General features: G+C 38.0%; 4 protein-coding genes across 6 annotated transcripts; 3 read left to right on the forward strand and 1 right to left on the reverse strand.

Moving 5' to 3' along the window:
• The first annotated feature begins 6,899 nt into the window (after positions 1 to 6,899).
• On the forward strand, positions 6,900 to 112,251 carry LOC108105972 (frizzled). 3 transcript variants are annotated; one of them, XM_017212777.2, is made up of 5 exons: positions 6,900 to 8,517; positions 42,985 to 43,104; positions 52,693 to 52,887; positions 53,172 to 53,397; positions 71,850 to 73,288. In XM_017212777.2, exons 1-5 carry the CDS (start codon positions 7,846 to 7,848, stop codon positions 71,891 to 71,893), a joined length of 1,257 nt encoding a protein of 418 aa, XP_017068266.1. In that variant the 5' UTR covers positions 6,900 to 7,845; the 3' UTR covers positions 71,894 to 73,288. The 3 variants fall into 3 exon arrangements, with proteins under 3 accessions (XP_017068266.1, XP_017068267.1, XP_017068264.1); XM_017212778.2 differs by lacking the exon at positions 71,850 to 73,288 and adding an exon at positions 88,947 to 89,329 and having other exon boundaries at positions 6,901 to 8,517; XM_017212775.2 differs by lacking the exon at positions 71,850 to 73,288 and adding an exon at positions 111,015 to 112,251 and having other exon boundaries at positions 6,903 to 8,517.
• On the forward strand, positions 67,619 to 68,577 carry LOC108105973 (histidine-rich glycoprotein). Its single transcript, XM_017212779.2, has one exon. It carries the CDS (start codon positions 68,185 to 68,187, stop codon positions 68,467 to 68,469), a length of 285 nt encoding a protein of 94 aa, XP_017068268.1. The 5' UTR covers positions 67,619 to 68,184; the 3' UTR covers positions 68,470 to 68,577.
• A 2,222-nt stretch (positions 112,252 to 114,473) lies between the features above and the next one.
• On the reverse strand, positions 114,474 to 115,996 carry LOC108105947 (putative RING-H2 finger protein ATL21A). The gene has a single exon (XM_017212743.1). The coding sequence runs from the start codon at positions 115,498 to 115,500 to the stop codon at positions 114,970 to 114,972; it is 531 nt and encodes a 176-aa protein (XP_017068232.1). The 5' UTR covers positions 115,501 to 115,996; the 3' UTR covers positions 114,474 to 114,969.
• Positions 115,997 to 127,493: 11,497 nt separating this feature from the next.
• Positions 127,494 to 129,174, forward strand: LOC108105919 (ectoderm-neural cortex protein 1-like). Its single transcript, XM_017212699.2, has 2 exons — positions 127,494 to 128,736; positions 128,797 to 129,174. Exons 1-2 carry the CDS (start codon positions 128,275 to 128,277, stop codon positions 129,172 to 129,174), a joined length of 840 nt encoding a protein of 279 aa, XP_017068188.1. The 5' UTR covers positions 127,494 to 128,274.
• The last annotated feature ends 15,005 nt before the right edge of the window (positions 129,175 to 144,179 follow it).

Below are 144,179 nucleotides of genomic sequence, written 5' to 3' on the forward strand. Positions count from 1 at the left end.
CTTGGCTTGGTTGTTGGCCTTCTTCATGTCCTTGTCTTGGTCTTCCACTACTGCTGCTGCCTCTTCTGCTGCTTCTTCTGCTGCTTCTTCCTGCTTCTGGCCCTTTTTCTGGCCCTTCTTCTAACCTTTCTTCTGCTGCTTCTTCCTGCTGCTTCTGGCCCTTCTTTTGATCCTTCTTCTAGCCCTTCTTCTGCTGCTTCTAGGCTTACTTTTTGGAGTTCTACGTTCCAGGTTTTTCCTCTGGCCCCTGGCCTAGTGAGCCTGCTCCTCCAGGATATCAATCTGATCATTCTTTTGCAATTTCTTCAACCTGCTCATCTTGATTTTTTTCTGGGATTTCTTTCAGCTATAAAATATGCATTTAATACATCACCTTAAAGAAATCAAAGCCGTAAAACCCTTGCAACTTTTCATTTAATCTTTAGATTTCCACATCAAAAACCTCTGTAAACTTTCCTTAAGACTCATAACTGACATAACAAAGTATTTTATTAAAGGAAAAACCCAAAAGCTGTGAGAAATAGTGATGGTACCCCACCAGAGGCTCCTACAAAACTGAACCCATTTAAACTCCGAACTCCGAACCTCTGTGTGGAAAACCAACCGAAAATTCTGTAACGCCCAATTAACCAGCTTGTCGACAACTTCGCACAGCACCCCCAAAACTCCATCCCAACTCCACTCCACTTGCGCCTGTCCGTCCAGAGAGGTACCTCTGTTTCTATGTATTTTCCCTCACACACCCCTCTGTGAAAATCATCGAGGATGCTCTCGTCTTGCATGTAAATCAAATGCAGTTCAAAGTTGAAAATGGGCCGACAACTAACAACAACAACAAGCGAAAAATCTTTGACTCCCACAGCAAAAGTTGATCAAATCTTTGCGGCAACTGGCCTGCTTGCCTCTCCACGCTTTTCCTTTTTCCCCATCATGAAATACCGGCAAAAGTCGTAAGCCAAATCGCATAAATAACGCCCTGGGCCAGAACCAAAAGAGCACCCTCTCCCCTTCCATTCGATTTTGCACCAACGCCCCTGTCCATCGGGCTTTTCAGTTGGAGGAGAGCACGCGTAGGTGGGAACCGCACACACATTTCCGCAGCTCTTTACTATTGCACTTAGAGAAAAAATTACTAAGTTATTGAAGATAAAGTTTGAATATTATTTGTGATTATTAAACATCTTTAGTTACAGTTTAAGCTTAAGGATTATGATAAAAAAAGCTCAACAATTTTAGCTTCAAACATCATGAGCCATCTAAGAATGGTTACCCCTCTAGTTGCCCCTCTTAAAGTTGCAACTGCAACATTGTGAAGACTTCTTCAGCCTAATGAAAATCTGGCAAATGCCCCGAGAAACAAATTCAAATGAATTTCTAAATATTTCTTACTGTATTTTACTAACTAGAATCTTTTGAGTGCATCAATTGCTCCGCCTACACCGGGGCACATTTATCACGCATACGCAGCGTATGCTGGTTTGCCAGATTTTCCTACCCCTCCCCCCTTAGGGTTGGTGAACGGGAAAACTGACGATATTGCATTGCCTGGGCCTGGGCGAATTGCAAATTTCCGCAGCCCAAAAGCCAAAAGCCCACCGTGACCCCGCAACAGTCAAGGGGCAGCCTTAACCAAATAGAACCACACCGAAACTCCGGTATTTCTGACCTTTAGCCTTAAGGGGTGAGGGGAAAGTGGGCGTCAGTCGTTGGACTGGGCGTGCAATTAATTATGCGCGCGGTCGGAGAGGTCATAAAGATGGTTGAGCGATGGAATCTACTTCTGAGGTGCCTCGGAGGTGCGGTATCTGTCCGGTAAGAATTGGCCTATAACTCATGCCAAGGCAAATCAAATGTGGCAGGAAGTGTTTATGGCTAGTTTTGGGGCAGCATTTAAAGTGATTTTCTACGAAGATTTTCTGGCATAGATTGAATTTTTGTATTAAGCATTTAATAAGAGATTTTTAAAGGCTTTTTGGTCGAGAATAAAAATATTTAAAATGAAAAATACGTTAAGGCAGGGCCATAAAGAACGACAACTCGTAAGATAATAAAAGTAATTAATAATGATAGATAAGGGTAGTTCCTTATTTAATGAGCTTTTTTCTTTTAATATGTAAGGCAATTTTTCAAGCTGCTTTAACTGCCAGATACTCTTTATGTATAAAATGATATAAAAATTAAGTTAAAATTAACCAAAAATGATTTAAATTTATATTAAAACTGAAACTTAAACCAGTTAAATATTATTTTGAGATAAAAAATATATCCAAAGGCATTCTTTAAAAGGCATTTTCTAAAAGAACAAATTTGAAAATTTTCTAAATTCTCCAAATCCTTTTTCCATTTCAACATTATGCCACAAATCCCGCCTTGTCATGCAACAGTTGTTGGGGCATTGAACGCAGCCGGCGAGCTTAATGAGATTCCGTTTCTCCCTTTTGATTGATTGCAGCAAACGATGCTTGACCAATGTCCAGTTTTCAGTACCAAAAACCATTCCATTTTAACCCTCCACAACGCCACCCCCTTTTTTTCCACCCAACTACAACGTCGGCAATTTTTCAAAAAAAAAATTAATTGAGCTTTCGCCCGTTGGCTGTTTTTAAGTAAATAAATCTTTTATTTATGAGTACAGTCTGTCTGGACTTGGTAAAAAGAAGGAACAATTTTCAGGGGGAGTTGATGAATTTCGCTGCAGGCCTTTGTGATTGCCCAAAATGGCAACAAATGATCTGTAAAAATCCGAGTTCGAGTCCGTGTCCAAACCAACCAAAAACCAAATACTGTAAACTTTTAATCAAGAGATACACTTGAGGGGCTTTTCCAAGAGCTTTTACATCTAATTAGAGGGAAGTGAGGTCCCAAAAGGATGGCACGAAGAGTGGGTGAGTGTGGGTTGTTTTGTAGTTAGTGATGGCTTTGCTAGGTTAAGGTACAAGTTGAGTTCACTGGAATAACAAAATGCCAGAGAAAAATCATGGAAAAATATAAGTTTTTAATGAATATTTCAATCTACATTTTAAGCAAAAAATAATATAAAAACTAAAACAATTTTCATTTGATTTTTAATCTTAAAAACAAGATATTTTAGTTCACAATTTCAAAATAAGTTTTCCTCTCAAATTAAGTTAAGTTTTGTTTAAGTTTCCCTACAGCCTAATTTTCCATCTCTATTAAGAGGACTCCCTGCTTAAAAAAGTTGACATTTCACTTCGGTTTCTGTGTGTGACTCTTGGCGAAAGTTTGCCTGCTGTCACGTGACCTTTCTGGGGTTAAGAGTGGGGTTTCCACTAATGTGACTTGAGACGCCCACTCAACTTGAAAGGGGGGAGAGGGGGTTTGGGCTCTTTTGCGGGGTCAAACGAAAAGTAAATACTTGTATTTTTCTATGTAAGTAACTGAAAACCCTTTTTATGGCTTAGGGCCAAGTCCCTTTTGCATTAGCCCATATGTGTGGGTGGGCAGAGAGAGAGAGGGAGTGGTCGGAACGTTGTTTATTTTTTGGCTTTCCATGCGAGACATGACTGAACTTGTGCGGATTGATTTGTTTATCCCTTGTATTTTGTTGGCTACAAATGAGTTGGGTTACCCTTTTTTTTTCGTTGGCCCAGAAGAAGGCTTCCTATAATCACAGGCTTGAGCAGTTTCCTCTATAAGAAAAAGGGGTAACAAGAGCCACTCTAATCAGTCTAATTGGAGAGGGAAATCAGCAAAGGAGAAGAGTCCTATCGTAATCCCAAATTAACCGCAATAAAACATTAAAAATGTGCACTGGGAAAATGTGAGTTTTCTTTAAATGTTAGATATTTGTATTTCATACATTGTTTATTTTAATCAAGAATTTCCAAGAAATCTACAGAAATTCAATTAAAGTATACGTTTTCCCAGTATTTAACTTTATGTACACCCTGCTACACCTTAACCCTTTATTAACTGTCATTAAAAACAATTATTTTCTGGAAAACGTAAAGGAGAACGGAGGTAAGAAAGAAGAAGCGTCGGCTAATTCAATTTTACTTTCGCTTATCTAATGAAGTTCATCTGCATTCGGGGTGTTATTTTTAGACTTTATTCCATTTTAATTACATTAAATTACATATTCCAAAAACAGACACGACACCAGAGCAACAACAACAACAACAACAACAAAATCACTTTCTAACAAAGGAGTGAGAAAACAGCAGAGCCTGAAAGATAGGTAGAAAGAGTGAGATAGACAGAGCAAAACGTCAAAGTTCGTTCACTTGTAAACATAAAATGAGCGGCAACTGCAAAACAGCAGCATTACCAACAACAAGCGGCGAACGGAAACCGACTGAGCAGCAACAACAATGAAAGCAGAAGCCAAGACATATATGCACAGAGAGAAAAGAGAAATATTGTGAAAAAAAAAATAAAACATAATTTTTTAACATTACTTTACTTTACTTAAATAAGTAATTTAAGTGTTATTAAAATGTAAAATTAATATTTTTATAACAGTTAAATTTATCAATACTTTTTTTTTCAGTGTTTGTAATGTGTTGAGTGAGGAGAAGAGAGTGACGGAGAAGAAAAAAACCTTTTTATGCGGCGCAACTTTGGCGCTTTTTATTAAACAAGCCGACGAAGTGTAGAAGCAAAGAATAAGCAAAAATAGATGGGGGACCAAGAGCATAAGGTGAAGGAGCCAAGAAGAGAGCAATGAAAAAAGAGCATAGAATGAACATTGCCGGCTAAACCGGTAACACTTGTTTATAAAAGAGAGACAGCGATTGCGAGAGGGGCTGCTGCAAGAGATATATGTATGTATGTTAAGTAGAGTGGGAAAGAGTTAGCCTGACCGGAGGAATAGGGTTCTACAGGTGACAAAGACGAAAGACAAAAGATTGAAGACTCCTCTAATGTCATCATTATTGTCAATCAGAGAACGGCAAGGGTACACCCATACAATGAGTGCACTCGAATCATATGTGCCTTTTCGGGACTCAGAGTGTGATCGGCACCCTAAAATAAGGGTGAGTGTCTTGCACAGCACATTTTGAATGTGCACAAATCGGATTGTGCGTTATGAGTGTTTGCGTTTTTGACACCCGGTCAATTTTAGGCACATGAGTCTAATGCACAGACACCCTAAACACTCATAGCAAATGAAGCGAGTGTCTGAGGCACCCATGATTTTTGGGAAAGTGAGTCGGGTGTCTTGAAAGTGAGTCGAGTGTCTTGAAATGAGTCGAGTGTCTTGAAATGAGTCGGGTGTTTCGGGTGTCTTCAGCTGTATTGCATGAGCAGGTCATTGAGGGTTGACCGAATAATTTTACATGAAAGGAAAGAAGGAAATCCCAATAATTTAATATTAGAAAAGTATATTTCTAATAATACAAATTATTGCCGTCTTCAGTAACTAATATTAAAAAATAAGAGTTTATAATCATTACAAGTATTTAATGACAAAGTTTAAAAAAACCCAAAAAAAAACGTACATTGCATCAATATTTTAGGATTTTCCGTGTTGTTATCAAACCATCTACCTGCAAATGTATTCCCGTTTTTTGCAGATGCGTATAAGAATACAGATCATAAGTCAATTGCACTGCGAATAGCAGGTAGATGGCCTGACATGGAAAATCCTAAAATATTTGGCTTTTTTTAAGGGGCCATTATTGGGATTTCCTTCCCTTCCTTCAATGACCTGCTCATGCAATACAGCTGAAGACACCCGAAACACACAGATCATTTCAAGACACACGACTCATCTCGAGACACTCGACTCATCTCGAGACACTCGACTCACTTTCAAGACACCCGACTCACTTTCCCAAAAATCATGGGTGTCTCAGACACTCGCTTCATTTGCTATGAGTGTTTAGGGTGTCTGTGCATTAGACTCATGTGCCTAAAATTGAGCGGGTGTCAAAAACGCAAACACCCTAAACGCACAAAGCGATCTGTGCACTCCGGGTGTGTGCTCTTTTCTTGCTGTTCATGAGTGCGACACACACTCGAAATGTATGAGTGTGATTCGGGTGCCGAAAAAAGACACCCTTGACGTTCTCTGTTGTCAATATAACAAGTTTATTGACTGCCAGCAGATGCTTAACCCCTCAACAATCCCCCACTCTCTACAAGCACACACCCAGGGGTCATTAGAGAAATTCCCGGCATAAGTTCTCTTAACTCAAGCTAAAGCCCAGATTAAACGCAAGTTAATGACTTAATTAACTGTCCAGCAAAAAGCAAGCAAATAAAACCAACTTTGATAAAGATAAATGATAAATGCAAGTGCGCAGAGAAATGGTTGGCGATAAAAATTGTCGCAGAAAATCAAGGAAATTAACGCGTGCAAATATGTGTACGTATTTCCACAGAGAAAGAAGGAAAACTAATAGAGAGGGAGAATAGCAATCATAGATATATTCCAGTCGAGGGCTAATGTCTTCTAACGGCACTTGCAGCAGTTGAAGAAAACTTAAAGCTATGAAAGACAATGGAAAATATAACGGTCTTCGATGGATTGATAAGAAAAAAAGATTGGAAGGTGCGGTGACCTAAGAAATCATAAAAAAATATGATTTTTTAAAAACAAGAAAAGTAAAAATTAAATTGCGTATCCCAAATATATTTAAGATTACTGTATACTGAAAAATAATCAACTTAAAAATCCTCAAAAAAAAAAAAACTCAAATTTACCACCAAAATATCGACCCCACTTCCGTTTTCCATTCCCTATTAGCCCTATCAATAGCATAATCATCCTAAATTCTAATTAACTTAATCGTTACACATTTAGTAGCTTGTTGATGTTTCTTTTTTTTTCTTTTTTGGTTTTCGGCTAATCAACAGGAGGCCAAGAAATTGAGCAAAGATAGAGTGCGAGTGGGACAGCATCCAAACAAATGGCATAACAGCCCTGTCTTACGTTTTCTCTCTTTTACGCTCTTTCTCTTCCCCAAACGAGAGTGTCAAATTCAAGGTCGCTCCTAGTACTGGCCCATGCAAGTCATACAGCTGAATAGACTCACACAGCGAAAGAGCACATATTCAGCATGAGAGCGGTAGAGAGAGATTACGAGAGAGCGGCTTTGCAAGAGCGGTGTTTTGGTCAATGCATTACTTGCTCAGCAAGTGTGTTCCTCAGTTTGTCAGCGTATGCCCTGCCATGCGGATGTGCTCGCGGATTTATTTCGTCTCGAACTACGGCTCCGTTTTCGACTTTTGACGTAAAGGCTGTGTGGATAAAAGAAGTGAATTCGGTTACGGTGTTACGGTTATTTTCGCGCGTTTTTTTAACGGTAAAAGTGTTAAATAAAGAGAAAAAATACCCAAGGGGTAAAGGCAAATTAACTGTTTAAATGCCTTAAAACAGAAAGATAAAAAGATTGCAATTAAGAAAAATAAAAATTCGATATTTTGCTTGAAAATAACAAGCAAAACGGGAAAATAAAAAAGTTCTTAAGACTCCGCGAAAGTTATAATTTGACAAAATAATAATTCCATAAAAAGCAAACAAAAGTCAAAATAGTTAAACAAAATAATAGTTTTGCAAATAAGAAAAATAAGTCCAAACAAATTAAAAAGCAAATAAATAAGAGAGAGAGAGAAAGAGAGAAATATTTATTATTTGCTTATAAGGCCAAACTAAATATTTGCCGCCGGCAAATGTTTAAAAGGTGTTAAGTGTTTCGTGGGAGTGAAGTTTCTAAACAGAGAAAAAGTAAATAAAAATAAATATTCTATAGTGCAAAAGTGTGTGTGTGTGAAATAAAAGCAACATGTGTGTGTATTAAAATTGTTCAAAAAAAATCCAAAAAAATACCCCCGAAAAGTTCTTTAACCAGAGTTAACGAAACATCAAAAGATACCAAAATGTGGCGTCAAATCCTGTTTATTTTGCCCACCTTAATACAGGGTGTCCAGCGCTATGATCAGAATCCCCTGGACGCCAGTCCTTATTATCGCAGCGGCGGTGGCTTAATGTCCAGTTCTGGTACCGAATTGGATGGCTTGCCCCATCATAATCGCTGTGAACCCATTACCATTTCGATCTGCAAGAATATACCATATAACATGACCATTATGCCAAATCTTATTGGCCATACAAAACAGGAAGAAGCCGGCCTGGAAGTCCATCAGTTTGCTCCGCTCGTCAAGATTGGCTGCAGCGATGATCTTCAGCTGTTCCTCTGCTCGCTATATGTTCCGGTTTGCACGATTTTGGAAATTCCCATACCACCCTGTCGATCTCTGTGCGAATCGGCCAGAGTCTGTGAAAAGTTAATGAAAACCTACAACTTTAACTGGCCGGAAAATCTGGAGTGCTCCAAGTTTCCAGTCCATGGCGGTGAGCATTTGTGCGTGGCCGAGAATACCACTTCATCGGCCTCAACGGCGGCCACACCCACAAGGAGCGTGGCCAAGGTCACCATTAGGAAACATCAGACTGTCGTGGAAAGTCCACATCGCAATATCGGATTCGTCTGCCCTGTGCAATTGAAAACGCCGCTGGGCATGGGCTATGAGCTTAAAGTTGGCGGAAAGGTGAGTTTTTCCGGTTAGGAAAATTTATAAAATAAGAAGGCTTGAGGAAGTAAAGGATAATAGGAATAATAGAAGGTCATTGGGTTAAGTGGGGAAAATGCAAAGAAAACTTTAATAGAGGTTTAAAATGAAGTAGTAAAAACTGAAATGCTGATATAGAAACTTAGCTAAGTTAGAACTTTAGTTAAAGCTGCTTTTCATTAAGAACTTAAAACTTAAGGAACATATGCTTTAGATATCTTTCTAACAACATATTAAGTGAAAGGTTTTAAGGGGAACTTCGATTAGTTAATATAAACTTAACCGTCGGCTTTTTACTATTGATTAAAAGTGCCTTATGAAGGCAATGACTTTTGTCTATCAAAGAAAAGGTTTCCTGAAAAGGATTTTCAGACAGAAATAATATATTAAACTTCTAAAAAATACTAAAAAATATAAAAAATATAATTTTGAATTTAAGTTAAATTAATATTTTCCCATTCAAAGTTGTAATGTTTGCCTTCTCAGGACTGTAGAATATTTTTCCACCGCAAAACCTGCTCCAAATTCAAATCCAAAATACCTTCCCAACCCTTTTGTTATTATTCCGATTATTCCTGGAACTTAATATGGTATATATTTATTTTTGTTGTATTTTTTTGGCCCCCATGTAGGTCAACGATTTTTTTTTATGTCTTCATTTGAACTCCAGACTCAATTTGTAGAGCAGCGTAGAAGTAGAGGGAGGAAAAAAAATGCATATCCTGTTGCGCCAAGAAAACAATTTCCAACCACCAGGGAAAACAGCAGGAGGTCCTTGGCAGGTCAGGAAAAAATAAAACCAAATATATAAATTTAAGGAGAGGGGGAAAATGAGAAGAAACCCGCATTCTACCTGCACGGTTTCATAGCTCACAAAAAGATGGTTAACAACATGGTCAGGTAGATCGTTTCTTTGGCTTCGTTTGAGAGGAGCTAAAGGTAAACCAGTTCTTTTTCAAAAATTGTGTAATTTGTAATGCCTGCTTAAAAAAAATATCAAAAAAACGTAATAAGAACCAAGAAAAATGTTTAATAACTTGAACTGAGGGTCAGCCTGTTGCATTTTCACGTTCTTTAATTAATTTTCCAACTGTTTCCATCAGCAGATTTTCTTCTTTCTTTTTGGAGGTCTTTAGGTTCCTCACTCTGACTGATTTTCCACAATTTATTTTGTGTTTGTTTTGAATGAGTGATGATGATCAGCATTGCCTTTACGTTTTCCATGTTTTTTCGTTGCTATTTTTAGCCATCTTTCCGTTGTTTGCCAGCTGGCATGTGGAAAGCGCATTAAATACTTTGAGGCAGGATAATTCACACTTCCCTCAGTGTCTGGCGTTGTATCTGGCGGATACATGTGTATCTTTTTAGCTACTTTAGCATTGCGATTCTTTCTGCTTTTTCTCTTGATTGGTCTCGTTTTTCCCTTAGTGTGTGTGTGTCAGTCATCTTGGCCTTCTTATTCCTTTTTTATTCCTTTTTTGCCATCCCCCATATCATCATGGCTGTCAGCATCTTTGGTCTGAGAGAGTCCCAGACATTGAACCCCCGTGCTTAAATGCCTTTTGAGAGCTGCGTGCGAAATTTAGCAGCTTGTTTGCCTGGATTGCATTTGGCCCATATCACGAATCAGTGTCTGTAAGAGAGAGAGTACAAGTATCTGTATCTGTGTATGTGTTTTGGCCCTGTTTGCTGTGCTTTATGAGCCAGATAGGTGTCTCGGTGTCTGCTAATGATAATGCCGTCGTGTGAGAGCGTGAATTAATGTTTATTGGTTAGATAATGATCGGATCATATAAATATAAAAGTAAGTTTTGTTAGAAATTGAAGAAATTTACTGAGCAAGTTTATTAGGGGTTTTAAAGATAAAACTTAGAAGGCTTTTTTAGCTGTAAAATTGCAATTTCAAGGCCATAAATTGTTAATAATTTTAACTTAAAAAGGAAATTTATAAAGAATTTGCAAGTTGTAAGTCTAAAATGAAGTTAAATAATGGAACTTTGTTTATTACAACTTTGTTTTTCCTTCTTTTAAGACTTGAAACAAACAACTTAAACCAACTCCTTTTCTAATTAAGTTAGTTTACTTTGTCATTCTAATTAAACAATCAACATTCATTTGGCAAACCCAAATGAAATCTGTAAATAGCCATTCTAATCCCTAAAACAACATTATCGTTTGACACCTTCAAAATAGCTTAAAATTAGGCCAAAGGAAGCTTCCTTCCATAAAACTTGCCTTTAAGGCAGTTTAAAATATTAAATTCTAATTCCATTTCTCATGTTCTAATTTCTCAATTTTCACAACTTTTCCACCTTTTACCTTTTCTCCTATTTTAGCTTGTCAATCAGACCTTTTTCGTCTAAATTAACCAGTCAGTCAGTCATTCATTCTCTCTTCTTGCCATTTGTACAAACAAAAATTTGTGGCATCTACAAAATATGTAATTTCGCAAATCAATTACCCAAACCAAAGGGCAAAAATATGGCGCCAAAGGATTGGAATGGAATTAGTTGTGGAAATTCTCTCAGTCTTTGCTTTGAAATAATCATAGGCGTAGAAAATCCCCCTTAAGGGCATGACAAAAAACCTCAACCATCTTAACCCTTTTACAGCCTCACTTTTCTTGGCCTTTTCTTGCCTTGGCCCTTTCATTTATTCAGGCAAGGCAAATCTGTTTGCCATCTGAAAAGAAACTGAGTGGAAAGCCAGCGAGCAGTCATAAGAGGGCACAATCAATTACGAATTCGTCGACAATTAAAAGTGGAGTGAAGAAGGGAATATAGAGATTAGATTTAACCCTCCGGATGAATCAATTTAGAGCCTACAAATAATCCCCAAATCGGACTGCTGCCACCACCCCTCTCTAAATGCGTCAAAAGCGTTCTAAATGAGGCTTTTAATGGATTTACGATTTCCTAAACAACCAAACCAAAAACTCAAATCCTTCTACCTTCTCTTTGCCACCAAAACTAAACTGTTGTCCTTTCGCGCTCTTTGATTAATTTATTTTTGCCTGCCATTTGGGGGGTTTCGTTTTGGTATTTACCCATGGGTAGTCGCTTGTTTTTGGCCTGACCCAAAAAGTGGGCGGTTCGTATAAGCCCCGTTGTCTACACATGTAGCCATCAATCGGGCATTGGCCTGGTCGTTGGTAATCTGTTTGCTTTTGAAAAGGTTTTGACGTCATCTAATGGTGTCTATATGGGATGAAGGAATTTGAAACGGAAAAGGGATAATGATGGCCGGAAGTAAATGTGGAAGTTGTTTGGATTGAAGGAGATGTGTTAGGGAGAGGTGTAGAGGGTGAAGAGAGATAAAGCGCTGAAGTGAATGGTGGAAATTAAAACAATTAAGGGATAAACTAGAACTTCTTAGGTGATTATAATATATAAAGAAGGTTTTTTAGGGGATTTTATATTGGTTAAAAGTTAGAGAAAGGTAGATAAGATTAGGTTCATAAAGATCAATAGAAAAGTGTACCTTAAAATCCGGATCTAAAGTTCCTACCCCCTGAAAATCAGTCAAATATTAGGTTGTCAAAAAAGTCTTGCGGTATTTTCGCTAGTTGGCTCTGAAACCGCGTAGTTCTTGTTTTATTCGTCGCATCAGGTCATACTGTACCTTTTTTGAAAGCTCATTTCACGCCCTAACCCGCGTTTGATTGATTGTCTTCTTCTTTTAAGTCGTTCGTGAGTTATAGCGTCGCAATCATGAAGCAAAATAAAGAGAAAATTCGGCATATTTTACAGTACTACTACGATAAAGGCAAAAATGCATCTCAAGCCGCCAATATAATTTGTGCAGTTTATGGACCCGATACAGTTTCCATTTCCACCGCCCAACGATGGTATCAACGTTTTCGTTCTGGTGTAGAGGTGGTCGAAGATGCGCCACGCTCCGAGTTTTTTGCCAATAGGGAAGCGAGCTTCTATGAGAGGGGCATTATGAAGTTGGCATCTCGTTGAGAACGCGTCATCGAACAAAACGGCGCATATTTGACTTGAATCATCAGCAATATTGTAGCCAATTTTATACCGCAAGGCTTTTTTGACTTGGTTAAAAGTTAGAGAAAGGTAGATAAGATTGGGTTGATAAAGATCAATAGAAAAGTGTACCTTCAAATCGTGATCTAAAGTTCCTACTCCTTGAAAATCAGTCTAAATATAATCTATCATCCATCCTGTACTAACTAATCCCTCTTTAAAACCACTCGACTTCACGGTCCAGACCTCTTTTATTCCCTGTCAGTTATGGTCATTATCATTATCAGCAGCTCATCAGCAACAATTCAACGTTAAGCTGTGTGAGATAATCTCTCTGTGGATTTTCCAACACCCAACCCAGTTCTGTTTTTCCTTCGGCTATCTGTGTAATTTATCCCTTAACATGGACCTTAATGTATGTGAAAACAAAACTATGGCTATGGTTTTTTTTTTGTTGTTGTTTTTTTTTGCCATATCTGTTTTTCTCCATTAAAACTATAATCCACTTTATATATATTTCACGCTTGAGCTGTTCAATTTATAACCAATAAACGTTAAGCCGATGACGATTATTTATTTATTTTTACATGGATCGCATTTTAACCCAAAACCCCCAACAACCACCCCCTCCCCCCTCCATGGTGGAGAAATTGCAACAAAAGCGTTTTCAACTCAATTAATTTGCCGCTTGAGGGGGGGAAAAGTGAGGCGGAGAATCTACTTCCGGCTACTTAAGCACAGACAAACACAATGATACACAGGATACAGGACAGGATATATATATATATATATATAGGGCGGGAGCTAGCGTGTCCCTGTTAAATCCATAAAAATGACCCCCAGAATGGGAAAACAATTTTAGCCCCTCGAACGTTGGCTCTTCTCTTGGCCGCCTGCTTGAAAGCGATAAGGACAAACAAGGAAAACGTTTTGTCAAACGTAAGGCCAGGCAATGAATGTCCTGCAGGACATTGTAACTATATCCGATGACAAGACGAAATCCAGTTCAGGCCAACAAACTGGCAAGCCAAAAAGGAAAGTAAAAGTTAGGAAAATAAATACAAAAAAAAAGAAACTAAAAATATTTTCATTTGAGTTTTGCGAACCACACAAGTTTGGTAATAAAAACCTTCTTGTAGATTGACAACCATAGCTCGTTCTCTTTTTTTTTACGCCCACAGAAGTTGGCCGAAACCAAAAGTTATAGATTTTCATGGAATTGTTAACGAAACAAATGCTAATGCTTGGCTTTAACAGCGCCTGTGCCCGTTAAATATGTTTAAATATTTAATTACTGTTGGCCATTAAATGACAGTCGATTTGGCGTCCAGCAGCAGGCCATTTAACATTTTCCATTTGGCTTAATAACTCTGGCTAACCGCACCCCGAAAAATGCAATTCACAATTCAGTTGTCACCTCTAAAAAGGCTACCTAACATGTATAGTTTTTTTTGTGATTTTATTTTTATTTACATATTTTTTTATAAATATTTAGTAAAACTAAAATGTTGTCTGGTCTTGTAGTTTGTGTTGGCCGAGTTGTAAATTTGGCACATGAAATAGCAAAGGTTTTTACACCAAAAGTGTTGAGATTGATGGAATTATATAAATATTAGTTTGTCAAAAAAGTCTTGCGGTATAAAATTGGTCACAATAATGCGACTTAAGTCAAATATGCGCCGTTTTATTTCGATGATGCGTGGAGAGATGCCAACTTCATAATGGCCCTCTCATAGAAGCTCGCTTCCCTGTTGGCAAAAAACTCGGAGCGTGGCGCATCTTCGACCACCTTTACACCAGAACGAAAACGTTGATACCATCGTTGTGCGGTGGAAATGGAAACTGTATCGGGTCCATAAACTACACAAATTTTATTGGCGGCTTGAGATGCATTTTTGCCTTTAACGTAGTAGTACTGTAAAATATGCCGTATATTATCTTTATTTTTCTCCATGATTGCGACGCTATAACTCACGAACGACTTAACAGAAAAGACAATCAATCAAACACGAGTTAGCACCTGAAATGAGCTTTCCGAAAAGGTACAGTATGACCTGATGCGACGAATGAAACAAGAACTACGCGGTTTCAGATGTTAGTCGAAAAAGTAAACTCTTTTGGTCTTTTGGTGTTACAGTTTAATAAACTTGATTTTGAGCTCTCAAACTTTAATCTCAGTCTTACATATTTTATATAAATATTTAAAGCCTTAAACTTAACTTATAGTAAACCACAAACTACTTAAGAAAAAACCCTTTTAAGATGCATTATCTCTTGCCAAAATGTCCATAAGAAGGGATAACCTTACTTCTGAAAAAAACTTGCATTTGTTTTATAATTTTCGCCAAAACTTTTCTACTTTTCCCCACCAGCTATTCCCGCTTTTGTTAGATGAACTAGAGCATGAAACTGAAACACATATATACTATATATTCCAGCATATTGTTAGTCCCTTTTAATCAGAGAAACTAAAGCTGAACTAAGCCCCCTGCAAAAGAGGCATCTACATCGGGTAACCCATTCACATTTCTCACACACACTAGCAGGATTCTTTCAGTGAAGTGGCTTTCATTTGCACCTACATCGGCACCGCAGTGCTCCACTTTGTGGCAAGACTATCACTAACACGCCCCCTCCCCCCTTTAGGGCATACAAAAATTTGACACAATTAAAAACAAAAGGGGGGAAGGAAAAACGAACACAAATGTCAACCTCAGAAAAGGAGTCCTTGTTTTGTCTTTTTTTTTTAGATTTTCTCTGTTTGTTGTCTGTTTTGCATTGTTCTGTGAAGCGCTGCGCCATTTTGTGATGGCAAAAGGCATCTTACAGATACTTCAGATACACAAACCCAAAGATACATTATGCACAAGTCAAGCTTTGGTTTACGTCTGGTCTGCGTGTGTGTGTGTGTGTGTAAGTAAGACAGCAGCGAGTCTGTCTGATGAATTTATAATGCCCATTGTCTGGGTTTCTGTTCCTTATTTTTTTTTGGCCCAGACAATGGCCAACAAAAGTAAAACGAAGTAGCCATAACTTCTCAGCAAATAAACTGAAATATTTAGGTCCTTCCAAAGATGGCTGACTGACATACTAAGTAGAAGTCTTAACCCCCCTTAACCCCTTTTTAATATAAAATATTTTTCTATATTGAAAATGAAACTCCTTGGGGCTACAAATTGGCATTGCCCGTTGGAAGTCAGTTAACACCTCGCATTCTCCAAGACACAAGACTTAATTAAAAACTTCACTGAAATGGGCAAAAAAAAAAAACGAAGAGAAGTCCACAAATGGGATGGCTAACAAAAAACGAGTTTGTTGGGGACAAAAAATAAACCTGGGCATACCGAAAAGGCAAATCATAAATTTTATGCTTCCAACCTGGTGAGGAGCAGCTGCCCCAGACCTGTCCTGTCTGTTGCATGTGGGTTGAATCTCTTTGGTTTATATATATATATTCTATAGAGATACTATATAGCATATGGCATAGTGGCTATATAATGTTGAAAGAAAGAAAAAAACAAAGTTGTTAAAGTTTTACGAAGGCTTCGTTTTTGGTTAGTTAGCCAAGCAGCTGGCTTTCGGGTTGATCAAAGTGGGACTCATTAAGAAGGATCTGCCTTGGGGCTTTGGGGCATAAAGATAATGTCAGGAGCTATAATCCTTCTGAAGAATCAGAATACATGTCAAGATATGGGCGTATAAAGTGGTAATTGACGGGGACAGGAAATATATAAAATAAAGATTTTGGATGAGATTCCTTTGTGGGCTGTTTTGGAAGAACTGGAAAAGCTTGAACTTCAGGGAACTAAAAGTATGTCAAGTTGTGTACTTTCTTCAGACTTCTTTTTGCAGTTTCTTAGCTTGTATTTAGAAACTGACATATGTTAAGGATGAATATTTTAAAATATTCCTTAATAAAAAGTTGATCTTAAACCCCTTAAGCGATCTCATATAACATTTCTTCAAATTAAGGAAATAACAATATTTTATTAATTTAATAAAGCTTAGATTAAACCCCCCAACAAAACTCCCTCGTTAAGCACGCGATTAACGATAACAATCTGAAATTCTTGACTTTTTTGCCAAAGCTTTTCCAACATTCCTGTGTGAAAAACTTGCCACCGCCAAATAGAGAAAGTTCTCTGCTGGCATGCTAGATAGTTAGTTAAAGTAAAACGATTCTGGAATCTCAAGCGAGCAAAAATCATTCAATTAATGTTAGAACAGCCCCGCAAACTCCCCCCAAGCCCAAAAAATACAGAAACAACGCAAACAACCATTAGTTAGATATAATTTAGCCACGTAGTTATGGCCATAAAGCAGCTACTTAAATGCAACTCAAGTCTGTGGGTGAGCCAAATGATGGGGTAGGGGAAAGATCTTAGCGGATGCTTGACTCAAAAATGCTGACAGTGGCTATTAATTAAAGTGCAGACAGACACACCGCGGAACTGGTGAGTGGAGAGTGAAGAAATAGAGATCGAGATGAGCAGCTGACGTACGGGGAACGACACTGACGACTACAAATGGTTAAAGATCGCGGGAGGGGGGGGGCTAGCAAGGGGTTTTCCTCATAGCCAGCCATAACAAGACATTTGTAATCATCTTCAATCATAACACAGACATTCAGGCATGCACACAGCTCTTCTCTAGCTCTAAGTTTGATTTGTTTAAGTGTGTGTTTGTAGATCTTTGTGTATGTTTGCCACTAATGAACCGAACTTAAAATTGTCATAACTGTAAATCATCTTGTGGACTTGTGGAGCGTGCATATGTAGAGCAATCAGTTAAGGCCCTCACGAAGACGCAGACAGATGGTCGTAGGCGTGTGGCCATAATAATATCTATCATAAAACTAATGGTAATTAAAGAGGAATTTTAAATGCCCTAAGTTGGATAATAGGAAGTAGTTTTAAGTATATTAATGTAAGGTCTAGATATATGTTTATATCAAAGTGTTATGAGGGATCTTAAAGGAGAAGGTGATTGTAAGGAGGAGGGGAAATTATGTTTGCCAGAAAGCTTTTTGAGTGTATGTTAGTAGGAATGCTATGTTTCTTGATCAATTGTTAGTAAATTTCAGATGTAAGTAGATCTTGTTAAGATCTTTACGTTCTTCTTTGACCATAAATCTCTATTTTTGAGTATGGAGTGTAGATTAGAATAGAGTTACCTAGATAAGAGATCCCTAAAAGTAGGAAAACAATGATAAGAAACTTAAAAATATTGATAGAGATCTCTTTGTGTTAGTTAACAAAGCGATTCCAAGCATATTAATTTGTATTTATTCGATTTTTATCATATTTTTCCTATACCTTTTTCTATTAAGATTACAAATAATATAATATAACCCATTGATAGCTCACCTTTCAAGAAACTTTATTGTAAACCCTCAAAACAGCTTCACATAGTCACCTAAACTTTTGCCAAAGATCAAAAGGGAGAGAGAGAGAGAGAGGCAACCCCAAGCCCAAAACAAGACCCAAAAAACCAGTTAAAAAAGATCACCTTGATGATATTCAAGCCATAACGAAAGATAACCCTGCATGTTGCCCAAAACTGAAAGCCAAAAAGTGTAGTTTTGGGACCAACAAATGTGGGCAGAGTCTAGCTTTTGGACCATTCATTGGTCATCCATCTGACTGATGTTCGGATCAATCATGCGACATTTGGCGGCACAAATTTGATTGTTGCGTTAATTACAATGATGGGAAAAGAGAGAGAGAGGGGGGGGCCCAAGGATGATGATGATGATGATGATGGGTATTCATCCTGATTTCCTACTCATGACGAATCGTATTGCTAGGAATGATTTGTGATGATGATATGCCGCTGCCTGGATTTATGTTTACGGCTGGAGTCAAATTGCATTTCAAGGGAGCTAAATTCTAGCTTTCCTTTACCTCCCAGCTCACTGACATTACGTCAAATGAAATTTTCCCTCTTTTTTGACAAGTGGAAATTGTATGTTTTTTCTGTTGTTGTTGTTGTTGCCATTTTGCTTTTCATGAGGAATGTGCGTCTGTTGCTATCGAGATTTGCGTGACGCGTCACAAAACTTCGATTGTTCCGACATGGCAATGGGTAGGGTCTCTTTTGATTTATGTCAGAGCCATAAAAACTAGTTCCCGTTTTTAGCCAGGAGGAGGATAGCTAGGATAGGTAGGGAGGAGCTGGCTAGGAGCTGGGTTTGGGGGAGTTTTCCTCACATTACAGTGAGAAATTTGATGTAATTTGGCGGGGCATGTTTTTAGCTAAACGCTTCTTATCAGGCAAATTGGTTGATTGGCTGGGCGGCAGGAGAAAATGAAGCTTTGCATGTTGATGAATTTTTGGCGTGTGCGTCGTTGTACCAAATTCGTGACCAAATGGTGTCGAGGGGTTTACGAGGCTACGAATCTACATTTGTGCATGTTTTTTGTTGTTGGCTAAAATGCCCAAAGACACGATAGATTTCTGGGAGGAAAGGGAGTGAGGCGAGAGTAGGTTGAATAAGTCAAATGTTTTGCCAAGAAGCATGAAATGTGGAAAAAGGTTATTTATGGGCCAAAAAAAAAGGAAACTTGAGCAGGAGAAAGATGATTTGGGTCAGGCTGGGAGAGAGGATAAAATTAGGTGGAAAAGTCAGGTTAAGTTTGAGAAGGTTACTTAGAGGTGGATTTTGAACTAGTTTACTGGGGGAAAAGTTAAGCTGTTCTTACAGAAAATAAACCAATTTCTCTCACTGCAAATTTCCCAACTAGTTGTTAGCCTTGGCAAGGCAAACCAATAGAAATATTCCCAGCCAACACCATAGGCCTCAAAAACTCAATCTCTGGCAATCAATTAGAGGCCTCTTTCTCTGTCTTAGAACAAGAAAGGTAAAAAACCATTTTTCATGCAATTAAAACCAAGGCAGAGTGTCCTAGCACTGGAGTAGGAAAACCTGGAACAGCAGTCGGAGAACTATACAAAAAAAAAATTGTCGTGAAAATCTTTCAGCCCCGCCCCAACAACATCGATAGCATGAGATGGGGCCCGGCCTGTCCGTCTGACACGTGTCTCAAAGTAAAGTTTAATTTAATTAAAATCTCTGTTTTCTGTATTCACTTGGCTGGTAGATTGGACAGAGGGACACTGCACAGTCTCCCTCCCCCCTGCCCCTTGCCAGATCATCTGCAGCACGCATGCCGGACAAGCAAACACAATCAGAGCACCTGCAGATTTCTGGTTGAAGTTGCAGCCTCAGCATCGGACTCTGGACTCATGCCGCTGTATCTGAATCTGGGGCTGAGTGTCTCACAGCTCTGGTTTAAAAATACTTAAAGTGCGGTGTGATAAAAAAAAAAAAAAGAAACGAAGAAGAAATAACTAGCCCGCATGACAGCTTTTAAGAGTCTTTTGACTGGTTCTTTGGCCTGCGGCGAGGTGGGAAAATTCGATAAGAGGGAACCCCTTTTGATTGAAGGCAGTGGGGTTTGAAATCGATAAATGAGCTTGAGAGATATGAGAATATGAACTATCTTTGTAAACTAAAATTTATCAAAATATTGATTTAATTTAAATTTTTATTTTTTTTCTTGTGATCAATTTTGCATTATACATTTTGACGAGTTTTTTAGTTTTATGATTTGTATGTTTTAAAAACACAAAAAGAACATCCATTTTCTACCAAAAAGATTGTTTTTGCCATATTATTGATCCATTTTGACCAGATGTTAAGGATAAAAACTTTGTAAAATATCTTAAAATCCATTCAATTAAAGTAAATTTAAATTAAAAACGAAAAATAATATTTTATTTTTCAAATTCATACAAAAACTACAAAAACTTGCTACATTTTGCCATATTTTGATCTAAAAACTCGTTAAATCTTAGGGTTTTTATAAATAAATATCTTTGGACCATTACTCTCCCTTTTTCCTCCTTAAAATCTTTCAATACCTTAGCTCAGAGTGCCTATTATTGATCAGTTTTGACCAAATGTTAAGACTATAACTTTGTAAAATATCTTAAAAACCTTTTAACCACATAAAATTTAGATCAAAAAAGAAGTAACATGAATTTAATTTTTAATAACTGTACAAAAATCACAAACTCTTGAAACATTTTGCTATATTTTAACCTAAAAACTTGTCAAATCTTAGGGTATTTATAAATAAACACCTGTGGGCCATACATCACTCCTTCTTTTATGAAATCTTTCAATATTCCAGAACCCTAACTCAGTCTACCTATTCACACTCACTTCCCTTTCTGTGCTTGCCTAGCAGGTGAGCAAACAATCAAGCAGAATGCTGATTTTTTACCCAACATCCGTTGCCCTGGACATATTTTTGTGGTTAGCTTGGTCCCCTTTCAGTCTTCCCCCTTCGCTCCTCAGCTGTTCTCACCTGGTGGGTTTTTTTTTCTTTCCCCCCCACCTGGCTAAATGCAACTGCTAACTGCAAACTGCAAACTGCAATGCACTCCTTGGGCTTATGCATAAAAGCCAGCAGCATTGCATGTTGGCCACCTGTCAGTGTGGCGGATCGAGTGAAAATTGCTGGCCATGTCAGGGGAAGCCAAGGTCCTTATATGGGGGCTGGTCGGGCATAACGCCTATGGCCATCGAACTATTACCAGAGCATTATTATAATGCCGAACCAAAAATGCTGAATCGAAGCCATTAATAGCCAATCGATATGGTGTGCCAGTTTTTTGTGCAAAAAAAAAAAAAGATTTACAATTAAAGTTGGCGATTAAATTGTTTGCCACCGATAACCAATATGCCGGGGCCATCGATTATATTATATATATTTATAGAGTGAAAGCCCCACGGACTGGAACTCGAACTCAAACTCGGACTCAATCGATGGCTATCTAAGAGGCCGATAGATCGATCTGGGCACATATATCTTGGACTATTCGCCTTGTAAGTGTAACTTTAAGTGCGTAATTTATGGCCTGAGTTTATCTTTGAAAGGAAATTTGCTCAGCGATAAAACGATAAAACGATAAAAGGCTAGCTCACTGTTTTTGGTGGTGGCGATGGTGGTGCTGGTGGTGTGTCAAAAGTGGGCGGAATCAATTTGCCATGGCTAATATGGGTTAAATGCCATGATTTCTACATTTTCCAAGCGATATCGAATTACAACTCTGGTAGGTTTTTAAGCACATTTATGTGCCGTTATAATGGCCAGGTTCGAAAAATATGGCCAACTGAAGGTGAAATGAATGCAAATTGCTGTTGTTATCGCTGAAAATTGCTTTTTTTAGGCTCGGCCTAGCACTTAATTTTAAAGTGTTTCGAGTTTTTTTTTTATTTTCGTTGCCATATTATTTTATTGTTAAGAAATAATAGCTTAAAGTTTAAGATTTTTTAAGGAGTTGCTTGGTTTTTAATGACTAGCCAAATGGGGAACCGCTGAGGTTTGGCATGGGTTAAATGTTTTGAATTTTAAGTTGTTAATAGAAAAAATGAGTGGCATTAAAAAAAATGTATTTATAAACAATTTAAAATTTGGAAAAAAATACAAAACTTTAGCTAGAAGATTCAGTTTTTGGTTTATGGGAAAACTTGGAGATTTTTGGTAGTAAAAAATATTTTTAAAATTTCGCTAAAAATTGATGAGAAATTTTGATTTTCAGTTTAAATTCTTATAAACCCAAAATTAAGGTTAATAAAGTAATAAATTTGCTTCTAAATATGTAAAAATAACCAAAACCTTAAAAACTGAAATTTTCTTGAAGGAACATTTTTATATTTTCAGCAATTTTCTTACTTTTTACTTCCTCGTTTAGTTAGTTAGTTAGTTTTCCCCCATCCTGACACCCAGATTAGGTACACTTAAGTACTCACTTGTGGGCCTGACTAGCAGTCACTAGTCCACTCCTCCTCCGATGGTCATTTCCTATCAGCCCCACAGAGAGCCCAACCCCATCATTTATAACTGTCAACAGTTTTTGTCTACACTACACTACACTACACTATACTACACAACACACACACTCGAGTAACTAAGTAAAAAAAGTAAAAAAAACTAACATCTAATATTTAAGCCATCAACGGAGTTGGCAATTGCCACTCGACTTCAGCGAAGACCCACCTCCTGCACTTCATCCTGGCCGCGTTAAGCTAGACAAACAAATTATGGCCACTGTCAATAGACCAGAGTTTTCTAAGCCCAGACAGTGGAAAAAACAACAACAGCCAAACAAGTCAAACGGGAATGGTTGGCAGGGGGGGGCGGTGAGAGATGCACCCACAGTTGCTGCAGTTTGGACATTTGACTGATGTCTGGAAGAGAGAGAGAGAGAGAGAGAGAGAATTTTAACTTTTTCGCTGCAGTTTTTTCTACTTTTTTTTTTACATTTTTTTAGTTTAGCTTTTCTTTCCAACCAGCCGCCCCTTCTTGACAAACTGTGAAAATTGCCATCGGCCAGTTTGGGGCGGCAGCCAAGAAAGCAACAGGCAGCCGGCAACGGGGCTACTCTGGCAAACTTGCAACAGCAAATCACAGACTGTGCAACATGTTGAGCTTAGAGCTTCTCGCCAAATTGCAAAATTCTAAGCCAACTCACAATAATTGCCAGACAACAAAACCAAATCGCTTGCGTTTTTTCCCCCATTTTTCCTTTTTCAATTTATCTAAAATTTTTTTCTTTGTTTTTTTTTTGTTTTATATTTTTTATCAACCGTTTTGTTGTTTTTGTTGTTGTGCAGTTTATAGCCTCAGGACAATTTACTGAGCGTTATTCAGGCCAGGCCAACGAGTTTGTCTGGATTTTATTTTTAGTTTTCATTTTCATATCCTGCAGCCGTTTTTTGTGTTTGCTAAATTATTTTTGAGCATTTTTTTTTGTTATAGTTTTTGTTGTAATTTTTTGTTGTATTTTTTGTTATATTTTTTGTTGTGTTTTTGTTGTATTTTCTTTTGTTTTTTTGTTGTATTTTTCGCTTGTTTACTGCTATTGTCTATTCTTTATTGTTTGTTTCCCAAACTTTTGGCTAGCAAAAATGGCTGCGTTTTAAAGTGGCTTAAAATTTGATAGAATTTCGGGCTGAATTTTATTGGAATGCTGACAGAAGGTTTTTTGGAGCAATTCTTTAGATATATTGGTTGCATAAAAAAAGTATTGATTGGCTTTTAAATGGGTTTAAATAAGCTAAAGAATAGGTTAAGTCTTATAGCTTGTTTGCCAAAACGAAGAGTTAAAAAAGAGGTTTTCTTATGAGAAAGAATCTTAAATATGGGATTAAATATGTTTTTTTTTATAGTTATCAAACTTAAAGTCTGTTTTTTACCTATAAAAATCTTAAAATTTATCAAACTATTTATCATTTTAGCCAAAATTATAGTTTACTAACTTATTTACCATTAACCTTTTTCCAAACTGTTTTTTTCATCCATTTTCTCTCCAAATTTACATAAAATTTCTGTAGTTAACCTGTCGACAAAACTGCAATTTGCATTTGACGAATGGCCAGACAATGGAAACTGTAGACAGGAGAAGTTAAGTGAAAATCGCAAACTGGGCAATGCCCGAAAAATAAAGGGCCACCATCCACGCCCATTCCACGCTACCAACCGCCCACTAACCCACCCGTTGAATTCCATTTGCTGGCATAATTAAAAACGTGCTAAGCGTTTTAACGATTCCTGGACACTGATGGTCTCGGATCTTTTGTCTCTGTTTAGCCTTTTCTCTCTGCATCTCTTTCTTACGTTGTTTTGCTCTTCACACTCCGCCTTATCTTTCCCCGTTTTGGCTATGGACCTTTGTCTATAGCCAACGATGATATGCTGGTTTCAAGTGCTTCATAAACACGTTGAGAGCCAGCGGGGAATAGAATAAATGTTCAATTCAGTGCATGCCCCCTCTCTCTCTCTCTGTCTGTTTTTGTTGTTGCCATCTCTTTCGGGGTCTCTTTTTGTTTAGTTTCGTTTTTTTTTGTGTATTTATTTATTTTGCATTCTTTTTATCTTTTTTTTAAGCTCTTCAATGGCTTGAAAACTGAATTTCCAGTCTCAGATTTGTTAATTTTTACACTAAGAGAAAAAGTTTAAGAAAATCTTAAATAAAAATCTAAAAAAAAATTTTATGGAAAAATTTAAGTTTTTATTCATAATTAACTTAATTGAGTTTAGTTTAGTTTTTAGTAGTTAATTTTTTCTCTCAGTGTTTTAGTAAATTTAAGTAAATCTTTAAAAAAACTAAAAAAATTTAGAAAACTTAACTTTTTATTAAAAATAAAATAAATTAAGAGTTTTTTTTTAGAATATTTTAATAAATTTCTTAATGTTTTTTCTCTCAGTGTTTTAGTAAATACAGGAAAAATTTAAAAAAAAAATAAAAAAAAAATTAGTATGAAAATTTAACTTTTTATTAAAAATAAACTAAATTAAGAGTTTATTTTTTAATATTTTATAAATTTCTTAAAGTTTTTTCTCTCAGTGTTTTAGTAAGTTTAGGAAAATCTTTAAAAAATCTAAAAAAAAATGTACTCAACTTTTTCCTGATAATAAACTAAATTTGGTTTTTTTTACAATATTTTATAAATTTCTTAAAGTTTTTTCTCTCAGTGTTTTAGATTTTTGTTGGTCTCTCAAGTGTTTATGCCACCGTTAAATGGAAAGGGGCGGCAGCAGGCCACGATGATGATGATGAGGCAGGCTGCAGGCACTAAGGGAAGTGCTCTAATGAGATGAGACTCGGACTTTGGGGGCCCAGCAGCTGGATTGCATGGCTTTTATTTTTTTTAATTACGAAAATTGGATTTTTATGTAGTTGTTGAAGGTAGATTAAGGGGGGGAGGTGGAGGTAGGGTAGTGGGCAATGGGAATACGAATGCGGCTAAAAACACTTGACATGCTTGGTGACGATGAGTGGCCACCAGCAGCAGCAGGTCGACATACTCATGAAGCTTTCAATTCTACGTTCCCATTTCACATCTTTACACATTTTACATTTCCCATTTCCCATTTCCCATTCAACTGCAAATGAGAGTGTTGAGCTGGTCTGCTGGCAGCCAGCATAGTGTGGTCCATTTGATTTTTTATCTCTGGCTTAATTGAGTTGGCGGTGTTGATGGTGGTGAAAGGAGGGGGAAGAGCAAACTCTCCACCTTAGGGGACACCCTAATGAAATTAGGTTAAAGCGGTTGTAAATAGGTAAGAGCAGAGGGAAGAAAAACAGAACTCACGTTCATCGCCTGTGATTCTGTGATTCAGTTCAGAGAGATACAGCAAGCATGTGTACAAAATTATAGTCGACCCGGTTGAATTGTCCCCCTACCCCCCCACCTGGTTTACGGCCAGAGTGAAAGCAACGAGAATGCTTCACCACACACAATTGCCATGGTCATCTGGATCTGCGGTCTGGGGCGGTCTTTGGCCTGAAATAAGCTGGTTAAAATGCTAATGATAGGATTGGTTTCGCGATCCATCGAAGGAAAGTCCGTTGCTTAACAGATCGTAACTTTTTTTCTTTAGAGCACTAAAATTCCTGCTGAAAAGTTGGAATGCCTGGGGGGTTAGTACAGTGAAACATAAAAGTGCATTCTCTTGTGGAATATTTTTTGGTTTTTAATGCTTTCCAGGTGAAACCGTAAAAATTGATTTATAACTTAGAAGTTGCAAAGGGTAGTTAGAGCATGTTTACTTTGGCCATAATGAGTTAATTAACAGCACTTAGTTAAGTTAATTTTGTTTATTGGCTACTTAAAAAACGAACTTTCTTTCTATAAAACTAAGCAGGATTAATCATTGTTAGTTTAGTTTTAAATTACTGCTAATCTTATTGTTAATATCTTTATGCTTTTAACCTAATCAATAGCATCTTTTAGACCCACTTAACACCCCTTTTAACACCTTTCTGAAAGCTGCAGTTAAAACCCAAATCGAACCCTTTAATTATGTGGAAACTTAAAACTTGTCGTGCTGGGCTGTTTCCTGTTTACGAAATCAAAGCGGATTACCGGCCAATTGTTGCTGTTTTAAGCCGCCCTCTCCTTGCCATTACAAGCTTTGGTAGCTCTGGTAGTTTATTTACCGCATATCATATCATGTTTCGCAACCTCCGACCACAATGTGTGCCATGTGATGATATGTGGTTGGTTCCTACACTTCTCTTCCAGTTCTCAGATTTTCACCCTGGCAATGACAACCGCACGCAACCGCTCTGCTCGGCTGCACAGCTCATCATCTTAGTTATTGGCGCCAAACGTGGGGCCCTGCCATCACTTCTGCTACTACTACTACTTTGCAGATCCATCTTCATAATGAAACGTGACAATTTACATGAAAATGATTTTTCCCATCTCTCTCTACAGGGCACAGCAAAAGTGGCAACGTGTTCTTAAGCAACCCATTAGGGGCTTTACCTCTCTCCTCTCTCTCTCTCTCCCTACCCCTCTCCACCTGATTCACCTCCTTTAAGTGTTTTTTACGGCACGCTCAAACTTTTTATGGCTGCCTGCACATCCTGTGATGACTCTCACGGCCAGCCAGTTGGTATTCTCTTCTCTTGTTTATTATTTAAAGCAAATTATCAAAATGCTTTTGCATATCGTAAAAAAAGGATTTTTATGTTGTACATCATTAAGCATAATAATCTTGCCACCGATGAGTGGCAATGTGTATATAGAGAGAGAGAGAGAGAGAGAGAGAGGTTCCTGCAGCGAGTACCTTTTTTTATGGCTACTAATTTTTAAGCTGATTAAAAGCCATCAAAACGAAATCAAGTATCTTATTTTGAGTGATTGCAGCCCTTGCTTGGCAGAAGGTGCACGGAATTTGTGATGAGCCAAGGCTGGGAAGGGGGCTATGCTTGATTGCGTAATCGTAAAAAAGTTGTAAAGCTTTCCTCGGAGGAGATCAATGGCGGTAGATTAGTTAGGTTTTAGTGCAGGATTAAGATACCTTTTTTTATATAATTAATAAATTATTTGCTTAACATATTTACTTACCTCTTTTTCATTCTTCTCTTTTCATTTTAGGTAAGTCAAGAAAATCCTTCAAAAGCCTTGGCTTTGGCATTCATCGTGTGTGAGTAACGAAATCATTTCCAAAATCTCTGTAAGAGGACCCTAAGTCAGTGTACCAAGTCCTTGGCATCACAACTGTCAAAAACTTTCGCTCCGAAAAGCCCAATTGCCGAGAAAGTTTTCCCCCTGAGGGTTTTGACCCCCCCGTGTGGGACGCAAAAGGGTCAAACCATAAATACGCAAATAATTCGGCGAGCCGAGTGTCGCACTCAGTTAGTTAGAATTCTAATAAAAAGTTTTTATAGAGTCTTACCTGTAAGTCCTTTAACTTAGCTGCTGTCAGGTGCGGACCCAGAATGTTGAAGGGAAAACTTTTGTGCTTTCCATTATCTGCAATGAGCCAGATTTTGGTGAGGTTATTTTCCTTAGCAATTACCAAAAAGAGGAAAAATTTATATTTAGAGAGTTGTCAGAAGTTTGGAACCAAATTTGCTATCCTGGCAAAGGATTTTTCATCTGTTTTGGGATTGTCTTCGGTTGAACAAGTTTGAAACAAACATTTTCCTGATTCTTTGTTGAAACTTCCGCAAATCTGTTTTTTATTTTTTTTCGCTGAACCAGGCATTGTGGCAGGTGATGCGTGGTTCTAGTTTTGGGGATTTTTTCGCCAAAAAACCATACAAATTTCCATTTCTCTCACTTCTAATTTTCCTGGTATTCTTTTTTTTTTGGTTATTTTTCACTGCTGGGATGGCTTAATTTACTTTTCATGGTGGTGATGTTTGGTGTGGGGGTGTGGAGGTTCTGTAGGAATATTCACAGAACAAACAAAATTCGGTATCTCGTTATTTTATTTTCCTGTGCTTTGTTATGTGAACCATTGACTTTTATATCCAGTAACCAGGGTTTGTGTAGAGAACCCGAAACCCCAAACACGAAACCTTCATCGCAAAAAAAAAACAAAAATACAGAATTGAAGTTTTTCGCCCTGTAACGTACTTTTGGCTGGCACTGTTCACGCTCAAGTGAAGCGATGTTGTTTTTAGCTATTGCCTATAAATTTTCCTGTGGTCGTCGTTGGTCCTCGGTCCTTGGTCTACGGGGAATGAATGGGATTTTGGGGTTGAGTTAGTGTTGCCAAGGGGGGTGGTGTTGGTATATCGGTATTTTTGGTGCCATTTTTGGAGCAGCCATCCGTTCATCCATTCTTCTACTGGCCGTTTTTTTTACCTCTATCCCTTTCCCTTGCCTTTCTCTGTTCACTCTTTATAGGTGCGTTGGCCAACGCATTTTTGCATGCTCTATCCGCCACGCCCACTTCTGGCAGTCCCTCCTTCAATGCCCCTACAACCGATCCTATGTGTTGACAAATGGCTTAAAGTTTTCGGTCATGGGTCGCGTCGAGGGTAAGCTGCCTTTAATTTGAGGCAATTTAGGGTGGAGTGTCGACTAGAAGAGATAGCAAAAGGGCAGGGAGGGAAGTAAAGGGAAAGCTAATGTCTCTAGTGGAAAAGTGAAAAACAAATGGCTCTGAGGTTTCTTGACATTTTTCTGCTGGATTTTAAAGGGGCTACGTCTACGTGAAGACGTAAGGTGGAGACGTAAAGTGGATACGTAAAGTGGAAACGTATAGTGGAGACATTTTGTAAAGTTTAAGAGGGTTTAATGAAGTGACTAAGTCGGGCTTAGTTCTTCTTTTAAGGCTGTAAAAATGCAAAATTAAGATTATTTAAGAACTAAAATTTACAATAATTTGTATATTGATTAAAAAACTCTTACTTATTCTTTCAAACTCAATAAATTTTCCCTTTAAAAAAGTAAATTTGTAAAAGTTGATCATTTTCCTAGGCTTTTTCTTACCATATTTTGATCACCAAGCTTTTATAACCCCCATGATTTATGCTTAGTACCAACTTAACAATTAATCAAACTTTTAAACACAAATACTTCAGATTTATTTAAACACTTTTCCAATCAAGCTAAGGTCCTTCTTTCCATAGAGGCCAATTTATTCATCGCCTATCAGTACTCTATCTTATTGAAAAGCAGAACCTTTAAGCCAGCTCCTCTAGCGATGACTGATAAATGTTGGCCCGCTGCCTGCGGCGTTGACCATTCACAATGGGTTTTTCAATGCCAAATGCTGAATCACTTGTTCACCCTCCTACCCCCTGGCAAAAGCATTTCCTGGATCAAGGAGGAGCAAAGCAGACAGGGCTGAAAAGTGTTTCCTGTCCGAGGCGGCAGGTTGGGCCTTCATTAGCAGATAGTTTTCCATTGGCAAGGCAAAAGCATTTTCCAGCAATTGAATATCCAGAGAGCCCACACAAAGCATTTTGAATGTTGGTCGGTCATCTCGTTTTTCTTTTTTCGCTGTTTTTTGTTGTTGTTTTTGTTGCTTTTCAAGCGGAAATTAATGAGACTGACAGGCTTTTGACGCAATTTGATGCCCCGCAGTTTTTCCTTCTTTTTTTCACTGCTTTGTTCCCTTTTGTTGTTCCCTTTTTTTATTCCCTTTTTTTTCTTAGATAAATAAATATTGAAATCATTTATCAGGCGGGACAAAAGAACATTTTTCGAATGGTTAGGGGTCATCGCGAGGAATGCGCGAAATCAATAAGCGGTTCTGTGTCATGTTTTTACTTTATTTTTCCTCTGTTTTTCTTTTTTTTTGATCTTTTTGCTATTGCAAAATAAAAAGTCGACGGCGGCTTTATCTTAGAGCTCTCGCCATGGGAGCCAAAGTCATTGTCCGGCATTGCGCTGGCTGGGAAAAACACACAAAATGAGAACATTTGTAAAAAAGAGAAAAAAGAGTCGTATAGTACCAAATGCGATTATATCGACTCCGAAAATTAATCAAAGCATTTCGCATTAACTACGGATTGCATTCACTAAATTGAATCGGCTTAAAGTGTTTTCAAGGTACGAGAGGCGGGCAGAGAGAGAGAGAGAGTCTGGCAAAAAAGTTCGCAATTAAATGGAAAATTGGTGAATGTGGGAAAATTTGAATGCGAAAATGGTCAGAGCTGACAAAAAGTTTATAAAATTGGGTTTTTGTAGAGCATTACAAAGGGAATTTTAAAATGAAGGAAAAAAGGGGAAATTTTTAGCTTTGAACATTTTAAGAGTTAATTTTAAACAATTTTTTATCGTTTTGCTTTGAAATGTCTTTAAAAATGGGTTAAAAAAAATTTAAATAAAATTCTTTAAAATATTATATAATTATTTTTTAAACATTTCACTTCTAAATTTAAGGTAAAAAGAAAAATGTTGTTTTTTTCCAAGCTTTTAAATAGTTTTAAAAATCATTTTAAGTTATATTTTATAAAAAAAATACTTTTGGTATGTTAATTACTGTAGAAGACAAACTATCTTATAGATACTTCACATACTTGCAACCTAATTTAAGCACAAATCCCAAAACCCACTGAAATTCTAAGCCTAATCTTATTCAGTTTTTAGAAAATAAATCGCCTAGATCAAGGCTTTGCCCTCAAGCTCATCAATTACAACCTTTTCGGGGCATAGAAACCTATCTTCCCTATGGAAACCCCATGTTCCCAGGCTACGTAGGTACATAGAACCTAGCAAACCCGCATAGATAATTAGACTAACCTCACTGGGCAAATGGGCAAAAGCTGTGGAAAATTGTTAGTAAGGGAGTTAGAGCGGAGTAGAGCCCTCTTGATCCAGTGTGCTGGGCCTGTCATCGTTGCGGGGCCGCTACGGTTGAAATAAATACGAAATCATTTGTATATTTCCACGGAGTTTCGTAGTTTGTGTTTTGCAATGCTGAAACATTTATCGCTGTCGCTTAAAGAGAGAGAGAGGGAGAGAGAGTATCTGGGGGAGGGCGGGTAAAGGGCTTTTGGACAATGCGGATGCGGACATGGCAAATGGTCCGGCAGGAGAGAGATGAGTCCAATGATTCCGATGAGCCTGCCGCCGCTGAGCAGCTAAAAACTTCCCCACGGGCCAGTCGGTTTTGTTTAGACTGCAAACTGTGAGATAAATTGTGGTGTATATCTGAATCTGTATCCGAGCGAGGCATCTGCAGTAAAATGCAGAAGAGTACACTGCAAAAAAAAGGGGTAATTTTTAATCTACAAAGTGATATATAGGGAAAAAAAAGAACTTATGTATGGGAAATACTAAGAAAGAAAGAGTTAAATTTGAATTTTGTTCTCTTAATAATTTCCCAAAAAAATCCCAATATTTTTTTTGAGTGTACAGAGTCAAAGCCGCTCACTCCATGGTTGATTACAAAGCATTGGCCAGCGTACCGAGAAATGGAAATGCACCGCTGCATCCACGAATCCACTATAGCCCATCGCGCTTATAGCCCATCTAGACCATCCTCCCAATCCACAATCCACAATCCTAAATCCCCTACCCCTACCCCACTAAACGTCATCGTTTAAAGTGTTAAAATAAAAGCAAAGAAAAAATATCCTCATGGACTGGGGAGAGGGTTTTGTGTGAAAAATTATGGCAGCTGACTGTGAAAAATTGTTGCAAATAGTTTTCAGTAAATGTTTTTTATTTTCCTCCTCCTCCGGCCCTGCCCTGCCCTGCCGTCGATAGTGGCGGCTTTTAGTTAATGCGCACTCGGCTTAGAGAGCCAGCCAACAACGTCAAGTGGTTTTTCGGTTTATCGGCAGGCAGCTCAGCTCGGGAGGAAATGAGTAGAATATGGGGATTTTTTCAGCTGGAAGAGCACTGGAGAGGAGGAAAAGATTATGCAGGAGATGGGATCGATGTCGATGTCAGTCGATGAGATGTGCATAAGTGTTGCCTTTGCATTCGCATTTCGAGTGCCAAGGTTTTCCTATCTCTGACAGCCTTTCTGCTAGTGCTCTCTGGCTGAGGGAGGGGGTATTTCAGTATTTACATTTTGTACGTGATATGATAACTGAAAGTTATCTAGCCTTTAAAAAACGGTGGCAACCCATCTTGATTGATTGTTTTTACCAATCACAGAACAGGAAGCATGCGATAAAATGTATTGAAATTGAATCAAGTTGCAATGAGATGGCGAAAGAGATGGTGCCAAAAATAAAAGGGGAAATTATGAGGAAGGAGAGCGCATATTTAAGTCCCCTAAGTTAGGTTTGAGTATGGGATTGACAAAAACAAACGTAACCAAAAAGAAAAGAGAAAATTATGAGGAAGGAGAGCGCATATTTAAGTTCCCGAAGTTAGGTTTGAGTATGGGATGGACAAGAGAGACGGTACTAAGAAGAGAAGGGGAAATAATGAGGAAGGAGAGAGATATTTAAATACCCGAAGTTAGGTTTGAGGATGAGATTGACAAAAAACAAAAACGTAACCAAAAGGAAAAGAGCAAAATGTGAGGAAGGAGAGGGATATTTAAATGCATGAAGTTAGGTTAAAGGATGAGATTGACAAGAGAGAGGGTACCATAACGAGAGGGTAAATTATGAGTAATTGGCAATTCATAAAGGGATTTAAATATGTGCAAAAATTTCTCTAAGAGTGCTTGTTCTGATATATTTCCAATGTCTTAAAAGGGTCTTAGATAAAAACTTGTACAAATTTAGGAGAATAATTACTAAAAAAAAACCAGTAACCAATGCACGTAAACTAGTAAAATGATTTAGTATTAATATTACAATAACAGTTGAATTTTTTGTAATAAAACAAGTGTCTTTCTTGTCTAAAAACGCCTTTAAGAGTGATTTAATGATTAATTTTCCACTTATTAATAAAAAAAAAGACGAATTACCTTCAAAGCCTGCCCAAAGAACAATTCACAATACCCAATTACCCGCCCCTGGCACGCCATTCAAACTCCCATCGGTCCATAAAAGCTTCCATTAAATTCTTAATAATTAAGGAAGTAATACATTCACTAAATAATACGGCTGAGAAAATATCCCCACTCTTAATACGCTTTGAGCAATGACATATCAATTCCCCTTGGAATGATCTCTCCCTTTTCAAGGAAATCATAGACAGAAAGCGAATGATGATTCTGGCCAAACCCACCCAGAGAAGAGAAAAAGTCCCAATCACAGTTTGATCTTTCATTTCCTAGACGCTTTGTCTCGGCCCGAGTATTTCGTTGATGTAATTTGATGCGTTATTATTAAAATGATATATAATTTGCGGCATTAAATCGCCGGCTGACAGGCCTTGGACTTGGTCTTTGTTCACATTCTTGGCTTTGGTTTTTTTTGGTTTTTGAATCCCTGGCACCTGCCATAACTTGTTGTTCTTGTAATTATAATGGTATAGTCCCCGGTGTCCAGGAGTGAGGGAAACCGGCTCTGCCGAACGCCTTCGTCTAACTGTACGTGTACCCTGGCCAGTTCCCCCCAAAACCCCCTGCCCCCCCTCTCTCTATAGATACTAGCACCATCCTCCATCTCCATTCCATCTTTGATGTACGTGCATGTACTTCAGGAGCGTCCAGCGCACACTTTTCGCCGTTAGCCGCCGCGTGGCTTGTGGCGTATCTGTATCTCGGGATGTTGCATGCCACAGACGCCATCGCCAGATCGCCAATGCCAATGCCATAGCATCGCTGTTGGAATCGCCGTCGTCTCGAAATCGTAACAGTAACAGGCTTTATGCAAATTGTTGTAATATTTTGTGTGTTCTATGTTGATTTCTAAGGCAGTGAGAGAAAGTGGGGAGTGAAAATATGAAAGCTTTTAAAAACTATTTAGATTCCTAATGAAAAGTACAAAACTTTTCCAAACAATATTAGTTAGAAAGTTAGGAAAAAGAAGAAAATTACTTTTCTAAGATTGTTCATTTTGTATTTAACTTCATTTCAAAGACATATTTTCTTTCTGTGTATCTCAACCAACCATGATTTTGTTTCTATTGCGTGTAACCAGAGATAGGAGCGGGTGACTAGCAGTAGTGTGGGGAGAGGGAGGTAGGTGTGTGCCTGCCGCTTGGGATGGGACTTCAAATGGACCGTTGGTTGTTATGGGCTTATAGGCGACACTCTTTCTGCGCGTTCTCTCTCCCTCTCTCTCTCTCTCTCTCTCTCTATCTGCGGAGGACTATTTACAGTCATCTTTGATATATGCTTAATGATCGCAGTTAAGCTGAGGGGATTTGTCACAGATGGAAATCTATATAGGGGGAGGTAGGGAAAATAAATGGGTAATAGGAGGATATTTTAGCAAGGTGTGGCTTGGCAAAGCTTTGTCCTTAGTTATGGTTATTAGAAGTTTATTATAGGCTTAAAAATCATTTGAAATTTTAAGGTTTCCTTAGTTAAGAATGAGTTCTATTAGGATTGCCTATCACTTTTTCAGTTTATTAAGACTTTAAGCTGAAAATTCTTCATAAAAATCTACTAAAACTAGTAAAAGATTAAATTTCAAATGCAAATTACTAGTCAAAGAGTCTTAATCTCTCAAAGCATCTGAAATCAAAGCTAAAACATTTGAATAAATAATCAGAAAACTTTGATAAATGTTTCACAATTTCATGGACAAATTGTCTGTGATATTTTAGCAAGTCTTGTCTTGTCGTAAGTAACATTATGATAGGCGTCGTCTACCCATCTCTCCCTCTCCTATAACACCAACAGTCACGCCCACTTTAACAGAGAAGGTTCCCCCTTCGTATATAGCAGCAGCTCAACTTCCCCCCTGGGTTATTACAGGCATATAAATTTCAAGAGCAGAGAGCCACCACAAATTTGTGGCCAGCAAACACGTTCCTCTCTATTAAATTTCATAAATTTATTAAATTATGCCCAGGCCAACGAGGCTCAAAGTCAGAAAGCCAGAAAAACGAAGACAAAAAGGAATAAACGATAAAGTTGCTTAAATATAATATAATATCTACACTAAGAAAAACTAAAATTAGAATTAGAATGTTGCAAAATATGTTTTAAATTAAATTTAATCATTTTTTTTAACAATCTGATACAACATTTCTAATACTCTTCTGTGATTAAGCAACTAATTTAACTAACTAAATATTTTCACCTTAAAAACCCTCAACTTTTCTCTCTGTGCATATTGAAACTCAGGGAAATGCCACCAACTGAGACGCTGCAATTGGTTTGAAGAACAAAAAAGTGAGCTCAGGGGGGGAAATTGTTTAAGAGGATGGTTTTTCCAGTAATGACACGAAAAAGTGGGAGTTGGGAAAAGTCAATGGGTTTTTCTTTTGCTGCCCGCTTTGCTCATTAGTTGTTGTCATTCAGAGGCTTGACAGCCAACTAAAAATTAATATGTCAAATTATGCAGCAGTCGAGAAAGGAAAATGCTTGGTTAGGTTATAGGAGGGGGGAAAAACGCTAGCTGAAGCGTGTCGAGACAGCATGCAAAGATATGCCTCGCCTCGCTCTCTTTCTCCCACAGGTTTTCCAGAAGTTTTTCCCCCCCCTCACACTTTTCTCTCCCCGTTTGTGCAATTAGAAAGAAGCGGCTGAAACGCCTGCCAAAATGTCAAACCAAAAATTTGCTGCGTTTGCCTGCTGTCTGCATGTCAATGTCAAGAAAGAGAGATAGCAGCGAGCGGGGAAAGAGATGGGTATAGGATACTACTCGGAACAGGTACAGGTTTTTTGGGTAGAAAGTGGGAACATTCTTCTCCTTGTATCTATCTCCTGCTTTCTTTCTTCCTATACTGCTATCTCTTTCAGGCTGCACCTGCTCGGCCCACTTGAAATTTAAGCGGCAAACAGTTCTTCGAAAAACAGTTAGATTTTGGGAAGTTTTTTGGCAAATATTTTGGGGGAATTTTTCTCTTTTTTTAAGAATTAAGAATGTTTACATTTACAAAGTTAAGAGTATTAATTACCAAAAACTTGGATAAGAAAATGTATTTGGAAAAGTTAAAATTAGGAATTGAAAACTAAAAAAAAAGAAAATTAGACTTTTGAATTTTCTTTATTTTACATATCGAAGAACATTTTCTTGCAATTGTTTTCCTCGTCAATGCATTTTTCACTATTTCCCATCAAGTAAAATTCTTTACATTCACTTTGAAGCTTTTCCGCATTTTCCGACTTGCTCAAACATTCCTGGCAGCAGCAGAAGCAGTTTGCAACTGTTTTTTCTCCTCAACAAATGCTTCAATTTTGCATTTGACTTAATGCCCTGTGATGCTGAATGATGTGTGTGTGTGTGTGTGTGGAGATCAGCCACGCCCACTGTTAGGATATTCAACGTTTATTCGAGGCCCATCAGCTGGTCAATGAGTGTCAGTGTCACGTTGTCATCCCCACACTCCCTCAATCCCTCTCATTTCCCATCCCACTCAAAGCCAAACAATCCGCTTTCCCCAAACTCCAACACACCACTTGGCATTACGTGATGTGCATGGCCGATAAATATTTGTTATATACTCAAATCGGATGTATATAGTATATATATAGATATATATGCGTAAAAGTTCTGTGTGGGAAAAGCTTTAACTTGGGTTTAAGTTGGTTTTAAGTTGTAAGCATTTAGTTGACATTAACTGGGATTTGTATGCCCGAGGCGAGGGGAAAGAAGGCAACTTGACTGAGATTGTTTATCGTAGTTGATAAGGGAAGGAGGGGTGAGGAGGTTCAAATATGTCATTGCCTTTAGCGGAATTGGCTTTATATGATAGATGGAATGTTTGTAAGAATGTTTGAGTACAAATACCAATAAGGCAGGGCAATGATAGATGAATAATTTTAAGTAAATTAGGTTAGGATAAGAGATAAGAGTTATGATAAGATTGTTAATGTTAAAAGAATGTTAAGGGGTTGTTTAAATGGATTTATGTTTGGAATTTGTGGTTAGAAAAGAGAACATAAACTTAAGAAAGTCTAAAAAGAATGTTCATAACTTTAAGTTTCATGTTCAGAAAAAGCAGTTTTCTTAATTACCACAAACTAGTAACTAGTTGGGAGTACAATTTGCCAGAGATACGAACTTAAAGTAATAACTATATAGTAAAGAATAACCACAAATAACCCTCATCAACCGCAATTTGCGGCACATTGTTCTGTCGCAATGACAACCCTTTATGCTTAATAATATAAAAATGATGAATATTTTAAGTAATTAGTGTAAAAATTATGGCGGGCAGCCACTCAACAGAACAGCCCTAAATCATATGCAGAAACCTTCTCTCTTTTTTTTTCAAAAAACCTAATTACGTAGGTTCTAAAAGAGTGAGAGAGAGAGAGAGAGAGATGGCACTGCTGCCACCTGTGGTCCTGGCTAAATTTTATATTCATATAAGCAAAAATTCCCCCTCAGCTTAACACCTTGCATGTGCTGGGGTTTTTTGGTTGCTGCTTCACATACCTTAACCCTAACTCCAACTTTAGGTCCTAAAAATGACCCGACAACAATTCACATATCCCCGGGCCTTAAACCTTGTGCTGTGTCACCTTTTCAGGCGGGCCAACAAAAAGAAGAGGAAAAGAGTAAAAATAAAAATGGAAAATTTAAAACAGATGCTCATTATAAATATCCATTAAAATTACATGGCCTGTAATCAAGGGGAGGACAACGCGTATTTAGCCAGAGGGTTAAAGGAGATGCCAATGTCGATGGCGATGGCGATGCCATTTAACCCACCTCCCCGCCATACCTCTTTCTTATTTGGGTTTCTCTTTTGTGCTTACGCTTTGGGCATAATTTGCATGTAGTCAAGTGTAGGACCTTAACAGCAATTTCTGTTTGTGTGTTGGCCCTGAAAGGGTTAAACGCAACACCAACAATATTCAAAAGGGGCGTTAACCCAAAAGAAGGCAGCAGAAAAAAAGAGGAAATCGCGCCAAAAGTTGTTGGGCCTCCGGTTTGGTTCCTAAAACCTCCGGTTCTTCCTCTTACCATAAAACGCCAACCAACATATGGACGGGTCGACATTTTATAGCCTCCGGATCGGTTTCATTTTTTTGGCAGACCACAAAGAGCTGTCCCCCTCCCCCCTCCCACTCAACACTCTATCTTTACCCAAAAAAAAATATAAAAAAGAAGCTGAAAATCCTCCAATATCGAATCAAAGTCCTTTAAACCCTTTTTTTTTGTTTGGCTCTTTTTCTCTTGGCTTTTAATAAAGTGTCGACATGTGTAATTTGTGAGGGGGGCTTAGAGGATTTTCGTTGGGTGGGGGCAACTCTGGCTTGACCCCCCACCCAACCAATAATATTAATAAATTATGAGCAGCCAGCCGTCGGTTTCTTTTGTGTTGCGGTCAGCAAAAAGGAAAATGCGTGACTGGCTTTTTATTTTTGGGGAATTTCGTGTCTGACTTTTGTACTCCTTTTTTTTTTAGTATTATAATTCTGGGTATTTCTGACCATTTGAACTCTTGACCCGGGCAAGGCTGCTTCATCTTCTTTTTTTCGTCGCCCTCTTCCTTATTGAATTCAAATTGTTGTTCTTGTCTGTCTGTTTTCCAGCTTGTTTTTTTTGGCTTCAACGAAGAAAAACAGCAAAATGCAAGACCAAGAGTTGACAGCCGGTCCTGGGGGTTACCCAAAGAGTCCTGCCTATACTCGAATCTGTTCCTGTTTCTGTTCGATTTCCACCCCGGGACATATTCCGTCTCATTTTTGTGCTCATTTACTCTCTTTCCTGGCCGCCTGTCTGTTGCTCTGTCTATTTTGACTTTAACAACGTCAGCAACACCCCCCCAGTAAGGGGCAAAAACATACACAGCCCGTGTCTATATGGCCAGAATCATCATTAACGCTGTCCGAGGGTTGTCTGTAAAGTACTGGAGGTTTTTTTTGGTTGGGAGTAAGAGGAAGTCTGGACTGGAACCCAAAACTGAAGTACCTTTGGAAAAAAGTTGTTAGCTGCTTTAGGCTGGAGGCACAGTGGAGCTAAAATAGTTTATTATGGGTGGAATGGATGGTTTACCCAAGGGTGGATGTCTAAAGAGGATGAAAACTACAAAGGAAGGGGAAGTAACTTAAGGTATAGAAGGTCAAAAACTAAGGAAAACTTTAACTTTAAATAACTTTCCCATATTAATCAATCTTAAACCACTGTTCCCTGTCCAATGCCTTGCCCAGTTCTTGCCACTCATCTCTTGTAGTCGTAATAATTTGCAGCTTCCACCATCATCATCAACACGCCCCCAACTAAAACACGATGCAAGGGCCAGCTGTAAGGATTCCCTTAGCTCTGGACAAACTCCTCCATCATCTTCTTCCATACCCTTTGGCCTTTCGAAACTCGCGACGGCATAAAATTTATCTATAATAAATTAAAAACTCCTTAAATGTTGGCAAAACTTGGTTTATGGCTATGGGTTCTTGCGCCCCCTTCCTTATGCCCATTGCCCACCTCTTTTTCGTTGTGTTTTATTTGTGGCCCTAAGCGAAGGGAGGAACAAAAAAAAAAAATCAGCTAAAACGAAATTTTCTATATTGTTTCGGTCTTGTAGTTGCCACTTTTGGTCTACACAAAGGGAAATTTTTTGGGGGTTTTGTTTGAAAGGTTTGTTTAAGGGAAGGGTGTTTTGTAAGGGTAAAATGGACACCCCTTAACTTTACATTTAAAATTTAACTTTTCTTATGATTTTTTAGATATATTTTAAAACCTTAAATTTCTTTACAATTTTCCTAACTTATTTTATTTGCCGTGCACTAGTCGTGCTCTGTGGAATTCAAGAAGGAGGTAGGTAGGCGGCTAAGGTGGCCCATAGTGACTCTTGCAGGGCAGTTTAGTCGCTGTCCGGTTCTTGTTTTTACTGTTTTGCCAGCTCTTAGCCGCGCTGCTGCTGTTGCTGCTGATGGTCGGATGCTCACGCGGTCGGCATGAAAACTTATGTCGGCGGCCTTTGGGCGCAATTATTTATACATGCCTCATAAAAATCGCAAGACAATGGGACCCAGCTAGCTAAAAAAGAAAAAAAAACAAGAAGTAAAATATATATACAAAAAGGGACTAACAATGCAAGTCTCTGGACTCCTTTTGTTGTGGTCAATGTTGCAACTTCTTGCCTGCCGCTGCTAGGGGCATTTTATTCTTAAAGGTAAAAGTGTGGTGTGGGAGAGGGAGGGGGGATGGAGGCTACAATTACCCATAGAAGAGGCAGTCTGTTTGATTTTGGTTCGGTAATAAAGATAGATCGATGGATCAGCGGTTAGATCTTTTGACCAGAGCCACAGGAAATGATCGCCGATCAAGACAAGGCATAAAATCTTAAGTAGAACGAAACCGATAAATGTTTTGATGATATGAAGAGGGTTGCGAGATAAGGAAAAACAATTTAATTATGTTTTTATAGAAAGGAGAGTTTGGCTTTAAGAGAAGTTGGGTAAAAACTTTGTAACGCTTCCCCCAAAACACCCCCCAAACTGCTTAATCTAACTCCCTTTGCCTTCTCAGCTTGATTCAGCTTAATTTTCCGCTGCTGGCCAATTTGAATCCCTCAAAATTAGTTCATTAAAATTTAAATTTAAATTCTCAGCGCTTTCGTGACTTAAAGTTGGCTTAAAAGCTTTAAGAATAATATCAGATAAAAAGTTGGTTGGACCAATTTAGTGGCGATTCTGAAGAACCCTCGAAACTGCTGGTGGTTTATGTTATTGTTGCGGATCCGTTTCCTTATGCGCACCCAAATATGCGTAAATATTGCCCCAGTCAACAGTTCTCAGTGCGCTCTATCTCTTTCTGTCTGCACTTGCTTATCGCTAACATCGATTTCCTCCCTCTCTCCCCTATACATACATACATACATACATACATATCTCTTCCTTATTCAAAGCTCCCCAAAAGCAGCAGAAAAACGCAATTTGCGCCGCTAACCTAACGATGATTGCCGAAAACGCTGAAAAGACAGGGGCTGCTGTGTCCAGAGGGGGGGTGGGGGTGGAGGAAGGATGGAGGATTTTAAATTTTTAATGGGAATTTGAAATAAAGCACAGACAGAGAGACAAGTTGCTGGGACAGGGACAGTCAACACTTTCCGGGGGAAGTTTGCTCTTTGACAGAGAAACTGACGACTGCAGCAAAGCTTTGGTTCCCGTTACTCTCTGTTTTGCTTTGGTCCAAAGGGGTTTTGCACTAAGAGAAATACTGTCTAGAATTAGTTCAGGCAGAAGTTAAAGAAATAAAAATTAAAAAAATTTTAATTTATAATCACAAATGTAATAGAACAAGATTTTAGAATTTTCTTTTTCACAAAGAAACTATTTAGATTTCAAATATATTTTAATATATTTCTCTCAGTCTAGCATATTTGTTTTCGATGTGAGAAGAAGTAGACAAAAAATCTTACTGCAGTCCAGGGCTGCTCGACTTTATCACCAAGCTGAGCTCTGAGCTCACTTTGAGAGACTCTTTGTGGCGAAGCCATGCAACAATATTTTTTCGTACATCTTCACCTCTCCTTCGTTTATTTTTACCCGCCCTCGGGGTTTTTGTTTGAGTGTGTGTTATGTGTGCGTGCGTGTGTTATGTTATCTAAAATTCAAATCTCTTGCGGTTTACAATGCGCCAGAACTCCGAACTTCGTTCCATCTGTCTCGCTCACTTCCATAGAGTGAGTACCGAATTGCCGTGGACTGTCTGCTTTTAAGTACAGGGAATCTTGCTTATAGCGATCAGAACTAAGACTAGATATATTTTTTAAAAAAATATAATTAATAACAGATGAAAAACAAAATTCATAAGCTTAATTTTTACAAAGGCAATGAAACGATATGTAAGAATACCTCTTAGCGAGGTAGTACTGTCTCTGCCTTTGTAAGTGCGTTTGCATTGTTGCCAAACTTCGTAATGCAATTGTTTCTGCGGGGGTTGATTTCGCCTCCGCCTTTTTGGAGTTCAAGGTTGAGTTGGGTTTCCAGATGGAGTTCGGGATCTCTGTACCGGGAAATCTCATTAAACTGCAGTTATTGTTCGAGTCCGGAGTTTGGACTTTGTGAATGTGTGCAGAGTTGTCAGCCCCGATGAGATTTTTGGATAAATGAGGGTTGTCCTGGTACTTGGGTCCCTGATGTCATTTGTGAGATTGCTTCGCCCTGAAGGCACAATTTCAAAATTGTTCTCTCAAAATTTATGCTAATTTGGTGATGTTCTTTTAGTTATTAACAATTTCTAATGGTATTTTGATGTTAATAGAAAGATTTGGGATTTGGTTGTTAAAAGGGTTGAGTGTATTAACGGATGAGAAAATATCAAAAAAAATATTATTAGTAGTTAATTAATCTTTTTAAGCAACCTTTTTAAGATTCAAATATCCTGCGATTTCTTGCCTGTATAATCGCTTATTATTAATTAGCCATTTGCAAGTTGAATTATCAGATTTATCAATCGGTCTATAACTTAAGCTTACATTTCATACATACATATATTGTCCCATTAATTTGTGTGCCTTGGCTAAAAGCCGCCTCCTTTAATCCCCTTTAATTACAACTCTCAATCCAATTTTGGGACGCATTTAATTTAAGCCTTATTAATTAATCGCCGCCTGCAAATGAATTTGCCTTCTTTGTAGGCTTTCTCTTTTACTCTTTCACCCCACACTTGACTTCACAAATTTCCTGATTCGTTTTTGTTCTTCTTCCTTTTGTAGGATCTTCATGACTGTGGAGCACCATGTCATGCCATGTTCTTCCCGGAAAGAGAAAGAACCGTTCTACGTTATTGGGTTGGATCCTGGGCAGCGGTCTGTGTGGCCAGTTGCCTGTTTACGGTGAGTTATTTAATATTTTAAGGGAATTTAATTGGTTTTAACTAGGCAAATGGCAAGCAAATTTGCTGTTAAGCTAAGCTAAAGTATCAAAGTGTTCAGCAAGGTGAAGGTGTAGTTATATCATTAGAGGAAAACTAACTAACAGGGAACTAAAAACCAATTAGTAAAATGAGGAAATAGCTTTACATTGATTTACCAAAAGAGAAGATAAATTGGAATGAAATATTTATAAAAACACTTCAAAAATAGAAGAGCTCTATAAAAAAATACTGTAACTAAATCCCTTTTAAGCATTTTTAGTAAACCAGAAATTTGCTTTGATTTTTTACAACTTTTCTTTCATAGAAAAAGGCTATTTAAAAATCACAAAAAAAAACTAGTTTAAATTCTGGAAATAACAACAAAATAACCTTTCCCATTTAGCCACCTTAAAGACCACTCAACAATATTGTTTTTTATTGGTTTTCACTGCTAGCATTTTGGCCTTATCCTTGCCAGCCAGAGTGCTGACATATTTTCTTTGAAAGCAGAAAGTAAACATCTTTTACGGGTGAATCCTGTTACTACAGTAGGTCTATTATTCTTAGGGAAACGAGGGGTGTGGGGGAGGGAAAAACTATATAGAAAAGGTGAAGGAGGGAAGCCAAGACGAAGGCGTTGGCACTTTAGCAAATCCCACGCATTGACATATTACCTGTCAGCGCATATTTTTCAATAAACTTGGCAAAACATATGCAGAAGCCAAGCCAAGCCATCAAGGACAAGCACAGCCAACACCCCCACAAACCCCCCTGAGAAACCACCCAAGGCGTTCTTGGCAAACAGGATACCTTTGATGGAGTAAGAATATATATAGTATATATATATATATATATATAGTAGGGAAAACGTAGTTCGAGTTGGCATGTGGCATGTGTGAATGTGGCGGACGTCATCGACGGCGGCAGCGACTGGTTGTGGGAGGACAAATGGCAGAACAAAAGTAAATTTCAAATATTATTAGAATTGCCCTTTGATATTTCGGAATGTCCTGGGCATGCCATGTCCTTCTCAGCCTTCCTTTGATACGACTTACTATATATTCGAATGCCTTCAGGATGGATGAGCTCTGAACTAATATTGGAAATAGTTCTTGCATTGTAATCCTTGCCATTCCCTCTCTCTGCCCAAGAAAATCAAATTGGAAATGTGGCTACCAAGAAGGCAGTGAAGCCTTCGACAAACTTAAAGAGTTAAAGGTTAGGAAGGAAGGAGTTTATTTTGAGGGTTAAAAGATAGATGAGAGGGAAAACTAATGGGCTTTAGTTTATGGATTTTTAACAGCTTTCGTGTTAAAAATGAAAGAAAATAAAGAAAATTGCTATTGGTTTGAGATTTATTTGCTTTCTTGATCATTTTTCCTATTTGATAACAATTATAGCACTTTATTTTCCATTTATAACCTTGCCCTTAACCATTTCCTTTAACCATAAATCAATCAATTGCCTTGTCTAATTATCCCATCTCCTTGAAACTATTCATCATGTGAAAGGTCCTGCCAGGGATGCTGCTATCTCTCTGGCCTTCATGTCTACTCACTCCATTTCCTCCATTACTTTCACATATGGAAATCAACTTGTTAGTCAGAAATTTTCCCCTCTAACGGAAAATGTGTGTGTTCGCTTTGTTTACTTTTCCTCATATCCATCAAGTGTAGAAAGAAAAAACAAAAAAAAACTCGACAAAATTTGAATAAAAAATCAATTTAGGAGCTCTGGACCGGGCATATGACACACACACACACACACAGGGGCACTAATCAACAGGAGGAACAAAAAATGAATATGATAACCATGCTTATAATTCCCAAGCAATCAAAAATGGGGGTGGAGGAGGCTGAGATATAGAAACGACAAGCCGAAAAAGCACATCTATCAAAATTGGAGAGGTCCCTGACTGACTAGCACACATTCGCCCGAAAACTGCGCTACATCCATCAGCCTTTAGAGAACCTTTTTTTTGGGGGGGTGTGGGGGTTGGAGTCTGTAAGGGGTGGCCCTCTACAACCCCCTTTTGGGAACATTGTCACTCACATGGCAACATGTTTTGCATGTGCTGTCTCCCTTTGATTCTTTCCCCTCTTCTCTTTCTCTTTTCTCCATTTTTGTGATAAATTTTTGTCATTGCATATAATTTGTCGCCCATTGTCAGTGCCAGATATGCCACCCCCTTCCTTCCCCTTATGGGCGTGGCATATATCAGTGCAACATCTCATAACAAACAACAAATTCTATGCAAATTTTTCGAAATTGTTTTTCCAGGGCCAAAAGTGGGCGTCTCTTTCATTTGGTAGCTCATTCTACTTACTTTTTACGATTATTATTATGTTCTCTGCTGAGTTCTCTTCTCTTCTCCATCTCATTTTCATTTTCATTTTCATTTGCTTTTCGAATTTTTGCATTTTCCACGCATTCATCAGTTTCAGTTCATGGAAATTTTTGTTGCCTCTTCTTGTGTTTTGTTAGTTAGTCAAGTGCAACATTTTTTGCCCAATGATGATGATGATGAAAATGTTTTTATTCCCATTACGTTAGTTTATTTTATGGATTTTTCTGATTGATTTCCATGCATGAAAATCATTAAATTGGAATTGATTGCATTTTATGTTTGGTTTTGTAGGGAACTAAAAAAAAGGTGGGAAAATGATTTCCTCTTTTTTTTTCTTCTAATTTAACTTGGCTTTAAAAGTGATTTTAGTATTAGTTTGTCAAAAATGTCTTGCGGCATAAAATTGGTTACAATAATGCGATTCAAGTCAAATATGCGCCGTTTTGTTCGATGACGAGATGCCAACTTCCCAACGAGATGCCAACTTCATAATGCCCCTCTCATAGAAGCTCGCTTCCCTATTGGCAAAAAACTCGGAGCGTGGGGCATCTTCGACCACCTCTACACCAGAACGAAAACGTTGATACCATCGTTGTGCGGTGGAAATGGAAACTGTATCGGGTCCATAAACTGCACAAATTTTATTAGCGGCTTGAGATGCATTTTTGCCTTTATCGTAGTAGTACTGTAAAATATGCCGTATTTTCTGTTTATTTTGCTTCATGATTGCGACGATATAACTCACGAAAGACTTTAAAGAAAAGACAATCAATCAAACGCGGGTTAGCGCGTGAAATGAGCTTTCCAAAAAGGTACAGAATGACCTGATGCCACGAATTAAACAAGAACTACGCGCCCTCAGCGCCAACTAGCGAAAATACCGCAAGACTTTTTTGACAATCTAATATTTAGTTTTTTAAAAAATTTTTTTTTAACTATTTTGGAAAGTGTTTTTCTCTCATTTTGATGGCCTTAAAAATTTCAACCAAATAAGCCTTTATAAGCCCTGGAAAATGTGGAAATTCTTTCCCCTTGCAATTTGAATGGCTTTTTATATAGCAAAGCAGCTTCCTCTTCCGTTTGCCATTTTTCCGAGCGGAGGCGAGTATAGTGCTCAATACATCTCAATAAATGTCCCATGAAATGTGGGTTATGTTTGTTTGTTGATTTTAATAAACTTTCTCTTTCACTATCGCTCACTCTCTCTCCTCTCTCTCTCTCTCTCTCTCTCTCTCTCTTTATCTCTAAAAGTGTGTTTTTGGGCTTAAAAAAATAGCAATGACACAGAAATATGTCAATGAAAATGAAACAGAAAAGAAGAAAAAAGGGGGAAAAAAAGAGGAAAATAAAAGACATACATTAGAAAATTGTAGTTGATCCTTTGGCCTAAGTGGGCTGGCAAATATATATCTCTATATATATTATTATATATCTAAAAATATTTGAACAGTCATGGAATGTTTGCCTTTCAGCTTGAAATGTTGCACATTTTTATAGATTTCATTTTTTTGACATTCAAAAAAAGAGAACGAAAGTGTTTGGCTAATTGATTGAAAAGAATGAAAATGTTTTAGAGAAAATCTAAGAAAAAACAATTTACAAATTGTAATAAAAACTTCAATTCTAGAATGATAAATTATTAACTAACAAAGTGAGGAAATTGCTACACAACTTCTGGCCATTTTTCATACAAAATAAAATGATTATTTTGATATCAGAGCAGAGGTAAGAAGAACGTCAACTTCTACGACAAGTTAAAGTTTCATAAAACGTGAAAAGTAATCCCCAACTTTTTCCCCAACCAATTTCCTATGACAGTTGAAGTTTTCCTAACCCTTCGGGGGGGAGGTGGTAAACCTTTGGGGCTTTTCATTTCAAGTATCAAGTAAAATTATAAACAAGCACATTTTATTTCAATTTTCGCGAAACTAAAACAAATATTTTTGCAGCCACAGAAAGTTTCTGGCACAGCGACAGGTAAAACTGTCTGAGGGATTTTCTCTAAAAGGGAAAACTTATGTGTGGAAATGGAAAAGGGGGAGTGTGTGTGTGTTTGTGTCACATCAACAACTGTCAACAATCAACACCTTTTTCATTAAGCGCATTAGATGAGTTGAGACAATGAGTGAGCGCAGGCGAAACCCTGCTCATCTTCTTTTCTTATTTTTTTTTTGCTTGACTTTTGGTTTTCCAATGAAAAGCGAAAAGAGGAAATGACAATGTGTGTTTGCTGAAAGAGCAAATAATCGTCTAGTCGTTGACTTTGATGACATTTTCTTAATTACAAGACATGATGATGATGCTGCTGGTGCTGTCAAGAGAATCTGGTTGAAAAAAGAGGGAAAAATCGAAAGGCAGAAACTGAAAGTTCAGTGAGGTGAATATTTCATTCTCATGGTGACTGCACCATTCCATTTTCCCTTTTTTGACAGTTTATTTTTCTTCCACAATGGTATTAATAGTTTTTAAATATGCAACAAATATTTAATCATAAAAAAAACATGCCAATGCCATCAGAAATGTCAGAAACAGCAACAAAAATATAAAAAGTTTGCCGCAAAATTTATGCCGCAATCGCGCGCTGTCCAACCTGACTGAAATGTTTATGTTAATAGTTAGTTATTCTAATGGATGGATCCACCCTAAAAAAAAGAAACCAAAAACTATTGTTGTTTTCCTTTCCCTATGCAAATTTATACAATTTTTATTTGGTTTTTCTTTTTTTTAGTCTGTTAGTTGCGAGTTAAATCTAATTTATGCAAAATTCAAAAACTGCCAACCGCTGCTCTCAAAGCTTTTCTGTGGCTTTTTGGTTTTCAACACTCCAGCCAAGATGAGTGGGCGTTTTGGTGGGTGTAACCACTTTAGTTTTTGAAATGATTTTAATGACCCGACAGACGACTCTACGAAATTTATGAGCGCTAGAAATTGAAATTATTTTACTTCTTTTTTTCTCTGTCTTCATTGACCATGAAAGGCGCGGCAACGGCGACGGCGGCTCGAGTTAAATAATTTATTTTTGAAGTTGGTTGACGAAAATGTTTTGGTGGAAGTTTAACTAAAGAGGTGGACTATGGAAATGGAAAAGCCAATGCAGGAAAAGTTTTCTTCTCTTGAGGTAGCAGAAGTCACCTGAGGTCTTGTAGTGGAAGTTTTATGGAAGTTGAAGTTGGGATTTTGTAGAAAGTTTGAGGCGCTTGGAAATTGTAGAGAAATATTTAGCAGTTTTGGGTTTTCATAATCAGCCTTGGGGTAATATTTTTTGGTTTTTTCGATTAATGAAAAGTGTCTAGAAAGGAAATGAAAGCCATTTTGATGAGTTAATCTAATTAATTGATAATATTTGGTAAGATTTTTAAACTTATTTTTAAGGTAGGCTTAAAAAGCTAAGAACTGGCTTAATATCTTAGCAAAACTGCAACTTTTCCTAGCCTAAACTTAGCTAAAAATAACCTAAAACCTCTTCATAAAGTGTTAGATTACAAGAAACTTTTCCCAAAAAACAAAGCTGCGTTAAATTCCCAAACAATTTTCGCAGAACTCTGCTTTGGCAGGGAAAACCTTTTCTCCATATTTTTGCATCCTACGAATGCCACTCAAACTAAGCTCTTCTCTAGAGTGAATTTCCTTCGAGTTTCGTGTGTGGGTGTTGCCCCCAAAAAGAAACGTTGCATGTTTTTCGAGAAAACTACCGCCCCCAATGACGCATAATTTGTGGGCGTGTCTAAGAAGGAGGGATGGTGGAAGGGGGGCATGACTGCCAAAAGAGACAAAAGAGGAGTCTGTGCCAAATGTTTCAACATTTGCAGCTTATTTCGTTTCATTTGTAGCCAGTCACACCTACAGAAATGTGTTTCCCCCCTCCGCCCCCTTCATGCGTGGCATAACAAATTGCCACGGGAAGTTGCAGGAGGTAGGTTTGGGTGGCCACCCTTTTTCTTGTTGTTTTTCTGGCATAAATAAACAATTCAATTCAATTTCTCAGCTTGTTTCTTCTGCAGCGGAGCGTTGGTTGTCAACAAAAGGAGTTACAAACTGACTGGCTTCCTCCCTACCTCCCCCCTCCCCTATTCTCTTCACTGCTTTCCCCCTTTTTAGGAATATATTTTGCATTTAAATGAGGATTGGAGAAGCTGGGTGGAGCCTGGGAATGGCTTAGATGCGTAGGTGGAAATTAGATGTAAGCTGGCTAAGAGAACTATAATTTCAAAGGGGTGTTTGGGGGGGTGGGGGGTGTGGTTGGTAAAGAAAAAAAAAGATCCTTGAAAAAGAAGAGATAAAGGTAAAAGAGGCATTGGTTTGGGGTAAGGGAAATCATAGAAATTGCTTGAAAGACTTGAAAGATCTTTATTTAAGTTAAACTTTCTTCAGGAAAATCTATGAAAATATAATTAAAATATATTATTTCTATAAAACAAAGGTTTTTTTTTTAGATTTTTGTATATAAAAAAGTATATTTTGTTAGCTAGAATATTAAAGAATATGTAAAAATAGTGGGAAATTTTGATTTTTATATTAAAAAGTCAAGAAAAGCCAAAATCTTGATTAAATTAAAAATTAAAATTAATTTTATATAATATTAATATAATAATATAATATATTTTACATTCAAAATTTGTGTAATTGAAATTTTATAATATAAAAAAAATACTTTCCTCTCCAAAATTTCAACTTAAAAGCAAAAATGGGAAAAAATTTAACTAAAAGACCTTAAAAAAGTGTTAAAAGATTATATTAAATTAAAATCTAGTATTAAATTCATTATTTTTAAACTCTGTAAATATAAGAAAAAGCATATATAAAGTTGTAATATAATTTTAAAAATATTTTCCTTTCGAAAACTTCAACTTAAAAGCCAAAATGGAAAAAATTAGAACTTTTAGACCTAAAAAAATGTTAAAAGATTTTATTAAATCCCATCTAATATTAAATTCATTATTTTTAAACTCTATAAATATGAAATAAAAAGGCAACCTTAAATCCTAAAGACTTTTCTCTCACTGCCTGCTGAATGGCTCTTTGTGAGGGCGTCTGATGTTGGCCATGACTAACCGAGCCGAGCCGAGAAGTGCGTTCTGCATCTATGAATAATTCAGAGGTCTCGTCGTGGCAACAATAATACTCGGTACTCTCGGCACATTAATGCAATGCGAACAACTCAAAAGCAAACATAGTCAGTCTACACACAGACACACACATATATACAAACACACACACACACACACACACATATGTGAACAGAAAACACCCACAGAGTGAACTTCTAGCTAACTGTTTCTCTCTGATAGTTTTGTAATGATCAAATTAAATGACTTTGCTTGGGTCTGGTTTGGGTTCTGGTTTCTAGGTTTTCTGAGGGTGGGAGGGTGTTTTAGACAAAAGACTCCTTGGCCTGGCTTAGTGGGAATGATAATGAATTTATTTAAATGACGCGTAATCAGACAGCCAACAGAGAAATGCAAGAGAAGTGAAAGAGAAGGAGGAGGAAATTGTGGTTTTGGGATGGAGGATAAAAGCTGGGACTAAAACAGAGTGTGGACTGTAATTGCTTTTAAAGCTTTTGAGGAATTGTCAACCATTATGTTGGCCTTATCTGGGGTTTTATCCTCTATCTACTATTATCCCCTTTTCCTTTTGGCAAACCGGAAGTGTTGTGTCCGTTTGGTAGGAACCCTTGATTGGTTGTCGGTTAGCCAAACTGGCAATTGCTGATCAAATGAGTTAATATATTCAATGTTTCAATTAAGCCAAGATAAATATCTAACGTTTGGTAGTTAATTTTGGCCAGGGAGGGCAGTTTATATGAGCCGTTAAGAGGAAAAGTTGTGGAAACTTTAAAAGTTTTCATTTGTGGTTATACTAAGCTAACTTTTTGCTTAAAAATATTAAAATTTTATGGCATATTTAAGAGTTTCTGATTGATATATTTGTTATTATAGCCAAAGGGATTTACAATTTTAATAATAATAATAATTCAGAGAGGGAAATGAAGTATAAAATGATAAAAAGTCAAGGTTGATAGTCGCAAGTTAAAATCGAATTTAACATTTTTTGATCCAGAAAGGTATTAAATTTATTAAAATCAATATCATTATGGTTTTTCCCTACCCATTAAGTTTAAATAAAAACATAATTTAAAGATTTTATGGCAGAAATTTAAGTAAAAAAGTGAAAATTCATATAATATTAGGTTGTCAAAAAAGTCTTGCGGTATTTTCGCTAGTTGCCGCTGAAAGCGCTTAGTTCTTGTTTAATTCGTCGCATCAGGTCATACTTTACCTTTTTGGAAAGCTCATTTCACGCGCTAACACGTGTTTGATTGATTGTCCTTTCTTTTAAGTCGTTCAAGAGTTATAGCGTCGCAATCATGGAGCAAAATAAAGAGAAAATACGGCATATTTTACAGTACTACTACGATAAAGGCAAAAATGCATCTCAAGCCGCCAATAAAATTTGTGCAGTTTATGGACCCGATACAGTTTCCATTTCCACCGCCCAACGATGGTATCAACGTTTTCGTTCTGGTGTAGAGGTGGTCGAAGATGCGCCACGCTCCGAGTTTTTTGCCAATAGGGAAGCGAGCTTCTATGAGAGGGCCATTATGAAGTTGGCATCTCGTTGGGAACGCGTCATCGATCAAAACGGCGCATATTTGACTTGAATCGCATTATTGTAACCAATTTGATGCCGCAAGACTTTCTTGACAACCTAATATTTGGCCTTTTACGACTAAAATGCAAACCAAAAAAAATGTTTAAAAAATATCATGAGATCATCTTGACCTTCTCAGAAAATCCTAAGTTTCTTAGCGATTAAAGTTAGCCTTCTCAACTCAGCATTTCTCTTCCCTATATCTTACACAAAAACCCATTCCAGCTAAGGATATACCAGCTCGATTCATTAAGGCCAACTGCAAAAAGGCCAAAAGCAAGAAACCTTGCGAATTAAATGGGTCTTGGGGTTTGGCAGTAAATGGCACAACAATCACAATCAGCTAATGTGTAGAGCCTAATGACCAAAAAGAGCCGCTGAGAAAGGGGATACCTAATAGGTACCCCCACAGCCTCTTTAATGACCCCCCAACCCCCACCCCTTTATACACACTAATGAATTTTTAAGGGATCATCAAAGCATATATATATATATATCTGAGGTTAATTAAGGCAAACCTAATTAAATCTAAATTTATTTTTAATACCTCTCTCTCCTTCTTCATTGCAGGTGCTCACCTTCCTGATTGACTCGTCGCGTTTTCGCTACCCGGAGCGGGCCATCGTCTTTCTGGCCGTCTGCTATTTGGTTGTTGGCTGTGCCTATGTGGCGGGTTTGGGGGCGGGCGATTCGGTGTCGTGCCGTGAACCATTTCCGCCGCCCGTCAAGCTTGGCCGCCTGCAGATGATGTCCACCATCACCCAGGTGAGATGATCCCACAGAAGTCCAGTCCAGGGCCTGGGAAACCAGTACTTAGTCAATTTTTAATGTGGCAACACAGAAAAGATTTTCTTTTTATTTTGATGAAGAGAATATGGACAGTCAGAGAAATTAATATATGGTTTAAGTTTTTATTTTGATAAAATTTTTGTATTTTATTTAAAAAGTTGTTTTAACCATCAAAACCTTTGACTTTCCAGGACTCTCCATTAAAATTAATTTGTATTTTATTGACTGAGTTTTTCTTTTGTTTTTTTTTCCAAAACCAGGGCCACCGCCAAACCACGTCCTGCACGGTTTTATTCATGGCCCTCTACTTCTGCTGCATGGCCGCCTTTGCCTGGTGGTCATGTCTGGCATTCGCTTGGTTTTTGGCCGCCGGCCTTAAATGGGGACACGAGGCGATTGAGAACAAGTCGCACTTATTCCACCTGGTTGCCTGGGCGGTGCCTGCCCTTCAAACCATCTCTGTACTGGCCCTGGCTAAAGTTGAAGGTAAGTTGGATTGAATTTCTAGATCTGGTCAGGATTATTATCGATTATAGCGACCTTGATTGATCTCTCTCTCTCTCGGAGTTCCAATCACACATTCAACGCCCCCCGAAAAAGAAGTTAACTCTAACATTGCTGCGGTTTTTTGGGCAATTTCAAAGCGTTAGACGAAACCGTCATTAGACATCATTTTGTGGCATTAACTGTATCTATTTCTTGTGGCTATGACCGGGTTGCTATCAGCTAGGAAAAGGTACAAGAAAAAAAGTTAAGAAAACCAACAAATAGTTAAAAGATGAAAAGGGCAAGGCAGTGGTTTGAGGTGGTCAAAAAAGGGGGGAGGAAATTTTGGATGTTTGGAAAGTTAAAATAAAATCCTGAAGATAAAAACTTTTAAAGCTAAAACTTTAAGAATTTAAAGTTGTTTTTAATTTAGATCACAAATATATATTTTTATCCAATTTTTAACCACTTAGTACCACTGTAAAAATGCGTATGCCGCTTGTTTCTGCCTCATTTTGTGGCTCATTTGGGAATGAATTCTTGAGCTGGGCTCGGTTATTTGGGTCTTGGGATACTGAGATACTTTCGGTAGGCTTCTAATGCGGCTGTCCGCGATTTCTAAACAATTTAATGACCTACGTGGTCGTGGCCAGACACGAAATAAATCTTGATGGCCAACCAAAAAAAAAAAAATGTAAAACTTGGCGAGAGTAAAAAAAAGACTGAAAACGGTCACGTTAAAGTGCCGTAAAAATTTGTTGGACTTCAGATGAGTTTCTTCTTCTTCTTTCTATATATATATATATCTTTTCTATATATATTTTTCTTACCAAGTCAAAGAACAAGAGCTAAACTAATTCGCTTAACGCGCTGCCACTAAGCCTAACTTGGTGGCCTTTTTCGTTTGCTGCTCCATTCTTGGGCTCATTTCACATTTTTGGGCTTAATTAGATTGCGGCTTAATGACTCAATTGTGTTTGCCAGCCAGCCTATGCTCTCTCTTCCCTCCCCTTCACCACCCCTCTCTCAATCTATCTCTCTCATCTGATAACTATGCTTCTCTTTCTATAACACGGGACAATTTCCAATACGACCAGACGGTAGTAATTAAATACAGCCAGCACATGATTATGGCTTGTTAGGCAAATCGAATGAAAGTCATAGACAATTTGAGGGTGGGGGGGGTGGAGCCTGTTAAGAGGAGAGGTTGTGGGGGGGGGGGTTTGAGCATCTCTGTTGATGGGCACTTATAGACCCAACATTAACTGGGTCTACTTAATGCTTACGGACGGTTACGTAATTGCAGGGAGTGAGCGAGGTTAGGTGCCAGCTTAACACTGGATTAGCGTTGCATTGTGGTAAAACGGGCCTGCGAATTAGCCAACTTCATTGCAAATCCTGGCAAATGCCAGGTCACGAGTTAGTGGATTTCATAAGTCAATCAAATGGGGGGGAGTTATGGTTATGCAACTGAAAATTTGATTATGATTTAACAAGTTAATAAATAAAAACGATTAAATATTAATAAAATAAAAAAGAAGCTTTTGAAAGCTTTTTTCATGAACAAAAACTCATAACTAATAAAAACAAACATTAAAAAATACTTCATAAAATTTATTAAAAATTAAACTTTATAGTTTAATAACTTTATAATGACTTCATGATTTTGCAACCATAATAAACTTAAAATTCCAACGAATAAAGCTAAAAGCTGCTTCTTGGTTTAAAACCAAATTACTTTTCCATCACTTTAAATCTCAATTTCCACATTAGACTTCCCCTTTTCTCAGCAATTTCCCGGCTATGAGCAATTTTTCAATTGCTTAACAAATATAATCAAAAATTTCCACTCTAGCCTAAGCGGCAAACCGACAAACACTCGAGAGACTCTCGCTAATGCATGCAAAATGCCAAAAGCCATAAAAAACATATTTTCCTCTCTCATCGCATCTTATATAAAAAAAATACAAAAAAAAAAAATATGGAAAAAAAACATTAAAATCCCTGGCGCTGGAAACGATTTATGGGAAAAGTCTCCGAAAAAAAAATTAAAATAAAATGATGACTTAATGCACTGCAAGCGACCAGCGAAAATTGCTGGGGCACTCCTTGAGATGCTTCGGTAAGAAAATAACAGTAAATGGAAAGGAACAGGCGCAGCGGGCTTATACACTGTGAAGAAAAGAAAAAGAAAAGAAGAAGTTTTTTTTTTAATTTCTTAAGCCTACTCTTAATGTTAATTAAGCTTAAGATTCTAATAGATTTTTATGTTCATAAATCACTTTTTGATCGAAATTTTTGGGAACACATAATAATATAGTATAAAAATGTAGGCGCCATGCTCTTTCTGTGTTCTCTTTCTGCTGTACTGTTCTCTTTCTGTGTTCAAAAACTAACTGTTCTTTATTCCTTTATACATTCCATCTTAGCTTAATTTTTTCATGTATTGGTGACATTTGCTGATGGTGCGAACGAGACAAGAGTAAGGGAGAGGCCACATTGCTTACAATGTTTACAGATAATTGTGTATAGAAATGTAACTTAGTGTGACTGTTTGCTATACATCTTAGTAGGACCGCTTTTATATTATAATATAATATAAAAATTTATCAAAATCAATTTCTCTCACTGCATCCTCCCCTTCAGAAACCATTCAACGGCAATTAATGTTAAATTTAAAAATACATTATTTTAATGTGTCGTCAGATGGAGTAAGCCATAGGCAGAGGGATGGGACGGGACAGTTGTTGCTTGGGCGTTGATGATGGCGGTAGACTTACAACAACAACAGCAACAACAGGAACAGCTACCTATAGAAACAGCAACAACCATATAACAGAAACATCGACTGCTTTTTGGGTAAACAAAGACTTGGCAATGCTCGAGGCGGGAAGCTTGGAAGCTTTGGCCGCCGGCTACGTGCATTGAATCCGTAATTTGCGCACGTTCGTCGCAAACATTGAATAATGCTCAGAGATATACCTACAGAATATCCCTCATCTTGCCACTCCCCTTTAAACACTTCTGGCCAAGTAAATAACAGACAGGACGTACTTGTAGATGAAAGGTAGGGTGGGAAAAGGGGAAGCTAACAATTTGTATTGACTTCACAACGCGTTGGCAGCTCATTTGATGGATTTCACCTCCTCCAGAGAAGGAGACCTATGAATCACCTTTACCTGTCCACCAGCAAATGTCCAGTTCCGTAGAGAATCCCATTTGCTTTGTGCTTGGAATATTAATTAAGGAAAATTGGTTTTCTGTTTGATTTTTTGACCTAAAGACATATGAAATTTGAAGTTTTTGAATGAAGTTTTCCACTTGTTAGTTTCTGAAATGCAGTTCCGTTTTAGAAAAAGTAATAATATTAGATTTATACAGGAAAATCAATAGATTTTAATTATATAACCCAACAAATACCTCACCTTTACATACCTTTTAGATCACAAACTCTACCCATATTATTTTCCAAACTCACGAAAATCTCTAAGTATACCCCTAAATTGTTAACCAGGCCCAAAGGCAACAATTTGCCTTACTTGTCTAGAATTTATTACCATTTTGTAGACACGCTCAACAATTATTTTTCATTTATAAGAACGTAGAAAAAGAAAACAAAGCAAAAAAAAAAAAAAGAAACGAACCAGCAAGAAGAAAATATGCAAATTAACAGAAAACCAAAAGAGACGCAGAGCAAAGGAAAATTAACAATTTGTTGCGCTTTTGCAAAATTATATGCCTTGGAGTCGTAAGTCCGCTGAAGAGACTTTTCCGCGCTCGCCTTTTTCTTTTCTTCATTTGTCAAGTTATTAAAGAGCCAACTGGAGTGGAGCAGAGGAGCAGAACTAAATTAACATAATTTATCCAAGGCGGACTTGCTTTTTTTTTTTCCTTCTTACAAGAGAGAAAGAGATTCCAAAGCGGAGTAGGATAAAGGTACAGTGGGTAATCGAGAGGTTAAAAAGGAAAATACTAAATATTTGAAAACTAAAGACAATGTGTCTTTAAATGTTCTAAAAGAAATGTTCTAAAAAGAAGAGGAAAATGCATTTGGAAATGCATTTGGTCAGCTAGCAGGAAAGTCAGATGAAAATGTTATGCAAGTGCAGGCGGAATTTTTGTTCCAAGGATCATGCAATAAGAGATGGCTTGCTCTTTGAACTTTTTCTCTTCCATCTCCGTTTTGCGCTAGCTAACCATCTCGTTCACTCTGCACTCTAGAGTGCTCCCTGCATAATCAAATAATGCGCTTTGGCATTGCAGTTGTGTTGGCATGGCAATCGTGGCAAACATAACCCACACATATAGAACTGAAATGAAATGAATTAGAGTGAAGAGTGAGTAGTGAGTGGCAAATGAAAAACTAAAGTCGAAGAAGCACTTTTCTCGCATTCGAGTCACATAAACGGACAGAGACAATCGACGGACATAGACTCTAAGATATACAAAGAGAGAGAAAGAGAGCTTGAGTTTAGGAGGGAGAAGGCAAATATGCAGCTTTGGGGACAAAAACTTTGCCTGTATAGAATCTATAAATAGTGGGAATTGATAATATAAAGGGAAGTTTTAAAGAAAGCCATACCCTGTTAAGCAATGTTAATGATATTTTTGTAAATCTAGATTTTTAATATCGAACATAACAAACTTAAACATAATCTTAAAAATCTAATAAAATTCAACTACCTTCCTGTACAATAGCAATAAATTCCTAAATAGACAGATTTTTATAGGCTTTTACTACCATAATCCCACGGTCCATAAAATCCTTATTTAATAATGGGAAAATAACTCGAAAATGTGGAATCGTGTTGGCTGTCTATAACCGATAACTCCCAAGTTTATATACCCCTTAAAATGATTGAAAGTCAATCCATATGAAGAAGCCACAATGCAGTTGACCGCAGTAGCAATAGCAACAGCAGCAGCAGCAGCAGCAACAGCAGCAATAAAAACTGCAACACCAACATGCAGCATAGCAACACGAACAATGTGCGTTGAATGGCATGTGGCAAAAGTTATGGAGACTTTGGCGCGTAAAACCGGTAGCTAAAATGGCCGAAACGAAAAGGGTGGGGGCTGCGAAAGGGGAGAAACTGGCAAGAAATGGGGTTCACAGACGCGATGAAGACAACAGCAAAAAGCGTGAAACGTGTGCGTGAGTCGCAGTAGCAACAACAGCAGTAACACTAACAACATCGGCGACAGCAACAGCAGCAGCAACTGATACGCAGTTTGAGATACCGCGATGTTGTTGCTACATTGGCAACATGACTACAAGTTGCTATTACCCGGGCCATATACCAAACGGCATCGGGCCTCAACTTCACTTGCTATTGCTGTTCGGTTGCCATGGCTACTGGAAAATGGCAACGCAAAAGCTCTTGGAAATGTAGGCAAAAGGTGAGACAGGTGGACCGAGAGCCTTTCTCTGTCATCCGTTTGATTACATTTACAATTTGAGCAGCCTGGCTATACCCTAAGAATGATTGTTAGGGTGGTAGGGTAAGTTGAGGTTTAAGGGTATAGATTCTATAGAATTCATTTTCATTCAAGAGTTTTAGGGTTTAGCAGAAAATAAGCTATTTTTATTCATTTAGAAACTAGGAAAATCGGCTGAGATTTCTTTCTAAAGCTTACAAAAAGATATACAAGATTGATCTTGTTTTGGTGGCTGATTACTTTGAGGAAAACTTTTAGCTTCATTTTATTTCCAATGTCCCCAAAAAGTAGTCTTAGATATCTTAGAAAAGCTTCAATTTCCTAAGATTTTCTTAAGCTAACAAAAAAGAAAATATAAGTCCGAAAAGAAGACTTCTTTCTAGGAATCGCAAGTCAAAAGATGTTAAAAGTCATTACAAACACCTTACTATATCACAAATTTCTTACCATATACCCTACCAGACATGAATATAAACACTTTCTGGGCATTACAGGTACGGCAGGCCAAGGTTTCACTTTTTTTCTCCCTTTTTTTTTTGGGCATCATTTGAGCGGCTTCTGTTTCGTTTTTTTTTTCCCCTAACTCCGAGATTATTTGTTTGATTTCATTTTTATATTTTGTTTATATGTAAGCTTTTGGCATCATTCGTCTTAGCCATGTCCAGTACGTGCTCCATTTGGCTAATGTCATTTTTATGAGTTTTTATTCCGTTTTGCGGACATAATTTGATTGTCATGTCTGGCAGTTTTCTTCATGGATTTTCCTATTAGATGATTGGGCAGCCAGTTGTTTGTAGCCAAAATATAAGCTAAAAGAAGACATTCTTTTATATTTAGCCCGGGGGTTAGAAGTCGAAAATTTACGCATAATTATATAGAATTATATAGACCTCGTAACGGCTCAGATCATTATAAAGTCATAAAGCTTTTTGTCGGCTCCGGTGGTCCAGAGTGCCCCACTAATTTGCGGCAATTAAAATCATTAATTCAAATTAATATGATTCGAAAAACATTAAAGCCAAGTTAGGAATCTCTTGGCCCGAGGGCGTTGAAGCCATGTTAAAGGAAAAGAAGAAGCGGTATAAGGGCCAATGACCAGAAGGGAACAATGGCGAGCAGGCTAAGTGTGAAGACGGCCAAGTTAATGAATCCCCAAAAGAGCCGAAAAGACTAATGAATGGCGGAATGGTGGTTGACTGACTGACCAGCTTCCCGCGAAAATTAAAGCTTGTTAAAGAAATTATAAATGTTGGAACCGAAATAACTGTTATGTAAATAAAAGCACATTTTCATCATTTACTTAACACAGATTTTGAATATTTAAGGAAAATAAATACATTTTCCCATATTTAGTTTATGAAATACGTTTGATAATCACTGTTTTTATGATTGGCTTTGCTTAAATCGATTTAAATCTCAATATTTATTTAAATATATTTCAGCTAAAAATAACAGCATATTTGAATAATCCTTGTCATTTTCAATATTTTATTTAAGTCAATATGAAAATTTTATATTGACTATTTGTTTAAGTGAAAATGTTAGCTAGATACTAGGTAGGAAACTTTATTTTTGCACAAAGTTTATAGCTCAATCATTTAATAAAATATTTTAGAAACAAATGAATAAAAATAATGCATCTTTAAGAAATTAAAGACTCAATTTAAATTAAATTTATGGTGTAGTCCAGTGGTGCTCAAATTGGTCTGCTGGTGAAGAATTTACTAACACAAATTCAAAAAAGCGTGCACATATTTAGTTCCGTTTTTGTGTTGGTTTGCAACTGTGCACTGAGAGAGAGAAAAGTGTTTCTGTTTTGGTAACTAATTCTTCACTCATTTTACTGATTCGCCAAAATTTTAATTACATACTCGCGTCGATGGTTCACTGCGAAATAAGCACCAAAGTGCAAAAAGAAGTAATAAAGCAGAGGTGCTCAAACTTCGTCTTACGGCGGAGCATTTACTAACACAAATACAAGAAAACGTGCACATATTCAGTAACGCTCTTGTGTTGGTTTGCAACTGTGCACTGAGAGAAAGAATAACAGTTTTGTACTTCCACCGCGAAATAAATTCCAAAGAGCAAACAGAAGTTACACAGAATGAATTCCAGTGCAAGTGTTCGAGGATGATCGAGTAAGAAACAAGAACAAAATATATTACAGTTAGCGACAGAATAAGGCGGAAAGAGGAAAACGAAAAATTGTCAGTGGATTAGCACGGCGAGAGCTCAAAGCTTATAGGCAGCAAGCTTATACATACATACATGTACATATGTGTATGAATGTATGCAACGAGCATTTACAAAAACAAATGAGCTCTCAGAGCATAGGCGTAGAGCAACCTCGTTGTAGTCCTTTCTAGTCATTTATTTTACAAAAAAGCCTTTAAAATCAAAAGGAAAATTAATATTCCTTAAGGATTTCTTTGCCAACTTAAAGATAATATCTTCCATCAGATTTTCAATTGCCTTGAAATAAAATTAAACATAATGTATCCCCAGAGCAGCCTTCAAATGCTGATGACTTTTCATCGATCTGCTGCAGTTAAGAAAAATCTGAAAGTGTTTTTTTACCTCCGGCAAATTGCTTTAGCAGCCTACACGAAAAACCAGCCATATAGCCCATATACACCCAGTAAAATAACCACCCGAAAACGGGTGGCATCCTGCTGTTCTGTTTATTTCTAATATCCTGTGTCAGTTGGTTAGGAGGGGGCAGTGAGGGTGAAAGAAAAAACGACAATAAACACGCCCACACGAAATTTGCGGACGAAATTGTCTTTTGCGGCTGCCATAAAGCGCAGTCGATGTCATTAAAATCTCTTTTTCGGCACGAAGTTTCGCACGGCGGCATATCGATGGGATATCCCTCAGCCTGGGGGGCAATCCAAATGCTTCCTGCGGTGCCTGCCAACACCTTTGACCTGCTGGGTTAACACCGCGCCCCCTGCTTTTCCACCAGAATTTCTCCCTTTTGTCTAATTTGATAAGAGAGAGAGAAAAGAAATCTTTTTGGCGTGTAAATTGCTTTTGCCATTTTCTGAACTTTTTTTTTCTTAAGGTTTTTCCTTCTTTTTTTCGTTCTTTACTTTTTGTTTGGCTGGCGTGGGTTAAAGTGCTCAAAACGCTGGCGGCCCAACAGATTTTCATTTCCAGGGCCTTTGATTTTCACTCGATTTCAATTGTCCCAGAACAAAAGTTTTCTTAATTACGTTCCGGTTATAATTTTTTTGGTCTCCTTTTTTTTGTTTTCTTCTCAAGTGCAGAGAGAACTTTCCCTTAACCCTACACTGCCGCCGCACAATTTATTGGCACAACTTCAAAAAAGTTTTCCACATTTTACCGTACCCGTTTTTTTTTAATAAATTTTTTTCTTTTTAGTTTATTTTTTGCTTTTTTTCTAGGCCAACACCTTTAACATGTTTTTGGCAGCACCTGAAAATACACAAAAAAAATGTGCAAAAAGTTTCTCACTCTATCATTGGCCTTCTCTTTCACACTCTAGCCATCGCTTTTTCTCTCTCTCTCTCTCTTTCTGGCTTCCATAGTTTGCATGACGCGTTGAATATTTTCGCAGTTTTTTGTTTGTTCATGTGCCAGGTGCAAGGTAATGGGTTAATTAGTCCTCGACCCGGGTCCCGCCAAGGGTTAATTAAGTGCCATGAAATTTGGTAGAAAAAATCGCCTGACCAAATTGATTATAACAAGAAAAATTAAAAGAGGAAAATCAACTAAAATGAAAAGGGGTCATCATGGTGAAAGAAAGATGGTTTTAAATGCTTAATTTTTTGGAGATCAAAAAGTAAATTTGATTTGGGTTTTTGGGGGTTTGTTAAGGGTTAAGGGTTAGGTGAGCAGGTTTAGGTAGGATAGCTTTGATTTTGAAGTTCAAAGTGAAGTTAGTTTGAGGTTTTTGATAAGAATTATAGGTTATTATCTACAAACCTTAATATTTACATGAAGAAACGAAAAATAACCATAAAAATAGCAAAAAAAAAACATAAATAAATTTGTTAATTTCAAACATGAAACTCCTTTTAGCAACATTCTGTCCCCATTAAGATCAAAATAAAATTGAATTACTATAACCTAAAGCTAAAAAGATAAAAATCCATCAATTTTCGAAACAATTTTCTTCTAATCAACCCTCTGGGTTAATACCTAATACCTAAGGGTGACTTTCGATCGGTCAATTTATCTATCAAAATGGATTGCCTCCTCCCCTCTTACCCACAATAACTCCCCCATACAATGACTCAATTCAAGATGAAGAAACCCAGAAGATGACTCAGTTCCAGTTCCACTCTAAAAGATTCGCAGAAAATATAAGAGAAAAACCCCAAACTTATAAAAATATCATCCCTTAAAAGGAAATCTCGATTTTCCTTTCAAATATTTATTTTATAAAGTTAACAAATTCGTGGAAAAAAAAAATATTTTTTGGGGGACGGCAGAGAATGCATTAGATTTCTGCTAAAGGAAGGAAAAATCTAAAAACCAAAACACAAAAGGAACTAACAAGCGGTTATACCTACTACGCCCCCCCATCAGCCGGGAAACTCTTCTAAGTGATTTGAACCCGGAAATGCCCATAAATCGATTGGATCTTTCGGTGGAAGCGAGAGGGGTAAGATGATGGGTTGTCTGTGGGTTTCCCAACACGGGGAGAAAAATTGGTATTAAAAATGAAAAATTTTTGTAATAATTTTGTATTTTTAAGATGAAATTTGATTTAACTTGAGTTTAGCTATTCTAAAATAATAACTTAAACTGAGATTTTTCGTGTAAAAAGCATAAGTAAGACCTTAGATTTTCTCTCTCAGTGTATGGCTTTTCTTTGGCTGCGGATGCATCAGACTTTATGGGCTAAATGAATGAATTGAAATGGGTGTGTGCGGACGAGTGTGTGTGTGTGGTTTGTATCGACTTGTGGCACACTTGTCTGGATTTTCCAACACCTCTCACCTCTCCTCACCACCACCCCCTGTACCGTACAATGCAAATAAAAGTTCATTACAAGCTCAGGCCAAGGCGCTTAACAGAAGCAAAAAAAAAAAAGGAGAGAAAAAACTGTTGTAAGCGAGGCTTTTGTTATATATCCCCGGCCTGTCCCACTTTGTTTTGTGTATTCTTTCTGCCTCTTTTATGGTCAACGGCCCCTCTTTCTAACGCTTCGGATTGTGGGTGGGAAACGGATAAGTCGCCTGTCCGGAAATGCTACATCCGTGTACAAGTCCATAAAGTCAATAACAAAAAAAGTGGGCAGAAAAATCCAGCTAAAGTGAAGGAAATTTTTGTGAAAAGCCAAAGGGGAAATGAATTAAGAATAAGGCAATGATTTTTCAACTTTGGTTTCCTCACATTTATGATATAGATTTCCGGCTAAGCGGTCCTTTGCCTTGATAATGCTCTCTCTATCTCTCTCTTTGATCGTAAAGTCTCCTTTTTTTAAAAATATTATGACTTTTACGAGCGATAACTATTGACGGAGTTAAAATACGACGTGAGTTTACGACATTTTGTTGTTGGGGGAAATTCGAGACACAGATTAGCCATTAAATCTATGGAAGTTTTCTCGTTTCTCCACAAAACTGCTGAAAAGAACATCTCTCGTATTAATTGAAAATGTCAATGAACTGAAGGCAATTATCGTAAATTATGCACACGCGTGGCTGAAATTCAAATATTATTATTATTTTTATTACGTGCGTAAAAGGCAAAACAAAAATCAAGAAATTTTACAAGCCACCCTCGTGAGGAGGTCGTCTGCGGGGTTGCAGAAGACTCTTCTGCCTAATGAAATGTCAACAAAAATGTGTGTGTGTTTTTTTTTTTTGGAAACAGGGAACTTGGGGTCTGGATGATGTTCTTTGTCTCAAAACGGGTGGTTGCTAGTCTGCTTTTCTTCCTTTTTGAAGTTGACTTGCGGAAATTGAAAACTTAATTGACAGAGCTGTGATATAGCCTTGTTGTGATTGTAATGAAAGTAATATAAGGGTGGCTATAGGGGTAGGTTTAAGGGGAAGATTTATGAACTAGAAAGTATGCCTTATAATCTTAGAAAGTCTTAAATTGAAGGTGAAAACTTAACTGCCACAAAAATTTTAGCTATTTTTTAAACCATTTTTAACTTTTCATGATGAAAAGAAGGGATCTTACCATCTTCTAAAAACCCACTAATCTTGTTAACTTTTTTTAAAGTAAAAATAATTTTAGTTAAATTTCCTTCTGGAAAAGTGTCTTTCCAGCAGAAAATCTCCACATATGACTCACTAGCAGACATAACAAATAAATCCCCCAGAAAATCAGAGCCAGCCAAATCCCCTAAATCGCAAATTTTCTATGCATTTTACCCGTTTGCAGACTCAGAAGTTGGCAAAAAAAAGGAAAGGAAAACCAGACAGGGGGGATATATATAAAACGAAACCATAAAAAATGCAACAGACCATAATAATTTCAACGTTTATTTTGTTTTTTTTTTTTTCGACGAACATTTTCTGCTTTTGTCGCAATCTTCCACAGAAGCAGCGGCGCCCCCCACCCCTTTTTCGCCCATCGAATTCAGGGATCTGACTATGCAAAAATGCAGCAGCCAAAAAGCACATAAAATTATTATGTGACGAGGAACGTAGAGGGAAATGAAAATCTGTTTTGGGTGGTAGGGGGTGGTGAGGGACAATGCTCAAAGGCTTTTCGGACGGCTCTCGGCCAAAAATCAGACTCAGCATGTGAGCATAAAGCTCAAATAAACTCAAGTTGTTGACAAAAGGGGTTAAAGGCCATAATTGTGGCCGTTGGCAAAAAAAGGAGGTGAGGGGAGGCGGGATAACCCTACTCCCAGGGGAACCCTGCACCCAGCCAGAACGTGTGCCCCCAGACAGAGAGTGGAATTTTCATTGGATGTGTAAACAAAACCAGCGGGGGGTGGCAGGAGGAAAGAAAATGAGCTAGTCGGAAAAGCTGTTCACTAAAATGATTTTTAAAGGGAATCTCTCAACTTGTTTATGGCCGTGTTAATGGGTTTTTGTACGAAAAACATGAGATAATCTAATAAAATGGGGGGGAAATTAATATTTTAGAGAATGTTAAAAGCTTAAAGGTGGATGGTAGAAGGGAAAAGGAATTTTCTATTTCTTAGAAAATATATTTTCCTTAAATTTTCCCATATTTTTATAACAGATTTCATTATTTGATAAGTTGTTTTCCTTAAATTTAAATTAAATTTCTTTAATTCTATCAATTATTTTGATAAACTTTTAAGTTTTTATTCCCCCGGTTTTTTGTTTTTCTTTATTTTTCTTGTTTCTTGGCTCGCCTTTCTCCCTTTTCTTATCTCCACAAAAAAGATTTCTTTACAAAAGCCAATAAAATGTATTATCAAAGTTTCGCAGAAGTTCTTTTGAAAAGCAACTCCATAAAATCAAATTTATGTATTACCTGCATTGCCAGTCCCCACCCCCCATCCAGTTTTCCTTACTTGACTTGGTCCTTACTTTTCCACCAGCTTATTTTTCACTCATTTCCCATATCGTTTTTACTCCCTGAACTTTTCAAGAGGAGAAAGATCCAAGCCGCCCCCTTTGGTCGCACTTTAAATAAGCATTAAATTGATACAACCAGAAAGTTGTTGCCTTCTCTTTCGTTTGCTTTTCCTTCTAGCCTTCTCTTTCTGCCCAAGACACTCAACAGACAGACAGACACATTCTAATCGCTTTATAACTTCTAACGCAGTTTATCAGCCTCGCACCGCAGCTCACAGCCCCCTTCATCCCTTAATTCCTTTGGTATACCCTTAGAGAGAGAGCCCACCCATGCCCATGCCATTAGAAAAGGCTCAAAGGCAAAAGTTATTGTCACGCACTAAAGTCGCTTGCATGTGGAGTTTTGTAGAGCACTGAGAGAAATTAGGAGGGCGAAATGGGGTGATATATTAGGTTGTCAAAAAAGTCTTGCGGTATTTTCGATAGTTTGCGCTGAAAGCGCGTAGTTCTTGTTTTAATCGTCGCATCGGGTCATACTTTACCTTTTTGGAAAGCTCATTTCACGCGCTAACACGTGTTTGATTGATTGTCCTTTCTTTTAAGTCGTTCGTGAGTTATAGCGTCGCAATCATGGAGCAAAATAAACAGAAAATACGGCATTTTTTACAGTACTACTACGATAAAGGCAAAAATGCATCTCAAGCCGCCAATAAAATTTGTGCAGTTTATGGACCCGATACAGTTTCCATTTCCACCGCACAACGATGGTATCAACGTTTTCGTTCTGGTGTAGAGGTGGTCGAAGATGCGCCACGCTCCGAGTTTTTTGCCAATAGGGAAGCGAGCTTCTATGAGAGGGGCATTATGAAGTTGGCATCTCGTTGGGAACACGTCATCGAACAAAACGGCGCATATTTGACTTGAATCGCATTATTGTAACCAAGTTTATACCGCAAGACTTTTTTGACAACTTAATATTATCTTCACCAGAACCCCAAAACCCTAATAACAAATCAAACTTAAAGAAAATTATAAGAAAACTTCAAATTATAAACTAAAAAATATTGTAAAAATTATAGTAAAAAATAGTAGACAAAGATTTTAGTTTTCAGTGCATATTTTTCCCTTGAAAAAGTCTACACAGACTCCCAACCTTCAAGCCAATCTCCATGGAAAAGCTCTCTAGCTATCCCCTAGCTTGCTCTTCCTTTCTCTGGGGTTTTCTTGCTTGTCTTTACTATCTTTTTTCTTTTGGTTTTTCTTAGCTTTTTCTTTTTTTGATGCTTTTTTTGCACTTTATTTTCTTTTGCTTTTATTTTTTTTTGGGACCTACGTCTAGCAAACAAGGCGGAAATTATTGTCGGCGGCGTCTTGCAGTTTTTTCTCTTCGACATTTTCCCTTTTCTTCTTGCAACTTCAATAGTTTTTTTGTTTTATTTTTTGCAATGTCAAATTGTTATTGCGTCTGGGAAATACTTTTATCTTTTTCCTATTTTCGCTTTTACTGTGATTGCATTAGGTTATGAATGGAAATAAGTAAAAAGTACCCTTAAAGTCTGAATTGGTCCGATGAGTAATTCCCTATATAGATAAGGTTATCTTTATAGCCCTATTTTAGCATTAGCAATCGCATCAAAGTGAATCCCCAATGAGTCAGGCGAAACACACACCCCTTTCGATAAGATAAACCCCATACTATCTGAAGTGTCGGGTTAGTCGAGTGCAAAATGCTATATAAATTGCTGATATCTGTGGATTGGAAAACAGTTCGCATTCAATAGGCAACGAGAGAAGTTCTCTAAAAGGAATATATCAGTTTTCCATATCAGAAAACCAAGGATTATTATATAAAAAGACCACCAAAATGCCGCCACCACACCACGAGGATCGTCTATTTGGAATCCACTTTGGATTGAATTTGGGAGGTGGTGGTCATCATCACCACCACCATCACCCACCGCCGCCGCCGCCACCGGTGCACCATCACCATCATCATGGGCCACCGCATCACCACGGACCGCCGCCACATCACCATCATCACTATGGACCTCCACCACCGCCGCCACACTTTGATCATCATCACCACCACGGAGGCCACTTTGATCATCATCATGGTCCTCCGCATGGTCATCATCATCATCATTGGTGATCAAGTGATGGAAATACCAAATGATCAATCTAATCAGTCTTTCTATGGAATATATAACAAAGGAGGGATTGTGAAATTATTTATAAACGAATTTAATTTATAACAAGTGTAAAATGTGCTAAAAAAAAAAACAAAAAACAAATATTTAAAAAAACAACAAAAAAACATTAAAAAATACTTTATAAAACTGAAAATAACAATTTTATTTGAATTTGAATTTGTCGTCGTCGTTCTTAATATTCTGATTCACAATTTTATTTTTAAAGAAATAACTTCCTCCAGATGATTTGCCTTCTGAATGATTGTTTCATTTCTCCTCCTTTTCCTACCCTTTTGTGACAAGTACTTTAGCTGCGCAATTCGACTTCATCACTATTGTTATCCCATTCATTTTCATTTAGTAAACAGCTCAAGGGATCACTTACAACAGTAGATAGGTTTGTCTCACTTACTCTTGACATATCTTTAACATTATCCGTTTACCTTCGTAATATCATAATATGAGAAAGAACGGAACTAAGAACATGCTAGGAAAGAGAGGCGGCACACAACGCCCATTACATTAAAATAAATTCAAAATAATATTTCTGTATTTATTGGATAATTTTATTCAATCAAATTTTTTCTAAGATTATTATTATAAATATTATTTATGTTATAATTATTGCAGGGGTGGTATACGCCTATGCTCTGAGTGCTAATTTGCTCGTAGCAAATGGACGTGCTCTCCCATAAGCTTTGAGCTCTCGCCATGCTATTCCATTGACAATTTTTTGTTTTCCTTTTTCCGCCTCATTCCGTCGCTAACTGTAATAAATTTTGTTCTTGTTTCTTACTCGATCATCCTCGAACACTTGCACTGGAATTCATTCGGTGTAACTCTTGTTTGCTCTTTGGAGTTTATTTCGCGGTGGAAGTACAAAACTGTTATTCTTTTTCTCAGTGTACAGCTGCAAACCAACACAAAAGCGTCACTAAATATGTGAACGTTTTCTTGTCTTTGTGTTATGCTCTGCCGTAAGACGTAGTTGAGCACCTCTGCTTTATTACTTCTTTTTGCACTTTGGTGCTTATTTCGCAGTGGACCATCGACGCGAGTATGTAATTGAAATTTTGGCGAATCAGTAAAATGAGTGATGAATTGGTTAGCAAAACAGAAACTTTTACTCTCTCTCTCTCAGTGCACAACTGCAAACCAACACAAAAACGAAACTAAATATGTGCACGTTTCATTGCATTTGTGTGTTAGTAAATGCTCTGCCGTAAGAAGATTTTAAGCACCCTTGAACTATTGTTTTCATATCAACATTGTCTCATAAAAACTATCACTAATGAGGGCTTATCTACTCAAATGACACAAAAAGTACCGACAATGCAGTTAGTTAACGACAATCGATAAAGTTGAAAATAACAACTAATCTTATCTTGATTGACATGACAATGAAATCGGCAATGCGTAATTTAACGCTTGTCCACACACATACACACACATACCAATACACATTTTAAGCTGATTACAAAGCCAAATCAAGAACATAACTAAAAAAAACAAACCTATAATTAAAGAAATTCTAAACCAATAAGAAGATTAATTAGAACCACAGCGTGGACCACCCGCATAAACAATTTGCTAAGCCGATAAACACAAATGAAATTAAATATATAATAATTTCAGTTACCGTTTTTCGGGTGGGTCAAACAAAATGTTTGCCAATTACAAAACCATTTCAAAGTGTTTATTTTTTTTTGTATTTGATTTTTCTGCGGTTGTCACAAAACGCTAATTAGACAGCCGGCTACCAAATATACGAGTATAGAGTGGGTCTCTCTCTCAATGGCCCGTATAGTAACGTGTATTTGTCTGTGGGTTATGGCCTGTCATAAAATGTAAAATGCTGCCCACGGCGTATGGGTCGTATGGGGTATCGACACCTGGAAAATATTGGTAATTAAAATTTGCCAGTTGTCGGTTAGAAAGACTCCAAACCAGCCACAAAAAAACCGCTTCCATTTCGGCCTGTCTAATAATGTTGTAAAACATGTTGCCATTAAGTAAAGCGACAGACGCCAAAACGCCCCAAAGGCAAAAGCTACAAAAAAAAAAAAAAAAAAAACGAACTGGAAAATGTTAGGAAAATGATTGAGAGGTAGGGAAATACTCTATATATCATTTGCATGGGGGAAAAAATCTAAGAAAAATAAGTTTATGAGATTTTAAAGTTCGATTTATTTTTGGGTAAAAGTCTTGCTAGGAATATGGGTCAAAAATCTTTATTAAGTAACTTTTATTACCATAAAGTATCTTTTCTATATCTCTTATCCATTGGTAGTAATTCTTGTTTTTTTTCTTTTACTATCGCTTTTTCGCCGACAAGCCAAGTTAATGGAATTGGTAGCAGCAATAGAGGTGACACTCGAGCACTCTCCTCAGGTTTTCCCACCGAAAAACTGTCAATTAAATATCAAAATTATTCGAGGCTTGCGTCGTCGTATCGACGATATACGAGTATATATATTTTTTTTGACAATTTCATGGGACAGGTCGTGGATTGACAGCCATGATATTGAAGTGCCTAAAAGGCACCTCCTCCTGCCTCCCCCTTTTTGAGTAGATGACAATTAACGTCTCAATTCATAAATGTCGCTTCGTGAAAATGCATTCCTCAAACCAAAGTTTGCTTGCTTTTAATTAAAAAACTTAAATTATGCTCATGGCCCGGCGGGCGCCGCACTCAGCAACTTCGTATATCTTAATTGTTATTTGTATTTAATTATATGGCAAAGTCGGCCCAAGTTGGCTGCGAAAGTTGAAAAATGTTGGAAAAACAACAGCAAGTGAGGGTGAGGAAATACAAAAAAGAAGTCAAAGTTGTTGCGTTGCTTTTTTTTCGTAATTAAAATGTTTACTTTACATAGTTGGCCAAGAGTTGTTGACTTTACGGTTGAAAAGGTGAGTATGAGAGATGAGGGAAAACAATAGGTAGTGATGATGGGACAGCCAAAAGATAGTATTGGTTATGCAAGACAGGGAAATAGAAAAATGGTTTGGGAAAAGTGAGAAATTGTTGAGGATATTGAGGGGTTAGAGATGTGATTTTTTACCATAATTTGATGAAATTTCTGTTTGGAAATGATTAAGAAAATGAATATTTTTAAGGAACTATTTTTGTTAATATAAATTGGTAACACTTTTACCAACCTTCTTAGAAGAAAAGTCTTTTTAAGGTCTAAAAAATCTTAAAGTCCAGTTCTTGCTAACCAAACCCAAGCCATATATCACTCTTAACAGATTATAAACCTTAAATCTCCTATACCTATACCCACAAGTATTTCCCCAGTTGTATTCAACCTACTAATTTCCCAATTTCCTCTTCTTTCAGGTATGTACTTACAGCAGCAGCTCCCTCCACACACCATAAACTAGAATTATGACTAGTGTAAGTAATGAAATGATCACCGATTCGACCTGATGGTCCATTAATGAGTTTACCCAACTGAAGTACGAGTCAATAACAGATTGAGAGAGAGAGAAAGAGACTACCAAAGACCGCAATCAAATCGGGAGAATAAACCCATTACCTGGTATAGGAGGGGCGGAGCGGGGTTACTAATCATAAGCCCATTCACATAACAATCAATGGCAATTTCTGGAATTCAGTTCGCAGGATTACTACGAAAAGCGTAATAAACTCATGAAAAATCAGAAATACGATAAGTATGTTGGGTTAACGTTCTTCTCCCACCACCCACTTCGGGGGTGGGTAATAAAAATTCCCTTGAAACCTCGAAATTCTCTCATTAAATAAACATACTTTTTCGCAAAGACAAAGGCCATTCCCATATCGAGTACGCGCATTCCAGTAAAAAAGAAAAAGAAGAGAAAATAGAAAAACTAGTCTCAAACTAAGGCCGCGTAATGTGGCTTGTTAGTACTAATGATGGGCTGTTCTCTCTCTCTTCCTCTGCCATATCCATATCAGCCCCCTGCTTCGGCGACCTTTATGGAAAAAACGAAAAAATAAATTTTTGTACATCTGCGATAGAAGCTGCGATATGAGAGCCATGGCCAAGAAGAAAAGAGCCTTTGCCTGCTTGTCATAAATTGCCATGGAGCGCCGCCAACCACAACAAGTTTCCTTTTGGACTCTCGGACGGGACTCTCAGGGATGGCAGCGTGTTGGTTAAGCTGTAAAAAAACTAATAAGGGTTTAGTTTTTAAAATAGCTTTTAATAGGTCTTAATTCCTGGTTTGATTAAGGTGTTATATTAAAGGAAAATGTTAGTAAAAAATGGGGAAGATTTTTTGAAAAATTTGAATTTTTAACCTAAAACTAACTTAAACTGTACCAGTAATGTGTTCTTGCTACAAAATCAAATCAATTTTAAGGCAATTTAAATATAATTTCAATGATTTTTTACCTCAAAAACCTAAGCTTCGTGACACCTTGACCAGCCATCTCTAATCCCCAGCCAGCGGACTCCCAGGTCCCACCAAAAAAAAGTCCACCAAGTCCGAAACAGTCCATTGGATGCCGACCGTCGCGTCCAGGCTGTAAAAATTAATAGCCAACATAATAAGCGGCATTTTATGACAAGCGTGCACCTCAGCATACACACACACACATGCATAACTAGAATCTCATGGTTACAAGTCCACGCCTTCTAGAGAAGCGCCTCTTCAGGTTTTTTTCCTTTCTGCTGCAGCATTAACGGAGTTTGGGGTAAACATTTCTCATAGACTCCACAAGGCAGAAGTCATTAGGTGAGGGATCAGTTCCGAGTCACTTTGAAAATTACGCAAATTGAAAGTTACATCGTTACATCGTTTGATGCCTGCGGTTGGGGGGGAAAACTCTGCCAAAAACACCCCCCCAAAAACTGGCTAACTAACAAGTTATAGGCTCTTCATATTATTGGCTCGGCAAGATTCCCGCTTTATGATAATTACACGCAGCGTTAAGATTTGTTTTTATACCGATTTTTGTCTAGGAAAATTGAAAAAAGTTTTTCACAGCAAGGCGAGTTAGTGAGTTGGTGGGCAAGGAAAATAGATGGTAGATTATGCAAGAGCCCGAAATATGGGAAGTTTTCTTTATATAAACAAACTAATGGATTTTTGTGGCTTTTAATTGGTTTGAAGGAGAGGTAGAGGTACTAGTTAAATGATAAAGTGGCCCATAAGTCATTACTTCACGCTGGTTAAGCTTAACTCTGCTAATACAGCTTTAGGCCATAGTTTAATTTATGAGATTTACTCCAAAAACTAACTAAACAGCCTCTTTAGACTCTTACTTCATGTCATTAACAGAACTTGCCTTGGGATCTAACATAAAATCCCCTTTGAGCTGCTTTAACCAAAGATCTGGCCATAAAAGCTTATAGAACTCGGCTGGTTATCCGTTAAGAGTCAAAGCCTGACTTTTAATGATCCAAAACAAACAAATAAAAACTTACAAAAAACATAAAAAACTAAGCACAAAGTAGTTGCTAGGCCAAGTTGAATTTTAAATTTGGTTTTTTAACTTTTGATTGTCTTTATAAGGTTTAGAGTTTGCTATAAAATTGATTGAGCAGATAACTCTTTGAATGGTAATGACAAAAAGTCAAAATTTATGATGCTAATTAGTTTTGAATGGGTGGAAAGGGGAATATATTTTAGTGAAGAATATAAACCGTAAATAAATCTTTCATCAAAAGCAATCCGAAAACGAATGACATCCAAAATGAGATTTGTCAAAGTCGTCTGCGGGCATATAAAATGCAAATTAGCTACAAAATGGTTTATCTCTTAAACCTCCCCCCTAAACCCCACATTCCCACATCTATTATTCAGCCCGTTTTCCTTATCTCCCTTGAAATGCATTTTCTTGCATTCGCTTTTTTATATTTATTTTTCCATATTTTCTCGGTTTGTGGCTTGCATTTTTATTACTTGTCAAAATACAATAAAATTTATGGCAACTTGGCAATATTTTTAACGCCAAATGCAGAGGGTTATGGGCTGCTAAGGGGCAGGACAACTGCAAGCAGAGGGCAAAAATATAAAAAAAAATCAAAGAAATCTCCCTCATAAATCATGCTAGTGGAGTCTGGCTATAAAAACAAAAGAAAAACTGCAAGAAAAAGGGAGAAAAACAGTGAAACGCAAATAAAAGTCATGAAAATAAAATTAGCCAAAAAGCGAGGGAGGGAGGGAAAATAAAGCCCATATTAATAGGCATGAAAAATGTCTAAAGTTTAATCCGTAATCGAAAATTTCCTTTTGAGAAAGTTAAAAACTCTTTCCTGCCTTTAAGAAAACTCCCGTAAATTATAGGAAATAATTCATTGGCATATAACAAACACCCAGTTTCATTATTTCGAAACCAATGAATTTCCCTAAGAGCCAGCACGCCCCACCCCCCTCGGAGGAAAATAATTAATGCCTAAACACTTTTCTTTGCTCTCTTACCTGCGGCTCATGATTTTCGCATATTTCTCAAGAGGTTTTCCACCCTCTCAATGCTCTCATTCGTTCAACGCTCAACGCTAATAATGTGAAAAATACGAAAATGAAAGGCATTTTTGTCTAATGAATTTCCACGTGGCAACGCCTGAGTTTTCCTTGGGCCTTCCTTTCATGTTGGTACGTGCCTGTGTGAAAAGCGCATTTAAATGCGGTTGTGGCAAATTAGTTAATAAATCACATGTGCAAAATTGATGAGTTGCCATTTTCTCCGGCCTTTTTTTTTTTTTTTTTTGGTTTGATTGTTTGCCATTTGTTTGGAAAATTACTTTTTCTGTAGGAAGAGGAACTTGGCTCTCTAATTAAGGTGGAGGTTTGGGTTGTTAGAGTTACTCAATGGAATACCAAATTTAGATTATGATTTTGAGCACGAATCCGAAGAGGCCAATAAACCAGCAAAGTAGACAATTGAGCAGAATTAACGTTTGGAAGGCAGTCAAAGGAAGTCTTGCAAAACTAACTCAAAAGTTCATGGTGGTGGTATCTCAAGACTTACCTTAAAGTTTTGGCCAAAAAAAATGAGAAGAGAAAAAAACTGAAATGAACTCATTGGCATTGTTGCGAGCTGTGTTCCCAATATCTCATTGTCATGTAGCTCAAATCGCTTCAGCAGTCAACAAACTACAACAACTGACAATCAGTAACTGCAATAACAACAACAACAAGCAAGCAGTAAGAGGTAACAACAACAAGCTTAAACAACAACAAGCTTAAACAACAACAACCAATAGAAAACAACACAAACAACACTTTGCATGTGTAGTCGAGGTTCCACAAACAAAGAACACTGCCACACAGGCAACAGCAACAACAACAACAACGACAACAACAACAACAACAACAACAACAAGAGCAGCCAACAAACAAATAAACCAAAAAGAAACAAAAAGTAAAGGGGGAGGGGAGGAAAACCAAAAACAATCCAAACAAGTAGAACTTGTCTAGGCCTAAGTTCAGGGGCTTAGGTCTTACAGGAATATCTTAAAAGGGGGGTTTAAGGTTAACTTTTTAGAGATTTTTTACTTTTATCAAGATTTTGAAGTGAAAATTGAATTAATTTTAGAGGGTCTACCTATTCAATCTTAATATATTTTTTTAACAATTTTCTTCTTGGGTTATACATGGTGATGGGTGGTGGCCCATGTAGCGTTTGCTTTTGGAAACTATCGATAATTTTGACTTTGACATTTCGAAAGTCATTGTCAGATATTTAGTAGAAGGTTTGCGGTTTACGAAATGGTTTAAGTTTAGGCTCGAAGAAAATTGGGAAATATTGATATTTTTATAGCGATTTTAAAAAGCAAATCTTACATGGGCCAACCTATACTTTCAATAATATAAACATGTGATAGGAAAATGTAGATCCTTATATTTGATTTTCTTCTAACTTTCTTTAAAGTCTAAAAAAGATTTCTTACTTTACTAAAATTTTAAAAACTTAATCAAAGAAAAACCAAATTACTTCCTTTAACTACCGTCTCTCTTAGCTTACTTATCTTTCAATAAACTTTCCCTCAAAATGAATAACCATCCCCTTAACCCCTTAAATCACCTACACCTCTGATCATCTCTTGCATGACCAAGAGATTTCTTTCTTGGTTATAGGTTTTCTAAGGAGACTCCAACTTGGGCCATGCCTTCGGGCCATTTAAATGACTTTTCTTTGGCTTTATTTGCCGGTTCAGTTTCGCTTAGCCTTATTTAATTTTTTTTCGTTACTTTGCTCTTTTCTGGCCCACAAGTCTGTGATGTCTAAAGTCAAGATCACAAACGTGATTTGTTGTTGTTGTTGCTGTTGCCGTGGCTTTAGGTTTTTGCTCATTTTGGCAAATGTACCAAACCAGACTATAGAAGATCGTGATCTTTAAACTAAGCAACTCTTTGGCTTGGCATTGTTTTCTTGGCCACTTTTTTTATTTTTTTTTTGTTAATGCTGTTTGCTGACTCGATCAGTCGTCACTTTGGTATTAAACTGAACTATGTAGCTAGCCATAAGAGAGAGACTTCCTTTGAATACAACTTTCTGGTTGTGGTTTGGTTTTTTTTTTTAGTTTTTTGGTGTTATTCGATTTATGTTTGTTCATTTATTTTGACAAAGCCTTTGGCTCTTTTTTCGAGCCAAACAAAATTGTGTGGGTGTTTGATATTCCTATCTCTTTTTAACCAGCATATAGCTATCTTTGTTTTATCTTTTTGTGCAGCGCCGCCAACTCAGTAAAAAGATTTGTGTGTTTATAAAGAAGGAAAAATCCCCTAGGCCCCCCACCTTTCCTGGTTTTTCCCCCGTAAACTCTGATTGATGTGGGGCACATTAATCAAGCCATTGAGGCGGTTGCCTGTTTGATGTTGCTACAAGTTTTTGATCAAGCGATCTTGTGGCACTCATAATATACTCCTCTTGCCACTATACCCTCTATATATATCGCATATACCGTTTATAGTATGACCAGGTCTGTAATCGAAGCGATCGGCAAAGTGATTTTGGTTTCGTTTACGCTCGTTTCTTTTCTCACTTGACGATCGGTTTTATTTTCGTTTGTTTTTCAACCAAGTTAATGGGCAATTTGTTTTCAATTAATTGGCTTGTTGTGTTAACTGCTTACTGATTACCCAAGTGCTGCCCAGGGGCTTCCGTTCAATCGTTATGTTCAATCTCATCAGCGATTTCTCAGCGTTTTTTGTTTTCACTTGCACTTTTTCCTTGATTTCGTCGTTCTGCTGATCATAAATTTAGCTTTGAATGAGATGCAAACTTTGCTGTCCATTAAGTGAGATCAAAGGAAAAGCGTTGGACAGTGGGAGTTATTGAGGGAATGGGGGACAAATCGAAGATTGATATGAGAAAAGGTTTTTTTTATAGAGATGTAAAAGGAAATGGTTTTAAGGGATTAATTTGGAAATCTTTGGTATTCAAAAAGTCATTTTCCTTATTTGTTAAAGTCAAATTAACTTTATATCTTAACCCCACAGCGCCCACTGTATTCTCACAAATCCCAGACAAGCGATGACACAACCTCCGTCCATTCATCTATCCATCCATCCATTCAAACTATTTGCCAGCCTCGCCAGACCATGCAAAATTCGAGCTTTATGCCACATTAACAAATGAGAGCAAAAATTTCGAGATGTTAGAAGATGGAGAGGAGCCATAGTTTGCCGCCCTTTTTGATATGCCGCCGCTAGTTGCCACAGTTTTTCTTAGAAATATATTTTTTGTTTATGGGAATGGGAGGGGAAGGAGGCAAATGAGGAAATGCTAAACAGAGAAGAACTCATCCATGGAAATGATCGCGGACAGAGCTATGGAAGAAATGAAAGATGAAGATGAATGGCAGATGGTGTCTGTGATGTCTCTTTGAAGTTGAAGTGCTTCAGCTTTGTGTTTCATTAGCTCATTGCCACTAATTTGGTTTCTGGCCACAATTTGCATATACAGAGCCCGGAGAAGTCTTAATTGTTCGTTTGAAGTTGCGTGATGTACGAGTAGATTTGAAAGAGATCAGTTTGGGGCTAGACAGGGAAATTATCTGAGAAAAACTGTATATGGTTGATGAACTCAAAATGATGTCTTGAACTTTGTAATTAAGTTGGAAATTATTGGGAAAAGAAAGATTAGAAAGTTAAATTTAGAAGTTTCTAAGGAATAATCTTAAGGTCTAGTCTAAATATTTAGCCTTAATTTAATGGCATTCTTTTTCGATTTTCCTCTTAGGTTCTGTTTTTCTATCCCATTCACCCACTTTTCCAATCCCAACTTAACCTTATGACCACATTTTGCCTATTCTCAGCTCCCACCCAAAGATAATATCATATTTCCAAGTCGAAGCCGCATTTAGTTACACCCTAGTAACTATAACCAACCTAGAAAAGTGTCTAAGTAACTCATATAGTTAACCACTTAAAGGTGTTCGTTTACAACGTTTTTTGTTGTTCGTTTTTCTTGGCTTTTTCGTTCATTTTGCTGTTTCTTAGAGCCCTCCCCCTCACACCTTTTTCACATCACCCCTTCTAAAACGCCTTCGAGCTGGGAAAGTGTGAAAAGACATAAGAAAGGCCGCGCGCTTAAGCAAAATCTATACATAAAAGCCAACTTTCTGCACTATAAAAAAAAAAAAACTCTTTTACATGACATGACACAATTTGTTGGCACTGTCGCCTTGTTATTGTTGTTGCTTAAGTCGCCTTTGTTGGTGTCGTTGTAGTTGTTGTAGTTGTTGTTGTTGTTGCTGGTCGGGCACTTCGACATGTTTGTCTGAGGTTCACTTCAGGTAAACCAAACTCCGCTGCTTTAAATGCACTGAAAAGAAGAGAGTGCAAAAGGTAATGGAAATAAATAAATATTAAGGAAAATAATAGATTTTTTCTTCAGTTTTTGATAAGAAGAAGCGTTTTTTAAAGGAATATTTAAACATAATTTACATATTCTTCTTAGTCTACATTTACATTTTCTACTATTCATTCATTGTTTTGGTTTTTACGTATACTCATCTCAGTAAACTGCGCTGCAGATTCTCTGCTTATATTCTGCTGCTGCTTCTGCTGCTGCTTCTTCTCTCTGCTCTTGTAATATTTTGGCAGGCTTAACTCATTTCTGTTTACCCAGTCCTGTTATTTCTCATTCCTTTATATGTACATATATTCGTATATCCTTTTTTCAAAGTTTCTTGCGCTGCAAATTCTCTGCTTATTTTCTGGATCTATTCTGCTGCTGCTTCTGCTCTCTGCTCTCGCGATATTTTGGTGGGCTCACCTCAGCTCTGCTTAGCTCAGCTCCAGTCACCCGACTTCCTTCTATTTTAGATTCCTTTTTACGTTCGTTTTACGTTTTCGTTTACCTATTTTCCTCAGTGCCTCTGCTTCTTTTCTGCTGCTGCTGCGGCTGCTTCTGCTCTCGTGATATTTTGCCAGCCCAATCTCAGCGCTGTTTGGTTTCTTTTCATATATATTCGTACTCCCATTTTTCTCAGTGTCCTTTAGTGCAGATTTTCTGCTTATTTTCTGCTGCTGCTGCTGCTGCTTCTGCTCTCGTGATATTTTTCGAGGTTTACCTCAGCGTTGTTTACCCAACCACCCGACCTCCTTCCTTATCTTCATCGCTTTGTTTATCGCGTGTGAAAATATTTTTTGCACTTTTAGTTTTACCGAAAAACTTTTCGCCACCCATAAAAATGTTTAAGTTTTTGGCAAGAGCAAAAAGAAGATTTGCCAAGGAAGCTGCATACCAAAATTGTTTATAGTGAAAAGAGGAAATAACTTAACAGCCAAGTGAAATGTTTTAATTAAAAGTGAGTTATTTTAGTGGCTAGATTTAGGTGTGTTCTTGGCATTAGATGGTTAAAATGAAAGAAAATTCAGCTATTAAGTTGAAACTTAGCCAACTTATAGTTAAAAACATATTTGTTTGCTTTTAATCCAATTTGTTTAACTTATTCCATTTGACTTTACCAAAAGGTAATTCAATTTTTTGTTCTATAAAAATATTTGCTTAATGAAAGTCAAAAAGGGGGAAGGAAAATATGTTGCTTTTTACTAAGTAAATACATTCAGAGAGAGAGAGAGAGAGAGAGAGATTGTGTATTGTGATTTAATCAAAAGTTTATTAATAAATCATGAACCGAAATTGTGCAAAGGCAGTTGAATGCATTCGATTGGCTGTTAATTAACATATCGGCAAAGTTCAATTAATTGGCAATCAATCATTTTTAATGAAACAACAAGCGGCAACAAGTCGGATACTTGTTAGCGAGGAGACCACGAAGAATCGGGCGACATTATCGTCTTGCAGCGATCTTGAACTCTCTGTGCGGAAAAGGCTCTGGCAAGAAAGAATAGTGGATGGAAAATGTTTGGAAAATAGAAAACGTGCCCGACGAGGGGAGATGAAGAAATAATGCTGCAATTCTATCGAGCAGTAAGGCAGCCAGCTAGCCAGCTAGCTAGCCAGCTACAGCGAAACGTGCCACACGATTCGATTGACAAGCGGTTTTGGTCTTACCCGGAGACTACAGTGATCCCCCTGCCGCCTGTATCCCCACCGATTATAGCCAACTATTTCAGCCTTTGGCCAGAGTGGCCTGCAGCTGCATCAGCAGCTTCGATGGCAAAAGCTGCCAGCCAACCTGGCCAACGACGAGCGGCTTCAGTTGCGGGTGCCACTGCATTTGGCATTAACACCCCCAAACGCCCCTGGCCAAAAGCCAGTACCAACCGTGGCCAACATCCAGGCAACCAAAGAAGCCTCGGGAAGCAGCGACTTTTCCAAGGCAAAGTGTTTTCCCTGGCTGTTGCTGATGGGGGAAACTGGTGGATTTTGTGGGAATAGTTTAAAAAGTCAGCGGAAAAACGTTGTGGGAAAGGCAGTTAGTTAGTTGCAGGACTGCCGAAGGTGGCAGGTAAAAGGTAGCACAAGATGGAAATAAACTTTAATCAAAGTTAAAGAAAACTAATTATTTCTTGACACACAGAAAGCTGTCAGTTGGGGGATGTTTAATGAGAAATAAATAAGGATTTAAATAGATATTTAATATGTATTAAACTAACATCCATGACAGTTATCATAATTTAAGCTTAAAAATTCCTATTAAGTCGCTGAATAAATCACGATTGCCGCTCAATTATGATGCCTCCCCTCCTTGCCGCCCATTTCTTGGTAACTGTAATCTTAGCAAGTTACTGAACACCAAGAAACAAGCTACAAGCTATTAAACTTCTCATTTGGCTAAAAGAGAAGCTGAGGAGGAAACCCTCACTTGGAACTATACTCCTCTAACATATTTCAAACAAATTTATTTGCGCCTGCAATTTACGTGGCTCTATCATCTCTCGCCAGAAAGAGTTGGCCAGAAGGCTGAGGAAAAAGAGGTAGAACTACTTGAGACGAGAGTGCAGCAAGAACAACATCTAATGGTTGGGGCATAATTAAAATGTTGCAACATCAGCAGCAGGCAAATGAGGAAGCCAACAAAGATGGTGGCATGGAAAGGAAGGAGCGGCAGGCATATCATGCAACTACAACACTCAACATTCAGTTCTTGCAGACAAGTCGCGCATGCGCCCGATGCAAATTAATTTCCAGCAATTTTCTTCTATGCCGCAGCTTCTTAACATACATGCGGCGAAAATTATGATAATCAAAGAAGTTTATTAAAAACTTAAAACTTGGTTACACGGGAAAAAATGTTTGACTTTTCAGAAAATATGATATTTGCTTTACTTTATTTTGATATTTTGATTTCACTTTTCTTTAGAAAAATATGCAAAAATCAAGTTGCAACTTCAACCACATCCCTCATTGAGATGTAGCAGACCTTAAAGATGCCTCAAAACGATCTCAAAATGAATTTTCGCTCACTGCATTGAGCTGCCCCCCAATTAATTCCCTTGCATTTTTTTTTTCCACTCACGTTGACTTTTGACGAATTGTAAATTTGTTGGCCATGTTGGCAGCCCTCGGAACTTGCAACAAAGTTGCTAAGCAATATCCACCGCCAATCAACATGTTCAACTTTTGCTCTCTCTCTTGGAATTGCTCATGTGTGAAATGAAATGCAAGAACATGAGAACAGAGCGAGATAGATGGCACTCAAATGAAAGAGACAGGGCTTACGAAAAGGAAAAGGCCACGCACGCGCTTTTTTCACTTAGTTTTTACCATGGCAGTGTGGGAAATTTGTTGATTAAACTTGTGCAGAACTTTTTAATTGCCTCGATGTACGTAGCAGACGTCGTTGAATATTTGACTTGGCCCGAGGTAAACGAAATATGCAAAAACCGAAAGAGACAGGCATAGTGAGGGATGCAGAAGCAGAGAGAGAGAGAGGGCACAGATTTATGAACAGTGGGTGCGGAAAGTTTGCTGACAAGCTTACACGCTTTTTGTGGGTCTCTATGATATGATGTATGGGTGTGTGTGTGTAAATGTGCGAAGGTATAACTCTTTTTCTACTGGGGCGTGAATATTAGAAAAGTTTTCTTGAGCCCTGGAAAAAGACTTTGTTTTTTCAAATGAATTTTGTAATTCTATTAATAAAGTAGTGGTGTTTACAGGAAACTACAAATTTTTGTAGTTTTTTACTAAGTTAGACTTGGTTTCGTTTTGTTTCCAAAAAGAACTATTAAAATTCTTCGAATTTACTTTAGGATAAACGCCTTTAACTGCTTAATTTGTAAATTTTTCTACTTAAATTCAAAAAAGATTGCTTTACTCTCAGTAGGCTCAAAATCATCTTACGGCAGAGCATTTACTAACACAAATATAAAGAAGCGTGCACATATTCAGTGACACTTTCGTGTTGGTTTGTAACTGTACACTGAGAGAGAGAAAAAAGTTTCTGTTTTGCTAACTAATTCTTCACTCATTTTGCTTATCCGCCAATGTCGATGGTCCACTGCGAAATAAACACCAAAGTGCAAACAGAAAAGCAGAGGTGCTCAAATTCGTCTTACGGCAGAGCATTTACTAACACAAAAACAAGAAAGCGTGCACATATTTAGTGACGCTTTTGTGTTGGTTTCCAACTGTGCACTGAGAGAAAGAGAAACAGTTTTTAAATTCCCCTGCGAAATAAATTCTAAAGCAGAAACAGAAGTCATAAGGAAAGAGTTCCAGTGCAAGTGCTCGAGGATGATCAAGGAAGAAACAAGAACAAAATATATTACAGTTAGCAACGGAATGAGACGGAAAGAAGAAAACATAAAACAGAATTACCACTGCGACTGCTTAAAGCTTAAGGACGAGCCAGCTCATATGCGCCGAGCATTTACAAAAACAAATTAGCACTCAGAGCATAGACGTAGAGGACCCCCAACTTTACTCTATTACCTAATACACATTACAGCACTAATTATATGCCAAAACTCCTCACAAACATTTTGATTTATATGGCTTCCAAGAATCTCAAACTTCCCGACCCTCTTTCACTTTGAACAGTTTAATAAAAAACACGTGTCAGTTCGAAAATTGCCGTTGAAAGTCAACCATAAAATGAACATCTCCTATCAGCCGCTGTCATTTTCGACCTTTTGGCCGAAAAGGAAGCGTCGTTTCAAATAAAGTTTAATATTTAATAATCCGCTTCAGAGAGCACAAAGGGAATTATCTAACCTTCCTTCTACTTTGGGTTCAGCCAGGTTCAGGTCTCCCATACGATTTAGTTAGGGCCAAGTAATGATCTATGGCGCCTTAAGTCAAGATTTATGCCCTCAACCTCGACGATTGGTACTATATATGGCAAGAGGCAGCAGATTGTGGAGGAAAATAAGAAAAAAAAAATACTATAAAGAGGCAGCAGCAGCAGCAAAAACAGCAACAACAACTGAGAAGCCATAAAGCCAAAGAGGCGAAAAGTTTTATGCAGAAGTCAGGCCAAGCGCCTTTTTTATACAATAAAATAAATAAAAAAAAAAAAAAAAAGCAAGCGGAGGAGGCATAAAATTGTATAAATTTATGAGGAGACCCAGTTTGGTAGTCCTAACTGCCATCGATGTTTGCTTCTTGTTTTTAGCCTCTTTTCTCTCTCTTTTCTCTCTTTTTTTTTTTAGAATTTAATTGGACATTATATCGCATATTCTTATATAGGCAAAATCAATGCCTTGCCATATATCAAATTGGCGAAGAAAAGTGGGCAGAAGCCAGAGACGACATCCAACGGTAATGGCCAAAAAAAAAAAAAGCTTTGCCATTGTCTGGTTTAGTTTCAGCTGCCTTCGATTCGATTGTTGCTCTTGGCATTATTTATGGTTACTTAGCTGACTATGCTCTCTCCACTTCCTATCTCTGGCCGATGTGTGAACAAAAAGTTATATCTTTTCTAACCATGGGAACGGAACCATCTGCGAATGGAAAATCACACTCAAGTTCGGTCAACTTCCTTCTCTGGCCTAATCACTTGGCTTTTCTTTATGCCAATAACTTTGCTTATTTTTTTTTTGTGTAAAAGAAAAACAGATTTCCTCGTGATGTCAAAACATTCATTCAAATGTAATAATCGGATAAAATTTCCCTCTATATAGAGTGGAGGGGCTGCTCTTTAAAACGGAAACACTGAAAGGGAAATTTTAAAGGGATTTTTTTTTCGGAATAATTTTTCGATATTTTTTGGCATTTAAAGACTATTTTTGCTGTTTTTACTGATGAAAGTGTTAAATTTATGTAATATTTATATTTAAAAAATAACTTATTAAAGTCAAAATCTTTAAGACATATTTTCTTTCTGTGTAAAAACCTATCTTCATCTGTCCAGTTTGGCTCAAAAAGCTGTGTCGCATCTAAAGCTCTTTATCTTTTTTCTCTATTGTGTTTGTTAGCTCTATGATGCAAGCCCATGCCACGCCCACTCAGTTTTGCCTATATACACGCCCACGTTGGAACTTAACTGGCGCCAGTTTTTAAATCGGCTTAAATTATGAATGGGCCAGAAGAGAATGGGGGCGATAAGTTCGAAGAAGCTGATGTGGAATGAACAAAAATTGTCTTTCCATTATTATTATTAAGATGTTTACTTTTCTGACTTGGCTTAAATTTGCCTAAGTCTAAAGTAAAGTTTCTAGTTAGAAAGACTTAGAAAGGTTAAATGAATAGGTAATAAAGTGAAATTGTTTGTTTATATTTTAGTAATTCATAGAAAGCTTATTATTTCTAAACTGATTTTCCTGAATTCTTAATTTTAAACCTCTTAGAAAGTTTTTGAGAGAATAATTAACAAAGATAGATCCTCCCTAACAGCTAATTACCAACAAAATGTTGTCAAAGCAAAGCTTATTTAACCCTTTTTTCTCTCTCTTTTTATTGCCAAAAAGAATATTTCGAATGGCAAACAACTTAATTGCTGAGCTTCCCAAACTGTGCAGTTTTAGAGTCATATGTTTATTTGGACCCCAGGACATTAAGGCCCTGCATTAGATGGGTATAATGTTGGACCCTAATTAATGTTGACATGGGATATATATTTCTGAGCGCCTCCTTAAGCTTTTGTGTCCAGCTGGTAAAAAAAAAAAACAAAAAATATGCAAAAGGCAAAAAAGGAAAATAAAAAATAAAAATCTGGTAGATTAGTGCGTTAACAAGGGGTCATCAGTTGGTCCTTTTGGAGGGACAAAAACTGTCTACCCTCGTCTTTATTTGCAGATTATCAGTCTCTGGTTTAATGGAGAAATTAAATTTCATTCCATTTTTCTTATTGCCCGGAAAATTTGCCAAACTTTAACCTCAAGAACAGATTTTCTGCTCTTTTTTTTTCGGTTATAATTAATTTCGAATGTCAAATTACAGCACGACGCCTCTGACAGGATGACAAGTGGAACTTTATACACATAATTAAATAATTTTCTTTTCACGTTTCTCTCTTCTTTTTCTCTTCTTTTTGTTACTGTTTTTTGCCACTTCTGTGTTGGTGGAAATAAAAGTTAAGCTGCAAAGTCGGAGGGCCTCACCTGGCTGCCAACTTTACTTGCATAATTTACAATTCTCTTCTGCTGTTGCTGTTGCTGTTGCTCTTTCGGTTCACATAAATTAAGATGAATCATGAAATGATAAAAAGTGAAAATGCGTCAACTAATTAAAATGGTAAAAAAAGGCTAGAGGTGGAGAGGGGGAGTGGGGAGTGGGAGGTAAGAGTTAAAGGCCAGGGAAATGATGACATCGAAAGTGCTTAATGCCAGGGAAAATTGCACAGAGATTGGAATGACTTTTTGAAAATTTAAGGAAGTATTAGGACTACAAAGTACCCTGTAAGAAGTTCATATTGAAGTTAAATTTTGAGGATTTTTTTAAAGGGAAAATTATGTAGAAATTGCTTAATTATTAGATTAAAAATAGACAGGGTGGCCCATGTAGTTTTTGCTTTTTGAACTATTGATAATTTGGACTTTTTTTAACATTTTGAAAGTCATTTTCAGATATTTAGTAGATTTTCGGTTTACGAAATTGTTAAGTTTACGCTGGAAGAAAATTGGAAAATATTTATATTTTTATAGCGATTTTAAAATGCAAATATTTCGTGGGCCACCTTATACAAAAAATCCAAAAAATATATATTGTAATATTTCATATTTCACTTTTCAAAAAACAAACCACAAAAATATCTAGACCTATATCACAGCTCATTAATTTTCCATAACCAGCAAGCCAGCCCAGCCAGCCTAGCCAGCTAGCCAGCCGTCTGGCGGCTGCCAAAAGTCCCTACAAAAGCCGCCCATTAATGATATTTCTTTGTGAGGGAATTTTCCACGAATTAATTGAAATATTGCCAGGACGGTGGAATGGTATAGTAAGACGATTGAAAGGGAAAATTTGTTGCGGCTATGCGAGAGAGCATTGTAATCGCCAGAACAAAGGACACATAAATCTGCTGCTTGCCAAGAGGAATGCGCCGGCCTGGGCCGTATTCTTTTCAGTTTTTGGTTTTCTGGTTTTGGTCATTTAAATTGCCCCCTTCTGAGGACTTTTGTGGCTTCAGCTGCAGCTTTAACTATGCCGCCTTCTTGTTAACTCGACCAAGAAGAGTCACAAGAAATGCCAAGCCAACTAACAAGAAATAAAAAACGAAACCTAAAGTTGGAGTTCAGGGCACTTTGCATACAAGTCTCGTTCGGCTGCTGTTCTACGTTTTTCTTGTTCCTCTGCAAGTCCACTTAAAAAATCGTTAAGCATAAAAACAATAAAAGTAAATACCTTATAAACACTTTAAATGGCACAGCTCGGGGTCTGAGTACATCAGCGCGATGCGAGTTTGGGCCAACTCTGGCCCCGGTCAGGTTGTAAATGTCAAGCAAATTTGGCTTGCTGCATTTTTCTGTTTTTTGTTTTTGTTTACAGCCTTCAGAAGCTGTGTCGTTGTTGTTGTTGTTGTTCTACCCAACTTTAATCCCTCACATGGCTGATTCTGGGGTTTTCTTTTGTGACCACGGAAAAATCGAGAAGGATTTTCGCATTTAAAAATAAAGTGTGGTGGCAGGGAAATTGAAAAAGCTTAAAAGTTACTTTATGAAAAGTAAAGAAAAGGATTTTTTTTTAGCCTACAGAAGTTTAACTTAAAGTATAAAGGGTAAAAGTTGATGAAAAAGGATAGTTAAAAAATACAATTTTAAAACTGAAAAAAATACTTTTTATTATAAAAATAAGCTAGCTAGTAATAAAGCTTCAAAAAAATTTAAATTCGTAGATAAAATGTACTTTCTTAATTTTATTTAAATATTAATATTTCCCCCCCGTCTTATGCTTATAGCTTTGTCAAATTTAGAGCCACAAACAAAGGGAATCCGTTTTTTTGCAGCTAACGACCCCAGAAAACTTTCTATCTGGGTATGAAGATGATTTTCGGTTATTCAAATTTTTCTGAAATTTCACTTTTTTGTAAGGGGTACCATCATCATTTTTATGAAAAATTGAAAAAATATTTTTTTCTTCAGATTTGAATGGCACTTCAATATTTTGAATATAGATTGAAAAACAAGCTCAACGAGATATAACATTCCATTTTCCGACCATTATTGGCTTTGTTATAGACAAAATACTGAAAATTCCAGCCTCAAATCGGGCCAGACCGGTTTTCACATTTTTTGAAAATCATAAACAAGGTATGACATTCTATATTCTGACCGTTTTTGACTTTCTAATGATGAAAATACTGAATAATTGTCAGAATTTAAAGCCTGTATCCTTCCGGCAAGCTCTCCAAAACCCTCTCGCAATCTAAGGACACCCCCCTAAAAACTGTCACAAAACCCCAAAAACGAAACTATAGATATCCCAGTACCATAGACCTAATCCTAAAATTCTGTAACTCCCATTCTATGCCAACCCTCCCAAAGCAAAGATCCTTATTCCTTAATAATCCTGATCCAATCACCACCATAGCTTAGTTCTTAGTTTTAACTAATTGTTAGCCTTAGATAAATAAATAAAAAAAATAAATAAATCTTCAAAAATCAGCCAATTTTAACCTTTTACTTTCCAAAACTCTTCTCATTTTAGGTATGCAAATTTCATCCGTTCATCGTTGATTAACCCCTGTGTGCCCAAAATGAGTGGAACTCACTGCTTGCCCAGCTACCTCCCCCTAGAGACCCGCTTTGATTTATGGCACTACTCCGGCTAATTTGCCATAATTAAACACGATAAACACACAACCAGCAGAGGGCACTAAATATTTATATATATATAGTATTTACTGGCCAGATTACCAACATCGATTTGCACTCGAATTCCTCTTAGCCGGCACTCACTTGACATCGTACACGGCCGGCCGCATGGCCACATGGGACCACAAATGTAGGCAATTAGGCCTGCTCTTGAGGTCTCCACTACGGTCAGATTTATGAATTAGTTTAAAGTGCAATTGGACCCGCAGAAGGTCTTTCTGCTTCCTCTATAATTATGCCATAAAGTTGATTTAACTTTAATTCAAAATGGAAAACTGCCTTTGCTACTATTAACTATATAAGTTTAATCAGAGATTTTATTAGGAAAGCTTCAGGGGATTTTCTTGTAAAGGAAAAGGGTTTGGATGGGGATGGCATTCTGGGGAAAAAGTGATAGCTATGAAGTTGGGTATGAAAAAGAGTTATTTTGGAACAAAATTTTCTATATATTTCTTATAGATTTTCATGGAAATCTGTTTTATCTAACATTATTAGTAGTTCCTCCACGTGTTGCTATCCATACCATTGCCTTCCTAAAAGCCAACCAGGAATCTCGGTTTCGGTTTGGATTTCAAATCCATTTCGCAGACTGCCGGCATCTCAAGTACGGCGCTTTGCCAATGGGAAATCTCTAAGCAATGGATGCGTTGGCATAAAACCGAAGCTTCTCCTGATCCCTGGTCATATACATTCCCCCTCCCTCCCTCCTTCATCATTTCCCAACACTCCTTCACTGCCCACTTGAGCCTGGTATTCTAACGCACTCGAGACTGGTTTCTCAAAAAGCCACTCAAGCTGCCCGTCAAGTGTCTCTGTGTGGCTGGGCTGGCTGGCTGGCTGGCCTGTCAATAGACATCTCTTGCCATGACTTGTGGAAAATATATATATAAGAAATATATATCCAAATACTATATATATATATATATATATGTTTCGTAGTTTGTGGACACTTGAAGAAATCATAATTATTGCCAGTCAACTTTTTTGAGTGGTGGTCCCAGCAGACTGGTTCATAAATTTACATAAAAGATAAGCTCACTGGCAGCTCAAAAACTTATTATTGTATATGGAATATAAAGAAAGATATATATATGTATATAGAAGGCCCCCTTCTGAGTGTGAGCTGCAAATTGGTGAGCCGAAGAGAGATCTCGAATGATCTTGACGGTCCATTAGTCATATTGGAATGGCTGTTGGTCTAGATAAATTGCCTGATGGGATCACTTTGCCTTGTCAAGGGGATATTATTTACAAGTTTTTTAGTTTTAAAAATGATTTAGAATGGAATGTGGAATATATATGTTGGGTAATTTGATTAACTTTTGATAGCTGTAATGATTTATTGAGATTTAAACTTTTAATTCATAAATTTTGAAGCTTTTTTTAGGGTGGCCCACATAAGATTTGCATTTTCCAATTTTCTTCAACCGTAAACTTAAACCATTTCGTAAACCGCAAACTGTCTACTAAATATTTAATATATTTATAATTACATTTGATATTGCAAAGCCTAAATTATTGACAGTTCAAAAAGCAAACGCTAAATGGGCCACCATTAAATTCTATGATTTAAACTCATAATTAAAGTCATTAAATCATCAAGAAATGCAAAAACATTAAGATAAAACCCATTAACAATAGATGAATGCATTTTAGTTCAGCTAAATTATGGAAAATAATTCACACAACTTTATCAATAGGCCATTTATGGGCCCCTACAAAGCCGTCCATTAAGACGCCCAATTCAAATAAATCATAAAATATTTATTTTTACTTTTTGAAAGTGCGTTTCGCATTACCCACCCAGGCCAGGCCAGGCCAAAGAAGTTGAAATCGAAACTTCATGGCACACAAATGGCGCAACATGTGGCTAGATGGTTAGGTGGCGACCAATTAAGCGACTACCCACCTAGACTCTAGACTTGAGACTAACCAAAAACCCAAAACCAAAAACCCAAACCCAACCCAATCTGAAACCATAGTTCCAATCCCAATACCAAACTTCAAACCCAACCCAAACTGCAGCTGTAAATCAACTTTGCAGCTCTCTAAAGTTGCAAAGACATGCGTGGCAAGAAAGCCAAGTGAAACATACATAAATTAACATCAATAAAGCAGCAGCAGCAGCAGAGTCAGCAAACTTGGCTTATGAATACTGACTGGATTTATATATATGCAAACGTATCTGTTTTTTATTTTTACAATGCCGCTTATAAATCATTTTTAATGGCCAGATGCAAGAGCCAGTTGAGAGGGACCTCCTCCCTTTCACACGGATGATGAGGATGGGCAGACCACGGTCATGGTTATGGTAGGGTAATAGGGCTAAGATTCCCCCTTCTTTTTAAGAAGATCCTGTTTAGGAAGTCATCTGTCTGGATGCCTGAAGGCGCTGCTCTGTTGATTTGCAAATTTAGATACGTTTTTAGCAGACTGCAGTGCATGACATAGTTTTGGCCTTATTGCCAAAGTGTTTTTGCTGCCCCAAAAAAAAAAATATGTTTTTGGCAACACTTTGGCAAAAACTGCTAAAAAGACAAGTTGTAGTTGGTGCGTGGCCTCTGTCTGAGTGTACCGTTAACTGCAACGTTTTAGATACAAATTCAGAGATAACAAATCGTTGTACAACGCTGTGCGTACAAAGTTTCTCGCCGCTTTCCTTATTTTTCGCAGATTTTTCTCTTTATTTTTTGGTGGTGTTGTGAAAAATTACCCAATCCCAGGCTTGGCCTGCTCCATTTGTTTTCCCTCCTTTAAGATCTGGCAAGCTATCCTGGGTGTACTGTAAGAAAAAAGGTTAACAAAAGTGATTAAGAAAAAGGTTTCTCTAACTAGAATCTCGAATCTCTAGATTCTATAGAGAAGTATGAGGAAACCCTCTTTAGGTAACAAATTTTCAATCTTAATGCTGATCTTTCAGATACTTTTCCCTCTGTGTTTGCTTTTAGTATCTTTATCAGCACCTCTGCCATCTTTCCATCTTTTCATCTTTCCATCTGCATCTGCATCTGCATCTGCAGTTGTCTATCAGCTGTCTTTCTCACTCTTCTGCCTTAATGCAGCTTCAGTTGCAGTTGCCGTTGCCGTTGCCTTTGCAGTTATTCCCGCTCTAGCCATCTCCCTACCATCTTTTTTGAGCGACATTTTGACGCGGCCATTTCAAGTGCAATTCGGCGTCGTCGCTGGAGTTTGGCTTTTTGACGTCAGTCAGCCAAGATGGCGTAGAAGTGGTCAGGGGAGCTACGTAACTGTTATACACTCACTTTTGGGGCCAAACTGTCAAGCTGTCAAAAGGTAAAACCAGCCCACCACCTGACAACGGGAAAAGCTCGCTGATTAACTGCACTTTGGCAATTGTCACTAGACTGGAGGTTGTTCAGGTTCAGGTTAAGAAGATAAGCGAGGTTTTTATTTGTCATTTTGGAAAATGTTTTTCAGGCTGAAAAGATTTTGTTTTATTGGGAAAATGAAAAGTTAATATGCTGGTGAAGTTCATAAACTTTTAATTGTTAAAAAATCTTAAAAAAATATATAAATCACTTTTAAAAGTTGATATTAATGTTATTTAAAACTTAATTAAAATATGGAAAAGTTAACTGAAATATTTTCCTGAGATTCCTGACATTCTTCTTTACATTTTTGCCCCCCAAAAAAAAAAAAAAAAACACAAAACAGCAATCTTTTAATCAAACTTAAAAGTTATGCATAATTAAGCCGACCTTTCTTGTCCGCAACATTAGGGTCGAAATAAATTTTCAATTATCTGGCAAAACCTTCTCTCCCCCTTGGACCTTTCTTGCCAAAAGACTTTTCCGTCAGAGGGAGCCAGCGTGATGTAGCTAACCACCCTCCCCCGCTAGATAACATCAAACGCCCCTCGCTTATCTTGCTCAACTTGCTGCCAACTTCCGCAGAGCTTCATTAATTTTGCAAGCACATTAACAGTTTCATTATTGCTTCTGTCTGAATTTAAAGGAGATTCAACTCCCCCTCTGAAGAAACTCCCTGCCCCAAGCATAGCAAGTTCAGGCCCAGCACATCAATCTGGCCAAAACTAATCATTTTTAATAACCAATAATTTATTTTTAATCAAATTTTAATGAAAACTTTGCCGCCCCCTAAGAGATAGAGAGAGAGAGAATGAAATGCATGAAAAATTCAACAAAAAGCTGAAGAAGAGCTTCTGGGAATGAAAATGCCGATTGAGGGGCTGAAGTGGGCTGAGCATTTTGGTCATAAGAGTTTTGTCGGTCTTGTCATGCATAAAAATTAGAGTAGAACAGAAGCCAATAAGAAGAAGAATGGTAAGGAGGAGGTGGAAGAGTTGGTTTGGGGGGGCCAGAAAACTAAAGACCAAAGTCCGAGGCGTGGCCCGAGATTGAGCTGAAGATTTATTAGGCCTGAGATTGAAGGAGCCTGAGATGTGAGACTCGCGATAGCCTCGAACGAAGGTCGTGCAGAAATCAAACAACCCACCCGACAACGCCATCAGCTTGGACTTCAACGGGGACGGCCAGTTTTCAAGTTCACTGAGAGAAAAAAAAAGGTTTTAATTTTTACAAAAAAAATAAAATATGAAAAATTAATCAAAAATTCAAATTCTAAAGCTTGGAATAGTAAAATTTAAAAAAAATTCAAATATTTTAAATTAAAATCATTTCCATTGTTCTAATGTGACCAACTTTCTCTCAGTGCTAGTGTGGACAACGTCGAGTGCGACGCCTCAATCGTTCGGCCCTTCGTTGCCTTAATTAATTTTCCTTTTTGCCGCCTCTTAGCTTCTGGGCCCTTTTCCTCCCCCCCGGCTGGACCAAAAGGGTTACACAGCTCATTATTTGTGTTCCTTCCCTGTCCATAGAATCCAATCCAGAATCCATCTTGAGCTTCTCCCAGCAGCTTGCCCGTTGTCATCTCATCGCTTCAGTTGCTTCATTCTGCTCCTTGGTCAGCGACACTTGCAATTGGGATTGGGAATCGCGATGGGATTGGGAATCGCAATGGGATTGGGAGTTGGTAGTTGTGAGTTGGTAGTTGGTAGTTGGGGTTCAGCAATTGCTTTGATTGCCCACAACACACCGCCGAGAACTGGACAACTGGAAAACTGTGGGCGCAGTCCAGTGGGGAGCAAAGACAAGGGCGTCGTAAAGGGAAGTACTAATGGGAAAAGGGATTGGAGTTTTGAATGTAATAATAACAATGTAATAATAACAATGTAATAATAACAATAACTACCTTATCTCTATCACTAATCATGGCAACTCATAAACAAGTTTATGTAAAAATTTATTAAACAAAGTTATCGATTATCTCAGCGGTTATCTCACCTTTTAATCACTACCACTAAACCAATAGTAATACAAACTGTGTTAGCCAAGTTGTTCTACAACTATTGTCAATCGCATTCCACTTAGCACGCACAGAGAAACCCCCCTTGTAATGCCTAGACGCCTCTACGCCCATGTAACCAACACTTTTACCCATGTTTGGTCATTCTTTTTTTTTGCGCGCCTCTTTGGAGGGGTTGTAGGGGTGGAGGGGGTTAGCTTTTCTTTCAGGCAACTGAACTGAAGGCAAGTCACAGCCGTTTTGCCATTTAGTTGCTTGTTCTTCGAGGCCTTTTCTCCTTCTCATTGCGGCATCTCAAAAATGTCGCTGGTTAACTTGCTTTCAGTTTACTTAGCTTTTCTTTTGCTGCGGTTCTGTCATGGACTTTGATTGTCGTCTTGCAGTTTGGATCTGCACTGGACTGGACGGGGCTGGACTGGTTGGCTGGGGTATCTGGAAAAAGAGCCGCCCACTTGCCGGCTGACCAGAAGATGACTATGATGAAGATGATGATGATGACAATTATTGCCACTGCAGAGGCTTCCTTGCCAGCCAACCATCCAGCCAGCCAGCTAGCAGTCTCCTTGCCATTGTTATGGTTTATCGCAGGCTCTGTCTTTCCATTTCCTACGTTTTTCTTTTTTTTTCGAACAGAAGTGTCGTCTGGCTGGGGCAGTTTTTATGACTTTCCATTGGAGATGTTGCATCAAGGGGGGGGAGGAGGAAAAAGGGGGGGCGATAGAACCGCAGACTAACCGCCACTTATTACTATTATTTTAAGCAACGTGCAGCGATGAGGCCACAATTATTTCTCCACCGCCTTTCGCTGACGCAGACACAACAAAACGTGAACTGAAAACAGTTGAAGAAAACGTGTTAAAAAATAGAAAAGTTATTGTAAAAAAGTTAAAGTTAAAGTTAAAGTTCGTAAAAGTTAAAGTTAAAGTTAAGCAAATTCTTAAACTTTTCTGGCAGCAAAAAGAATTCTTAAAAAAATGTTAAAAAAGCAAAATCAAAATGAAGGCCTCTGACAGCTTTCCTTTCTCTGTTTGATTTTTTAATTTATTAATTAAAATTACTAATAATTTAGTAGAAAACCCTCAGCTCATTTTCCTTAAGTCTTTTCTTACAAGAATTTTGTGTTTTCCAAACCAAAAGTTCTTATCAAACCCTTGGAAAATCTTATAAAAGTTTATTTCTCTGTTTTTTCGCGTTCCATTTCATTTCGCGGTCCATTTCTCTTTTAGCTGGACAAACGTGACAAGCAATTAATTAAAAAATTAAAGACCGCCAAGGGTGGCTAAGCAATCTATTGGTTAATTTCCGTTCCATCAGTTTGGCCAAAAGCAGAAATGGATGTCATTTGCAGGCCGCAAAAATCTTTCTTCCTTTCCTCAACCGCCGTTGCTGTTGCCGCCTTTTGTGTGGTCAAGTTGATAATTTGCCAATGGGGCACATGGGAAATGGCCAAAACATGGTCAGATATAGCCAGGCAGTTTGGGCACTTATTAGGTTGGCTATTAGGCCATAACCATATAGAGCACCAATCAGCCAGAAAGAGATAGAGAGAGAGAGAGGGAGAGGGAGACAGGGCACTACTCGGTGACAGCTGTTTGAAGATGACGGACAACATTCGAAGTGGACATCGTCGTCGTTGTCGTTGTCGTCTGTAACTAATTTTGTGGAAAGATAAAACAAACAAGCTTTTGCTATTTTTGCTCATATTTGATGTACTTCTTGGCAAAAGAGAGAGAGAGAGATGGCCATAGAGACAAAGAAAGAGAGGTAACTACTTGCTACTGAATTAAGTAGCCAAAGTAGGAGTAGCCACTCATTAAAGACCACTAAGTGAGCCAAGCATATGCTAAACTAGGGCCATGATGAGGATGTATTACATGAAGAGGGGTGGTAATACCCAAAAGAAGATATGCTTTGGGTGGGGGAGTTGGAAGGTATATGGGAAAGAGATGGCCACATAAACTTCAAACAAGACCCAAAACGAAAATTTCCAATGAAACGAGACAAAGCTGGCAAAAAGCGAACTAACCAAGGGTGGCTAGAGAAGGGGTTTTAAGGAGGGGGGTTTGGGAGTTAAGGCTAAGAGAGAGAGAGGGGGTGGGAAGTCGAGGGGTTAGCAGCAAACAGCCATAATGGATGCAAGCAACAACAGCAAACAACTTCTGCTACAACAAACGAACGAACGTTGACAACATGGCTCAAATGTCAGGCAATGGTCAACGGCTGTTCACTGAGTTATACCCTCTGCCCCGTCCGCCCCCTCTGGTATAGTCCTCCCCCCTTCTTCTCATGCATCTCTCTTGTATCTATTGTCTGTGTGTGTGTGTGTTTTTTTTTTCTCCATGCTGTTGTGGCCATATGTGTCTGACTCCGTCTGCGACTCTGGGTCTGATGTGAATGTTTAGTCAGGGCTGGCCATTTTACATGTGTGCACTCCGGTCCTGTTTGTCCCCCGTCTCTGGTTGTCTGGTCTTATATATTTTTTAACAATTTCTAAGAATCTCTTTTCTTATTCACAGATTAAAGATTATTATTTTTAACTACCAAAACACCATTTTTGTTTAAAATCTTTCAAATTTTTATAGATGAGGCTTACCTTTAAATAATCTTATTAAACAGATTCTTAACAAATTTCAAATACTATTACCTTTACCTCGTCTATCTTAGCCATAAATGTGTGTGTTTGGCAACCCAGCAGTCAGCAGGTAGGGGTCATAACTTCTCCCATAGAAGGGCATTAAGACTTGATTGGGGGAGGGTGGGGGTAGAGAGCTTGAGGGCAGGAGGTAGTGAAAACAGCAGCAGTCCAAGAAATTTGCTTGCAAGGACAACGTCATCAGTGTTGGGTAAGATGAGAGGAGAGAGAGCTACGGAGGTGGGAAAGTTCTCAAGTAGCATCTGCACTGGACGCTGATGGGCGATGTATAACAGTGTGTATAACAGCAGCAGCAGGCTATGGGAAAATTTGTTGTTGTCTTTGGGTTGAGTTTTTTGGGTGGTTTACTACTGATATGGATGGACAAAGAAGTAGCTGAGGAAGAAAAGCTGCCAATGACAGTTAAATGTTACATTAAGGAACATGGATGGGAATAATAAAAAGAAAGTAAATATTGGCAGTAGATGTGGCGGGAAATGTCTGATTTTGTAGTAAAATTTAAGATTCTTAAAAAGTTGATTTAAAAAGTGTAAAAAGCCTACAGTTTAGCAGCTACAGTTATGACAGTTTGCCACGTCGGTTAACGACTTAAATTCCGAAAGCATAAAATCACCTTCTATTGCTTTGGCACAAACGCCAACACAAGGTAACACTTCCTTCCCTGCTTCCCCCTATTTCCCCCCCTATTTAAAATCCTGCCCCCCCAACAGACATTAAGTCCCCATATTTATGCGAGTTTAAAGCTCAGCTCCCTTGTCACCCTCGGTCTTAACCTGGTTACATGTTAGTTGGCTTTATGTCTTGGAATTTTTATGTCTAATGCATGCAGAGGGCTGACTTTTCCCCTTCCTCATGTTACCTAGCCCCTTATACAGGCCTGTTTATTAGTAGTTTTTCACCCACTCCAAGTTGAAAAACAGAGAGAAAAATTGTATAATTTTTGAGATTTTTAGAAAGTATTAAAAGAAAAGAAAAATTATTAAATTTTTAAGGCTTCTAAAATGAACTTTACTCAGAAAATTTCTTAATTTAACATCTTTTTTTAATCTTAAATATTAAAAATAATAATTTTCTCTGCAATCACGAATACGTTGACGTGCCTTTCCAACTGCGGTTTGCTATTTTTTCTTAAGCATTTTTATTATTTTTTTCCTTTCTTGACTTCGCTTTGGTTTGTCATAATTTTTGTTTATTTTCCTTGCCACCCGCCGTCACTCGCTGTTTGTTTGTTGAGAAAACAAAGCTAATAGAGGGGGAGGTGGGTTGAGGGACAAAGCTTATGTGGGATATATCTCTTAAGATTCAGACCCAACACAGCTGCTATATTGCTCTCTTCCTTATGTCGAATGCTGTCTTTGTTGCCTTTTTGCTCATCTCGCCCAAAAACTAACAATGCCCGGCAATTTCTATTGTTTGCTTTTCAAAAACTGTTTGTTTGTTCGGTCAACATTTTATATAAAATTTTCTATTTATCCTGCTTTTCCAGCCGCCACTTAAGTTAATTTTGTTTCTGCCTGCCAACCCGCATGTAGATTTTAGTCGGGAAAAGTCGAAACACACAAATTGATTAAACTGTCAAGTGACTTTGTGGCTGACAGACAAACGGAGGGACAGCGTTGACATTTCGATTATTAATCATTTGCCAATCGGTGGGTAAACATAAGTGGGTTAGGAGAGAGAGAGAGGAGGGGATGGAAAGCTGAGTAGGTCGTTGATATAGCCACTATCTCTCAAACATCAATGCGGGCTGAAGTCGTCTTTTGACAGCTAGACAAATTGCATAATCAACTGGGAAAGCACAAAGAGAAAATGTTTTTAGTTTTTGGGGAAGATTTAAAGAAGATTTTAAAGGAATTTTTCAGATCTTGTTATATATTTTTCTCTCTGTACTTAAGTAACTTGCCTCATAATTAAGTGGTACAGCTTACAAGGGGTCTTTCAATTCTGACTTTTCATTTTTATTCCCGCCCCCCTTATTAACTTTTACGCAAATGAGCCAAAAACTTTTGTGTCAAAACTATCGACGAAATGGAAGAGGAAAAACACCTGTTGGTAGTTAATAGTTAGATGGAAAAGTTGTCAGTTCAAGAGGGCGGGTAAGGAGAGGGCACTAACTTCCTCAGTTAGTTTTACAGCTTTGAACTTTTGTGTCTGGCAATTGTGTTAAGTGCATTCTGATAGACCCTTAAATGGGTGGAAATATATAGAAAGCAGTAAAGAGTCAAGGGTTAAAATTCAAGTTTTTTACCCACTAAACTTAACTTAATTCTCAAATTGTTATATTTTAAAGAAATTTACTTAAAATTTCTAGTTTTTGTACAGTTTTAAAGTCTCTTGCGAAAAAAAACTTTAATTTCTAAAACTAATATTTCTAAGCTAAAGTGGCAAATTGCAAACATGGAACCCCCTCACTTGAAACGCAGTCAAAGGAAAAGCGTCTCCCTGCCGGCACTCAAAACTCCTTCAAATGGCAACAATTTCCTCTTGTTTTCCCCGTATTTGCCACCGCTCCCCGCCTCCACTTTGCCACCCATTTCAGACAAAGCAGAACAACAAACACTTCAGATGTTAATTACACGTTATACAGGAACAACTCACAAAAGCGTGAAGGCGAAAAGGAAATCCTCAAAACACATTTTCATGGGGTGCGAAAGGGATGGAAAAAGCACAGTGTGCGAAAGAGAAACAGCTAGTTGCGCTTCACTTCAACTTAATGAGCTCAGCTCAGCCGGACTAGAGCGATTTTTCCCTTTCTTTTAGCCGGAATTTTGTGTTCATTTCTGGAATGCTACCCTATAATGATGCCGCAATGGAAAACAAGAAACGGAAGACCCAAAAAATACTATAAAATCATCAGGAAAAGACAGGGTGTAGGAGGCGGAAAACCTAAACTAACAAGAAGATTTTTTTGGGCCAGTCAAGAAGGAGAAACTTTTGCCCTGCAGCGAGCGGTTTATAGTTACGACAAAAGCTGCTTAGAAATCGGATGGGGGGGATTCCCCACCACCACCTCGTCTTTCCTTATAAGAACTTTGTTTACCTTTGTTTTAGTATTGGTATGTGTAAGTGGATGTGTATGTGTGTGTGTGTGTGTGTGTGTATGTTGCAGTTACTCGTTAGTTGCACATTTTGCATTTTGTGTGGCCTTTTTTGGAGGAATTTTTGTTTTTGCCTTTTCGTTTGGGGTTTGGTTTTTTTTTGCTCCCACAATCGCCTTGGCATTGTCTTGGCGCCCCCTGGCGGGCGAGCGGGCGTACCACTCATCAATATTGCTTATTTGCAACACGGCTTTTTCTCCTCGGTTATTGTTCTTTGGCAGACATTGTACTTGCTGATGCTGCTGCTCTTAACTATTACACTGAGAGGCAGAAAGGAGGAATGAAGGTTTAACTTTGTTAGGGGGAAAAACTACAGTTTTAGAGCCACAGGAGTACCAAAGACTTCAATGGTTATGATCCTGACTATGTTCTCAGTGTAATGCCTTGCTTTTACTTCATTCTCCCTTCCATTCATTCAGATTCCAAAAGGGAAGTCCCGTTGTACAAATTGCGTTCACTTGCCGTTATGGTGGCTACTCCTCTTCTTCTTCTGCTTCTCCTTTACTATCCTGCACTGCTTGCCAGCACTGCTTCTCCTTTAGTGGTTCTTCTTCTTGTTCTTTATGTGCCGCTGCTTGTTTCCCCTCCCCACTCTCAGTTCATTGTTATTGTTCCCTTTGTGCGTTGATTTATGGTCTCTATGGCATGCATTGCATGTGTGGGGGTGAATTTGGGTGTCACATGTGTTGCAGTTGTAGGTGCATTACACCCCACTCCCCCTCTCTACCTCCTTTTACCACTTTGCCCTGGCAGAGCATACAAATTGGTTTTAGTTATTAATGGTGTGTATAATTAAGCGGGCTGCCTTTTGTTGCCAACTTTGTCTGCAGTTTGCTAGAATGTTTCTTAATAATTTGTGCGATGCGCATCCCTCAAGACTGAAGAGCAAGAGGGCGGCTTTGCCATAAGATGGTGAAAGAGGGGGAGCTGAAAAGCCTTTAGTGGGAACAAGTTGTAAATGGGCAATGAGGCGAGGCAAGTGGCAAATTTTCCGAATAATTGAAAACGGGAAATAAAACTTTCGAATGGCTAATAAAAAGCGAAGAGAAAGAGTTGTTAAAATGAAGTTTTAAAGGGACTAAAAATCAAAGAAAACATGGAAAATGACATTAATAAAAAAGAGGTTTTTCTATCTTCAAAATCCAAAAACAAATCCTTTCTAGCAGCTCATCGCTTTATTAATGATTCCTGCCTAAGAGGACCATTTTTCATTATTTGCTTCATTAGAGATGTTTTTCCTCTTTCAATTTTCTCTAATTTCCCTAAAAAAAACAACACAAAAAGGATTAATTGAAAATAATGAAAGAAACACAAAAAGAAAAGAGAAAAAGCCCACCAATATTTGTTTGCTATCAATCAGAGTTTCGACTTTTCCGGCCACAACAAATTTAACGCAATTGATAGCCGAAACCTTTTTTTCCCAAACATTGGGAAAAGCCTCATTACAGATGCAGGAGCCAGAAAAAAAGTTTCAGTCCGGAAGTGGAAAACAAATTGTTGGCTTGTGCTTTGACCTTTCCATTGATATTTGTTTTCATTTGAATTTATTTGTATTTGTCTTTACGCATCTGACGCCTTCATAAACTTTGATTTCCCTTTCAGTTTTTCTGCTCTTCTTCTCTTTTTTTCTTGTATTTTTCCCAGTTTTTTTTCTTGGACACTAAATGGTAAACAAATGTTGCTCAAGCAACTTTTAATTGAATGTATACAAGAGCTCTTGTTCTTCGGGGTGGGGGGCGGGGTTCCTTGATAAAATATTAATAAATTTCCTATAGAGATTTGGGCCAAACTTTTGTCTTCGCTTTTTGTGTGTTGCGAGAGAGGCGTAAGGCGAGAGAACAAACTGTAACTTTTCTAATTTATTTTCCATATGCGTCTTCTGCCTGTTCGCTAATACATATTATATAATACTTGATATTTTTCTTTGAGCCGCCTGCGCCCTGCATTGCGCTTTTCATTCCCTGGCACTTTGGGAATTTTGGCCTGTTTTGTTCTAAGACCAGAGCTCAGGATGTGGCGGCAAATGTAAGCAAAAACTCTTGGGGGAAAACTCCCGCAAAACTTTTACCAGCAGTTTTCCAAGGAGTATGAGGAGGAGAAGGGGCGGGATCCTGAGCAGCGGAAGGAACCGCTTACCTAGATGGGTACGTTTCTCATGGGTCTCAACACCCGCTGGTGTTGACTGCTGTGGCTAAAGGAAAGCTTTTCTCCAGAGAAATGCTGTTGGCTTTTGGGTCGTCTTTTTTTGGTTGGTTGTCCGCTCTTTTCATGGCCCCTTCGGTACGTAGGCTTAAAGCTGATTAAGATAAGAAAAGGAAAATGGATTAAGATATATTCTTGTTTGCGCTAATTAATAGGCTATTTTTATCAATGTGAATTTTTGCCAGACCTTGCAATTTGTATACATTTTTCTATGCCCCATTTGTACTTTATTTCCCTTGCCCCCCAAAAACCTAACCATAATCGTAACAATCTCAACGCCAAGGCGGGCAAATCACATTCAACATTTTCAGCACTCAAGTTGAATGAGTGGGTTAAGTGTTTGTACCTCCAACTCAGGGCAACTTGAGCCCCAAAACAATTTCGTTAAATGGAATTTCCCCTAATGAACATTTTTCTGCTGCCCTTTTTTTCTTCTGGTGCTGCTGCTGTGCCTGATTTTTTATGCGTGGTCGTGTCGCTGGATAATTGAGCTGAAGCTAAGCCAGCACGCGACAGTCGGCACGAATGGGTTAAGGTTGATGGCAGAGCAGTGGGTTTAAGGATGTGGAAAAGGGTTTTTATGGGTCAGCCGCAGGAACCGCACGCGAACGTGTGGGCCAGTAATAAGAAAACGAGAAAGGAGATTTATTTTGCGCTGTTTTCTTGTCCGGAAAATGGAAAGCTAAAAATTAAAATGCCAAAAGAGAGAAAGAGAGGGAGAGTAAAGAAAATAAATCTGCTTGTTTGGTGGTGGTAGGGAAGGGAATGGGGGGTAAATTAAAAGGATATTAAGGAGTTATTCAAAAGAACAATCTGTAAGGTAAAGCATTCTGGTATCAGTTTCCGGTCTCAAGAGCTTTCTAATTATAAATCAGGTTCTTTGTTTTTTGCTTTAACTTTTCCATTTTCCGTTTTTTACTGATATCGAAGTAAATACACTGAGATTTATTTTGTTTTTTATACTAAACATTTTAACTTAAGCTGTTTTTTAACTCAAGAAATCTAGTTTTTTAACTTGAATCTTTCTGAAAAATTCAATTTTCTTGAAAAAGAAAAAGACAATTTCCCTTTCCCTTTCCCTTACCTTCCTTTATGCATTCCTTTAGATATAAAAATTCGCCATATATCACGATTTATGTCAAATGACTCCCACTCCCACTCCCACTTTTGGTAGCCATTCGCTTATTTATGGATCACCCATCTTGGGCTTAACCCAAAGTTAACCCACAAGCACGTTCCAATTCCATTTCCCTCACTCGACCGACCGCAAATACCAAAAACCGAAGCAATTTCATAAATTTTAATCCTTTTTTATTGCCCAGGTAGAATCAAGTAGTAGAAAAAGAAGAAGAAGGAGGGGCCACGGAAAATGGAAAGTGAAATACACAAAACTCATTTCCGCACGTGCGGTGGGAAAATGGTGGGGAAAAAGGGCTTCCAAATGGGACACTCTTCTGGTGAAAGGAGAATGAAAAGCTGCGCTTAACCCCTCAAAAGTAGTTACACTGAAAAAAAATGTATAATCAATTACTAAAATATTAAAATTTATTTCATTTTTACTAAAGAAAACTTAAGAAGTTGTAGAAAGTTTTTAAAACTAATTTACACCTTGAAAATATATAATAGGTATATTATTTTTTTCAGTGTACAGCAAGTGCATGACCACGTCAACAATTACTGTAGATAGGAACAACGTGAAAGAGAGAGAGGAGCATAAGCATAAGCTGGCAGAGGCGGGCAAGTGGAGCTCTTTCGGCTGCTCACTAATTACTTTGCCACCTTCGGCGCATTATGAGAATGCGAGTGCGCTTGCCGGCAGAGGGCGCGCCGCACTTAATGTCAAGCATATGCCCCAAGCTCACTGCTTGCGGTTGCCTGTATCTGTCTCTGTCTAAGCTCGGTCTCACCTCTCTCGTTCGCGCCTAGCATTCTCTAACCTTCTCGTTTTCATTTAAATATGGCAAAAGAAAAGAAAAAACGAAATAAAGGAAAAAAAGGAATGCGAAAACACAAAACAAATACGACGTGTGTGTGTGTGTGTGTATGTGCATGTGTGAGGTTTGGTGTTAGTGGTGTGCTCATGGCGTTGAAATGCGCTGTTAGTGTGAGAGAGAGAGAGAGAGAGAGAGAGATGTGGGATCTGGACACTGAATAAAGTATACGTCATGTGTGACGGAAAGTGGTTAATTTTTTTAATAAACTTTAATTTTGGTCATATTTTTTATAAAAAAGAAAGAAGATTTATTACAGTTTTAACATATTTTAGATTAATCACATAATCTGCGGGCTGTATATGATTAATTTTCTCCATTAACTTTTTCCTGTGCATCATAACGAGATTTGTCCGCTGTCACTAGGAACTTAATGCATGTCTAAGCTGGATTTTTTGGCATTGAAGCTAAAGTACAGGATGCGCGCTATGAATAGGGAGTGTGTCCCTACAAAAAGGGGGGAAACTCAAACTTTTCTTATTGCTTCTTAGTGCAATTTAATGAATAAAAACAGCGAGGACAACGAAAGGTGAAGTACTGCTGCGCAAACATAAAGAAAACGATTGAAGGGGACGCCAAAGCTAAGGCATTTCTGTAAGCAATTATAAGTCTGTGGGCCCACTTGAATGTCTAACAGAATCCTAGCAATCTAACCTCAACTCAACTAACAAAACATGTTCATTCAACAATCAGCAACATTCCATATGCTGCTGCATGCCATACAAACTAGCGCAGAACTTAGTCCACTTCAGAACACTTTGCAAGAGCATAACAGTGGAGCTTCTTTATGCCCAACCCTTAATCAGTTATTTAAAGAAATAAAAAAGATTACTTAATCTAAATCTAAAAGTCCGCTTAAATTGATTGAAAGTAACAAAGTGAAAGTCTCTGAAATCTAACTAAGCCTTAGTTTCTTCTTAGCCAGCCTCTACAGTAATCCTCACCCCCACTTCGAGCATAGTTGCTTCCAACTTTGAACTTTCGACATCCAATTGTGCCAGTGTGTGTGTATGTGTGTGAGTTTGTCTGAGTTTATATTCGTGTTCGGGGGCTTCCTCTACATGCAAATTGAAATTGTTTGCCTTGTCTGAGTGTGTGAACTGAATTGAACCTTGGCCAATGTTGTTGCCGCCAGCTGTTGTTGCTCCTAATTGTCGCTGTTGTTGTTGTTGTTGTTGTTGTGGCTGTCGCCGATGTCGACACGTTATATAAATTCTCAACGAATTTTCGTACAAACATTTGTTGAACCTATACCCCAACCCAACCCACTCCACCCCCAACCCTGCGTCAATGTTTAATTTTCCAAATATTTGCAGCAACTATAAATGTGAAACAGCAAACAGAAACAACGACACTTAATGTTACACAAATGAGGTCGTCAGTTTTACACAGTGAAAATGTGAAAATTTATTAGGTTAAATAGTAATGAAAAAAGTTATGGAAAACATATTTAAGCCGCATTGATATTTGAAACTGATTTATATTCATTTTCCCACTGGCACTATGAAAGATTTTCAGTTTTTTCCATCACAGATTTTAGGTTAAACTTTTTCTTACAGTGCCACACCACCTCTGCGTTTGCCACATGAACTTTTACTAAATAAAATGTTCAACCAAAATGACATTAAATTGTTAAAAGAGAAAAAAAAAAAGTTTTTCCTTTTTTTAGGGGCAGTGGGTTGCTAATGACACTTGTCGCGTGTTCCGATTTTATGTTGTTGCTGGTTTTTACTCTGCATTTCCCTACATTTTGCATTTTCCATTCTGTGTGTGTGTGTGTTTCGCGTCTCCGTTGCACATTTCCATATTTAATTGCGCATCTTGATAAGAGTGACTCTCTGTGCTCTGCCTCGTTTTTCCAACAGCAGCAGCAGCAACAACATCGCTTTGCTGTTGACATTTTCAATGCGAAATTATGCGACACGGCAACCCTTTTTCCTCCTTGCTGTGCCACTTGTTGTCGTTTTTTTCTTCTTCTTCTGTTTTTTTTTTTTTGCCTCAACAGTTAGCGTTTTCTTTGTTATTCATTAGCTGCCGTTGCTGTTGACCTCAATTTTTATTGCCTGCCACGTTTTTAATGTCGCGTGTCGGAGGTTTTGGTTGCGTTTTTTGTTTTTTTTGTGTTTTTTTCTGAGCCTCAGTTGGCAGTTCTTCTTTTTTTAGGGGGGGGAGGGCTTATGCAACAGGTTGTTGAACTTTAAATTTGGCAAGGGTTTTTCTTTAAGGCTTAAAATTGCTGAAGAGTATTTAAATGTGGCTAAGAAGATGTGATCTTAATGGGCATTACGTGAGAAGTGTTAGGAAAAAAGTTTAAATTAAAAGTTTTTCATGATAAAAAAAGTAACAAATTCATCATACTTATTAATTTTAATTAGAATGTAACTTAAATGATTATTTAAAATATTTTTTAACTCCCCAACAAACTTGTAACTTTTACTTTTACACCCTCTAAAACCCCATTTAATCAACAAACAACAATCGCCATAAAACTTATCAAATTAAATGCAATACTAAGAATACAAATTGCATAGTAGACAGCTTTTTCCTTTAACCCAAACAAAGTCAAGCCGCCCCATCCCATCCCATCCATCCACACAGCCATTATTAGCCATGGCAACTTTATGACTTTGTTGTCAAAATGTTTATCTAACACTTGAGAAGCATTGTCCATAAAATGATAGAGAAAAAAAACGCATTAAGAGAGCAAATAAACTTTTATTGAGATAGAATTCTCGTTACTAAAACAGATGTGCCCCCAGCTTTGGCTGCCCTTTTTCCTCTTTCCACAGCCATGGAAGCCACCACAAAACCCCCTCCGCAGATGGGTCAACGCTCATACAGCGAGCAAATAGTTAGCTAACGATCATAAAGAGGTTAAGGGGTGTAAAGGGGGGGAGTATAAATATATATATAGTAGGGAGTATAAGGAAAACGCCATAAGCAGCCCGACAATTGTTTTATAATTATTTTATCGCGAACAAAGGGGAAAGAAAGAAAGCGAAATTGAAACTTTAGAAAATTCCAACTTAAGCATGAAAATACCCTGTAAAAAGTTTAGTTTTTTCCAGTTTTGTTATTAAAAAACAAAGTCCTTTCAAAGGAAATTCAAAATCATAACCAAAAACTCAACTTTAAACTATTATAGACTTTTCTCCCCCTTAGTTTTCCCAACATATCCCCTACAACATAGCCACTCATTAGCGGGTAGCATAAAAGGAAAATTGCTTAATTTATGTGTCATTTATCTAAATGGAGCAGCCGAGCAAAAGCAATGAAAGCAAAGAGCCCAATGACGTCTGCTCCGTCTGCGCCCGTCTCCCTGTATTATTTTTATAAAGCTTCGCGATAAGCAACTGTCAGTGGTCGTCGGGTTGGCAAGGGTTACTCCCCCCCTCCCCCCTGAAGGGGCCATGGTGCCAGAGTAATTAAAAATCTTCAACTCTCTCGTTGTTTTCTGCTGGCGACAATAATAATCGCCGGCAGTGACTGCCACACAAAGGGGCAGGCACACACAGAGAGAGAGAGAGAGGGAAACGGACCCGAAGAACATGCGATTAAAATTTTAAATGACAGTTGACAGTTTCATCATCAGAGCATGTGTACAAGAGTTTTACATAGATATGAGGCAGATAGTGTACTGCCTGCCACACAGAGCAGTAAAGTCAAAGGGGGTTCCTCGGGCAGAGAGGGGAGGATAATGTCAACAGGAACTGGCGAGCAGGTGAAATGTCATATGAGATTGACTTCACCGCGGAAACTAAAAAGCTGAAAGCTGAAAGGGGTAACTGATGGAGAAATCTACAAAGGTTTTAGTTAGTAGATTGTATTAAGATGTAAAGCGCTGTTCCTGAAGGCACCCTATATTCAAATTACTTAACACTCTACTCCTAAAAGCTCTTTCTTTTCTCTGAATTTGTCACATTCACAAGGTAAACCAACTAAAAACAAACACTAAAAATGTGTGGAATTGTCAACCAAACAACAAAATCAACCGTCAAAATTACACTTTTCCTTTGAAAGACCTTTCTTAACCCTTAACTTACTTTGTGACTAAAGAATAAGTAATCAATAAAGAATATATTCCCCGACAAGTAATGGTTAAAGTAAACCACCTACTCATACAAAGCCTTACCTTTGTTTCAAGGTGTTTGCTTGGCCAACTTTAAGGTTGGTATTCCCGCATTCCTGTATTTGCCCAGCAGATTAACACCTTTTGCGATTGGACAATGTGGGCTGAAACGAAATTGGTATTACCAACCAGAACAAAGGCAACAATAGCAGCTTCTTCGTCATAATCAAATGTGGCAATGTGACATTGGCTAAAAATGGTATTCAACTGTCTGCACTTCATCAGGAGAAGGAGTGAAAACGAGCTGTGGCAGAGGAGGAAGAGGAATCCCTGACTGACAGCTGAAAAAGTCACCTCGCTCTCCCTGTCGCTAGCTCCCTCGAGGAACCCGTTTCTTTCAGTGCAACATGCATTCCTCATGCCATACAAAACAATTGACATGCATTGTTGCTGCTGTTGCAGTCTCTGTTGCTGATGTTGTGCTCTTGCTGCAAAGATGCTGCTGCTGATGCTGCTTCATCTCTCAGTTCCTGGCAGAAGCCTCTCAACTGCAGAGACTCAGAAATTGTCACAGCAACTTGTGCCGCCTGCAATTTTCCAAAATGAAGCTGAAATAAGTGAAAAAATACAAAACTGGTTTACCAGCCATGCAGAGAGAGAAAAAAAGAGTGCTTAAGATGATAAAGTTAACTTCATTCTTGGATTAAAATCAAGGATATTCGCCATAATAAGACTTTGATATTTAAAATACCAAACAAAGCTGTGTTTCTGATATCTTAAAGTAGGAAAATTATTTCAATTTTCCTCTCTGCACCTTCTTTTAGCCATAAGGACACGAATAGAACTGGTTCTGGGTATGGGGCGCCCTGCTCTTCATTTATCAATACTCGATCGGAGACCGAAAGTCCGGTTTCCCTGGCTTGCTGTGGTGGTGCATTTCATTTGATTTCATTTCATTCGAATGGCAAACCATTCTCAGGCTCTGAGATAAATTAAGATCAATATCGGAAGGGAAACTGGAACTGCGATTGAGTTGGTGGCCAACGAAAAAGAAGCCAACGGCAGGTGGCATATCCATAACGTATATATATCTATATATAGTAGATCCACCAAACGATCATATTCATATCCAGAATTTATGATTTATATTCAATAGAGTTTTGGTTACGTGTGGGTATAGCTCGTTTCTTTTTTACACTTTTAAAGTTATGGTAAGAAAGAATTCTTCTAGTTGAATTCTGTTTTCTACAGAGGATATTGCAGACTGCCTGCTGTTATTTATTGTATTCGTTTATCGGCGGTTTTTCCCGGTCTCTCAACTCGCTTAATTTCCCCAAGTCTAGGCTTTCTATCTCTTTCTGTTTAGTTCTTACCTCTCTTTCTGGCTATGGTTAGCTCTTGGTTTTGTCAGCATGACATGACTTTTATGGTATAAAGTTATATTTCAGTCTTCTAGTCGTAGATAACTTCAAAGGCTGGCGATTTGTAAAGGCGCCATCTGGCGTTGAGAATGCGAATTCAATGGCTATAAATGTCAGAGCAACGATGGGTTAAGGATTTATGTTATAGGCGTGCCCATTAAATTGGGATGATAATGTTAGCAGCTTGGCAAACGATTTCTGGTAACGGAATTGGTTTAAGAGAGGATCTTAAAAAGTATTTTGAAAATAAATTTTTAAAATTTTTAAGTTCTGAAAAATCTTGAAAAAATGTCTTTCAAGCCCCTATTGATAGCAACTTTAAAAGGAAAACTTAAGCAAAAGTGAAATTGGGGCTACTTAACTGAAAGTATTTACAATGCAACGAAGCGTGTAAAATTTCCCAGTGGCTGGAAAAGCTCGACCACAGAGAAAAAAAAACCGAAATTAACATGTCACCTATAAGGAGGAAAGAAAAAAGAGGCAAAAAGGCAGAAGCTTCAACGAGTGGGGCTAATCGATAATTTATGAGCGGATATATGGCAGGCTGAACGAATGATGAATTCATCAGAGAAAGAGAGAGAGAAGGCGGGGGGCCTGGCAGGTGTGAGCTGGTTATATTGTAACATGTTTATAAATAGCACTAATGAGCCGGGGGAACCTCCATGGTAGAGATGGAGGTGGTGGTGATGGTGCAGCCAGCCTAACCGCTCGTAAAATGTTTAAACAAAGCGGCGCATTGACTTTGAACTGTAATGGAAGAGGTGAAGTGGGAGGGGCACGCTGCTGTTTGGGGTTAGCGTTGGGTAAATATTTACCCCGAAAGAGGTACATGAAATGGTAAAATTAAACATTGTTTATCTCCCGTTCTGCCTTTTTAGCCGTTGGGCTTTGCAATCAACAGTTATTCTCAATTTGTTGACATTAAATATTGTTTGAGTTTCAAAAGGTCAAAAAGACTGCGTTAGAAAGTGACCGGAAAAAGAAAGTTTTTTCTATTTGCTTAAGGAATTATGAAAGCATTTGGGACATTTCACTTTTATAAGGGTCATGTTTATTGATCTTAACTAAGTATTCTAAATAATAATCTCTTACTAAATCTTACCTATTTTCTACCCTTCCAGGTGACATCCTCTCTGGCGTTTGTTTTGTGGGCCAACTGGACACTCACTCCCTGGGCGCCTTCTTGATCCTGCCACTCTGCATTTACCTATCGATCGGAGCGCTTTTCCTGCTAGCCGGTTTCATTTCGCTTTTCCGTATCCGTACAGTGATGAAGACGGATGGTAAAAGGACAGACAAGCTAGAACGCCTAATGCTGAGGATTGGCTTCTTCTCCGGGCTGTTCATACTACCCGCCGTGGGTTTACTAGGATGTTTGTTCTACGAATACTACAACTTTGATGAGTGGATGATCCAATGGCATCGGGACATCTGTAAACCCTTCTCGATTCCTTGTCCGGCAGCCAGGGCGCCGGGAGCACCAGAGGCGCGTCCCATCTTTCAGATCTTTATGGTCAAATACCTTTGCTCAATGCTGGTGGGAGTGACATCCAGTGTTTGGCTATATTCCAGCAAGACGATGGTTAGCTGGCGGAACTTTGTAGAGCGACTGCAGGGCAAGGAGCCTAGGACCCGGGCGCAGGCGTACGTCTAGTATGAGACGGGACCGGTGGGCGGGGCCAAGTCCACGCCCCTTACCCCCGATCCAGAGGCGGCCAACGAGAGTTACTTAGAGTTTAGCACATAGACAGTTCCCAAAAACCCAAAAAGTAAAATCAAAAAAGAAAACCCTCAAGCAGTCGTAGTTCTTAGTGGCTTTGTATAAAGTTCATCTATAATATATAATACATGACCCTTTAAAAATCAAAAGTTGACCCTAGGCTATTGTTTGAATTTGAAATATGTTAGTTGATATGAAAGCAAGCTTGTTGAACCAAAACTATGCATATAAGTTGAGACTCTAGGTGTTAAGGTTTGTAGGATTTCAAATGCTTTCGTCGTCGTATACGAGCCTCTAGCCTCTAGCCTGTAGCCTCTCTATGATCTTTCATATTTTGACGCAAGTTCTAAGTTAGGTTCTGAATTTTTTTGTTGAAAGCTTTAAATGTGCCCTACGATTAATGAGGATATAGCTATATAGCATAGGTATAATGATAACGATATAAATGTTAGGCATTTACAAGGATGTGAGCCTCGACTGTTCTGTGCTAGAACTAAGACAAACCAAGGCTTCGAATTTCGTTCATTAGTCACACAACCAACACACATATATATTTTCCATCCTGACACACAGTAATTATGCATATACGAGGTGTGTTCAAAAAGTAAGGTGACTTTTCAAATTTCGCGGGCAACATATTTTCGATTATCGTTTTTTTTGTTTTGTTATATTGGTACACTCTTCCCTAACATCTGTACCAAGTTTCAATGGAACATCCTCTTTTGTTTGGTTGTGAGAGGCGTAAAGTTACAAGTTATTTTGCGAGCTCGGCGATTTTTTGCTATCGAAAAATATGGATCAAAGGATTTGCATCAAATTTTGTGTAAAAAATAAAATTAAGTGCTCTGAAACACTTGAAATGTTGACAGTGGCATACGGTGAAACTGTTCTGAGTCAAAAAAATGTGTACAAGTGGTACAAACTCTTCCAAGATGGCCGGGAAGATGCCAATGACCAGCCTCGTTCTGGACGCCCAAGCACGTCAACAACTGATGAAAACGTTCAAGCAGTGACGAAAATTGTTTTGGAAAATCGTCGAATCACTATCAGAGAAGTTGCTGAAGATGTCGGTATATCGCTTGGCTCGTGCCATGAAATTTTTTCAAACGTTTTGGGTATGAGTCGTGTGTCAGCGAAGTTTGTTCCGAAATTGCTGAATTTTGAGCAAAAGAACCGTCGCATGAGCATCGCTCAAGAGCTGTTGAATGACGTCAACGACGACCCAGATTTACTCAAAAGGGTCATAACTGGTGACGAATCATGGGTATATGGTTATGATATCGAAACCAAAGCCCAATCGTCCCAATGGAAGAGCCCAGACGAGCCAAGACCGAAAAAAGCAAAAAATCGCCGAGCTCGCAAAATAACTTGTAACTTTACGCCTCTCACAACCAAACAAAAGAGGATGTTCCATTGAAACTTGGTACAGATGTTAGGGAAGAGTGTACCAATATAACAAAACAAAAAAATCGATAATCGAAAATATGTTCCCCGCGAAATTTGAAAAGTCACCTTACTTTTTGAACACACCTCGTATAGTATACAATCCATACCCATATCAGCTGCAGTTCGAAGCTCACATCCGTGCTTCATCTATGTATAAAAAAGAAAAAAAAACTAAGGAAAAAGGAAACCATAAACTATATAAATGTATTATTTAGCAATAAATGTCCTCCATGTGCTAAACCTAATGCAAATACGATTATTATTATAATTATAACTGTAATTCTAACTCTAACTGTAACTCTAACTGTAACTGTAACTGTAATTGTAATTCTTAATGTAATTGTATATTTGTTGAACTAATTAATTCTAAACGCGCATAATGGGATAATTTTTAATTCGATTTTTAAATGACGTTGTAGTCATAGCACTTAAGTGAACAAACAAATGCAAACATTTTGTTGCCAGTTTATGGAAATTTTTCCCCCTCACGCTCCATCCCCCACCCACCCACTAAATAAGAGTTAAAAACTGCCATTTAAAATATTTGTAGACAAAAATATGTATTTATGTAAAACTCACTAAGAAACTGTTCACTGTTGAGCATTTGTTTTCCAACGCATTTAATTGAGTCCTCGATTTAAATTGGCACTAGACGTAAAATACGACAAAATTATTGTCCAAGCCAGATTTGTATAGCATTTAAGCTGATGGAAATGCATATTAATTATAGCAATTATCGATAGTCGGTGTAACATAGCGAGTGCCCAGCGGCAAATGAACAATTATAAGTGTATAAAACAAACATAAACAACATGGCAGCCAGCAAACACAAACGGAAAATGCAAAAAAATAAAACTTTATTTTATTGTTAAAGACTGAAAAATGTATAAACAGTGTTTTTTAATTCCTTTTGGTAAACATTTCTGGGCAATTGTTTGGGAAAATATTTCGCAATATTTCGTTTGACCATCTTTTCAGATAATTATGTTGATTGTTTTTGCAACATATAGAGGATAATTGAGTTGATAATACGAGTGCCTACTGTATCAGGAGTGCTCAAATTCGTCTTACTGGAGAGCATTTACTAACACTAATACAAGATAACGGGCACATATGTTGGTTTGCTTTTGTGTACTGAGAAAACGAAAAACACTTCTGTTTTGCTAACCAATTCATCACTCATTTTACTGACCCGCCGAAATTTCAATTACATACTCGCGTCGATGGTCGACTACGAAATAAACACCAAAGTGCAAAAAGATGTAATAAAGCAGAGCTGCTCAAATTCATTTTTCGGCATTTACTAACACTAATAAAAGAGGATGTGCACATATTTAGTGACGCTTTTGTGTTGGCTTGCAGCTGTAAACTGAGAGAAAGAGAAACAGTTTACAAATTCCACTGCGAAATAAACTCTAAAAGCAGAAACCGAAGTCATAAGGAATGAATCCCAGTGCAAGTACTCGAAGATCGAACTAAAAAGAAGAACAAAATATATTACAGTTAGCGACGGAGTGAGACGGAAATAAGAAAACTAAAAAGTGTTAATGGAAGAGCGGAAGAGAACGGCGAGTGCTCAAGGCTTATGGGAGAGCAAACCCATATGAAGAGAGCATTTAGAAAAGCGAGCCGTTGAGCACGCCTGAATTCTATAATCTTAAGCAAAACGCCTTAATAAGTATTTTACCCGTAACACTAATTAACACTAATTCTGCTTTACTGTTTAGTTTTGTATTTATACATAAATTAAATTCAATAATATTAACAGTTTTAGAACAAAGTTGAGAGCAATCCAAATGTCGTGTGGGTTAAATGCCCCCAAACCACTTGAAATCGTAAATTTGGTAAAAATAAATAATTTTGCAAAGTAAAGAAAAAGTGTAAAACTTCGCATATAGAGAACACCAATATTACATAGAATAACATCGACCGTAAATCCTGCGAACATCGCTTAAACGAGCCCGACGCCTACAGATCGGGCAACGACGTGACCTCCGGATGGCAGTTTTTATACAGTGGCTCCCAAACAGATGACCGCAACGCAATGAAACCACACGATGGCTGCCCTGCGATGTCCATGGCGAAAGACAAATGGGACAGTTATGGTCATCGGACGTACTGCTCATCCTATCGCTTAGTTCGTATAGTCCGTTGCTCAGATCGAACATTTCTTGTCTTAGGGACATCGTACTATTTAGCTCCATGGCAGCGCGTTGGGCCAAATTCTGGCGTAACTGTACCAGGATGCGAAGGCGTTCATCATTGAAATACATTAGATGGCCTCTGAGCAAATTCAGCCGGCGAGCTCGTTCCGCCACATTGACATCGGCATCCTGCAGATTGTCCGAGCTTAGGTAAAGAAATTCGAGATTCTGCAGATTCTTTAAGATCTCCCACAGACGTTGAAATTCGACCAGGTGTTCTGTGCTGTTCGACGACATTGTTTATAGTGATGTCGGCCAAATGTCAACTGAAAGTCAAATTAAATAAACCTACAAAAAGTAGGTAGTTGCCTTTGAAAGAAATGCTTATAAAGTTGAAAGTTGATATTCTGGCATTTGAAAGGAATTTAAATACTATATTTTTTGTAGTATTTTTTCCCAAGAAGCCGTAAGGATATAGTGAGAAGTATATTAACGTAAAATATGGTCTGACTCCAACTACCTGCGCTAACATTTTTCCACCTAAAGTTAACCACTACACATGGACTTTCAAGGGCTCTCTGAAAATCCCGATTCTTCGCACCATCCTTTTGTTGGGCTAAAACTTTTCCCATTAGAAGCAACTACTCATGTTAGTGGACAGACAAACTAGGGGCCCACAAAAGCAGCTCGAAATTCAATCATAACTTGCCCACACACCCTCTGGCCAAGTTTCATAGACCTCCCTTCCCCCCAACAAACACTTGAAACACATGGCCGTAAGCCTTGAAATTTACGAGTGGCAACGAGAAAATCCACGCCCATATAATTTTGATTACACTTGTTTTCTAAATACTCTCCGCAGAGAAACCGCAAAAAAACATCAGCAGGAAAAACATTGGAAAAAGGAAAACTCGCAGACAAAAACAAAAGCGTTCGAAACACATGTGTGCGGTGAAAAGGCCGAAATAAAATCTAGACTAAAGACTGTACTTTCAGGGGGAAAAGCTGTTGCTGCACAGAGGGAAAATATTGGGAAATTAAAAAAATAAATATTAGTATTTATTATAAGATTATAATGTTAAATTCCACATTAAAACAAAGAAAGCAAAAAAATGAATGAGTTTTCCACTTTGTAGATATTTTTCATGATTTTTAAAAATTTGTTTTCCCGAATTATTATTCCATGTGGACTTCAGTCAGTCGCTAAGCTCCTTGGCAACAAATTGCAGTTAAAATTGGGGAACTAGTGGGAGGTGGAAATCACTCTGGCCGCCCACGCAGAGGGACATGTATTAAAGGATATGAAGGATATGGCAATGTTGTACAAAACACGTGTGCGATTTAACAACTACAACAGCCACAGAGAAAACTTTTCAGCAACACGACGAAAAAAAGCAACAAAAAAAAATAGAAGAAAAACAGAAAACTGCACACCAAAATGGAATCCAATGTTCGGCGGTGAGTTTTGTTGCGTTTTTATGCGACCGCCATAAAAAAGTTATTAATGTGTGGGTTTCGCGAATGTGTGTTAGTATGTGTGGGTGAGTAAAGGGAGGTTGTGCGGGGGGAGGAAAAGCTGAAGGGAGGGAATAGGAAAAGCTGGCTGCACACACGGCCACAAAATGGCGCGGGCGTGTGCAGGCGTTAATGTGGCAAAAAATGTTTCTGAACTAAGAAGATTGTTTTCTATGACGACTTGAGATGCGCTTTAAATTCTTTAAATAAAAAAAAATATTTTTATGAAAAATGTGTTATTTTTTATAAATATTTTATTATATTTTTATTTATTTATTAAATAAAATTAAATTAATAACTTTGATCAGAAGTAGAGTATGTTTTTATCCCCATCAGTTCCATGTTCCGTGCCTCATCCAACTTTTATTATTTGCAGTGCAGTTTTGTTGCCGCTGTATGCGGGCGTGAAAATCATAAAGCAAAACATATGAGTAGATGTGGAAGTTACTAAAAAAGAACCATAAAAAAGGCAAAGGAACTCTCGGCCGTGGAAATGCTGGTGGAGAAGTATAAACGTCACGGAAATGCGATATTTTTGTGCGCCTGCACGTCACGGAAACAAAAAGATTTTAGCTTCTAAATTGAGGCTGATATTCTCATCTTTCCATGGTAGTAAAATCAATCAAGTCAGCATACGCCTGTTATTTCAACATAAACCATTAGGTAACTGAACAATCAGTAGTTTCTAGTTTTAGCTTTCATCATGCAGTCGATATCAGAGAGTATGATACCCTACCTTCTATGGACTTTGATTCGCTTCGCTTTGGTCGAATATCCAAATATCAATCCCCAGAAAATGGAGTTGGTTTGTAATCAGACAAGGGATTGTCTGCAAAGCAGATTCAGCAACTTATAGGGCCAAGGATACAGTGGTTACAGCCTTTGTAAACTTTTAGGAATGGACAATTCGCTTCAGAGAGGATGTAGAACGACGTCAGGAAGGGCAAAACATGGACTCATCTGCCGGTAAATAATAAATACTAATAATAATCATTTTCAAACACTAAAGTGTATACCTTTCGTAGCAACGATAAAGCAACTAAAAACAAAGTTACACTTAATTAATTACCAAATTTGTTGCGACACAATCCAGGGCAAAAAAGAAATTTTGGCCCGAACGGAAGCCGCTTTGTGAATGCGCCCGGGGGGAGTTTTCAATTTAATTGCCATTTTCAATTAGGCAACTGCACAAATGGACCAACCAAGAATTCACTGCACCGCCCTTTATAGTTAACTTAATTAATGTTTTGCTGGTCCCGGCTTACGGGTTTTGCCCTAAAGGAGAGCGACACTAAAAACATCCCCAAAAAGTATGCAACGAAAAATGTTTGTCGGGAAAAACGCTGAAAATGGATTAAAATCATTAACTAATACAAGACCAGGCTTAGGAAAGACATCAAACAGGAATGGAAATACCTTTTTTTTTATAATATTTTTAATATTTAAAATCCTATTTAATTTCTCTTTTTTTTAAGAATTTATTGAGAGCTTAATTATAATTTACCATCTGAAATTTCCCTTACATCTTATTAAAATAACAAATATTTATAGCCAAAAATTGTATAGCCCTGAAAATTCATTGGCTTATAGCTTTTCTTGACCTCCGACCCAATCTATTTTCAAACTGCGCCGCACAAAAATCTCGACAGCTGCGCTCAACTAGCAATGAAATTTCATTGCCAAAGGGGGCGACCACCACCAGCAGCACCCCCCCTTAAAAAAAACGCCCCAATTCGGCCATTTCCGACTAGCTGAAATCACACAAAAGGCTGCAAGTCCACCGCAAACAAAAGAAAGTTAATTGCCAGGCCAAATAACAAGTCGGCAGCGCTTTCTACCAAATCTCGGCGAAAATTGGGTGGATGCAGTGGGTGTTGGTTCAATATTTGCCTTAGTTATGGCCCCGCCAAATTGGGGTAGAAGAGAGAGAGACCTAAGAAGTAGCTGCTAATTTTTCGCCGGGAAAAGTCAATTAAATTTTCCAGAAGAGTGATGGTTGAAAAACTTTTCGGCGCCGAAAATGAATAAATGATGGAGCATGAATGTCAATCACAGTTAAGCGCTGCAAAATGAAGACAAACAATCGAAAGGGATCGAACGGAGAGATGGTGGCCGGAATTAAACCCAAATAGAGATGACTCATTTAAGGGGGTGGAGTTTTCGAGGGGAAGCCCAACCAGATTCCATTAGTTCCGGATAGGGGGTGGCATACATTATTCCCCAGCCATGCCCACAAATTGATAAAGTTTCCCCGTTTTATACACCACGCTCCACTCCCCCCTCTTCCATTCTGGCTAATCCAACAATGCCTAATGACAGTTGTCGAAAAGTTTTTTGGGCCGAAAATCGATTCTAATGGCATCGCAAATAATCGAATCGAGTTGTTTATCGGAATGAATAGTTTTGCGAAATGGAAAGGAGGGGCTTATGTCGAAAAGTTGTCAAATTTTATAGTTATTTAGGGGGGGTGTGGGGGGTCGATCTGGCAATTTGAAAACATTTCAGTCCGATAAAACCCCTTTTGGCCAACTTTTGTCTGTGGCTTATTGATAAAGTTCTAGCTTGCTCTTGCTCTCACTCTCTCCATTTCCCTGCTCTTTCGTTTCTCTGTTGGCCATAAATCAGTTTGGGCCAAGAACTCCTGCTGAGCGTTGGCAAAAAGGTGAGCCTCCAATGTGGCATAAACTATGCAGCAGGTGGCCCTCTTAAGGCCTTTCCTTTGAGTAATTAAAGCAATTGCGACAAAAGAGCCACAAAAGCCCCAAACAGCATGTGGCCAACAAAAAAGAAGAAGAAGACCTTAACTGGTTGGAGGTTTCTAATCAGATTTGTTCTGGCAGGCAGCCAAATGAGCTTGCCTTAATTGTCATAATTTCTTTTTAGCGCCTTCCTAATGTGTCAAAAATTATATGGAAAGCAGAGGGAAAGTGCCGAAGGGGAGTTTGTCAAAAAAAGTTATTTTTAAGCAGATAAGAAAAATGTGAAAAAGGCCGCTTAAGGAGGTTAAAACTTTTTGTCGTCTTCATATTTGAACTTTCTTAATCATTTTCTATTTATTTTTTAAACAATTTCTAGAAGATTTACTTAACAAATCTATGAAGATTTAGGGTATGTACAGCTTTCTTTAAGCTTTAAAAATTATTTACATTACCCACCCACCTCTTACTCCCCCTAGCAATCCAAAAAATCTACTCATTACCCATAAAAACCTGTAAAACTGTTCAAGGGGTCAATTAGCCAAAGCATTAGCTTTTATGGCATGACCTGCAACATTCATAACTTTTAAAGGCTCACGAAAAGGCCCACAATCTGGCCAAATAATTAAATGCCTTTCGTTTCAGTTACTCCGCCGAGATCCGTGGCTGGTCTCCGCCCAATTTGGCCAAAAAGAAAAAGAAGAAAAAAAGAAACGAAAAACCTAATGAAAAGCCATTGAGCTGTGAGTGATCTCATGTCGAAGCCAGCTGTCAGAGGTCGCCACCAATCGAGTTGATCGCCCAAACAATGGAGACTCATTAACGATCTTAAGAATATACGAATGTACTTCTCTCTGCTTTCCAGCCAGAATTATGCGCGGCCAGCGCAAATAAATAATAAAATAAGAGGTGATGGGGGGAGGGTGGGGAGGAGAAAAATATGAAAATAATTTTGCAAAAGGTGGTGGGGAAAGGGAGGGGACAAGAGGTGGCCTCCTGAGACGCCATAGCCAACGAACAGTAAGGGTCGTGAGCATAAATTTCAAAATTGTTTCTTGGCCTCGGCGCGCGGCATTGATGAAGTACATGGCAATGGGGCGGGGGAACAGAATTGGGGAGCCTCATATGCCACAGGGCAACTTATGGCCAAGAAAGGTGCAGATTGGAGTGCCGAAGAGAAATAGAGTCGGGGAGAGTTTAAGCACTTAGAGAAAAAGAAGTGGTTAACTATGAGTTATTAAGAAAAAAGTATAATTTGAGTTACTTTCAAACTAGTTACAAGATCAAAAGAAGTTTACTCATTAATTTTACATTTTGTTTTTTGTTAAAAACTGAAATTGAAGACATCTTTCAGAGCCCATTAAAAACCTTTATCACTACTTTTTTTTTAGCTAAGTGTAAAAGGAAGCGACGCCAAAGACTCAGACCAGGAAACCATTGTGCTCGACTGTTCCCTTGGCCATTCTTGATGGTCGATGCTGTGCGGGTGATAAGTAACATGAATCACGTTTTATTTTGCCTTTGGACTTTAACGATGCAGTCGGAGCGTCGGGCAGGGCAAGTCAACTCCAGACTGGCTCAATGGCTGACTGACTTCGTCTTCGAGTTGCCTGAAAGGTCAGGCAGTCGAGAGTCGGCAGTCGAGAGTCTAGAGTCGAGGTTTCCTGCAATTTTTATTTACCTTTTGTGTATGAGAACAACTTGGTTCTATTCTTGTGGCAAAACCCCCTCGACTTTTGGTTTATTTTGTAGAATATGCTTGCAGGGATTTTCGTTTCTCGCTGCTTTTTTTCCCCATTTACCTTGGAACGTGAGAATTTAATATTTCTTTTCATTAGCCACGCTCGACTCGCGCCCTGTAACTGGATGGAAGTCGAGCCATTGTATTGGACAGGGGCAGGAAGGTAGTTCTGGCGACACTTACAAATTTCATGGTTTCATTTTGAGGAGGTCAACAGCAAGAGAAATAAATTATGTCGAACAGGGCCAACAGCTGAAATCGCTGTGAAAGGAAGGTAGTTGGAAAATAAGTCCCGAAGTGTCGATGGTTAGCGAGGAGAATAGTGGAGAAGGCAGCCCTGTGGGAAAGAGGTCGTTTGGCAAGAAGGCAGTGGATAAGTTATTAAGATAAAACTAATTGGAGAAGAATGATTATTTCACACTTTAAATAAAGATTTTTTAGAATAATAACTAAGGAGTTCCTTCCCTAAAACGTTTTCACTTAAATTCCTTCCAGTTTTCTGTACACACTTTGGGCCAGCAATTTCAATGGTCCCAGCTTATCGCCACCGTCAATGTGTCAAGACTTCAGCATGTCCAATGCAGCCACAAAAGTTTTTCCACCTCAATTTCAAAACCCTAAAGCCCCCCTAACAACCCCTAACATGGCTAAGGCCCTTGTCAAAACTTTCGTTGCTGGAAAACAGAAGTTAAACCGAAACTATTTGCCAGTCACGTTCGTCTTGATAACTTGTCGCCAGCTGGAAATCTGCAGAGCATGCGAGACATTGTCGCCAAATCCGCGGCCAAGTGTTGCAACTGGCAAACACGAGGCAACAATGTTGCATCTAGTCAACCATCGGTGGTGCCTCTGGTTTCGGATCCTTAACTGAGCCACTCGGTTCTGCTGCCACTTTTGTGTGCGGCATCCAGAAGTCGCCGGCAAATATCAGCCACGACCAGAAGGCATCAAAACGCAGCTTAGGCGCGAAATCCGTTCGCTAAAACCCAACAACCATAGCCACGCCCCTTTTGGCCACCCGAGCTTATTTTGCATGTGTCGCAGTGTTTGCTGGCCACATTTTTGGTTGCCACTCGGCTTGCCACGACTTCCCATCTTTCGCTGAATGACACAAAAAGTGACTAAACTGCTGCTAGGATGCTCTAGAGAAGCCGTTTATGCACTCAGAAGAAATTTTATGGGGGAAAACTTAAGGTTTTGGGCTAGTAGAAAATACACCTAAAAAAAGTGTAGTAACTTTCCAAATTTCAAATTTCATTTTTTCCACCTTCTTAAGCTAAAAGAAGAGAGCCTTTAATCAACTTAAAACTTCTTCTTTAAAGTTAACCAGCTTTATCGAAACCAACCAAGAGGCGCCTTTAACCCACGACAGCCGCTGTCCCCTCTTTCGGCCATCACCTTTCTACTAGCATGATATTCGTGTCCCGCAAGCATTTAGCATAGCATCATCAAGTCAGTTCCGCCTCCCTCCCCACCCAGGTATACCCCTCACATTTTCCGCTTTTGGCGTAACTAATTTTTCTCCTGTGTTTTCTTGGCTTTTCCATAGCTTTTTTTTCGGCTGCTTTGCTTTTGCATTATGCATTTTCAGGGCAAAAATGAGCAGAGCCGGGGACTTCAACCATTGTTCCCCTGTGCCGAGCAATGTTTACGCTTGCTACATTTACTTTGCATGGCAGCAACCCACACCATCTATGCCCATCCCAATCCATCCCATTCCATTCCATTCCATCCCGTTCCATCCCTTCCCAGTTCCCGGAATCCCAGTCCTACGAGTGGGTAATGCCAATTTGGTGCACTCCACTTGCTCTGCTCGGATGGCTCGCAGGCGTTGGCTTCTACGGTTGCCGTTGCCTTTGCTTTTCGCCTTGGTTTAGCTTTGCCGGGCTGGATGAAGCTACATGCACTTGAAAAAAAAACTATAATTCATTATAATATCTTAAATTAATATATAAATAAACTAATTTTAAGATTTTTACGGTGAAATTTCTTTCCCATTTTCTATTTTTTATCCTTTATAACCTATAAAAAAGACAATCAAACTTTTCTTCATAAACAGAAGTCTCATTTTCATAAAAATAATAAAAACATAACTTAAATAAAATCCCCTAAAAAATATATATATTTAAAAATATTTAAATTTTTTCTTAAAAATTCATCATAGTGTGTCTCCACTCTATCCTGCAAAGACCACTTCCTCTGCTTGGAACTTTCGACAAGCTGAGTTAACTTCATAGTTTTGTGCCCCAAAGCAAATTGAGTGATTATCAGTTTGGCTTACCTGAAGCTTTTCTCGACGAGAAGAGTCGCTTTCTGTGATTAAAGGGGGGTTGGGGTTTACCCCCACCTAAAAATGCGTGTGGGTAAATCTTCTTGGCTACGCTTTAATTATGGAATCGCTTGTCTGAGCTGGAAGCTACCACAACGAACCGAAGCTCACTTTGCCGGCTGTTCAACTTTTATTTTTTGACAAACTCACTTTGCATATTAATTGAATTCGTTATAGTTATGGCTAGCAAACTTACCACTGGGAAATGGTGATGCCAACGGATGATAAATGATTTTAAGGCTAAGGTCAGGTCATCTCAAGAGAAGAAAATAAATTAAAAAGTCAGAAAAATGAACTTCTAAAAGAGGTAAACATTAAATTTTTATATAAAATTCCAAACGAATATTATTTGTTTCTGTTTTTTCTAAGTTTCTTCCTCAATAACTTAACACATTTTGAAGGAAAAACTCAAACATTCTAACCGCTTAAATATGAACAAATATTTTCTGCAAACTTTCTAGCCGATGAAAAGGATTTGAGTAAGTAATTGATAGCATTTTGATATACGTTTGTAACCCAAATAAATGAATAAAAAGCCAGCCTTAAAACACTCTTTCTATTGCCAAAAGAAATCCTTTTAAGCATTTCACTCCAATTTACTCCAAACGAGAGCAAAAATGGGAAATTCATTCACTAAACTCTCTATTTCCTGCTGCTTTGATATTCATATCATCTTCATGCATTGCCACCACCGACCACAGCATAAACAAAACCCAATTATTATTTTATCAACAGCAAGAAGTGAACCTCAAGAAGGCGGCAAAAACTCTGCTCAGGCAAACCTCAAATAGAAATACATTTCGAGTTTCGAGCATGAAATGCTTGGCAAATAGCTGAAGAAGGTCTTCAGCACAAATTAAAACCATAAAATATTTGCAATCACAACGAGTGAGAGAGAGGACAACAGCCAGCGAAAGGGCAAATAACTAAATGGAAAAATGGAAAACTAAAGCCAAATACTAAATTCCCAATGGAGTGGGCAAAAGCCATGAAGTGCAAGCCAGTTGCATTTAAGAAAATTAAAGTACCTGGCTAAGGGAAGTTTCTTTCTCTGGATCCTGGGTTGAGGCTTGGACTGAGTCCTTGGTACACCAACTCCTTTCCCTGTCGATCCTCTTGGCCACTTTCAATGCCGCTCCACAACAACTTAACAACTTCTGCCCCCAAGGAAAGTCGAGAGTCGAGGAGAAAGAACCACACGGATGGGTTCATATTTATGTTTTCGTAGCTCGCAGGCAGACTTCGAGTTTCAGGTTAGCGCTGAATGAGTTCGCCAGCTTCTTTATTTTACCGTGGATTTATGGTGCCTGTAAAGCAGGGTATGCTAAGAAGATGCTTTATGCTTAATGCTTTTATGAGAAATATTTAAAATTCTATTAATTTTATTATACATTTTCCTTCTAAAGTAACAATTTGTAAACCAATTTTATAGGAATTCTTGTTTAAGCCAAAAAACACAATACAAATATCAGTACAAAGTACTCCTTTTTCTTGACCATCTTACTTATTAGCCCACACTTTCAAAGTGCTTTTTTGCCACTTATGATTCACCACAAAAAGTGAAAAACTCACAGAATAGGGAACTAATAACTCCATAGCTGGTATCTGGTAGCTGGAAATCGCGGCAAAAAGCGAAGCTGGCTCTTTTTAGCCCGTTGCCTTTGCTTTTTGTCAATTCCACATGCAAGACGTTTTCATTGCCAACTGCAGACTGGAATTACTCCTGCGGGGCAAATATAGCCGAGAATGTAGCTAGGAACGTGCACAAGGATCCCGGATCCGTTGGGATGGACGGATTCCAAATGCATCCTGCATTGGGTTGCCTGATAAAAGGAGCGATACACGAGCAAACACTGCGACCAAACAAAAACAAACAAACCACAGCCGCAGCAGCAGAGATATTCAATGGAGCGGAGAACGGGAAAAGGATGTGCGGTGGTGAGATAGGAACGTGACTGAGAAGGGGGGACTAGGGAAAAGGATTCCCTTTCGAATGCGTAGTTGGGGATGGGAGACATAAGGCTGTAAGGTTAGGTATTCCGATAGCTTATCACCTACCAAAATTCACACTCTGCATCTTCTGCTAACTCTTAGAACTTCCACAAAGTCAAGCACCAAGTTTAAGTGTTTTTCATTCTTTATATTAAGTTTTTCCCAGTGTAAGACTGAGACTGCCTGGCCCTTACTTCACGCTTTCATCTCGAACTGCTGTTATCCGGCATGCGCCTCACATGAAAACTCGAGCAAGTCATCAGAATTCATAGTCTGTCTTTTTTTTTTGTATATCTTGCAGAAAAGCCCCTCCTGCAGTCGGCACGGCTACTGCACGGTTGCAATTGCAAGTTGCTGCTGCGTCAAATGCAAAATGTGATTTAATGCCCTTTGGTGCCGCATGCTAATGAGGCAAGGAAAAGTTACTTCGTTCTGCCTGCGTTGGCAACTTTTTCCTGGCACGTGCCTGGAACCAAGTCCGATTCTAGGTCCAAACTTGGCTCAGAAAATGCGGGTCACCCCAGCACTGGGCACTGTGACTGGAATATATGTATTTAAAATATGTAGTAACATGCTAAATAGTTTCCCCTTCGACTTGAGTTATGATCTCGCCTGCATTTGCTAATTGTGTAGCCTGAAAACTGAAAAGTGGAGTCAAGTAGGGTGTGGCTAGTGGGGGTTTAAGGGGGACGTGACCAAAAGAGCTCTTTTTTCGGGATTGAAGTTACATTTGGTGGAATGTGTGAAAATAATCGATGACTAGACTTTCCCATATCAATTTTATCTGTGAGATAAGCCATAGTGCAACCTAATCTAAAAATATATCTTGTTTATCACATTTTTCTGAATAAAAGTCTTAACCTACTACTCGATAGGAACAATGTTGCTTAGGTACATTTCCTTTTCACTAGGAAGCTCTTTCCTAAACACTTAATCCACGCAGTTTACTACTTCCGCAGAAGTTATCTTCCTCTTAGCCTCGTTTTCCCAATTGTAACGAACTTTTCCTTTAATTGCTCCAACAGACTGGTAAAACTGTGCAGGAAAAACTGCCGCTTATCGTTTGATTTTCATTGCGAGTGCTCAGAACTTGGCCGTTGAAGTTTTTGGTTTAGTTAGAATTGCACCGCAGCGAACAATGAGAGCGGTGCTTGAGATCTCAGCAAACTCAAACTGAAAGGATGTACTTAGAAAAAAAAAGTCAATGAAGTATTAAGTTATTTTTGAATATTAATTAATATTTTTGTGGCCATAAAGTATCATAAGAATAAAAGATTTTTGGCAAATTTGAAACTAATTTATCATCTTTTTCGGAGACTTTATTAACTTAAACAAAAACGGAAGACTAGTCTTGACTTTTAGGACTTAAAAGTTATAACCAAAAACATTTCTAATATCTGTACTTCCAAACTTTCTTTTTATCTCTGCAAATTTCCCCCCTTTCCCCTCTCTAGAGTGGACCACAATTAAGCGCAGGCCAAGAGCAGCTCATTACAGGCAAAAGGGAGAAGAGAAAAGAGCGCCACTTGAAGGATTCTTTCAAACTTAACCGCTCACGCCCATTCACTCCGATCTCTGTTGGGTTGAAGGTGGGTTGGTGGGTGGTAAGGTTATAGTGGGTTATAGGAGGAGGCGTGGCTGCTGTCTGTCTCCATTTGTTGACGCCCTGTCAAAGTTGCCTGCTCGGCTGACAAACATTGTCAACGCCCTTGGCCAACGTCATCATCAATGTCAGTGGCAACACCACCGCCCCTCCCCACCAGGCGGTAACCAAACCCCCCCCACGGGACATCACTCAAGTTGAGATGGAAGTTTTCCTTTTCTTTTTTTTTTTTTCGTTTGCTTATGTGTCTGACAGTCGGGAGAGCCGCGATTATTTTGCTCTCCCTCCGAGAAGAAGATGGCCATCAATTTCCATAAGTTGTCATAAAAACGGAATGTTGCCACATCGTGTACTATATCTATATGGGGTTTGATGGCCCATTAGGGCAACCAGGCGACAGTTTTAATGGGATTTGATTTAAATTTTATGCGCATTTGTCATTAAATATTAATATTACGCCAGCCAGCTGGTGGTGAATGTCGTAAATAAACGTAACAAGTTGGCAAAACAACAACGTAACAAGTTTAACATAATTGCTCTGCAAACTGTACAGTTTGAGAGCTTAATTATACATATATACAAAAAATATTATTGAAAACTGTTTTTAAATACATTACATGATAAGAATTATAAAAGTGACTTATTGTTAAAGCATTAAAAAAGATTACATTCTTTATTTCTCAAGAAGTATTGATTGGAAATTAGAAAGTCTGATTAGACTGATTAGAAGCTTTGATAGCTTTATAAAATCGTAGATATCGCCCAATCGTCATATTTGTTTTGCTTCTCTGCATTATCTGGTATGTCATAGTATTACTTATAAAAGATAGCAGCTATTTAACGGTTACCTGCAACTTATTAACATTTTCTTGTGTTTATCTAAAATGTAATCAATTCGAATTCGTTTGGTTACTTTGGTATTTTTTTTTTTAATTGATTTACAAATCATTTTTAGTTATTTTTCTTAATATTTTTAAGCTAGTTCAATTTCATTTGATATATAATACATATTTTTGTCCTCATCCTTATCTAACTTACTTCAGCTGTATAAATCGCTATGATAAGAGCCAAGTTAACTTCTTAACAAAGGGTAAGTTAAATTTTTCACTGCAGTTGACTTTCATAAGTTAAATAGGAAAGTTGGTAAAGTAAACATTTAATATGGCCGACAGTCAATAGTAAGTTAAAATTTTCTATGAAAATCACTTGTGTAAAACCTTTTTCAAGTTCAAAGCGAGGAAAACAGCTCCTGAAATCGGGACTTTTCTCAGATATATGCATTCGCATTGAAGGCACCAGCTTTCGTTGCCACAAAATCATCTTGGCCTGCGCCTCAGAATTCTTTGAAAAACTATTCCAAAATGATGGCCTAACAACGGGTGAAGTTACATTGGAGGAAACAACGCCGGAGATTTTTCAAATATTTCTGGATTTTATATACGATCCGGTGGACAACCAGGCCTTAGAAAGTCTAAGCCCAGAAGTCCTAATGTCCCTTATGAAGTGTGCAAATATGTGGCTAGCAGAGGATTTTGTCGATAAATGTGCTAGTATCCTAATAAGCCAAAGGGAACATATGCAACCGGAAACATTAATAAGCCTTTTTGCGGTGTCTTATGAAATGGATCATAAGCCATTAATGGTCCAGACCATTGAGGTATATAAATATTTTCATTCGTTTTAAACAAATTTCTATTAAGTAACATTTTTTTTACAGATCTTGAAAGATTCTTGGCGCAGTGCCATGGACGATCGGGCTACTGTGAAAATGAATATCGGCTGTTTTGTGGAATATTTTGAAAATACCTATAACGTATTTCGGCCGCGTAGGCGTTTTAAAATGATAGAAAACTGGGTAAAGGAAAACAATTATGTTAGAAATTCGCCATTGGATTGGAAGGCAATTACTGAAATTGTGAAAAGTATTCAATTTCAGGAATTATCGGTGGAGGAGTTCTACAATGGTCCAGGAAAATCGAATATTTTATCAGATTCGGAAAAGTTTGAAATTTTGTATAGAGTTGCACGGGCAGGATGCCATTGTATGAGTACTGTTAAGTCAGATCTAATGCTCGCTGATGCTGAAGATAAATAATATTTTGAATTTTATGCAATCATTGATGCTTAAACTAACATAAAATAAATAATTAATATATCTTACCATTATTCACTCAATACCATTACTCACCGGCTGTAAACTGATTAAATTCCCGTTTCTTATCCGAGTATAATAAAATTGATTAGATTACGCTGATAAGATTATATAAAGTTGTATTTAGCATTTAATTAATTAATTTTATATTATTATAGTAGTATATTATTACTCAAACCTGAATATCTTATATATTGAAAACATAAAACTGAGCTTCCAAAATAAAAGCATAAAACTCAAGGGCTATTGACTTTTTAAACCTAAAATATTAACTCGAATGAAATAAGTTACCTAAATAAGCCAAATAAAATATTCACAAGTTCCAAATATCTTTTTTTAGAAAAGCTAGGAGAAACATTTTTAAAAATTAAAAAAACTTGAAATTGAAATGGTTCTCCAACTGTAACAGTTTTAAATGCACTGAAGATTCGAATAATCTTCAAACCCTCACAAAAGGCAAACAGAATCTTTTTACCAATTAAAAATTTAAATAATTTCAAAACTGTAACAGTTTTAAATGTACTGAACATTATTCTACATTTTGACAGTGACTGCATGTTGAAAATTTTATACGTTTCCTGGCAATCCCCTTCGTTAATTTGAACTTTTAAAAACAAACATATGAAATCCGATGTATTAAGTTCGCTAAATTAGCCAAAGTTTCAAATATCTTTCAAACTTGAACAGTTTTAAATGCACTGAAGATTCAAATATTTTTCAAGCCCTCACAAAAGGCAAACAGAATCTTTTTAACAATTAAAAACACTTGAAATTACAATAGTTCCCAAACTTTGGTAGTTTTAGATGCGCTGGACATTGTTCTGCATTTTGTGAGGGACTGCCTGCTGAAAATTTATCACGTTTCCTGGCAATCCCCTTCATTTATTATGAAATATTTATTTCCACTCCCGGAGTATCGGAAATAAAGCCAATTTTAATTAGGATCCTCAATGACCACCCCGAAAACACCCTTTACAGTGATTTATCCACTCATTATTGGCTCTCAAAAATTATGCATTTAATATGTTCGTATTGCAAATTATAATATGCAAATTGCTGTTGCCTACTAACGTCTGTGGCTTGGCTCCCTATTCCCTCCCCCAAAACGAACCCCCTCACCGCCTTCGGTCATTCATATGGCAGGCACGTAATCGAAATGAGCACTGAAAAGGTTTCTCAATACATTGCCAGCTTAATTACGTTAATGTGAGCGAGGGGGGGGCCAATAGCTTTAATGCCAATTTTAACTAATTACCCAATATAATTGCACATCTACGCGTCGGTCAAATTCATAATAAATGTCGGTTAATTCGTGTTAATAATGATAGGAAAAACAAATCGATAAGGACATAGGAATAGGAGATAAGGAAAATTTATCACCAACAATTTTGGGGGAGAGGGAAAAGTGCATTGAGCTGTTCCGGCTACATTTTCCGCAAGTTTATCTGTCACAGCTTAAAATTAAATATGTCACCGAACGAGAAACCACACAAACTCAAGAGGTCTCACTCCCTTACCATTTGTATTCTTCTGCCGCCTCCAACTTGGCAATTTTCAAGTGACAATTTCCAGCACACGCCAACAAACCAAAGCTTCTTTACTACACTGGAAGCAAAAAATACTATAATTTTGTTTCTAAAACCTAACTTAAGCTTAACATTCTTTAAATTCCCTTGATTCTAAATACAATTTTCATCATAATTTAATCAATTTTTTCCAGTGTACTCCAGACTAAAATGCTATGCAATTTCGTTCTTTGATACGCGAGACAGCCACACAAAGAATTGTGGACTTATGGGGCGGTGTTGAGAAGGGTGTCTTAAGCCTTGAATGGGGGGTTTAAGGAGGCAAGTGGGAATGAAAATGGGTAAACGAAAGGAATGTCAGCAGGCGCACATATTTTTCACATCGATATGTTCCAAATATCTTTAGAATAGTCTCCACGGCACTCAAATGAATGTCGTTGTAAGTAGTCGCCTTGTCAGCGATGAGCAAAAGGAACCGCAAATGTAAAGGAGTTTTTTTTGGCCTAAATGTATTATTTTTTTATTGTTTTTATTCAACTTTTAATTTACCTGAATTTTATTTATTTCATTAAAGTTGAATTTTTAAAAAATATTGCCTACTTTCCTGCGCCAGTGCCTTCAAAACTGATTAGTTTCCAGTAACCGAACGATATCCATTGCATTTTATTTTGAGTAACTCAATTTCTGAGCCAGTCCATCACTCGTCCGGACACTTTCATCTTTCGAATGTCACTGATAATGATGATGACTGACACTGTCGATGATGATGATGATTGTGCGATGACGATGATGAATCGCTGCCGTGACAAGCCCTCTAACCCCAAAATCCCCACTCCCCGGAGCAATTTCAATTTCGCCTGACATATAAATAACTTTGAATTTAGAAAAGAAATATTCACAGCAGTTGTTCGAATCGATGGAAAGTGGGTAAACATGTCTGTTGTGTACGAGTAATGTGCATTACATTTGGCTGCTGTGGAAAAGGAATTTCCTCGGCAAAAACGATGTGGAAGCTGATGGCAAAGTGGGTGGATAAGTTAGTTGAGTTTATTTTGATTGATTTCTGTTTGCCATTTGGGATTCAATGGCCCTGTTTGATATTTGTCTGTTCAGTGAGCTCTCATAGATGGGTCATTATAGGGTTAAGGGCAAACTTGATTGCCCAATAGCCTTGGGGTTGATAGTTTTTTGTATAAGAATTGATACGGAAATAGGTCAAAAGCCAGGAGGAGGAGATTGTAAGTGCCAAGCCAAAAAATATTCAACTTAAAGAAAAATTCATAAATAAATGGCATTGCCTTTGGTTACTTAAATAAAATATTTTAGGTAAAACAAAGTTAATTAATATGCGACAGACAGATGAGTCGTCATCATAAAAGTAATTTGCCATTCGATTATTGATTTGTTAACTCACACCTTTAGTCATTGTTTCAGTCAGAGTTAAACTCTTACCCCGAACTCAATCTGAAAATGGAAAACGTTTATCAAAATTGCAATAAGAAAATCCCTGCCGCTCGAAGCTCCCCCGCATCAACCATCCATCTCTATCGCCTGTCATTAAATTATGCATTTGCGCAATCACTTCCTAAAATATGCAAAGGATGTTGCAGGCGGGGTGTGCTGCAGGACATTCAGCACGTTCCGAGCCTCATTGCGATGTGGCAAGTTTCCCAGCTCTTCCACCGGGCGAAAGTTTGCCAAGGAGCTGCGTTGCGCTTGATTTGCGTTCATAGTTTTCGCCCAACCCCACCCATCTATAGCCTTACAGTCCTTATAGTAGCAAACCCACCACACCCCCAAGAGACACCTGCTATAGTGTCCTCGTTGTCATCGCTCACATGCCGGAAGTTGATAAAGTGCCTGGCAAGGCAAAGGAATTCCGCGGCATGTCGGCCCCCTCTTCTGCAGGCCCTTCGCTTTCCACCTGCCTGCGTGTCTTCATTAAAATATTACTCACATGCAGGCAAAGACGGAAATGCATTAAAGCCCCGGCTGCTTCCTTGCGATTATCCTTTATGCATATGCAACAGTAAAATCCGGCAAGCGACTCACTATCAGAATGAACAATCAAAATCCAAAACCCTAAGGCGGCCATTTTTGTTGTGCTTTCCGTCAAACGGTTTTTTTCCAAGAGGGAAATTATGATTGGAAAAGGTTTTTGGTTTAAAAAATATCTCTGATTGAGATAGAAGGGAAATTGTATGTTCTCATTGTTAAATTTAAAATAAGTATAAGTCTATAAGATAGAGTTTTACATTCATTATTTTAATAAGCTTAAAGGGCAAAGTTTCACGACTTCATAACTTAACTGACCGGAAAACTTCCTAAAAAACCCAACTTAGGCAACTCAAAAGAGTTTGCAAATATTAAAAATATTTTATACTTTTTTCAAAATATATTATTCTCACACAAGCCTATCGATAAAGTGACATCTTTCATGCAGGTCAGCTGCATGCTCTATCTGCAAACAGAGATTCGTTGTCCATAAATCACGCATACGCAACGTTGAACAGTAGCAGCGTTGACAGTTCATTAAATTCCGATGAATAGCAAATCGCGCACTCGATGCGTGCTAAATCTATATTTTTATGTGCTTTTCATTCGGATTTTGCTAAATTAATGAGCGCGTGAGATCTGCGAGCGTAGCGATAAGCGTTAATTATGCCACATAAATCAGGGATTCCGAATGGAGTTCCAGCCCAGTTTTCAGCCATGCAATCAGAATGAACGGAGCAAACAAGGCGAAAGGAATTTTCAAACCCAACAAATGGAACTTAGCTGAAGTGTGAAAGTGCTTAATCGGATGGAAAATGAAATAGTAATGGCGTATATGGTATATGGAAATCACTTGCTAATACCCACAAGGACTAAATTGTGCTTATTATTTTCTTTATGAGCAAACAGAGCTGTTAACAATTGCAAAATGTTTTCTAATAACGAACTACACGGCGTATACGCAACCTAATTGATTTCTCAATGCAAATTTCCAGCGTTAAGCTTCTTTGGCCACAAGCTGAGGCTGGTAGGGAGAAGGGAAATTGTATGCTCTGATTGCAGACAAATATGTTCAATATAATTGTGGAATAATTTCAATTAAAGTAATGAAACATGCATGCAGAAGGGTCCTCCAACAGAGATTCCAAATTCCACTGTCTCTCTCTCTCTCTCTGTGTGTGTGTGTGAGTGCCTCTTTGTCACTCTGCACCCCGCAAAACTCAATTATGTATGCAATTTGCATTTGTCTGGGGCAAGAAGATACATCGAAAGAAATTTCTAGAAGGTTTATGTATTTTAAGCAAAAAGTAATCAGTCTTATAAGAATATAAATGATCTTTCTTCTTTAACTTCCTTTGATATTTCAAATTTTCTTCATGTTTTCAAATAACATTTTGGTCTCAATGTAATATTCCTTTCGTTGTTTTCAGAATGAAAGTGAGAAGAGTTATAAGAAAGTCATGGCCTCGGGCCAAAAGAGGAGTCTATAAATTTGATGCCCAACACAAGCACACACACACACACACACACACATTGCACATCCACACAGACAATGGGAATTGTTATTATTGTTCCTACTGCTGCAGCTGCATATTTGAATGCATTTGTTGCTGCCACAGCATTTGTTGTCATTTGTCTGCAAGCGTGTTGTTGCGTAAGCGAGCCACTTTTGTTTATTACATATTCTACATAAATATATGGAACACAATCGAATAGACATTTAAGCAAACAGTGAGTTTCATGGAGGGAAAGAGGATTCTTAAAACAATCTTAATCAGCAGAAAACTGATAACCGGCAACTTGTTTACATCTATAAAATCTATAAATTTAACAACTTCCAACAAATTCTTTAAGGAAATATAATTTCACTTTAATCTTTATAATTTCGTTATCCACTGTAACGATAAACATGAACAGAATGTAGATAAATGTACTTTGTGGCTAGCTGTTGTTAACCAGTGCGTATGAGTGATATTTAATTATTATGACCCTAGAAAGCAACGCACTAACATGGCATGCCATTCATAAAGGACCCACTCAGAACTTCACATGCCAGGCTTAATAACCTCAGCACTTGGATATTCAATTAAAGCAATCGAGTTTATCCCGATGGAAAATTGGCAAGTGTCAAAAACTTTGATAGACCTAAGCCACACAGAATGTTGAGCAATCACAAGACTGAAGTTTCGTTCACTTTAAACTGTTATTACTTGCCCAGAAAAAGTGGGTGGCAAAAATAAAAAAAAAAAGGCAAGAGATAAGTCGCTTTAAGCCTGCTTCAGAAGAGCAATTTGAAAAGTTCTTGAATGGCAGCTAATTGCCAGGCAAGCTGAGTGGGCGGTTATTGGCAACGGGGCTGGTGATGCGCTTATCATGTCAATAATTCAAGGAGGACACTTGCCACAAGCTCTAATTACCAATTGCCCCGGCCTGGCAATCAATAAATTGCATTCATCTTCTCATCGAATGTTCCCAATGAGCCCGCTTCAACATTCTCGATTTCAGTATTGTTCATGGACTGAGCTTTTGTTCATGTTTATGAGTGTATGAAGGCATTTCAAGCCCCTGTGCTCCACTAATTGGCAAGCGAAATTGGTTGGTTTACATATCCCCCGACCAGTTATTCCATCAAACTGCTTGGCAGGCATTTCAAGCCGATTTGCATTTGCTGCCTGAGATGGAGATGGCGTTGATGTTGGGGGTCAGCCTGTGGAGGTCTCTGTGTTCTCTCCTGATATTTAGCACCTTGTTTACAAGGCTTCATAAGAGGCGGGTTGCAGGTCTAACCGCTTTCAATCTGGTCAAAGGCCAAACAGCTTGGGGTCTAAGCTTAAGCAGCTTGTAAGAGGGCGTTTGCAAGGGTTAAATGTTCAGTCGAAGGATGTTTCAATATCGGGGAAGGAAAGTTCATAGACAGTTTTGAATTGGTATTTAATCTAGAAGAGATCAGCTCAATGTTCTTAATTTTTAACAATAAAACGATTAACGAAAGTCAGCTTCAGACTAACACATAAATCAATATAAGCCAAGGAACAGCCAGTTGAAAGATTCGCAGTTATTACTGGACTTATGTGGCATTCACCATCTATCAAAACCATAAAGACACCTTGGCCATTTAATGCGATCCGAGCGATTTCCCAGCGTTTGAGCTAGCGGAATTTATCAATTTAAACGGGTTCCTTCATCCGACCGCATTACAAAGCCATTCTGAAGGCTTTGGCGCGGCGCTTAATCAACGTGGTCCCGGCAAAAAGGACATCCCAGCTAGCTGTCTCTCCGGCGGACTGCAATCCGTAACCCAATCCCAGAGGCGCAGTTTAGCCAGCGAGCTTCCGTTTTGAGCGCCGTAATAAATTTCTAGCCAACGACTTGGCTTCCAAAGGGAAGGGTGACGCAAAGGCTACTGCAGTGGCAATAAAGGGAAGGTGCAGCCCCTTATCCCGCCCACTTTCTACGGCTCTGCGGTGCCTTCCTCCGGCTGTTCAGCCGGATTCTTCTTCCTGACTGCCGACGCTTTGTTCCGCTTGATTTACGCTAACAAGACATGAACGAATGGACACGTAGACAGATGTACAGTGGCGGTGGACACAGGGGGGTATATATTGGGAGAAAAGACAGAGGACTAGGAGCGGGAGCTGTGGAAGAGATGAAGGAGACACCCGGAGACATTTTAAATGTGGCGCAAAAGAACGATTACAGGTTGCCATCGTCCGATGGATGCACTCCAACCCACACACAGAACCGCAAAAACCGCAAGAGTGAGGGGAGCCACACAGGAGAGACACTGAGAGAAACTTCTATTAAAATATATTTTTAAGTTTTGTATAAGGAAAAGGAACTTATTGATAGGTCAATAAATTTAATAATATAAGATTTGTTTACCAAACATCCTAACTTTTCATTTAGTTTAAGAAGAAAATCTAATTTTCTCCGTGTAAAAGTCTCCTGGCAAAAGTGCAGCCAATAGGGGTTAACAGAGTCGTGGGGAGGTGGGAGGTGTAAGCGTTGCCAATTCAGGCGAAAAGTTGGCGCACTTTTCTATTTCCGACCAAAAAAGAGGAAAAGACGTGCCGTCCACGAAGATGGAAAAGATAGATAAACCGGGCGAAGAAGACGATGGCGAAAGGGGGGAGGGTGCCATGGGCAATATCAGCAAAGAAAGAATTTTCAGGAAATTACAGGAAAATGAAATAAATGAAGATGGATACGCAATTTGAATAGCATTGAAATTGGTCCTCTGTGGCTGACATCCATATCCATTGGTTCGAAAGAGACAGCCATAAAGGAGCGTTGAGAGAAAAAGACAGGTTGAGGTTTGTAGGGTTCCAATGAGTAGCATATTTAATGACAAAGACAGAAACTTTTATCAAGTTTTCTACTCTAATTGAGTCACAGGAATAAAAGTGCTCCCAAAAGAAAGAGAGAGAGAATAGGAAGAGCTAATAGAGCAAAGACAGTTTTTCCTTTTGCACATTTTTAAAACACTTTTAAAGACCCCTTTACACTAAAGCAGCTTAAAAGTATCATAGCGTTCCACTTAATTTTCCGTCGTGGATTGATTAACCCTCTGGAGACCCTTCTGATTGATCCCTTTTGCCAATTTGATCCACTTTGTTGCTGAAAATTGTACATCTGCCGATGAAATTTTTGCGCTCGATGCATTGAAATTCGCTGGAAATTGCAATGAATTTTGTGCAATTTTAATAAACTACTTTGGGGTTTCCTCCAAAGCCCCCCAACCAAGCGGTGGGAAAATACCCACAACTCCCCCCTTCCGGCTAGCAATATGACTAATTGTGTAAACAGGAGCTACCAATATTTTGCAAATAATTAGCCAACATTTTTGCCCCACGTTGTAGGGTTGAAACTATGCATGCAACTCCTGTTTTTGCCCCACGCAACCACAATATCCTGGCAACGTCAATAAAGGCAACCCTTCCCCGTGCCCCTCTTGTCTGATAGATAAATAGATGGAGCTGTTCTATCTCTCGTCTGTGTGTTATATAATTTTAATATTTTTTAATTGCATTTATTTCCGCAGCAGCAGCTGAGGGAGGGATAAATTCTGATTTTTCGGACTGCAGCGTTAATTTAATTAAGTGCTTATTAGCCGGGCAAAGTCCACAGAAAGCCACGTCGAAAACCACTTTTTGTTTGCTCGATGGCGGGAGTGAGTGAGAGATATTTGAAGGGGAATCAGGGAATTAGATTGTTTACAGACCAGCTGGTATATACATTATCTAGCTCTATGCATAATTGGCAATCCGACATATGCATTCCACTCCACTCACTCGAGTGAACTCTCCTGTGCTAATTCGATTAGCTAACTTTTTGCCTTATTGCTTTTTAATTTTATAATTTGACAAATATTTTACATAAAATTATAGTTCTAAGCAAAGGCCTGATCAGGAATTTATTCGTTATTTTAAATTTATGAAAACAATCTTCCAGTTTACGTAACAAACCATAGATCTTGAAAGTACCTGAGAGCAGATATCCGTTTCCTAGATTTTCCGCTACTCTAGCCAGTAGAAAACTTTCACAGAACGTGAATCACCGTATTCGCCTGGAAAAAAAAACAAGAACATGGCATCACTGTTGGCCACATTCATTAACACTTCAGTGGGGTGAAAAGGAGGGTTACTTGCAAATACTTTAAATGCGTTAAATCTCCTCGCTCTGTAAATGAATCTGCAGCAATTTACACAACAATTTTGTTTCTCCTTTGGCAATTATTTAACAACAACTACAAAAAAGAGGAGCAAGTGACCGAACACTTGTTTATTTATCATTTAACTGCCCCTCTGTTTGGCAACCTTTACAGAAAGTTTTCGGTTCTTCAACCCCTCGCTTCCTCCCCTTTGCAACTTTCCAACGTTTTCAGTTTTGGATAAATGTTGCTAATCGCTTTGCAAGTGCACGCAGACAAAAAGTCAACTGCTGCGAAACTCATTTGCATTTATTTGCTGTCCATCTCTGGGTTTTCCTCCTACCTTTTAGCCTGCTTTTCCCCTGGAATACCCCCGACCTTCCCACCCCCTTCTTGATCTCTCCTGCAACTAATTGCCCCTTGCCTGTTCCTAATTGTTTTTGTTTTTAGTTTGCCGAGCTTAGCAACACTTTGTGCCATTACTTTGCCCAGCACTCGTTTTTATAATTATTTTTGCTCAACTTTTTGTGAAGAGGAATATTTTTTGGACTGAAGGCCTGCAACTAATTTCCGCTTTTTGCCACTCGTTATTCACACACTCGGTGGCGAGTGGAAATGGAATAAACAAATGAAATAACAATAATAAACAACAGCAGCAACAGCAGCCTCGATGACAGCAACAGAACATATTTTTTTGTCGGGCCAGGCAAACAAATCCAAAAAATAAAACCAAAGTCGCTCCGAATGACAAAAGAAATGCGTACAAATTACCCCAAAACGCAATGGACAGAAACAGCAGCATGAACCAATACAGTGAAAGCTCTGTAAGTATTACCTTGATTAACATTTAGGGACAAGCTCTTACTATATTCCCAAGAAATAAATTCTCTAATTTATGATCGCTGAAGATAAGTTCCTTTGTATTTATATTTCATTTTCGAAAATATCACACTACAGACTGATCGTGGTTTACCTTAGCCAAATTGCACTGTACTAACTGGTGGAAAAAGTTGCTGCTGCTGCTGACAATGACAAAAACAACAAGTGCGGAACTGAAAGCGAAACAAGAGCAACAAGAAGAGGAAGACAAAAAATATGGACACTGACACTTTACGAAGATTTATGCGTTTTAGTTGAGTTCTTTACCATCCAGCCAACCCCTCTACCCATTCATTCCACCCGTTCCGCTTCCCAGTTCCGAGTTGCGAATTCTTTTCCGAAACAAATGTGAGCAACATTTTTACATCTGCTCCAGTGGCCCGCCCCCCTCTTCGTTTTTTTTTGTTTTTGGCCAGTGGATTGCCGGGTTAAAGTTGAGAGGCTTAAACAAATTGCCATTTAAATTTGCATTAGCCCATAGACGGTGGCACAGTGAGTGCCAAGAGTCTGACAACCGTGAAGAAAACGCAGTTTGCTAACAATATATTTTCGGATTTAATATTTTAGTTTGTCACTGAAAGACAGAATGTGGGAAGACAAAATAATATTGGTGAGGAATAAGAAAATACTGAAGGAATACTAAGATACTAAAGATCTAGTATAAATTATAAATGGTAAGAAAAATACAATGAAGGCATCTTTAAAATTAAAAAAATTTTTTTTTAATAATAAATGAAATAAAGTCCATAAACAAATATTTTTTGATTAATTTTTTTGGTTTAATTTTTTTGTTTTTATTTTATTGACTCTTTGTCACACTTTTTTGTCCCACTGTAGGTAGCTTTTAGCCTTTCAATTCTGCACCAAAAATTCATAAACAAATTGTAAAACAAATGTGTAGCAAATTGCACAAAAATATTTACAAACTTGCGGAGGCCACAAAAAAGAATAGGCAAGCCAGAACAGAACCAACAAATTGTGCTCTCATATGCAAAATTATATTTTGAATATTTTATATTGAATTTATGGACGACACAGTGTCTGCAAAAAGTACACAACTATTTATTACTCAATGAATTTATCAGCAGTTTTTTGGTAAAATGATTTTTGCAAAGCAAAACAATAGTATATTGTTTATTTATTACAGAAAAACGAGAAAATTTAAATGTTCACCTGTCACCCCGCCACCAAAAATTGGCCACGTGTCAGAGACTTGGGAGGCCAAACCAACCCTCCTACTTTTCTCGCCTTTTGGAGTTGGAAACTCCATATTTGACGCCAGTTGAGCATGAAAATGCCATTTAACAATGGCCCAAATAAATAAAAAGCAAGCTGAAAACGTGGAAAAGCAGCGAACAAAAAACAAACCAACGATAAAATGTGTTGGAAAATGCTCAAAAAAAAAACAATGCAGCGCCACCGTTACAACAATAAGCGATGGGAACCCCCGATATCGCCCGGCAAGACAGAAAATGCGAGAAAAAAACGCACCAGAAAACAATAACAATAAAAATGTCAAAAAAGCAGCGAAGCTTAAATCAAATTAATGTGAGCGGTCCAATAGGCCTGCGTTAAGGTTGTTTTTTTTTCGATTATTTATATTTGCATTTACGAGTTCTGATATTCAAGTTCCCGATGCGAATTTCTCTAGTTTACGGTCTTTAATTTGTATTTTAATTCCCTCTGAAGTAAAGAAAATCTGAACATGTTTTTAAGCAAGTTTTCCTATTTCTACCCCAGGTTAATAAAGGTTAATAAAAACCCAACTTTTGAATTCTAAATTTTTGAAACCTCTCCTATTAGACAATTTGAGAACGCTCCCTGGGCTTAATCTCTAGCATCTTGCACTTTGCCCTTTATTTATTAATACGTTTCACGCAAATAAATTACACATGAACATGATTTTAAAATGAACCGAAATTGCCATAATGCTGGCACATAAATCGTTTTGTGAAACGATGTTACTGTCAAAATTGATCGGACGCCACTTGAAAGCCTGCGAACATTTTCGAATGGCGTCGTCGTTTGTTAACAACAATCCCCGATTTAAATTAATGGCTAGAGCCAGAATATTTATAATACAATAATTCGTTTCGAGTGGTGGACTTAATGAGCTTCGAGCATTTGGTTAATTGATTTCCCTGACCATTCTGGTCCTGCAATTTATGAGGATACTGCACATCCATTTTTATTCTCAACACTCAAAAACGGAAGATAAAATACAATAAATTATCATAAGAAATAAATTATGTTGATGATTTGATAACCCAACTTGATTTTGAGTAAAATCTTAAAAGTTAAAAAAAACTTTACTTTTACTATTATTAATATAAATTTTTTAATATTAATTTTTAAAAAATCCATCAGTTACAATGAAAAAGTAGTTAAAAAAATTTCAAAATTTTACCAAAATAAATTTGGTAATCTTATTTTATTTTAAAAATTGAAATCTCACAAAAACCATTTTTAGTGCATGTCGGACTGCTGCCGATTTTCAATTCGAGGCATAAACTAACTGGGAAATATAATAAATCTCATGACCCGCAACGATCCTGGGCGAAACAAATGGCTTTAATTATGCCAGAGCATTTGTTGCAGGACATCAGAGGACATCTCGATGTCCCATCCCACTTTAGCAACCAGGTGCATTGACCAGGCGACAATGATAATAAATTCCTTGTGCCGTTGCCACCTCTTTTTAACTCCACTTCTCCACCCCCTTGGGACATCAAATTGGTCAGCCACACTGTAAAAAATATTGTTGTTTTTGATTCTTAAAAAACAAACAAAACAAACAAACAAACATCTAACATTGCTTTGAAAACTTCGCTGAGCTATTACCAAAAATTGCAAAATTAAAGTTAAAACATAATTTGAAGATGATTTTTCTCTCTGCAGCCTTAATAAAATGCAAGTGCACAAATATTTTTATCCGGACAGGACAACAACTCCTTTACTCCGATGTCCTGTAAACTATTTACCAGAGAGGAATTTTCATTTTGCCAAAAGGAATTTGCAAAAACAAAGGCGGGTGGCAAGAAACAACAAATATGTGTGGCCGTCTGCGGGTGTGAGCGCTTGACAAAGTGTGACCAAGTGCCATAAATAACTTGGTTAAACAGCTGCAGCAAAAGTCTTCGGCAAAAGTATGTGTCATTAAGTGCAAAACTTACAAGCTGCAAACACGCAGCACACTAGAACTGAGAAGTTAAAAATGTTAACTCCTGTGAGTTACCTCAATGGGTAAATTTCTCCTAGAACTTATAACAAATTTATCTAATAAGCTATCGAACTATGGACAAGCTTTAAGAGGTGTATACAATGTATTACTGAAAAATTGAATTTATCTTACTATCCGCAGTTCAATATGCAATCTAAATCCACAGCCTTGTGGCCCATAATCCAGTACCTACAAATCCCTGGCTTCCTCCCACTTCACATTTCTCATAAAACTTTTAACAATGCCAGACAGGGACATATAAAAATTACGTCACAATAAATATAAATAAAGAGGCAAAACAAATTGGGGGTTTTAAAATCCACACGCCCAAACATACCCTCCTGTCGACCCTTTCATGACCATAAACAGGATGCCAGAAAGAGCTGCCAACTCGCGTTTTTTATGGCCAAAAATGCAAATCCCCGCAAATGACTCAGCCAGGGAAAAGGGCCACTCATGCAGGCCCTAAACTTACCCGGCAGTCGTGTAAATTTTGCACACCTTTCACACCGCGTCTAATAAAATATTTATTACCAGGAGGGGTAAAGGAAAAAAAAAAATACTGAATAACCGAAAACCAAAAATGCCAACCGAAAAAGAAACGATGAAATAAAAATAACAAGGCCAAAAAAGTTGAGGATGGGATGGAAAAAACGGGGGGTATACGACAACATCACGTACTGCGGCAATCGTTTGCTAATGCGGCAAAATGTCAAAGTTGCAACTGCAGCAGCCAACTCTCCCATCTACCCACAACTCCATGAAATCGCTGGCTAATTAAATTTATTTTTTTTCCAAAAAATAAGACTGAAATGCAGCCGCTGGAAGATGAATCGTTGTCGGCAGGTCACGAGCACAAAATTGGCAAGCTAATAAAAATTCAAGAAAATAAGTTACATTATCTACAAAATAAGTTTATTTTTGTGCTTTGGGGAAATTAGTTATGTTTTACTGTGAGAATCTGTCAGTTTTCGTGTGATTTTTATTTATTTTATTCAATCAAGAAAAAATATAAATAAAGAGTATAAAATGATTCCCTTGACTATTATTCAAATTAATTGTTCGCTTTGACAGCTGTCTATTTGGTTTGGAAAGGTTAAGACGGCAGTGTCATGTTGCAACCATGATTACGGTGGAACAGTTAATTTGACTATTAAGTTGCTGTATGTTACTAGTTTAACTAGGCAAAAGTGCTTAAATATGTGACAAGAAAATGCACAAAATGACTTATTTTAATTTATTGAATTACTATTCACAGATTTTTACTAAAATCTGGCCAACTCTTGAAAAGAAATTTCCACTACTTGTTTGTCGCTCTTTTATATTACCTGCGGCGAAGTGTTTTTTCTTTTTCCTAACTGAATTTTCTTTATCTTATTCGCTCGTTGTAAACAGTACAGCAGGCGCCATCTATTGGATTTTGGCTGAAGCGTCCATCTTGTTTCTTGCCTTCTCGCTCCCGCATAAAAGTTTTCAAATGCCGCTTCTCTATATGGACGAGGTATGATGATTTTTCAATGCTTCATTGATCATCCTACCAGGTGGTTCTACATTGATTTTGATTTTGTTTTTATAAAGTACTGTTCTTAGATGGCATCTTAGTTTTGAAAAAACATTTCGACACATTAAAAAGCATTAAATATATATTGATAATTGCCTTTTAAGTCATAAAATAAAC

The sequence above is a fragment of the Drosophila eugracilis genome, unplaced genomic scaffold, assembly GCF_018153835.1.
Source record: "Drosophila eugracilis isolate 14026-0451.02 unplaced genomic scaffold, ASM1815383v1 contig_2154, whole genome shotgun sequence".
In the NCBI taxonomy this organism is placed as follows: Eukaryota; Metazoa; Arthropoda; class Insecta; order Diptera; family Drosophilidae; genus Drosophila; species Drosophila eugracilis.

Excerpts from the sequence above, each read along its gene's own strand:
- LOC108105972 (XM_017212775.2), top strand. The coding sequence starts at position 7,846 with ATGTGGCGTCAAATCCTGTTTATTTTGCCCACCTTAATACAGGGTGTC. Across the intron at positions 8,518-42,984 it reads AGCTTAAAGTTGGCGGAAAG|GATCTTCATGACTGTGGAGC; the intron begins GTGAGTTTTTCC and ends TTCCTTTTGTAG. Across the intron at positions 52,888-53,171 it reads TGATGTCCACCATCACCCAG|GGCCACCGCCAAACCACGTC; the intron begins GTGAGATGATCC and ends TTCCAAAACCAG.
- LOC108105973 (XM_017212779.2), top strand. The coding sequence starts at position 68,185 with ATGCCGCCACCACACCACGAGGATCGTCTATTTGGAATCCACTTTGGA.
- LOC108105947 (XM_017212743.1), bottom strand. The coding sequence starts at position 115,500 with ATGTCGTCGAACAGCACAGAACACCTGGTCGAATTTCAACGTCTGTGG.
- LOC108105919 (XM_017212699.2), top strand. The coding sequence starts at position 128,275 with ATGAAAATCACTTGTGTAAAACCTTTTTCAAGTTCAAAGCGAGGAAAA. Across the intron at positions 128,737-128,796 it reads TAATGGTCCAGACCATTGAG|ATCTTGAAAGATTCTTGGCG; the intron begins GTATATAAATAT and ends TTTTTTTTACAG.